Source organism: Cherax quadricarinatus, chromosome 63 (assembly GCF_038502225.1).
Source record: "Cherax quadricarinatus isolate ZL_2023a chromosome 63, ASM3850222v1, whole genome shotgun sequence".
NCBI lineage: Eukaryota > Metazoa > Arthropoda > Malacostraca > Decapoda > Parastacidae > Cherax > Cherax quadricarinatus.
In genome coordinates, this window is record NC_091354.1 from 16,958,126 (window position 1) to 17,102,304 (window position 144,179).

A 144,179-nucleotide genomic window follows, 5' to 3' on the forward strand; every position below is an offset into this window, starting at 1 on the left:
CCTGGTAGTCAGTAAATGTGGGGCTGATAGCGCTGTCCTGGGAGACAGTAATGGTGAAGCTGGAGGTGCTGTCCTGGGAGACAGTAATGGTGAAGCTGGAGGTGCTGTCCTGGGAGACAGTAATGGTGAAGCTGGAGGTGCTGTCCTGGGAGACAGTAATGGTGAAACTGGAGATTTTGTCCAGGTAGTCGGGAATTTTACGCAGGAAGGAATACATATAAATGACCTCATAGGGGACAGGAGCCGTAGTGGGGAAACAAGTGTAGTCAAAGATAAGATAAAACCAATATTGCAAACTAGAAATACCACAGGAAATAGCAAACAAGAGGACTCCACTAGCAATAGTGAGGATATATTACCAAAAACAACTGGTGGGAGCTCCATTGTTGGTGCTAGGGAGGATAGGAATAAGACAGGGAAACATGCACCAATAGGGAATACAGTCACAGAAACCCAAGGCAAACGGAAACCAAGCCTGTGCACATACTATGCACTTGGTATCTGCAGGCATGGGAAATCTCGAAAAACAGATGGGACGTGCAACTATGACCACCCTAGAAAATGCCGTGCCCATATGACAACAGGAAAATGCAAACTCCCTTCCTGTAAGCTTTTTCACCCTGAAATGTGTACCTCTTCAGTACAGGAAAGACTGTGCTATAACTTACATTGCCAGGCACACCATCTAAAGGGGACAAAAAGATACAAAACATCCAGGCCATGGGAAAACCTGGGTAGCCACAGCCACTCAAGAGGGAGAGGTTTTTTAGTGCCAGGAAGGAAAAAAAACTGGCAGGAAATGGCAGAAATCGTACACCAAATCCAGTCATTCCTGGAATGGAACCACAGTCGATGGCCTCCACTCCAAACCAACAGATAGAGATACTAATGCCGGAAAAAATCCCCCCCCCCCAGTAACAACAATACCACCAGTCCGATGACATTCTTCTTTGCAAATATACAGGGTCTAAAGCCAGCAACAAACAACAAAATACCTTTCATCCGTGGACTGCTTGCAGAGGCAAAGGCAATGTTCGCGGCTTTCACTGAGACCCACATAAAGGATCACTTGGACAACGAAATATGGATCCCAGGTTGCAACCTATACAGATGTGACAGAGTGAACAGGCAAAAGGGGAGGGGTTGGCCTGTACATTGCAGAGTCACTTGTTTGCACAGAACTGCTTAATGCCTCAAATGATGTAGTGGAAGTTTTAGCAGTAAAGGTCGAGAACCAAAACCTAGTCATTGTGGTAGTCTACAAGCCTCCAGATGCAACATCCCAGCAATTCCAGGAACAGCTGTTAAAAATTGTACACTGTCTGGAAAATCTTCCAGCTCTTGCACCCAACATCTTGCTCCTGGGGGATTTCAACTTAAGGCACCTAAAATGGGGAATATAGCAAATAATATTGTTGCAGTAATAACACCAGGAGGCAGCTCTGATGAAAACTCACACTCACACGAGCTTTTAAATCTCTGCACAAAATTCAATTTAAACCAGCAAATAATAGAGCCTACTAGACTGGAGAATACACTAGACCTCATCTTCACTAACAATGATGATCTGATAAGAAATGTCACCATATCAAAAACAATATACTCAGATCACAACATAATTGATGGGGGCGTTGACCCCCGGAACTCTCTCCAGGTAAACTCCAGGATGGACCAAATATTTTTATAAAATAACGCTTCTTATATACTGTCATTTTCCGTGTAGTATACTGAATGTAGACGTGTATTATTCTCTGAAAGCGAACGCGTTTTATTCCTGTCAGTCAGGCAGTGGCCAGGACAGGAGCAGATGAGAGGTTTGTCGAGCTCAGTACGAGTCGGGTGGTGACGGAGGTAAAGTCAACCGGTAGTTTGAGTAGGTAATTTTGGTAAGGTTTTTAGTGCATACCATAGGTGTTTGTGTTTAAATGCTCTCATGCTTTTTTGTAAAGCAGTGGCCTGTGTTTTGGAGAATATTTAACGTTTCCACTGTAGGCTAAGTAGCCTGTAGAAAGGGGGTGGGGTGTCACGGAGCCTCCCTGTTCATAAATGTTCATTCATTTTGTTTAACTCATTAGTAGCAGAGTGCTAGTGAGCTAATGTGAACTAGAGCGTTTTTGGTTCTTTGTAGTAGTTATAAGTAGTTTACCTGGAGTTTACCTGGAGAGAGTTCCGGGGGTCAACGCCCCCGCGGCCCGGTCTGAGACCAGGCCTCCTGGTGGATCAGAGCCTGATCAACCAGGCTGTTGCTGCTGGCTGCACGCAAACCAACATACGAGCCACAGCCCGGCTGATCCGGAACTGACTTTAGGTGCTTGTCCAGTGCCAGCTTGAAGACTGCCAGGGGTCTGTTGGTAATCCCCCTTATGTGTGCTGGGAGGCAGTTGAACAGTCTCGGGCCCCTGACACTTATTGTATGGTCTCTTAACGTGCTAGTGACACCCCTGCTTTTCATTGGGGGGATGGTGCATCGTCTGCCAAGTCTTTTGCTTTCGTAGTGGGTGATTTTCGTGTGCAAGTTCGGTACTAGTCCCTCTAGGATTTTCCAGGTGTATATAAGTTACTATTATTACTATATATATTTTTTGTATAGGTGAGTTTTTGTCCTGCCTTCCTAATAATAATTAATATTGTTTAATATAAGAGTACATGCTGGCCCAAAGTTTGCTCTGTATTTCAGTGTAATTTTATAACCTCTAGACAGCAGTGTGAGCAGCCTTTAGGAGCCAGGACCATTTAAGTTACGATTGGTATAATGGAAAGGGTAATGGAAGGACTGACGCACGGGTAGTTATGGTGGTGAGTGGATTTTGTGCTACTAGCCTCGCATGAAAAAATGTCTATCTGGCTAGCTGGAAACATCAGATATGTAAACCACGTAAAATATAAAACGGAATGCTTTGCCATAGATCACATAGATACACGTATTAAATATTTTCAAATGGTTTTAATAAAGAGTTCACGATTTGCAAAAAACCTCTTCCTTTGCCTAAGGATATTAATAAATGAAATACTCGATAAATATTTAATTTATTAAAATAAATTTCTGTATACAACTTATTGCTAGTAAATATAAGAACACAGTAATAAGCCCATCTATACATTGAATAGCATTAAAGAGTAAATGAAAGAGTACACATCTATCATGAAGTCTTCACTCAGTCCTACAAGTACCTGTGATTCATAGTGTCAAAACTAACAATGGAATTATTACCACAAATAAGACTCCTATAAAAAGAAAAATATAAAAGTCCTTCTCTTCAAAAAAATGTTTTACATACAGGATATTTCCAAATGCATAATGTAAAGAGCTTTCTAGTCATAATGAGAGCTTTCCAGGGTCATACTAGAAGTTTTCCAGGGTTATGATGAAAGGAGTTTTTCACAGGCATAAAAAAGGAGCTTTTCAAGTGCTCAAAGGATCTTTCCAGAAGCAAACGGGAAAGTTCTTTCCAAATGCATAATGAAAGTTCTAGAGGCTTAGGTGAGACCTGTGATACCAACACTATTTTAACAAGAATATTTACACATCATGGTTTACAGGCAGCCTCATTTACTGTGATCTCCTATATGTGGTTGCAGGGGTCGAGTCACAGCTCCTGTGTCACAACATGGGTGCATGCATATCTTGGCCATCGTCTGTGATACAATGGTTGAGGTAGAAAGTTTCGAATGACTAGAGTAAAACTGAGTTTCAAAATGCTAGTAGGATATTTTCTGCACATGTGGAGATAACTTGGATATGTGTGGAGATAACTCGTATATATATGGAGATAACTCGTACATGTGTGGAGATAACTCGTATATGTATGGAGGTAACTCGTGTGGAAAATACTGTATATATTTTCCAGAAATTCAGTATTTATATGTAAATAGATGACCATACTGTATTTAATAATATTTGTCATAGAAAACGGAAAGCCTGCGTCTGCGCAGACGAGACTTGCCATCTTGGTTTTGAATTTGTATTAGAACGTTGGTGTGATGGGGAAGAATTTTTCGTGCTCTAGAGGTTAAAATTGTGCTGACACCTCTCAAATAGGAGGCGAAATTGGTGGATGTGCATTCCTGCATAACTTGAGATATCAGACGACTGGACAAGACAGCTCCTGGAACCTCAGATAAGCTCTCTAGATTTGCGTATAATTCTGGCCAGCATTATTTTCATAGATTTAGTTAGAGTGAGGTTTTCTGAGTATGATACACATTAATCTCCAGTCAAATTGGTGAGTGATATTAAGATATATTTTCCTTCTGTCATGTAATTGTGCATATATATAACCATATATTATTTTTAATATACAGTCCACAAAATATATATATTTACCAGTATTCCTGGTTATACATATTTCATTGGTAATTAATAGGTCCAGAGCAACTTGTGGATATGACAGTGGTAGGTATCGAAGGGGGACATTTTTTGCGACCTAGGTGTCCCAAATTCCTACTTGTCTAACTGATAAATAATAATCTATGTTCATTTACTGTTATGTACATAATTATACATACAGATAAATGCAATTTTCCACAACTCGTATATGTGTGGAGATAACTCGTACATGTGTGGAGATAACTCGTATATATTTGGAGATAACTCGTATATGTTTGGAGATAACTCGTACATGTGTGGAGATAACTCGTACATGTGAACTCGTACATGTGTGGAGATAACTCGTACATGTGTGGAGATAACTCGTACATGTGTGGAGATAATTCGTATGTGTGGAGATAACTCGTACACATGTATGGATGTTTTGTACACGTGCACATTTTTCACACTTGCGGGAATACTCCCGACGAGTTTCATACAATATTTGAATGGAATCAAGTTTGCAAACCATCTTCATTCACATTTTTTTGGTCTTAACATGAGTACATATCTTGATTAATATCTGAGAGAATTTTCAAGGTTAGACATTTCAACTCAGTGGTCAAGCTGGCTAATTTTAAGTATTTTCAATGGTTCTCACTTTTATACTGTATTCTACCATGTTTATGTTGTTATATAAATATGTATATAGCTAATAAATGTAATAATGGATAGTTAGGACAGCTGTCAAAATATCCACGTTTATTTTCAATTACTGAAACACTCTGCCCATAAACACTTACATAAAAGTGACTCCTCTGCAATATATTAAAATTTATTTTTATAATTATATTACCAAACATCTAATATATAAATAATGCTTTACAACACGTCACTTTAATATCTCATAGATTGATTTTTCGTAGAGTCTCACCTACACAATAAACTCCGTCAGTGAGTTAGTCATAATAGTGAGTCATTACGTTATATAACAACACATTCATATTGAATCTTTGTAGTGTGGGTACTGTAGTTTTTCTAGACCTCGTTTCTTCTACCTCTTCCACTGTTCGTATTATCACAATTCTCTCCTATCCTCCAAAGACTAGATAATTTTTGCTACATTATTCTTCACACCAACAGTTTACAATCTACCTTTAAAACATTCAATAAATTAAAGAATATTGAATTCCTCATCAAGCTGTATACAGAGGCTTAAAGTTTACTTTTATACTTTCGTTATATCACATATTTTTGTCGAAAACATTACAATTATAGCGAAGGGAATAAAGTGAATTATGAACAGCGTCCAAGACAACAAAATGGAAAAAAAAATCAAGACGTTTTAAATGACTTTAATTAATAAGCTATGGAAAAATAATCTTGGAATCAATTTAGACATTTCACCCCCCCCCCCATCTAGCAGAAATTTGAACAAACTTATAATAAATATAGAAAAATAAAGCAAGATAGAAACGTTGAAAATGGTCAGAGATAAACCTATTTTAAGTTGGTAAAAAAATAAATATTAAAGATACAATGTAGTAAGATTAAAAATGATATTGTTAAATCTGAAATATAAATGTGATATATTAAATGATAAATGTAAAAGTATATTTATAAACGAAAAAAGGGGGGGGGGTAAATTTATTGCACTTAAAAATTAAATTGAGCCTAATAAAACATCCAGAAATTTATTTTGTAAATTATCATAAATACTGAACAAATGAAGCAGTAGCGTCAAGTGAGTTTTACAGAAATATAAAGAATTAAGTTACCCATTCTGAATTATTAATGAGATTTCACGAAAAAAAATTACGGTTAAATGAAAAAAAATGCAAATAGTACCATTATATAACAAAGTTATTTAAACACTGAAGATTATTAAATAAGAGTCAGTTAATAATGACAAAACTGTGTTCTTCAGTGCAGGTGTGAAGATAAATGTTAGCAATGTGGAGCTTCTCGTTTGTAACAAAGATAGAGTGAAAGACGCCTTTGTGGTGCAGTTGTTGGGTCGTGCAGGGATGATGCAACAATCTTAAATAAAGAAGGAAGTGAAGATGCTGATAGAAGTAGGAATAATTGAGAGGATAAATTAATGATGATAATAAGACGTAAAATAAACGGGTGAAAGCACAAATATGTCTCATTAAGATAATTTGTGTAATAGCATTTTATCAGAAGTGGATTAAAAAAAATATGGATGATTATAAGGACTTGGTTATCACCATAAAATCTATTAACTGACTGATTTATAAACAGTTGTCAAAAATATGGATGGTAAAATATTGTATTAAAATTATAAAATAAACTTGTGAATTAAGAAATATTAGTTATGAAGGATTAGAATCACTGGAAAGTCTTTCATTGAAAGACAAAAGAAGGGGAGGATACATTTGTGATGTATATATATAAATTATCAGTGGAAATGAAAACGTAGAATAGGTATATTTGTTGTTGGTAGTATAGTAGAAAGAACAGGAAGTCATAAGAAGAAAGAATACTGGAAAATATAAAATAACAAATAGTAGTAGTAATATTAGAAGAATATACGAAATATTACTTCGGAAAGTAAATAGCACGCCGGTACACCATATATAGATAAATTTCACATGAAAAAATCGACTAATTCTGAATTACTATAAAATCTCATTTTTCTGTCTACACTTAATTTTATAATAACTAAACAAAATCTTAGCTCAAAACTAGTAGATAATTTCTCTGTGTTCTAGTATCACAGCAGACAATACTGGAAACATCACTGGTTGTTGCTATAAACACTTCCTTAGAATATCCTCTGTTTACAATATAAGAAAACTACAAAAAAGACTCTACATATATATAGTAAGACAATGTTAATTTGTAACATTTTCAATTGGATGATTATGCAGGTGTTAAACCTGTATACTACACGAGGGCTGCATATGTAACCTGTACACCACAAGTATACTAAAAATATACACCCTTGTCAGTGCATATACATCAAGAGAAATGTATCTCCAAAATATTTACAGTATACATTTTATCTTCTTGATTCGCCAGAACTCTTCCGGCCAGGGTTTTTTCCAGATGGTGACCCGGCCTTGGCTCCGCCGGTATTCTCCCGGCCCGGGCCTTTTCCAAGTGGTGGCCCGGCCTTGGCTCCCTCTCTAGGGAGTGTCTGAGACCTAAGTCTCCCATGGGAGGAGGCACAAGTACCTCCTCATCTTTGGGACCAACTGTCTCCAGGCCTCGCCACAGGCCTCTCTGGTCTGCCATCCCCGCCCCAAGGGGGTTAATGGGAATGACAGTCTTGCGAGCTGCAAGCTCCGGCTCAGGCACCTACCCTACCCTAGAAGGGCTGACCATGGTGTCGATGCATACATTTTATCTTATCATTCTATCTTTTATAAGAAGTAAACACTAAAGCTAATACCTGTATATATTTATATAATGCATTTTATACTATGTCAAGGATAAACACACGACGTAAGCAGTCAAGAGAATTTTCAGATCTAAAAATTCAGTTATAGATTTCAAATTATTAATACATTAAAAGTGCTAAACCCAAGTTGGAAATTCAGCGATATATATATATATATATATATATATATATATATATATATATATATATATATATATATATATATATATATATATATATATATATATATATATATATTATATATATATATCTATATATTATATATATATATATATATCTATATATTATATATATATATATATCTATATATTATATATATATATTTATTATATAATGTATATATATATATATATGTCGTGCCGAATATGTAAAACTGGTCAATTAGCAAGAACTCATTTAAAATTAAGTCGTTTCTAAAATTTTCTCTTATAGGTTTAAAGATATATTTTTTTCATTAATGTTTAAGCAAAATATTTTAATTTTGCACCAAAAGAATCTTAGAAAACTTACCTAACCTTATTATAACAAGAACAATTTATTTTAGCCTAACCCAACTATATATATTTTAGTTTTGTTTACAATAATTTAATACTAAACAAACACAGTGAAATATATTTTTTTCGTTAGGTTCAGAATGATTTTGGCGAAATTATTGCATACACAAATTTTTGCTTGTCCTATATGGCAAGATGAGCGTTGCTATTTAAGCCAAGATGGCAAGTTCTGTCTATTCGGCACGACATATATATATATATATATATATATATATATATATATATATATATATATATATATATATGTATATATATATATATATGTATATATATATACATATATAATGTATATATATATGTATATATATATATATGTATATATATATATATATATATGTATATATATATTTGTATATATATATTATATATATATACATATATATACATATATATATATATATATATGTATATATATATATATATATATATTTATATATATGTATTTATGTATATATATATATATATGTATATATATGTATGTATGTATATATATATATATATATATATATATATATGTATATATATGTATATATGTATGTATATATATGTATATATATATATGTATATATATATATATGTATGTATATGTATATGTATGTATATATATATATATATATATATCTATATCTATATATATATATATATATATATCTATATATATATATATATATATATACATACATACATACATACATACATATACAGTGGGACCCATAGCCTCGGAGAAGTGGATAAAAAGGCTTCAAGGAAGAGTATTTGGATTTCTTCCTGAAGCCATTTAAATATTCCACTTCCCCTACCACCCCATATGTATATTATTTAACCGAAACATCTTTATTTCCCTAGATTCATGCAGATTTTTGTTTACTTTTGCATCACTGAATTAAAAACTTCTTATCTGACAAAATACTAGCTAGTTTATAAGCTAATATCGTAAATTCTACTTTAAAATAAGACAGGACTAATTTTACATGAAACTACCACCACTCCTTAACAACTAATTGCAAATTATTTCAAAATTAGTGGTAATATTAACCAAAATGTAGATAAAATAATAACATTTCGAGAAATAATATTCATTATATATATCCTCAAGTTCGCAGCCTATGGGCATTCTTTTTAAAAATCAATTAAGTAGCCAGTCATTCTCGCATTCTTGCGCAGATGTACCACTTCGCAAGAATAATAATAATCATGCGTAGAGGTCAGGATATTTTATATTCACGTTAGAGAATTATATGATATACTGAGTCGATTGGTTCAATGCCTCTACACGACCACAGATGATGTCATTATCCGCCGAATGGGCTGTTTTTGCCATACAACCCCTCACAGAGTTCTCCACAGTCGTGCAGGGGAAAACCTGAGGTCCGACACCAGTTTCGTGGCACAGCAAACAGGTTTCTCTAGTGCCACACAAAGCAACGAATAACAACACTCGTAGCTCCTCAGGTATAAGTGTAGGAAGTGACTGTGTTCTGTGTCTTAGACAATCGTGCCGGGTATTGGCCCTGTGCGATGATGAGAGCAAGCTTGAGTAGTCCGTTGAAAAGCATAACTATGCCTGGTACAAGGAACAGGAAGTGGAATACGAAGCGCATGAGCCAGTACTGACAGGTGTGGAGAATGCTCATGCGCTTAACGAAGGCTGGCACGGCTATGTTCAGAGTGTCGGCCAGGAAACGAAACATGGCCGGGTAGGAGACGGCTGGCACCATGAGATTGATGCCTTCGATGAGACAGGAGGACATGTGCTCGTAATTCCAATCAGCCTTGGCTATCCTGGGTTTGATAATCAGTTCCTCTATTTCATCGCACAGCGCCTGAGTTTCCTTTACCGTACCTCTGCAAAAGTTGTACTTGTCTTCGATTCCCAAGAGGAATCCAATCCCTCTCCAGAAATGGATAAGTCCTGCTAGGTCTTCCTCTGAAGCCCACCAGGCGCCCATCTTGGAGGGGTGTGCTACCATTACGCCCAAGAATGAGTACTGGGTGAGCAGCATGTCCCACTGACTGATGTACACTATTGGGTTGTTAGGATTTTCAAGAGGCAAGGCAGGCCCTACCTGAGGCTCTATGTCTTCCCGGATAGTAGGGTTGAGGGGGCACATGGGCTCGTGGTGACCCATGTTTTTAACATCAATAGCTGTGACTTTTTCATAGTGAGTAGAAGAATTAAAAATGCGAGCGGAATTGCTGTGAATGGAGCGCACCGTCATGATATCTTTATGGGCGCGGTCATTTGGGTCCCAGACGTCACCTGAGTACCAAGTTATGATGTGTAAGATGGTAGAGACGTAGCGGCGTAGAGCACGCAAAATGGTGTCGGACCGCTCTGTGTAGATCAACGGCTTTAGTATACGGCTCATGCTGAACATCATCAGCAGAGCCAACAAATCAGAGAAAAATATGCAGAAAAGATAACGCCGGTAGAACTGTCGACCCCGGTTGAATAACTTTCGGTCCAGCCACTGCGGTTCTTCGGGAAGGTTACCTGAGTCGCCAGGCACTTCAAGTCCTTCAAGAAGCTCTTTCATGCGTGGTGACACTAGCAACTCACTGTTCGCCCTCCTAGAAGCAAGTCTTCGTATGTCTTTGCTGCTCTCGCTATTCTGACAGCCGTCATCTTGACTGTTGTCATTGGTGAAGGAATTAGCCTTGACGGGCGGACACTCGGAATCATTGGCGGTGACTAGAGGACACTTCAAGACGGCCTTGCTGTTTCCGTTATCTCCTGCACACAACAGCGTCATTCTTCCTGCAAAACACAAGCCATGTTACGGACAACCCAAAATCTAAGTGTTACTACGACACAAAATTTAATTACTATAACATAAATTAAAATGTTATTGATCTTGATGCAGTCATGTTTTTTAAAGAAAAAGATACACTCAAATGAAGGAAATAGCTTTCTCATTTAGGATCTGCAGGTAGACTTTAAGGTAAATTCAGAAATCCACGTGCGGCCCATTTCCAAAGCGTTTATCTCATTAATGATTTGAAAAATAGCGAGTTAAATTAATTATTAATTCATTGTTGTTTATTTAAAATTACGTTGACGCCACTAGCAGAAACTAGCAAAACTGTAACAGCCTAAAGTGCCCCATGCAATTTTAAATGAAGCAAAATAAAAAATTTTAGCTAGTAAACACCAGAACAAAAGATCCTTACGGGAAAAATAACTGAGAAAAATAAGGTTATAGAAATTAAGCTTCATAGCAACTTGAGGAACTCTGAGCATGAGTTTTTATTTTCATAACTACCTGGAGTTTACCTGGAGAGAGTTCCGGGAGTCAACGCCCCCGCTGCCCGGTCTGTGACCAGGCCTCATGGTGGATCAGAGCCTGATCAACCAGGCTGTTACTGCTGGCTGCACGCAGTCCAACGTACGAGCCACAGTCTGGCTAGTCAGGTACCGACTTTAGGTGCTTGTCCAGTGCCTGCTTGAAGACAGTCAGGGGTCTATTGGTAATCCCCCTTATGTATGCTAGGAGGCAGTTGAACAGTCTCGAGCCCCTGACACTTATTGTCTCTTAACGTGCTAGTGACACTCCTGCTTTTCATTGGGGGGATGTTGCATCGTCTGCCGAGTCTTTTGCTGTCGTAGTGAGTGATTTTCGTGTGCAAGTTGGGGACATGGGAAATCTGGAAAAACAGACGGGACGTGCAACTATGACCACCCTAGAAAATGCCATGCCCATATGACAACAGGAAAATGCAAACTCCCTTCCTGTAAGCTTTTTCACCCTGAAATGTGTACCTCTTCAGTACAGGAAAGACTGTGCTATAACTTAAATTGCCAGGCACACCATCTAAAGGGGACAAAAAGATACAAAACATCCAGGCCATGGGAAAACCTGGGTAGCCACAGCCACTCAAGAGGGAGAGGTTTTTTAGTGCCAGGAAGGAAAAAAAACTGGCAGGAAATGGCAGAAATCGTACACCAAATCCAGTCATTCCTGGAGTGGAACCACAGTCGATGGCCTCCACTCCAAACCAACAGATACAGATACTAATGCCGGAAAAAAAATCCCCCCCCCAGTACCAAAAATACCACCAGTCTGATGACATTCTTCTTTGCAAATATACAGGGTCTAAAGCCAGCAACAAACAACAAAATACCTTTCATCCGTGGACTGCTTGCAGAGGCAAAGGCAATGTTCGCGGCTTTCACTGAGACCCACATAAAGGGTCACTTGGACAACGAAATATGGATCCCAGGTTACAACCTATACAGATGTGACAGAGTGAACAGGCAAAATGGGGGGGTTGGCCTGTACATTGCAGAGTCACTTGTTTGCACAGAACTGCTTAATGCCTCAAATGATGTAGTGGAAGTTTTAGCAGTAAAGGTCGAGAACCAAAACCTAGTCATTGTGGTAGTCTACAAGCCTCCAGATGCAACATCCCAGCAATTCCAGGAACAGCTGTTAAAAATTGACCACTGTCTGGAAAATATTTCAGCTCCTGCACCCAACATCTTGCTCCTGGGGGATTTCAACTTAAGGCACCTAAAATGGAGGAATATATCAAATAATATTGTTGCAGTAATAACACCAGGAGGCAGCTCTGATGAAAACTCACACTCACACGAGCTTTTAAATCTCTGCACAAAATTCAATTTAAACCAGCAAATAATAGAGCCTACTAGACTGGAGAATACACTAGACCTCATCTTCACTAACAATGATGATCTGATAAGAAATGTCACCATATCAAAAACAATATACTCAGATCACAACATAAATGAGGTTCAGACATGTATGCGCGGAGCCCCAGACCGACATAATGAGTTTAGTCACGAGGGAGCATACACCAAATTCAACTTCAATAACAAAAACATAAAGTGGGACCAAGTAAACCAAGTCCTAACCGATATAAGCTGGGAACATATACTAAGCAACACAGACCCCAACTTATGCCTAGAACAGATTAACTTGGTGGCACTCGATGTATGCACAAGACTTATTCCTGTAAGAAAAAGGAGGAGTAGATGTAAAATAGAAAGAGACAGGTGCTCCCTTTACAGGCGACGGAAAAGAATAACAGAGCGGCTAAAAGAGGTCAATATATCTGAAATGCGTAGGGAGACACTGGTCAGAGAAATAGCAAGCATCGAACTTAAGCTAAAGGAATCTTATAGGAGTCAGGAATTGCGGGAAGAACTAAAAGCCATAAATGAAATCGAAAGAAACCCAAAGTATTTCTTCTCCTATGCCAAATCAAAGTCGAGAACAACGTCCAGTATTGGGCCCTTACTTAAACAAGATGGGTCCTACACAGATGACAGCAAGGAAATGAGTGAGCTACTCAAGTCCCAATATGACTCAGTTTTTAGCAAGCCGCTAACCAGACTGAGAGTCGAAGATCAAAATGAATTTTTTATGGGAGAGCCACAGAATTTGGTTAACACAAGCCTATCCGATGTTATCCTGACGCCAAATGACTTCGAACAGGCGATAAATGACATGCCCATGCACTCTGCCCCAGGGCCAGACTCATGGAACTCCGTGTTCATCAAGAACTGCAAGAAGCCCCTTTCACGAGCCTTTACCATCCTATGGAGAGGAAGCATGGATACGGGGGTCGTCCCACAGTTACTAAAAACAACAGACATAGCCCCACTCCACAAAGGGGGCAGTAAAGCAACAGCAAAGAACTAAAGACTGATAGCACTAACATCCCATATCATAAAAATCTTTGAAAGGGTCCTAAGAAACAAGATCACCACCCATCTAGAAACCCATCAGTTACACAACCCAGGGCAACATGGGTTTAGAACAGGTCGCTCCTGTCTGTCTCAACTATTGGATCACTACGACAAGGTCCTAGGTGCACTAGAAGACAAAAAGAATGCAGATGTAATATATACAGACTTTGCAAAAGCCTTCGACAAGTGTGACCATGGCGTAATAGTGCACATAATGCGTGCTAAAAGAATAACAGGAAAAGTCGGTCGATGGATCTATAATTTCCTCACTAACAGAACACAGAGAGTAGTAGTCAACAGAGTAAAGTCCGAGGCAGCTACGGTGAAAAGCTCTGTTCCACAAGGCACAGTACTCTCTCCCATCTTGTTCCTCATCCTCATATCTGACATAGACAAGGATGTCAGCCACAGCACCGTGTCTTCCTTTGCAGATGACACCCGAATCTGCATGACAGTGTCTTCCATTGCAGACACTGCAAGGCTCCAGGCGGACATCAACCAAATCTTTCAGTGGGCTGCAGAAAACAATATGAAGTTCAACGATGAGCAATTTCAATTACTCAGATGTGGTAAACACGAGGAAATTAAATCTTCATCAGAGTACAAAAATTCTGGCCACAAAATAGAGCGAAACACCAACGTCAAAGACCTGGGAGTGATCATGTCGGAGGATCTCACCCTCAAGGACCATAACATTGTATCAATCGCATCTGCTAGAAAAATGACAGGATAGATAATGAGAACCTTCAAAACTAGGGAGGCCAAGCCCATGATGACACTCTTCAGGTCACTTGTTCTATCTAGGCTGGAATATTGCTGCACACTAACAGCACCTTTCAAGGCAGGTGAAATTGCTGACCTATAAAATGTACAGAGAACCTTCACGGCGCGCATAACGGAGATAAAACACCTCAATTACTGGGAGCGCTTGAGGTTCCTAAACCTGTATTCCCTGGAACGCAGGCGGGAGAGATACATGATTATATACACCTGGAAAATCCTAGAGGGACTAGTACCGAACTTGCACACGAAAATCACTCACTACGAAAGCAAAAGACTTGGCAGACGATGCAATATCCCCCCAATGAAAAGCAGGGGTGTCACTAGCACGTTAAGAGACCATACAGTAAGTGTCAGGGGCCCGAGACTGTTCAACTGCCTCCCAGCATACATAAGGGGGATTACCAACAGACCCCTGGCAGTCTTCAAGCTGGCACTGGACAAGCACCTAAAGTCGGTTCCTGACCAGCCGGGCTGTGGCTCGTACGTTGGTTTGCGTGCAGCCAGCAGTAACAGCCTGGTTGATCAGGCTCTGATCCACCAGGAGGCCTGGTCACAGACCGGACCGCGGGGGCGTTGACCCCCGGAAAACTCTCCAGGTAAACTAGTCCCTCTAGGATTTTCCATGTGTATATAATCATGTATCTCTATCTGTCTCATCTATCTCTACACTAAAGTGCAACGAATGAATTAAAATCCCTACCATCCTCAACAATGTGAATGAGAGCCCATGGAGAGAGACTTACAAGTTTCACATAGTGGTACAGTAAATGTAATGGGTTTCAAGGGAATATTATCAACAAAGGAACAGTATTTGGTACATTAAATATCAAAGATGGGACACAACGGGAGAGAAACAAGAGCAAAGGGTTAGTTGTTAAACCAAAGGGTGAGCCAAGGAAGGTGTGGCGTCTTACCCTGTGCTATATAAACCAAGCTAAGAGAGTGTGTCAACCTTCATGAAGTTGTATCGCTAAGGGAGTACTAGTCATATGTTCGACTTTGTTACTGAGCCAGTATGAAATATATAACAATACCAACAATCAGTCAAGGTAATGGACACATTTAAGTATCACCAAGAATGAGTCGCGCAGCAAGATTAAGACAGATGGAGGAAGTATATCTGGTGCCAGCATCAAGGGCCAAAAGAGCCTGGCTTGAGGCAGGTCATAGGAATTATGCCGCCACCTCAGAATCTTATTCATACTTTTTTTCGGCTATTAATAATATTATTAGGCTATTTGCGTTACAGGTCTTCGTCACACAACGACCCGTTCAGTGGTGCCTGTCCTGTGGCGAGGCAGCCACAGAAACAAAGACATTTGAAAATAGTGTAAGTTTATTTAAACACAGGTACACATAAGTACAATTATCATACATAGTAAAAATTACCCAAGAAAACCAAAAGAGTCAGACAAAGTGACTTATTTCCACTGTGGTCCTTATTTAGACGATGACTCTGTCAGGACTATATAGCTGCAGCTTATCCATGACTGACTCAGTTGTGAGTCGCAGCCCAGCCACCGTGGAGAGAAGACGTCGTCGTTCCCGCTCTTCAGCTGAGCAACTCTGAACACTGTTGCTAGAGAATTTACTTGGGTTATCCTGAGTAGTTCTTCACCAGAGCTGAGAGGAGACTTGCTTGCAGTCACTTCGAGCCCCATCCCATCAAGAGGGTAAGGCGGTGACTTGCTTGCTTGTTCACCCCTCTCATCCCCATCCCCCCATCCTTCCCCATCCTCCCCTCACCCATACATCAACACTGGCCCACACACTTAACACACTACATACATTGCTATCCTTCTGACTGTCCTATCTTCTTATTTTTCGGCAACTTCGCTTTGGCGAGTTAACACAAGGCATTTTGACCATCTGGTAGCCCGTGTGGTTTTTTAAAATCCAGCCGATCTTTGCCTTGGGCCCTTTCCCCTCACTACTCGAGGGTAGGCTATCTTAGGGGCTGACCTTCATAAGTCAGCTGAAATAGGATGTTAGGCTAACATTAAGGAAAGATACCTTTTTGTTAAGCAACTCCTCTGCCAGATGCTCCTTCCTAGGCATCATGGCGAGGATTCGTGTAAGATTACACATTGTTGGTAATCAAATGTCCATGAAAGACATTCTTAATTGTATTTGCTCTAACTCAACTGTTGCTCCAGTGGATGTTTTTCAAACCCACGCTGGAGCAGTACTTCTCCTCTCTTCGGAAGAAGAGTTACTTCAACTCCTAAAGCATGATGTCTTGGATAAACTGAAGACTTCTGGTGTTATCCCAATTGCACCTGACAGCTATCAAGCTCAGAGGACTGTGTTTGTGGCCAGAATCAACAGTTTTATGAAACAAAGCACTGTTAATGAAATTGTTGATAACATTAATGCCGAGAATTCTGACCTTAGAGCTGTAGAAGCACACAAATTCTCGAATCAAAACAACAATAAGGTAACTTTAAAATTAATACTCGAGACACCTGAGGAGGCAAAACTCGTGTGTCAAAATGGCTTCAAATGTTTTGGCACAAGATGTACACCTGATCAAATTTCTCTGGAACGCTTTGTCAGTGTGACACAATGTTTCAAGTGTTATGCCTTTGGTCATAACAACAACAAATGCAGTACACAAGGGCAAATTTGTAGCATTTGCTCTGGCCAACATTCCTATCGTGATTGTAACAATAAAAATTCACCTAAATGTGTCCTCTGTAATGGAAAACATCATGCTGTTTCTGCTATTTGTCCTGTAAGAAAAAAGGAAATACAGAAAATTCTTGACGCCAAGAAACTATCCACTTCTAAGAAGACCACTCCCCAGGCACCGCCAACCATGTCTCAAACTTCCTTCCCAGCTCTGCCTGGATCAAGTGGGACTCCTCAGGTCTCTACCAATGGTTCCAATGTTTGGAATTCTGCCCCTCTTGGAGCGCCCCAATCTAACCCTCACTTACAACAGACACAACAACAAGGTTCAGTCGCATCTCATGTGCCTCAGGTATCCACAGACGGGGATATAATGAGAGCACAACTAATGTACTTGGTGGCCAAAGACACAGCTGGTGGTGACATTCAACTCTGCTCTCGTGTTTTAAATGATATGTTAAAGGCTAATGGGATCACTCCCATCATTATCCCTGAAAATGTGAAGGCCATTATGACCCAGCCTTCTCATAACAAGAAGTATGTACCATACTCTACATCTAAAAATAAGCCTAAGTCATCCCTGGCCCAAGGATCGTCCTCCTCGCAAACCCAGGTTGTCAACTCCTCTCAACCCGATAAGTCAACACCTGAACATAACAATGCCCCAGAAAGTGGTGCCTACTCTCTCGCTATTGTAGCTGATCCTGTTGTACAGGAACTTTCCCAAGGTAACTCACCTTGCCTATCTAATATTCACTTGGAGCCTACACAGTCTCCCATTAACTCTCACGAGCCTCTGCTTCCTGAAACTGAGAATAGCATACCTCAGTTTTATGATGATGACTCTAACGACTCTAACGATTCTAACGACTCTAACGATTCTAATGAGTCTGTTAATATTACTGCCTCTAGTGAAGAGGATGGCATTTTTAATACACAAGCATCCACGCAAAAGTTCTCTCCTCCCCTTGACGAGTCCAGCAGGAATAGTGTAGATACAACACATGACATTACTTGTAGGCGTTCAGAACGCAGTGTACGATCGAAGAATAAGAAATAATGGGGATTACAATCTTCCAACTTAATGTTCAACATTTCTTTAATAACCGTTACCTTCTTGAGGTTGAACTACATAACTATAATCCCGATGTTATACTTTTGAACGAGACAGCTGCAAGAGTTGATCAACATATTAAATTACGTGGATACTGTACTGTTGAGAAATCGAGAGGACAGTTTAGTGGTGTAGCCATCTTGGTTAAATTAGGATATACATTTAAAAATATTCATGTGGATGAAGATAACATTCTTGCAATAGAACTAACAACGTCGCATGGACAACTAGTAATAGGAACTGGATATTTTCCCCCGAGACAGCCATATATAGAGTCAATTCCTCTACATAGGATATTAAGCAGAAATATTCCAACAATTCTAGCTGGAGATTTTAATGCTCATCACCCTGCCCTCTTTAACTGTGGAGCTGGTATTCCACTGGGTGACTTAAAAGGAAAACAACTCTTTAATATCATGACAGCTAGAAACTTATCATTTCAAGGCCCATTCTTCAAATCGTACATTGGACCTCATCCAGGAACACCAGATATTGTACTGACAAACAGAGACTGTGACATCTTTCACTGTCGTATATCTCCTGGTGGAAATGTAGGATCTGACCATATCCCTGTTATAATACAACTACAAACTTCTCCATTTAGAATACCTGTAACTCCTAAACCCAATCTTAACACCCTAGGATTTGACCCCTTCAGGGCATATCTGGGTGAGGATGAAATTGTGTCTTTGGAAAATCTACCTTCCAATGCAATAGATGATGCAATCAGGTCCCTGCACAATCGAATAATTGAAGCTACCAATGCAACTTGCCAATTAGCTTCCACAAAGATATACCAACAATATAAACCTACTAGAGAAATTAGAGACACTTTAAGAAATTATCAAGCAGAATGTAGAAGGCATCTTCAAACAAGACAACCACCAGCAGCTACATTGCACCGATTAAGGCAAGAATTAATTAACATGATTAGTCAACACAAACGAGACATATGGAAATTTTTAGTTCTTCAAGCTAATCAATATAAACGTGAACCAGCAAAATTTTGGAGTAAGATCCGACAACTTTTAGGGGGAAAGCACAAGGTTCCTAACTACTTAGTTCATACCTTCACTGATGAGGATGATGAAGATGTTGAAATTAAACTTGAAGATCCACAGGACCAGGCTAATTTGATGGGGTGAAGTATGGGAGAAAATTCTCTCTCATAATAACAGTCGTCAATTTAATAATAATCATTATCAGTTAGTAAATGAATGGAGAGATGAGAACTTGGATGATCTACAACCACTACCTACCATCGATACTTCAACTCTTGAAGATACCCACCCGCTTACTAGACCTATTACATTACTAGAGATAAGTCAGGTTATTGGAAGAATGAGAAATAGAGCCCCTGGCCTCTCTGGAATAACAATGAAACAAATAAAGTACCTACCTAGAAATTGTAAACAGTCCTTGGTGAATATCTTTAATGCCATCTTGGCCTCAGGACATTTTCCAGTTGTTTTTAAAACTGCTAGGATGATCTTTCTTGCTAAGCCCAATAAAGACATTCACCAACCTGGGAACTATAGACCTATATCTTTACTTGAAGTCACTGGAAAAGTTCTTGAGAAAGTCATTTCCAACAGATTGAATTACTATATGGAGTTTAATCACTTGTTTACTGAAAAACAATTTGGCTTTAGAACACATAGAGGTACCAACCATGCAATAAATGTTATTTTTGACACCGTAGCAAGTCTAAAACAGCAGGGCAATCTTGCCTTAATTGCCACCAGAGATGTTCATAAAGCTTTTGATAGCTTATGGCATGATGGCCTTATATACAAACTCATTGACCTACCAGACCATAACTGGACTTTTCTCAGAGTAATTTATAATTTCTTAACTCAAAGAAAAATCATTCCCACCTTTCATGGCAAGTCGACAGAACCTTTTATACCGACGGCTGGTGTCCCACAAGGTTCTTGTCTCAGTCCACTTCTGTTTAACATTTATGTGAATGACCTTCCTCAACCAGAGTTTAATGACACAATTGTGACACAGTTTGCAGATGATGTTATTCATGTCGTCTCATCAACTCCAGTAACAGGAAAATACAAGTATGAGAGAGTCATAGAAAAAATGAATATTGAACTTCGTCGAACATCTAATTGGGAGAAGAAATGGAGAATTACGACTAATCCTGACAAGGTTCTTGTTAGCACGATAGGATGTTTTGCATCAACCATCGAAGATAAAGGGGGTATCTCCATCAGAGGTACACCTGTAGCCATTAGAAACCCTAACAAGATCTTGGGATATGAAATAGACAGGCTACTCCACTCAACATCTCATGTAACTAAAAAGATCAACATAGCCAAAGCTGGTCTTAGCAGACTCTTTCGATTCAATCAAGCCCCTCAACATGTCAAAAAACATCTGTATAAAATGATAATAAGACCTATACTCGAATACCCTTGTGTCCCAATGTCATTAACAACAAAGACCAACATGCTACGGTTACAAAGGGTCCAGAATAGAGCTCTTCGCTTTATTACTGATACCAGGAGGAGAGACAGAGTTAAAATGGCAGATTTACACACACAACAAGATATTTCTGCCATAAATGTACGCCTTGACACCCTAAAAAAGAAACAACTTTATACAATGCAAGAACTATACATGCCAGATAGAGAACATCCTATACAAGTGATAAATACCACCGATTACACCATTAATACTCCACCTCACAGGACTCAAAGAATGACTCTCCCACAGAGGGTTCGTCGTTTTATTCATAAAGATGATTACCCTCGACCCATGATTTTGAGCAACTTACCTGATGAAGAAGATTGGTTACAACCAGAACCCTTCTATGTATATTGAAAATCATCGCCCCCAATTAGGGAGACATCTTAAATAACTTTCTAATGTAAAATTATGCTATTGACTATTGTTGGACACCACCATTAAGAAGCTATTGTCACGAAATTATAAACGGGCCAGAAAATCATTGCCTTTCTTGAAGTATAAGTATCCGTTGTGCAATCGCGAAAAAAAAAAAAAAAAAAAAAAAAAAAAAAAAAAAAAAAAAAAAAAAAAAAAAAACAGCAATTGCAATTTGTATAATTACTACCAATTCAGAGTCATGTAGTTATATACCTATTATATCTATGTGACTCTGATGGGTTAGTATTATACCCCTTAAAGAATATCTTATCAATTCACATACACTTTTTAAATTGCACCAAAGTGGTTGGGCCACTTACCTTTTATATCCTACCTCTCCCCCCTCCTCCCACCCTTTTCCAATATTTCCATCCTTACCCATCCTTCTTCCTTACCCATCTTACCAAAGCTCTGGTCATCAGATCCAGATCCAGACTCAGTTGTACGCGAAACGATGACTTGACATATATTAAATGCATCATAAAAGCTAATACAGCACGTTAGGGACATGCTTTTTTTTTCAAAAGACCGGAAAGTGTCTCCTGACAGGTGTCTTTAACAGGTTCTGTAACATTTACTGGTTCACCGGATACGAGCACAATAGACACAGGTTGTAAAACAATCTGTTATTGATACAACATTTCGTTTAGTGTCGAGCTTGATAAAACTTTACACAGAGTTTAAAACATTCTTTAAATTAAAGCTAATTCTAAAACTTATGCCTTTGCCAGCAATACACTATTTCATCCTAGTTTACCAGAGCAAGGTTGTTCACCCCATTACAAACAAAGTGGATGTGCATATCAACAGTTCTTCCTGCTGATGAAATATATTTATATAAAACATTAAATAACACTATAAAAAAAATAAAAGATTCAGTGGATTAAATTCAGAAGATTATTAGAGGTGAAAACATCAAATGGTATTAACCTTAATTACCCAAGTATAGTTAAGTTAGACAGCACATGCTTGGTGATAATGATCTAACTTAAGACAGTTAAGAAGTGAACTAAAATAAATCACCGAAAGCCTGCCAAGATGTACAAGCCAAGTACAACAATGGTCTATAGTTACTTCACCACACTAAACTAACACTTACTCTGCTTAGAAAACTCACGGAGATGCGTATACAAGTATTTTTATATATAATATGCATGCCAAATATGCTACCAAAGAAGAATGGGTTCGAATCCTTGGCTAGTGCAGTGTTGTTATTGATGAATACCACTCGTTCGTGGTCACAATAATATAAAATACTGCTCGTTGTACTAGTACACCAAACAGGGACTAGAATGAAATTAACCAAGAGTCATCCACACCATCGTGTGTCCTTGGGTAGCGAGTACAACATTGTTCCACTGGATACGCTACTCTTAAGGATCGTATGGTCCAGTGGATTAGGGCGTCATGTGTTTTCGCCCACCATGAGGCAGTCCAAAGCAGCATGGGTTCGAGTCCTTGGCTAGTGCAGTGTTGTTATTGATATACATATGTCGTGCCGAATAGGCAGAACTTGCGATCTTGGCTTAAATAGCAACGTTCATCTTGCCATATAGGGCAAGTGAAAATTTGTGTATGCAATAATTTCGCCAAAATCCTTCAGAACCTAACGAAAAAAGTATATTTCACTGTGTTTGTTTAGTATTAAATTATTCTAAGCAAATCTAAAATATATTTACTCGGGTTAGGATAAAATAAATTACTCTTGTTATAATAAGGTTAGGTAAGTTTTCTAAGATTCTTTTGGTGCAAAATTATAAATTTTTACATTAACATTAATGAAAAAAATATATCTTTAAACGTATAAGAGAAAATTTCAGAAAGGAATTAATTTTAATTGAGTTCTTGCTAATTGACCAGTTTTACATATTCGGCACGACATATATATATATATATATATATATATATATATATATATATATATATATATATATATATATATATATATATATATATAACACAACACTGCACTAGCCAATATATATATATATATATATATATATATATATATATATATATATGTATATATATATATATATATATATATATATATATATATATATATATATTATACATATATATATATATATATTATATATATATTAATATATATTTATATATAATTGTCAACATAGTTGCTGATCCCTGTGTTATATAGCATAGCATATAGTATCATCCATGTGCTTTAGATAGGAGATCCCTTTTAGGCCTGTGACTGTTGTGTGACGTCACAGGATGCGCATGTGCACGTTCGTACCTCTGCCCCGGTCTCAGACGGCGTGTAGACCTAGACAGGCTAAGACAGGCAGAGGCTGGGCTCCACGTTCATCATCACAGTCTGACAATATATGTTACCATCCAACAAGTGTGTCTACCTTCAACCCTCGATATCTCCATTAAGAACCCCTACGATATATATATATATATATATATATATATATATATATATATATATATATATATATATATATGTATATATATATATATATATATATATATATATATATATATATATATATATATATATATATATATATATATATATATATATATATATATATATATATATATATATATATATATATATATATATATATATATATATATATATATATATATATATATATATATATATATATATATATATATATATATATATATATATATATATATATATATATATATATATATATATATATATATTCTAAGAATAACGGTGTACGCCCACAGGATAAGTCATAATGAACGACTGTTAGCGAATAAACAGAAGAATGGATAGGGACTCGAACCGCAGTTCTTGCGAGTAGCAGATTTACTATTGTAAGTATTCAGTTACGAGGGTTCTATAAAAAGGATGATTTTAGAAACAGCACCTTTGTAACGGTTGTATCAGTGACCACCAACTGTAACCCGACTATCAAATTCCACAGATTTCATGGCACATTTATTCTCATACCCCTCAAAGCCATATAGACTATAAACTCACGATAAGTTGTAATGAACTACTGTTAGTGAGCAAACAAGAATAGACAGAGATTCTCATCGCGGTCCATGCGGGCAAGAGGCACAGTGCAATAACCGTTCAGCAGCGAGGGTGGGCCATGAGACGGTGACCCACACCACCCGCAAGGACCACGGTTCGAATCCCGTCCATTTCTCTAATTCATTGACAGTCGTTCATAACAACTTATCGCGGGTATAACTATCTGTGCATTTATAAAAGATGTGGTGGGAGGTGAAGTGTAATATTCAAATGAAGGGCTCTCTCTCTCTCTCCACCAGGCCCGGTGGCCTGGTGGAGTCGCATCCTGGGGGACAAGATTAAGGACCCCAATGGAAATAAGTTAGACAGTCCTCGATGACGCACTGACTTTCTTGGGTTATCCTGGGTGGCTAACCCTCCTGGGGGGTTAAAAATCCGAACGAAATCTTATCTTAGTCCTCGATGACGCACTGACTTTCTTGGGTTATCCTGGGTGGCTAACCCTCCGGGGTTAAAAATCCGAACGAAATCTTATCTTATCTCTCTCTCTCTCTCAGAAGAGAGGTCGAAATATAGAGATCAGTCAACCCCACCCCATCTTCCTGTGTTTTTGTCTCCATGTGGGTTATTATCGAGAATAGTATATATATATATATATATATATATATATATATATATATATATATATATATATATACATATATATATATATATATATATGCACAACACATGCATACATCTCACTGAGATATAACTGTGGTATGCAAGAGGAAGACAAAAGTAAATAAAGAAACCAAGAAAGAGCTCGAAAGAGTATACTAAAGTGTGATAAACTTATATACTATTAATGTAACGATACATAGTGAAAAGTAGTGTGTGGACTACACCCACTGCCGGGCTACCTCACCGATGCTGCACTTGGCTATTGGACACTGCTGATACGTCCTTCCCCTCACACCCTCAGAGTGCCACTGACTCAAAGCTCTCAGTGGCAGTGCTACTCACCCAGACGACCACAGAGCCAGAGGTGCTACTAACCACCGTCTCGTCTCACTCTCAGTGCAACCCCTCAACAGCAGGTCATAACATCCTCCTCACAGCTCATAGATTACCAGTGACCGAGGTGAGGGTACCTACAGTCCTCTTATTGTTGTTGCTGCTTTACTCGTCAGGGAAGATCACCTGGCACCTGTCTTGATCATACGATTACTCGCTCAATGACTTCTTTAAGAGTTTATTTAGCAAAGATCTCTTTGAGGCATTGTCTTAGTAGTTGTGTCCTTAATATTACAATATCATTCAGCAGCCTTCAATATGCGTAGAATATATTATTCGAGTTAATTAGATGTACATATAAAAAAAGATATATCAGAGCACTGGTTTGGCAATGTAGTTGTAGAAAAACAGAACAAACGGTCAAGTAGTGATGGTTTAGTTGTGCCACTTGAGAGGTTAGTAGTTAGTTGTGCCGCTTGAGCGGTTAGTAATCCGAGTAATCAGAAAATATGTAGCAAAAAAAAAGTCAGATGTGGTGAAGTCAGGTGTGTGGTAACCTGGTCACGTAAGACATGTTTACCGAAGCGACATTTAGGGTGACCAAATTATTATTATAATAAAAAAGAATCGCTAAACCCACTAAGGTCATATTGCGCTGGGGGGTGACCAAAGCCCCCAGGACCGAAACGTTTCCAATAAACATGTCTTAAGTGATTGCATTTCCTGCCGTTTTCTTCTGTTTGTCGGTATCATATACCTTCATATCCACCGTTTCTTCTAGATAGTAACTTGGCCAGAGGTTTCAACATGCTAAAGCTTGAATGAACATTAAAATGGTATAAAATACCGACAGATTGTTAGGTAAGACACATATGCAACAGTTAGGTATCTTTATTTTGAAACGTTTCGCCTACACAGTAGGCTTCTTCAGTCGAGTACAGAAAAGTTGATAGAAGCAGAAGATACTTGAAGACGATGTAATCAGTCTTAAGTGATTGCATTTCCTGCCGTTTTCTTCTGTTTGTCGGTATCATATACCTTCATATCCACCGTTTCTTCTAGATAGTAACTTGGCCAGAGGTTTCAACATGCTAAAGCTTCCGATGTTTTGAACAGCTGTGTTGCTCACATATATTGCAATAGCTATTTGGTTCCTTCATTTTATTATGAGTTTAACCTCGCTCCACTTTAAAAGATATTCATTAATGCTTCGGTGTATTCCCCGTCTATTAGTATTATTCTCAATCCGGCTGTATATTTATGCTCACTGAGCCTCGTGTCGAGGTCTCTTACTGCTTCTCTCACGTAGGTTTTATCTCAACCTCAACGTATCATAATATACACTCCTGCTTTGATGTTGGAGGTGCTATTAGACGTCTCTATGAAGCTCTCAGTGGCAACAGAGATTTTTCAGCAGGTAAGATCTTGATGAATTAGACATATGCAGCACTTGGGGTATCTTTATTAGAGAGAAATACCCAGCTAGCCAAGTGTCTCACATTTGTTTTATTCATCAGCCTGTTGTTATTTCATGCCTCTAGTCTAATGGTAGGATACTGTAAACAATAGCACACAATTTCACATATGTGAAGCTACCAAGAATTTAACTACTCGTATCAACAAACACAAGTACGAGATCAGAACCTATAATTTGGAGAACTCATGCATTCAGCATAGGAACTCACAAACCCATTGCACGAGATGATCTGAAGGCCAGGTCATAGACCGGACCGTGGGGGCACTGATCCCTGAAACCCTCTCCAGGTATAATTCAAGTAAGACAAATTAGACATAAAAGGTGACAAATATAAAAGAAAATGTGAAACCTCGCTCATTAAGCCAGCCAACACAATTACTCAGAACTAAGGAAGCTTTCACGTGGCCAAACCCTTGGCGATACAACTGCTCAACAAAGTATACTGTTGTTAAGTATATGTCTTTTAGCATACTGATAATACCACTACTACTACTCGCCACTGTACCTGACTCTTCTGCCTATATAACACGAATAAGACACATTTGGAACACCTGAGTATCATTCATGAAGGCGTTTCGCCATCCAGTGGCTTTTTCAATTCAAAAGAAAAAAAAATGCCAGAGACGGTGGAAGAAGTGGAGAGGTAATTTAAGGTGATCAGTCTTCGACCTTGAAAAGTGTTCAGTTTCTAATCTTTGATATAACTGGTTTTAATTATGACAATAATTTTTAAAGGGGTGGACTGGTAAGCCAGCGGAAGTTATTATTGTTATAATCATGGGGGAGCGCTGAACCCATAGTATTATACAGCGTCTGTGGGGAGGCGGATGGAAGGTCATTCAGACTTAATTCAAAGAACCGGAGCACAGATCCAATTCCCTAGATCTAGAGCCCCTCACCAGCGTCAAGGAACACCCCTTGAGGGGAGCCAGCGGAAGGCCTCGGTCAGATGACCAAAAGCTCCAACGGCGGGTCATTTGACTAAGACCCGCGTCAGGAAACTTTTGTCCTGTTTCCTGACAAACCTTGCCTAACCTAAGCTTTGATAAATCTGACTGATCACCTCATATTCTCCACTTCTATCTTCTCCAGTATTTATTATCTGTGTTGGATTATATCAACAGTAATATAATAATGCTTTATAACGTGCTCACCGAGGAATGATCTGATTTGGAAAAGCGTGTTGCACAGTTACTGCAACTTAAACCTCTATCATTTACACCTCGTCGGTATTCTCACACAATTTATGACAAATTGCCATAATTGAATCGGCGTTGGCTACGTTGGAGTTTAGAAGTATGACATACACCGGAAGATGTGTCCATATATATTTTTTGTTTATTTGTTTTTATAGAATACACTGTGCTCTGCGTCTACGTGAAAGTTATATATAAAAACATTCCTATGCAAGATAGTCTTGGCTACGAGAATGTATTGTAGAGGCATCACGAAGAGATAATAGTATATAACACAGACACAATAATATGAATGACACAAATGTAGCATAATGTGATTATTATATTAATGGTATACAATACCAACGAGTAGATGCGTAAGACATATGTACAACAGTTTCGTATTTTTGCCGATACATGTTGCACATGAGATCATTTAACAACTTTTCACCCACACGGTGTGGTTTATAAAGTCACATCTGTGTGTAACTTGATAATACCAACTACGTGGGAGAAACATCTTCAATGGAGGATGACATTATACTGCATTTGCTTCTTTTACCATATTGTTGGTACCATGTACCTAATTATTACTAGAGACTAATGCCGTGGGCCGAGTGGAACAATCTGCTAAATAAAATCATTGAATATCATTGTATTAATGTCATACAATACTGACAGGTTGATGAATAAAATACCTGTGCAGCATCTGGGTATCTATTGCTGAATCGTTTCGCCTGTTCAGCAGGCTTCTTTAGTCGAATACAGGGGCGACTTTCACACTAGACAGAAAGAGAGGAAAGGTAATTTTAAGGTCTTCAGTCCCTTAGCCTAACACTGGGGCATAAGAATTTAGACTTACCTACTGAAACCAGGGTTGAGCCACACACCATCTGTGATGTCGTTTCCAACTGCTGCACCTCACCTCACCTCACCTCTGGGTCCAATATTTAAGTCTCCACTCTCATGCGTCTAATTTAAGCCAAGGGATTCCTGGAGTATACCTGGAGGGGGGTTTCCGGGGATCAACGCCCCCGTGGCCCAGTCCGTAATCAGACCTGATCAACTAGGCTGTTACTGCTGGTCCCACGTAAACCAACGTATGAGCCTCACAGCCCGGTTGATCAGGTACTGACTTTAGGTGTTTTTCCAGCTCATTGAAGACAGCCAGGGGTCTATTGGTAATAATTCCCTTTATGTATAGTGGGAGGCAGTTGAACAGTCTTGGGCAGAAAACCTTCATTCAAGTCTGAGGGACTGAACACCATCACATTACCTCTCCACTTCTGTCTGTCCCAGTATGAAAGTTGTCTCTTCATTCGATTGAAGATTGGTTAAAACGCTCTGGAAGTAAAGATACCCAGGTGTTTGATGCATGCGTCTTATTTATCGCATTACACCTAAGATACCAGACTCTTATTTTGTAGACTATATAAGAACTCAGGGAAGGTTTAGCGAGTGTTGACTGGAGTAACCTGATTAATGATTATCACCATGAAGACCTATCCTAATGTTTATACACAAAACCTGGGACTAAACGATTAGATATCACTGTTTTTTTAACACCAGAACTACTATAAAAAAAAAAAACACGCATACCATATCTCTGCGAAAGCTTGGGGCTACACAGACTCAAATATATGAAAGCTTTGCTCAACACACCACCCATCACCAACACAACACTTGCTGGGTTGCGTATTGTTTACATTTCCTCATTTTCTATAACTGGCGAGAAGAAAACGAGTCACTGATAGGCCATACGAGGGAAACTCGTCAAATTTCAAGATAATTTGACACTAATCTCAAGAGCAAAGGCGAGGTAAGTAAGTTTATTCAGGTATACACAAATACAGTTACATAGAATATCATATATAGCAGCGTATTATCATCGTAAACAATGTGACAAAAACCTGGTGTGTAACACCGACAAATTGTAGTTAAAAACACAAGAAAACGCTTAGGATGTTTTATTTTGAACAAGGTACCAGGACCGAAACGTTTACAAATACAAATTTTATTTCTCTGCATAGTATACAATGTGAGAGTTACATGTTATAAAATATTGTTAAGCACAAAGAAAGCCACTAGTATGTCTGAGCGTGCATTTAACCACATTGTATTATTATTATTATTACAATCGAAACTAAGCGCAAAACCCACAGGGGTCATACAGCTAGCCACAACATAAATAAAATTGACATTGATGATCCAAACCTAAAAATAAAAACTTTAATAGCGCTTAGATATTAACGTAAAGTTTTGTATGAAAAAAAAACCTGTAATTGTCTAACTAATTTTGCGGCTGTTGAACTCCAGCTCTCGAGTACGAATCTTATTGTTGACTTAGATGATCAATTATTATTATAATCAAAAAGAAGCACTAAACCACAAGGGCTATTAGATGATCAATATCCCTCTCAGATTTCTTTATAAAGTTACGAACGTGTTGTCAACAGACCCCTCACGGGAGGTACCTTGATGCTGGTGAGGGGTTCTTGATTTGGGGAACTGGATCTGTGCTCCAATAACCTGAATTAAGCCTGAATACCTTCCATATCCCCACCTCCCCTACAGGCGCTGCATAATTCCTACGGATTTAGCGTTCCCCCATGGTAATAATAATAGTTGTTTACAGTGTCGTTCTAAAAGTTTTTAATATATACGTGTTTAAAGTTGTGGGCGGAATTAAGTGTCATTCGAAAATATATTCTACTTGGTGCTGAAAAAAAATTGTAAATGAACTGAATGGAGTGCCGGGGTTCGAACAGAGGCCTCACGCTTGAGGTCACAAGTGGTGATTAACATGACAAGCGTTTTAAAAATGTAAAAGGTAAATGTTTGGAAATAACTAAAGTATTGTACGTGTGTCTTGTTCGTCTAGATTCACGAAATCGTAATAACACCGTTGCAAACAAACCACGGTACGGGTGGGGATCGAACTCATGGCAATTGAGTAGCAAAACCCGTACAGTGGTTTCTTATTCATATGCGGTAATTAGACGTTTATTAAGGAGAATTTTTCTCTCCCTGGTGACCGAAACACCTCCATCAAGCATTAGGGGAATTGCCAATAAACCCCTGGCTGCCTTCAAGAGAGAGCTGGACAGATACCTAAAGTCAGTGCCGGATCAGCCGGGCTGTGGCTCGTACGTTGGACTGCGTGCGGCCAGCAGTAACAGCCTAGTTGATCAGGCCCTGATCCATCGGGAGGCCTGGTCATGGACCGGGCCGCGGGGGCGTTGATCCCCGGAATAACCTCCAGGTAACCTCCAGGTATGTACCTATTTATGTATGGCTGCGAGGGTCGACTCATAGCTCCTGGCCCCGCCTCTTCGCTGTGTGTATGTGTTTGTGTACTTGCCTATAAGTGTTTTCAGGGGTCGAGTCCTAGTTCCTGGCCCCGCCAAAGGCAGACAACAGAAGGCATGACACAGGATCACCTGAGATACTCCCCCCAGCCTGCCCCCCCAGCCTGCCCCCCCAGCCTGCCCCCCCCCAGCCTGCCCCCCCAGCCTGCCCCCCCCCCAGCCTGCCCCCCCACCAAAGATAAGTTAACTAAAATTATGATTTACTTAGTTTCTCTCCAACACTAACCTACTAGCCTAAACTGACCTTTCTAAAATATACGTAATATTAAGGATTTTTAACGGGGTTTAAATCCTATCGACTACACGAAGGTCATTAAGGCTGGACGGTAACCTCTTCACCGCTAGACAATAATACTTTAATTTTTAAAATAGAGATCGAAGTCTGAACATATATACAGTGAGAGTAATGCTCCTCAGTGTTTATATCGTGTGTAACATAAAGTATATTAATTTGTCTTTTCTTGCATAACTCAAGGTTCTCCCCGGAGCTGTTTGAATATTTTCTTCTCCTACCACCCCCTATATTTTATATTCTATGGGAAAATTTATTAATAGAATACATTTACAGAAAACACAAACATGAATACGATGGTACAATATGTTAAACATTATGGATTTCCTCCAGCTCCTCCGAATTCGGACGCGAGCCAATTATACAGCATGCATTTCCCCTCTGGATGGCCATGCTGAGGCGCTGGAACATGAAAGTGGCTGCCCTTGGATCCCTGGTGGTATCGATAGCCTATAAATCCCAATAACCAACCGGATTTCAGAAATAAAAATCAGATTCAAAGGCCAATAGGAAGATTAGATTAGATTTTGCCACCGAAGTGGCTAGTTTATTGTGCACCCCATATCCATCCTGTGGACGGTAGCGCGAGAGCATATGGATACACAAAAGGCCTAGGAACTAGGCCCGAAGGGTTAACAGGAATACATATGGATTTATATCTACATATCTATAGTTCACTTATCTGTTACAAGCAAATTTAGGAAATTTGCTTAGTATATCTGGTATCTGATTTTCATTAATAAGATATCTTGACATGTCACATAGGTTATTATACTGTCTGTCTCTGCATTCCTCAATAAGTGGACAATTAAGCACATAGTGTTCAAGAGAGTGACCATATACCTGATCACATAATGTACATTTAGTTTGATCATCATCTGTGTGTCTCCCAAACTGCCAGAAGTACTTGTAACCAAGCCTAAGCCTGGCCACTACAACATCAGTCAGTCTGTTCACATTGCACGTTGCTCCATAAACATACTTATCTACGTTCATGTTATCCAATAGGAATACTTCTCTAATATAGTAAAATATTAATGAAGCGTAAAATAATAATAAAAAATATTTCATTGTTTTATTATTAAGCTTCTGTCAACGAATATTTAAATCCCTTAAATTAATGTAGAAAGAGAAGCCTAAATATTGAAAAATATAATTAGAAAAAATAATGACCATATTATTTTAGAAATTGTAATCTTGAGTCAAACACTTCTGAATATAAAAGGAAATAGCTATAATCAAGAAAATATTTATATCATTGTGACTAAAAATAATCAATCATTAATTACACTTTTATTCAGAAATATTAACTTCGTCGGATCTATAAAATAAGATAAAAAATGTTGTGCCTCAGTGTAAGAAAGTAATCTTAGTAGGATGTAACTCAAACCAGTGTTAGTGGCAGCCAGCAGCTGCAGTGGTCTGTTGTAAGGTCAAGGACTACTACACCAGTCCTAAAATCAAGTAACTAAATGATTATAACTGACCTTAATTTTTAGAGGGGTGGACCGGTAAGCCAGTAGAAGGCCTCGGTCAAATGAACAAAAGCTCCAACGGCGGGTCATCATCTGACAAGACCCGCGTCAGGAAACACTTGTCCTGTTTCCTGACGAACCTTACATAACATCAGTCCTAAATCCATCCCTTTATACTACAGAAGGTTGGGTTGGGGTTGCTATAGTGTTTATAGCCAACAAACTTACTCTAAACATTGACAAAACGTACTACATTCAGTTTGGTAACAGAACTACAGATGTGTCTCTTAACATAATGATAAATGGATCACCTATCACAAAACTCACAGAGGGAAAATTCTTAGGAATCCGCCTTGATAATAGACTCAAATTTCAAACACATATACAACAAATTTCCAAAAAAAATTCCAAGACCGTAGGCATACTATCGAAGATACGGTACTATGTTCCACAGTCAGCCCTCCTGGCCCTATATCACTCACTTATTTACCCCTATCTCACCTATGGAATTTGTGCATGGGGCTCAACAACAATAAACCATCTCAGACCACTAATCACCCAACAAAAGGCTGCAGTTAGAATGATAACAAATTCTCACTATAGGCAGCACACTCCACCAATATTCAATACACTAAACCTACTCACAATACAAAACATCCATACTTATTACTGCACCTATTACATACATAGAACACTTAACTCTGATATTAACCCTCCCCTCAAACATCTCCTTGCCAACCTCAACAGAACACATGACCATAACACAAGGCACAGATCACTCTTTGATGTTCCTCGTGTCCATCTCACGCTATGCAAAAACTCAATGCAAATAAAAAGGCCCTAAAATCTGGAATTCATTACCTGTGAATATAAAAGAAATGCTGTCTGTTTATAAATTCAAATCTCTTTTCAAAAATCACTTACTCACCCACAACTAAATAAATACTGAATAATTGTATCTCATAAATTGTATCTCATATATGTATCTCATTATTGTATCTCATAAATGTCAACCTGTGATCCAATCAAACTTTGTTACTATTTAACTTCATTACCTAACATAATACTCCATTCTACTGATTACACAGCAACACAGTAAATGACCATATGACCTGTCTTTGTAATACTCATTTGTACTAAATTGTTATCTGTTTTACAATAATTTTTGTACCACTGAATATATCATTGCTTAGTTAATCTTAAGTTAATTTTAAGCCTGCCCGTAATGCTCTGCATACAAGGGGCTTTGGCATGCTGCATTTTAAAATTGTATTCCTTGTACTTCTCTGTATCATATTCAAATAAATAAATAAATAAATAGCAACACACTACAGCGGTGACTTCCTGCCTCTCCCCTGTTATAGATCCAAGGACGTTCACATTCGACGAGCCTAGCTTGGCTCCTGTAGCTACAGACATGTAATCACAATACAACTGATTACCACCAGTCCTTAAATCAATAAAATAAATACATAGTCCCGGCAGGATGACAATATAACTCCCTATTAGTAACGTCACCAGCAGAAAACGTTGCTATCGATGTTGTGATAATTATCATTCTAGCCACGGCGTGAAGGTCCCATACTGCTGGCACCTTCCTCTTGTACACTGCGTATTTACGTCCTCACCTATTTATCATTATCATATATATCTCTTGTTCCCAGTTTATCAGCTTGTATTTAATGCTTGTTGCCCCTTTTACTTAGCAATATATATAGGTACCTGGGAGTTAGTCGGCTATTGTGGGTCTCATCTTAGGGAAAACTAAAATGCACCCACTGAGTAGTAGGTTCACTGGTGTAGTCCCGGCCCGGGTCTTTTCCAGATGGTGACCCGGCGACCCACTGAGAAAAAAACCACACTGGTAAAAATGACTTGTTATGCCGACAGGTGGTTAGAAATAGACATAAATTGTAAACATTAGGACATTTTATTGGACACGTTTCGATCCTGGGATTGATACGTTTCCAAAAAAGTCCTAGGGTTTGTAATTTCTGTTTTTTTTTTTTTCAGAAATAAGTCACGGTGAGTCGCTTTTTTTGGTGGAGGGGAGGGAGGGTAATCCTGAATTACTAACCTTCCATGGTTAATCGAATTAAGTTTTCTTCCTCGTTATTCGCTTCCCTTGTCTCTCCTCACGTTTATCCTCTCATTTATCCTATCTCCTCGTTTAATATCTATTCGCCTCATTCCTTCCTTACGTTTACTCTGCATCACCACCATCCCATATCTGGATAAATATTATTTGTTAGAACCCACTTACCTTCAGTCCCAAGGACTTCCCACTCTCTCTCCTATAATTACCTGGGCCCTCAGTACACTGTCTATACAACGAGGTGTATATTTCTGTGAATATACATGCAGATGCGTATATTTCCAACCTGAGTTAAGTACCATTGTTATACACATAATGGGGTTACCCTACAAATTCTATAGACACGCACAGAGAAGACCGCAGACAGAGTACAGGCTAGGGGGCCAAAGACTGCAAACCTCGCTTAAGGAAAAGGATCTTGGGGTGAGCGTAATACCAAACACATCTCCTGAGGCGCACGTCAACCAAATAACTGCTGCAGCATATGAACGCCTGGCAAACCTAAGAACAGCGTTTCGACACCTCAGTAAAGAATCGTTAAAGACTCTGTACACCGTGTACGTCAAGCCCATATTGCAGTATGTAGCACCAGTCTGGAGCCCCACACCTGGCTGTGGCATGCAAAGAGTATGTTGCAATTTATTCGGCGTATGTGCACACTCCGATATAGGCTGCCTCCCAACCAGCGAATACTGGTTGGTCAAGCACATCAAGAAATTAGAGAAAGGGCAACAAGACGAGTCTCGGAGCTAAGAGGGAGGGGGACAAGCTACGAGGAGAGGTTAGGGGAAAGCGACCTGACGACACTGAAGGACAGGAGAGATAGGGGAAACATGATAACGACATATAAAATACTGAGAGGAACTGACAAGGTGGATAGGGCTCGAATATTTCAGAGATGAGACACAGGAACAAGGGGCCATAATTGGAAACTGAAAACCCAGATGAGTCATAGGGATGTTAGGAAGTATTTCTTTAGCCTTAGAGTTATCAGGAAGTGGAATACTCTGGAGAGTGATGTAATGGAAGCAAGTTCCATACATAGCTTTAAGAAGAGGTATGATAAGGCTCTAGGAGCGGGGAGAGAGTGATCTATACACAAATAACCCGCACATAGGAAACAGGAGCTTACAACGACGTTTCGGTCCGACTTGGACCATTTACAAATTCACACTAATCATAACTCCTACTGCTACCTCTACCACTACCTCTCTTCCTCCTTTCCTACTACCTCTCTTGTCCCGTCCCTGTCTGCTGGCCTGTATGTACTCCCCCCTCCTCTCCTTTTTGTTAGTGTGACTTTGTAAATGGTCCAAGTCGGACTGAAACGTCGTCGTAAACTCCTTTCTCCTATGTGCGGGTTATTTGTGTATTGTTCCAGTCACGGTATTGTGCCTTTTTGTTATTTAGAGAGTGACCTAATATCGACCAGTGAAGAGGTGGGATCAGGAGCTAAGACTCAACCCCTGCAACTACATGCAGGTGAGTACACACGCACGCACGCACACACAGGTTATAAGGCTGAGGAAAGAAGGTGGGGAACTCACCAGAAGCGATCAAGAGGTATGTGAGGAGCTCAACTAGAGATTTAAGGAAGTATTTACAGTGGAGACAGGAAGGCCTCTGGGTGGGCAGAACAGAGGGGGATGCCAACAAGGAATATACCAACAAGTGTTAGATGACATACACATAAATGAGGAGGAGGTGAAGAAGCTGCTAAGGGACCTTGATACCTCAAAGGCAATGGGACCAGACAACATCTCCCCATGGGTCCTTAGAGAGGGAGCAGAAATGCTGTGTGTGTGCCACTAACCACAATCTTCAACACATCCCTTGAAACTGGGCAACTACCTGATGTATGGGAGACGGCAAATGTAGTACCCATATTTAAAAAAGGAGACAGAAAAGAGGCACTAAACTATAGACCAGTGTCACTGACGTGCATAGTACGCAAAGTCATGGAGAAGATTATCAGGAAAAGAGTGGTGGAGCACCTGGAATGGAACAAGAGTATAAACGCCAACCAGCACGGATTTATGGAAGGCAAATCCTTTGTCACAAGCCTACTGGAGTTTTATGATAAAGTAGCAGAAGTAAGACACGAGAGAGAGGGGTAGATTGATTGCATCTTCTTGGACTGCAAGAAGGCCTTCGACACAGTTCCTCACAGGAGATTGGTGCAGAAACTAGAGGATCAGGCGCGTATAACAGGAAGGGCGCTGCAATGGATCAGAGAATACCTGACAGGGAGGCAACAATGCGTCATGGTACGTGATGAGGTATCACAGTGGGCACCTGTGACGAGCGGGGTCCCACAGGGGTCGGTCCTAGGACCAGTGCTATTTCTGGTATATGTGAATGACATGATGGAAGGGTTAGACTCAGAAGTGTCCCTGTTTGCAGATGATGTGAATCTAATGAGGAGAATTAAATCAGATGAGGATCAGGTAGGATTTCAAAGAGACCTGGACAGGCTGGACACCTGGTCCAGCAACTGGCTTCTCGAATTTAACCCCGCCAAATGCAAAGTCATGAAGATCGGGGAAGGCAAAGAAGAGCGCAGACGGAGTATAGGCTAGGTGGCCAAAGACTGCAAACCTCGCTCAAGGAGAAAGATCTTGGGATGAGTATAACACCGAGCACGTCTCCGGAAGCACACATCAACCAGATAACTGCTGTAGCATATGGGCTCCTAGCAAACCTGAGAATAGCGTTCCGATACCTTAGTAAGGAATCGTTCAAGACACTGCACACCTTGTACGTCAGGCCCATATTGGAGTATGCAGCACCTGTTTGGAACCCACACTTGGTCAAGCACGTCAGGAAATTAGAGAAAGTGCAAAGGTTTGTGACAAGGTTAGTTCCAGAGCTAAGGGGAATGTCCTACGTTGAAAGGTTAAGGGAAATAGGTCTGACGACACTGGAGGACAGGAGGGTTAGGTTAGGGGAGACATGATAACAAAATACAAAATACTGCGTGGAATAGATAAGGTTGACAGAGACAGGATGTTCCAGAGAGGGGACATAGAAACAAGGGGTCACAATTGGAAGTTGAAGATCCAGATGAGTCAGTGGGATGTTAGGAAGTATTTCTTCAGTCATAGAGTAGTCAGGAAGTGGAATAGCCTAGCAAGTGATGTAGTGGAGGCAGGAACCATACATAGTTTTAAGATGAAGTATGATAAAGCTCATGGAGCAGGGAGAAAGAGGACCTAGTAGCACTCAGTGAAGAGGCAGGGCCAGGAGCTGAGTCTCGACCCCTGCAACCACAATTAGGTGAGTACACACACACACGCACACACACACACACACACACACACACACACACACACACACACACACACACACACACACACACACACACACACACACACACACAAAGAAGACCGCAGACGGAGTATGGGCTAGGTGGTCAAAGACTGCAAACCTCGCTCAGGGAGAAAGACCTTGGGGTGACCATAACACCGAGCACATCACCGGAGGCACACATCAACCAAATAACTGCTGCAGCATACGGGCGCCTGGCAAACCTGAGAATAGCGTTCCGATACCTTAATAAGAAATCGTTCAAGACACTGTACACTGTGTATGTTAGGCCCATACTGGAGTATGCAGCACCAGTCTGGAACCCACACCTGGTCAAGCACGTCAAGAAGTTAGAGAAAGTACAAAGATTTGCAACAAGGCTAGTCCCAGAGCTCAGGGGAATGTCGTACGAGGAAAGATTGAGGGAAATCGGACTGACGACACTGGAGGACAGAAGGGTCAGGCGAGACATGATAACGACATACAAGATACTGTGGGGAATAGACAAGGTGGACAGAGATAGGATGTTCCAGAGAGGGGACACAGGGACAAGGGGTCACAACTGGAAGCTGAAGACTCAGACGAGTCACAGGGACGTTAGGAAGTATTTCTTCAGTCATAGAGTCGTCAGGAAGTGGAATAGCCTAGCAAGTGAAGTAGTGGAGGCAGGAACCATACATAGTTTTAAGAAGAGGTATGATACAGCTCAGGTAGAAGAGAGAGAGAGAGGACCTAGTAGCGATCAGTGAAGAGGCGGGGCCAGGAGCTGAGTCTCGACCCCTGCAACCACAATTAGGTGAGTACAATTAGGTGAGTACACACACACACACATGAGTGGTGAGATGTAGGTTAGAGCACTTACAAAAGTTTCTGTGGTAATGGCGTGTAACAACCAACTGCCAATTAGATGAATGGTTCAGAGAACCGACAATTTGATAAATTAGACATATGTGCAACACTTGGGTATTTTTAATGACGAAACGTTTCGCCACAGTGCCTAATTTATCAAGTTGTCGGTTCTCTGAACCATTCATCTACATTCCTGTCAGACACAGCAACATCTTGGGATCTTAATACTGGGGATTCTTCACTTGCCTAAACCTTTAGGCATGACCTACTTCAACATTGGTCAAATGTGATACCACCTACGACTGCTGCACCTCACCTGCCTACAGTATGTAAGCCACTTCTTCGCACATATGATGTATTCTTTTCAAGAGTGATGGACTGATTACATTGACTCAAGGCTGAGGGACTGATTACCTCAAACTCCTCCTGTTCTTCACCATTCTCCTTTGTATAGACTGATGAAACAACTGAATTGCGAAACGTTTCATCTTTAAAGAAACCCAAGTGTCTAATTTATCAACTGCCAATTAACTTTGTTTACACTGACTTCTCTTCCCCCCTACGAATTTAGCGCTTACCCCGTGAGAAAAAATTGGTTTTTAAGAGTTGAACTCTTAAATTACGTTAATGTGGAAGGGCTAATCCCGCAGGGATTATATGGCACCCTGGAGACTTTGAGGTAATCAAGCAAGACAAGGTAGGGGGTAACGTCAATTCCTTGGACCAAGAATCGTTGACCGGTATCAAGGCACCCTCCTCCCCCCAATCCTTGAAAGGCCTACAGATTTAAAGTTAGAGTTCACACATACTCATGTGCTAAGACAAGGGTTCAGGATCCATGTGATGGTGTGTTCTTAGGAAACCTGACAGTTGTCTCTAACACGGGTCTTAATCAAATGATAACCTGTTAACTGGTTAATGATCTGGAATTAGACACGTGCAACACCTGGTTATCTTTATTTGAAGACGTTTAGCCAACCAGTTAATTTTTTTTAAATTCAATAAGGAGATAACATACGTAGACAATAGAAAACGAGGTAATCAGTCCCTCACCATCTACTGTTTTCATATATCGCCTTTGTATTGAACTGTAAAAGCCACTGGCTCTTGCAACGTCTTCAGATAAAGATACCCAGGTATTGGACGTGGGTCTGATTCTAAGTATGTGGAGAAATTTTCTCCAAGGAGGAGGTAGTCGGCCCCCCTCAGCCCTTTTCAGTCATTTTCAAATCTGAGGGGCCCAGCCCTCTCAGAAAGAGCAATGGCATCTTGCCTGTTTCTGCATCAACACTTTAATTGAAAGCATATGACCAGCGTGTCATAGATCACGCCACGTCTTTGCAAGAGACCAGTGTTGCAAACAGGGTGGGTTAATGAGAGACAATTCATCTTTTACCTTGGCACGACAATTAAGGAAAATCCTGCAACCACTTTATTAGATAGCGTACACTGACGTCTATGCCCAGAAAACAAGAAAGCAAGCATTCTGCATGCTTCATGTAGAAGTTTGGCAAGCGAGGAAAAAATGCTTGCATCAACACTTACTCTTTGGAGGGCATGCCCAGGGCAAACCAGGGAGACGATGGGCGTCATAGTTCAGATTGCCATAAGACACTGAATGGGGGATGTGTGTTATGCGTACATTAACCTTAACAAAGGAACTAACAGTGCGCCCTCGACCTCGGACAATCTCCATCATCACAATATAAATATTAAAAAAAAGAAGTGTGCGTAGCTTCTTATAGTGACATTATTGTGAGATAAACAAATAGACAAGTACTGAAAAACCTAAAATGACAGTGCGAGTGTTACTACTTTCCAGACTGAGTGAAAGACGTGTGACATTCCTCCCCGCGGCCAGGTCTGAGACCAGGCCTCATGGTGAATCAGGGTATGATCAACCAAGCTGTTACTGCTGGCCGCACGCAAGCTGACGTACGAACCACAGCCCAGTTACTCAGGTACTGACTTTAGGTGCCTGTCCAGTGCCTTCTTGAAGACAGCCAGGGGTCTATTGGTAATCCTCCTTATGTATGCTGGGAGGCAATTGAACAGTCTTGGGCCCCGGACACTTATTGTGTTGTCTCTCAATGTACTTGTGGTGCCCCTGCTTTTCATTGGGGGAATGTTGCATCTCCTGACGAGTCTTTTACTTTCATAGGGAGTGATTTTCGTGTGCAGGTTTGGTACCAATCCCTCCAGGACCTTCCAAGTGTATATTATCATGTATCTCTCTCGCCTGCATTCGAGGGAATACAGATCAAGGACCTTCAACCGTTCCCAGTAGTTTAGGTGCCTTATCGCACTTATGTGTGCCGTGAAAGTTCTTTGTACACTCTCCAGGTCTGCAATGTCGCCAGCCTTGAAGGGGGCCGTTAGTGTACAGCAGTATTCCAGCCTAGAGAGCACAAGCGATTTGAAGAGAATCATCATGGGCTTGGCGTCCCTAGTTTTGAAGGTTCTCATTATCCATCCTATCATTTTCCTAGCGGATGAGGTAGATACATTGTTGTGGTCTTTGAAGGCGAGATCCTCTGACATTATCACTCCCAGGTCCTTCACATTACTTTTCCGCTCTATTGTATGGTTAGAATTTGTCGTATACCCTGACACATTTTTAATTTCTTCAAGTTTCCCATATCTGAGTAGTTGAAATTTCTCCTCGTTGAACTTCATATTGTTTTGAGTGGCCCATTCGAAGATTTGGTTGATGTCCGCTTGGAGTCTCGCGGTGTCTTCGATGGAGGTCACTGCCATGGTAATCCGAGTGTCATCCGCAAAGGAAGACACAGAGCTATGGCTTACATCTCTGTCTATGTCAGAAATGAGGATGAGTAATAGAATGGGAGCGAGTACTGTGCCTAGTGGAACAGAGCTTTTTACAGTGGTTGCCCGGGACTTTACTGTTTACTATTACTCTTTGTGTTCTATTTGTCAGGAAGTTGTAGATCCATGTACCAACTATTCCCGTTATTACTTTATCACGCATTTTGTGGCTATTACATCATGGTCACACTTGTCGAAAGCTTTTGCAAAGTCCGTGTATACTACATCTGTATTTTGTTTATCCTCTACAGCATCCAGGACCTTGTCATAGTGGTCCAGTAGCTGGGACAGGCAGGAGCGACCTGCTCTAAACCCGTGTTGCCCTGGGTTGTGTAATTGATGGGTATCTAGGTGGTTGGCTATCTTGCTTCTTAGAACCCTCTCAAAGATTTTTATGATATGGGATGTTAGTGCTATCGGTCTGTAGTTCTTTGCAATTGCTTTACTGCCACCTTTGTGGAGTGGGGCTATGTCTGTTGTTTTTAGTGTGTGTGGGATGACCCCTGTGTCCATGCTCCCTCTCCATAAAATGCTGAAGGCACACGATAGGGGCTTCTTGCAATTCTTGATGAACACGGAGTTCCATGAGTCTGGGCCTGGGGCAGAGTGCATGGGCATGTCATTAATTGCCTCTTCAAAGTCTTGTGGAGTTAGAATAATATCCGAGATTTTTGGGATGACCAAATTTTGGGTTTCGTTCATAAAGAATTCATTTGGATTGTCGACCCTTAGTCTGGGCAGTGGCTCGCTGAACACTGAGTCATATTGGGACTTTAGTATCTCACTCATTTCTTGGCTATCATCTGTGTATGTCCCATCCCGCCTAAGCAGGGGCCCAATACTGGATGTTGTTTTTCCCTTAGATTTGGCATAAGAGAAGAAGTATTTTTTTTTTCAATTTCCTTTATGGCTTTTAGTTCTTCCTGTGATTCTTGTCTCCTATAAGATTCCTTCAGCTTAAGTTCGATATTTGCAATTTCATTGACTAGTGCCTCCCTTCGTATTTCAGATATATTGGCCCCACTCAGCAGCTCTGTGACTCTTCGCCTTCGTCTGTATAGGGAACGTCTCTCTCTTTCTAGTTTACATCTTCTCTTTCTTTTTCTTAATGGAATGTGTCTTGAGCAGATCTCAAGAACCACAGAATTCATTTTTTCAAGGCAAATGTTCGGATCCGTGTTGTTTAGGATATCTTCCCAGCTTGTTTCATTTAGGACATGGTTTACTTGATCCCATTGTATGTTTTTGTTATTGAAATTGAATTTCGTGAAGAGACCTTCATGACTGCTCACATTTTGCTGGTCCGGAGCCCTGTGCATACATGTCTGTACCTCTATTATGTTGTGATCTGAGTGTATTGTCTTTGATACAGTTATATTACGTATCAGATCGTCATTGTTAGTGAAGATGAGGTCCAGCGTATTTTCTAGTCTTGTAGGCTCTACTATTTGCTGGTTTAAGGTGAATTTGGTGCAGAGATTTAATAGTTCGTGTGTGTGTGAATTTTCATCTGAGCTGCCTCCCGGGGTGATCTCTGCTAAAACATTGTTTGCTATACTCCTCCATTTTAGGTGTCTCAAGTTGAAATCTCCTAGTAGTAAGATGTTTGGGGCAGGAGTTGGGAGATTTTCCAGACAGTGGTCAATTTTCTCAAGCTGCTCCTGGAATTGCTGGGAAGTTGCATCTGGAGGCTTGTATACTACCACAATGACAAGGTTTTGGTTTTCAATCTTTACTGCCAAAACTTCAACTACATCATTTGAGGTGTTTAGTAGTTCTGTGCAAATGAGCGACTCTGTGACATACAAGCCAACCCCCATCCCCTTGTTGCCTGTTTAGTCTGTCTCATCGGAATAGGTTATAACCTGGGATCCATATTTCGTTGTCATAATGATCCTTTATGTTGGTCTCTGTGAATGCTGCAAACACTGCATTTGACTCCGTGAGCAGTCCCTTGATGTAAGGAATTTTTTTTTTTTTGACGGCTTTAGACCCTGTATGTTTGGAAAAAACAAATGTTGTTGTATTGGTGGAATTTAGAGGGGTTTTATTTGCTGGCTCTAATATCTGTTGTTCTGGAGTAGAGGCCAATGTCCGTGCCTCTGTTCCAGAAGTGTTTTCAGGTGGTGTAGGATTATTGTCATTTCTTGCCAGTATTTTTTCCCTCCTGGCCATGAGAAACCTCTGTCCCTGGAGAGGTTGTGGCTCCTCTCTTTTGTTTCCCATAGTCTGGCTGGTCTGTGGGTAAAATAAATTACAAGAAGGGAAGTGGCACTCTCCTGTTGTCATGTGAGTGCGGCATTTTTTAGGATGGTCAAAGGTGTATGTCCCACCTGTTTTACCAGATATACCCTGCCTGCAGATACCCGAGGCATAGTATTTATCTAGATTGCAATTCTGTTTGCTAGGATTTACTGTAGCTGTGTTCGATGCAGGTGCATTTATTTTTCCTGTTTCCTCCCTATCTTTCACCCCTATATGGACATCAGTGCTTCCACCAGGTTTTGCTGGTAGTGTGTCGACACTGTGCCCTGAGGCATCATCCCATTTTGATCCATCTCTAGCAGTATCTCTATTTTGAACCTCTGTGGACTGAATAACGTTGTCTTCAGTGTCCTCCAGGACAATACTAGTACCCTCACGAGCACTCCTTTAGGGGTAATCATATTTTAACAACAATTTTGTATCACACAGCCCTTAGGGAGTGCAGACGACAACTCCTCAAGCCACGTCCTTGGAGGCAGACGTGAGGGCACGAGTTGTCAGTTCATGCTAAATGCCATCTACAGTTCACATTATCATTATTTTTACTTATCTTGTCATTGCCCTAATAAAGTAACTTCATTCAGGTATACACAAATACAGTTACATATATTATCATATATAGCAGCGTATGTGTAGAGAACCTAGGATAACCAAAAAAAAAAAAAAGTCAGACAAAGTGACTTATTTCCACCGGGGTCCTCGGCTTGTCAAAATTTTACTCCATTATTATAATGGGTAACGATCCGCTGGTCCATCCACGAGCGTTTCACCCCGTTAAATAAAGAAAGGATCTCTATCTAGCACTGTATTCCAAAGTTAGTTTAATATCTTTATTATGCACCCCATACCCATCCTGTGGGCGGTAGTCAAAAGATTACAAAGGTACATAATGGGTCTAGGGACTGGACCCCAAAGTTATGATAGCTGAACTAGTTACAAAGGTAATGAACTCCAGGTAGATCTGGTCACAATCATGGCAAGTTACAAAGGTAATGAATCAGCTTCACTCCTATACATGGTTACAGTCATGAACAAATTACAAAGTAATGAGCCACTGATACGTCCACACCTGGTCACAATTGTAATGAGTTATAAATACAAATATTAAGTGGGTCATACACCCACACGAGCGCGCGCGCACACACATACGCACACGAGGGCGCACGCACAGACATATGCACTTTTTTTATGGGTATCCAATATATAATCATTACTAGGGATTTGGTTAATTTCCAGGGTTCAAGAACTGTCGACTATTCATACGGTTATTAAGGCTGCACGCAACCTGTTTACCAATGATAGCTTTTATTAAATCCCACAAAATAAGTGTATAAGTGTATACATACTGGGACATACACACTTCCCACTGCATTGTTTCTTCCAGTGCATACACAAAAAAAAAACATAGTCTATGCAGTGTAGGGATTTAGGTGGTGATACTGGATTCGTCGGGTCACAGAGTATGGCCTTTCCTACCGCGGGTCTCATGTTATATTTTGACCAGCTGTTAATTGGACTTTGTGGTCATTTGACCACTGCCTTCCGCTGACTAGCCCGGTTCACTTTAAAAATTACCTCATATGTGTTCATTTTTAGCATCATGACGTTAGTGCAGAGCATCTACAAAAAACTTGAAAATTATAGAACATGCCAGATTTTCGGTAAAAACCAGGTATACGGTACAGGCAAGTTCAAAAAAATAACAGAGCATTTATTTAGAAACGTGTTATCTTAGACCTTGTTCACTGTTATGATTCAAAGGGTACAAGAAATAAAATACTTGTGAGTGGAGAGAGGTGAGGTGAGGTATGAGCAACGGTCCAGTCAGGTTAAGCTGAGGGAGAGTCACGTGATGGATGTATCTCGATGTGTGCGGGTCAAAGTGTGGTCAACAGTCATGTGGGACTAAGAAGTTGAGCTATTGTAACTTCCTACTTTCTGTTCACTAGTATTGGAAATTGATCAGTGAAGCTTCCAGCAATATCGTCTATTCTAGTCAGGTTCAGTGAGACCAGTACACCTACAGGAGGGATGACCAGAGCAATACCTGCTTAACCCACTTCAGCGACGGTCACCTGATCAAATAGAATGAAGTCCAGCTAGTTTGCACCTAAGATGATCTAAAAACGTTATCTGGAAGCATTCAGGTACCCAAGCGAAACGTTGCCACAGTAAAATGTCGCATTAGTTGCACTTGTGTCCTCTTACTTAACATGTCGGTAAATCTACCAACTTGAACAGAATCTGATGTTGTTATAATTATAACCTCAATTTTTAAAGTGGGTGGACCAGTCAGTCAGTGGAAGGGCTCGGGTAGATGACCAAAAGTTCCAGTGAAGGTTCGTCATGACTAAGACCCGCGTCAGGATACAATTGACCTGTTTCCTGACGAATCTTACCTAACCTAACCTTCATCAAACCACCAAATTTGTTTTTGTTAAGTCACTGATCATCATTATAGGTTTCTGTTGAGTCAGTTTGCAGCAATATAGTTTTTTTTCCAAGTCACTTACTGCCAATATAGATTTAAAGTGCAGTTCTTGAAGCATGGACTATACTGGATCAATATTTACTTTAGCTGCTCGGCGGAACTCCACCGTTCACCTATTTTTTTATTATACAAGAAAGGCATCCAAACTCAGTCAAAAATATTTATTTATTGGATAATAATTTCTTATTTTTTGGAAGATATTAGACACAAATACTTTTATGAGAGGAAGAATGTATATCTTAAAATGCACGCCTAGTTTATCAATAGCTAGTATTCAGTCACAAAGTTCCAGTAATACACTCAGTCCAAAAGATTGTTTTGCAGATTCTTATTTTTTTTTTTTAAGGAGGGGGAATTTTCATGTCAGGTAAGATTAAATTAGGTTAGGTCAAGCTAACCCAACTTAACTTAAACATAAATAGAACCATAAAAATGTTTCTGAAGTGAGTATATTACTAGAATGCCGTCACTAAATATTAGCCAGGTTAATATCTCATAAAACAAAAATTTATCCAATATATAAATATTTTTGCTTGGACCACTATGACATGGTCTCGGATGCCCTGAAAGACAAACAAAATGCAAATGTAGTATACACAGACTGCGAAAGCCTTCAACAAGTTCGGATAAGATAAGATTTCGTTCGGATATTTAACCCCGGAGGTTAGAAACCCAGGATAACCCAAAAAAGGCAGTGCGTCACCGAGGGACTGTATGTCTTATTTCCATTAGGGTCCTTAATCTTGTCCCCCAGGATGCGACCCACACAAGTCGACTAACACCCAGGTACCTACTTGCTTGTTAGGTGAACGGAACAACAGGTGTAAGGAAACACGCCCAATGTTTTCACCCTTGCCGGGGGTCGAACCACTGACACAGCGTATGAAGCGACAGCTTTGCCTACCAGACCATTGGCCACAAAATGCGTGATAAAAGAATAACAGGAAAAGTGGGTAGGTGGATCTATAACTTCTATAAAACACAAAGAGCAATAGTAAACAGAGAAGTCAGAAGAGGCTACAGTGAAAAGCTCTGTTCCACAAGTCACAGTACTCGCTCCCATCCTTTTCCTCATCCTCATATCTGACAGAATCTGAGATGTAATTCACAACACCGTGTCTTCCTTTGCTGATGATACCAGAGTTTGCATGACAGTGTCATCCACTGAGGACACTGCAAATATCCAACCGGACATTAACCAAGTCTTTAAATGGGCTTCAGAAAACAATATGAAGGTCAAAGAAGACACATTTCAATTACTCCGCTATGGAAAATTCGAGGAAGTAAAAGCTGAATGAGAGTATAAAACAAATTCCAACTATACAATAGAGCGAAAAACTAATGCGAAGGACCTGAGAGTGATAATGTCAGAGACTCTCACTTTCACCATATCTGCTAGGAAAATGATAGGATGAATAATGAGAACCTTCAAAACTAGGAATGCCAAGCCAATGATGATTCCTTCAAATAGCTTGTTCTCTTTAGGCTAGAATATTGCTGTACACTAACGGCAATATTCTTATATGGGTGTGAAGCATGGGTGATGAATGTTGCAGCGAGGAGAAGGCTGGAGGCAGTGGAGATGTCATGTCTGAGGGCAATGTGTGGTGTGAATATAATGCAGAGAATTCGTAGTTTGGAAGTTAGGAGGAGGTGCGGGATTACCAAAACTGTTGTCCAGAGGGACTAACGGCCCCTTTAAAGGCAAGCGAAATTGCAGACCTGGAGAATATACAGAGAACTTTCACTGCATATATAAGTACAATAAAGTACCTAAACTACTGAGAACGTTTGAAGTCCCTTGACCTTTACTCCTTGGAACGCAGGCGAGAAAGATACATGATAATATACACTTGAAAAATCTTAAAAGGGACTAGTACCAAGTATGCACATGGAAATCACTCCCTACGAAAGCAAAAAACTTAGCTGGGGGTGCAACATCTCCACAAAGGAAATCAGAGCCGTCATGAGTACGCTAAGAGACAACACAAGAAGTGTCAGGGGCCCAAGATTGTTCAACTGCCTCGCAGCATACATAAGGGGGATTACTAATAGACCCCTGGCTTTCTTCAAGGAGCTGGACAGGCACCTAGTCAGTTCCCGACCAACCGGGCTGTAGTTCGTACGTCGGTTTGCTTGCGGCCAGAAGTAACAGCCTGGTTGATCAGGCCTTGATCCACCACTAGCCCTGGTCACAGACTGGGCTACAATGGCGTTGACCCACAAAACATCCTCCAGGTAAGAAATAAGTGAATAGTTGAATTCCGCCATGCATCTGAGGTAAATATTGACCGTATCCTCCGAATGCTTTGAAATTAATTTATATAATAACATCATTTTTCTTAAATTTCCAAATGTAAACTTCAAAGGCTTATGATGTATACAATTTACTTGAACTAAGGAAATATGAAGTACAATGTTGTTTCAAGAGGAAGCGCCTACCGCGAGACATCTTTACTTCATCCATTTTTCACGATGTTCTTGTATTACCGGGAAGAACCTTAGTACACCAGGAGACTCTCGTATTTACAACCTCCTGCTCCTGGACACTCTTAAGTTAATGGTAATAGTCTAATGTGTAATTATACAAAAAAAGACACTCCAACAGTAATCTCATTCCCTTCAAGGATGTTCCTTGATGCTGGTGAGGGGCTCTTGATCTATTGAATTGGATCTGTGCTCCAGTTCACTGAGTTAAGCCTGAATACCTTCCATCCTCCCCCTCCCCATAAGCGCTGTATAATCCCTACGGGTTTAGCGCTCCCCCATAATAATAATAATAATAATAATAATAATAATAATAATAATAACAATATTATTAATAATAATAATAATAATAATACTCATAATCATAATAATAATAATAATAATAATAATAATAATAATAATAACAATAATAATAATAATAATTAATAATAATAATAATGATAATAATAATAATACAGCCTTGGTGTAGCAGGAAAATCTCATGTAATAACGGTAAAAACAAAGTTCTTCTACAAATAATTCAATCATCTACAACAGCGAGTCAGTGAGGACGAGACACCTTGCAAGGCCGCCCACGTCTACTGAAATAATTACCATGAACTTTTAAACAGAATAACTGACAAAACCGATACCACTAAAGTCACCAGCACTCATAATTATTTGTATTATTATTATTAATAATAATAATAATAATAATAATAATAATAATGATAATAATAATAATAATAATAAAAATAACAAGAAGAAGAAGATGGAGAAGAAGAAGATGGAGAAGAAGAAGATGGAGAAGAAGAAGAAGAAGAAGAAGAAGAAGAAGAAGAAGAAGAAGAAGAAGAAGAAGAAGAAGAAGAAGAAGAAGAAGAAGATGATGATGATGATGATGATGATGATGATGATGATGATGATGAAGATGGGACCACCCCTACTAGTAGTCAAGAGAAGGCGGACCTCTTTGCTGAACACTTTGCTGCCAAAATGCAAGTTCCTGATCCAGCAAGGGACCCTCCTTGGCTAGCTGCAAGAACTGTGTCAAAACTGTCAGTGGTGACAATAAGGCAGGAGGAGGTGCATTTCCTACTTAAATCGCTTGACCAAGAAAAGGCTGTGGGCCCAGACAAGTTGAACCCAAGATTTCTGAGATGTGCAGACCAGCTAGCAGCACCTCTAACTCGCATCTTTCACCACTGCCTAGTACAGTGTAAATGGCCCTCTCTATGGAAAGAGGCAAATGTAGTCCCTGTTCACAAAAAGAAGAACAGAGCAGAAATCAGCAACTACAGACCAGTGTCACTCCTGTCAATAACTGGTAAGATCCTTGAGACAATAATCTCAAGACAAATGACAGAGTTTTTTGACTATCACTCACTACTTTGTGATCGTCAATATGGCTTCAGGAAAGGTTACTCTGCTGCTGATCTGTTGTTAAACCTCTCCACTAAGTGGCACCAGTCACTGGATGAATCCAAAGTCAGCTGTGTGGTAGCACTGGACATTGCTGGCGCTTTCGACCGGGTGTGGCACCAGGGCCTCTTAGCAAAACTTCAAGCACTGGGAATTGCAGGCTCTATGCTATGTCTCCTCAGTGATTACCTTCATGGTAGATCTCTAAGTGTAGTTCTCAATGGAACGGAATCAGCAAGACATCCTATTGGGGCAAGTGTTCCACAAGGAAGCGTGCTGGGACAATTGTTATGGAATGTCTACTTCAACGACCTTCTTCATCTCATCCCAGAATCACATGCATATGCAGACGACTGCACACTGACATTCACTTATCCAAGAGAAGAAATGCCAGCTGCTCTAAGCTACATCGATCACCAGCTGAAAGCTATATCAGCATGGGGAAATAGATGGCAAGTAATATTTGCACCTGAGAAAACGCAAATGATGATCGTCTCTAGGCACCATGATGGTAATGCTGGTGCAGTAGTAAGGATGAATGGGAGGGTGTTGGCACCTGGAGAAGAAGTTGATATCCTTGGGGTGAGATTTGACTCCAAACTAACCATGAAGAACCATGTTGTAAATCTTGCAAACAAGGCAGCCAGGAAGCTTACAGCACTTCGCCGTATCTCGCATCTACTTGACAGTAGGGGTTGCAAGATTCTGTACGAGGCACAAGTATGCTCGCACCTTGAGTATGCTCCACTTTCTTGGTTTGCCTGCCCCCCCTCTCATCTGCGACTGCTTGACAGAGTAGAGAACAGAGCAAGACGTCTCATTTCTCGCCTGGACCCATCCTGGATAGATCTGTCATTTCAGCAGAGCCTTCAACATAGGAGGAATGTGGGTGGCCTTACTGTTATGTACAAGGCCAATATTGTCAAAGTACCACACTTGGATCCACTTCGAGGACAGCGTGAAACAAGCTTTTATGCCACAAGACGGGCAGAAAGCAGCAACTTCACTCTGGCTGTACCCTTCTCCAGAACTTCACTCCATCTGAGATCCTATATACCCTGGATGACTCGAGTATGGAACACATTCGTACAGCATAATGATGTCAACGAGATAAAGTCAGTTGATCAAATGAAAATGCTGGCCCACAGATGGCTCCAACTTCATCCTGTTCCCTACTTGTATGTCTCATAACAATAAAAATGCTTTCAAATGAGCTGATGTAGGTAACAGCTCTTAGCTTGCCAATAAAGTTAGGAATCTTTAACCTGTAAATAGCTTGTCAATAAAGCTAGGGATCCTTAACCTTGTCAAACCCTGTGTAAAAAAAAAAAAAAAAAAAAGAAGAAGAAGAAGAAGAAGATGGAGAAGAAGAAGAAGAAGAAGAAGAAGAAGAAGAAGAAGAAGAAGAAGAAGAAGAAGAAGAAGAAGAAGAAGAAGAAGAAGAAGAAGAAGAAGAAATAGAAGAAGTAGAAGAAAAAGCCTCTAAACTTGTCATTAATGATCAGCAGACTTACACGCAATGCATGTCAGGGGTTGTAGATTTATATGTTCTAGTCATGAGAACTTACTAACCCCACCGACGTCATGCAGTCAGATTTTTTATTACATAATATAAACGTCAGTTAAAACTGCAGGAGCCCCTCTCTCAACAATGGCGACCCAGCTTTTAGGAGGTCGCAGGATGAGTTATGTGAATTTGAGTGACCAGCATGACAGCAGTGACGATGCTGTCACTGTAGCATGATGGATTCTGGCTGTCATTCAGACGTGATGGAGTGGATGATGTCAAGCGTCATGGAGTGTTGTAATCTTGTGTTGTTTATGCTTCCATACTCTAGGTTTTTTTTCTCTCAGGATTTTAAAACCTTAAAACAAGTTCATTAATATCGTGCGTGTCAAAAGCCTTTTTATCCACTTCTCCGAGGCTATGGGTCCCACAATTGGACCAGAGGTGGACCCCATCCATATATATATATATATATATATATATATATATATATATATATATATATATATATATATATATATATATATATATATATATACAAACACTCGCAGATAGGCAATCTTAACTATACAAGACAAGCCACAGGGGGGTGAAAATCTTTAGTTCAAGTACTTTCACACTTCTCAGTGCGTCATCAGGAGCTATGCAATGTTGCAAGGTTACAGCTGAAGGAGTGAGGGGAAATTTTTCTCAGAATCGAACAGAGTGGACCTGTCACCTCCTCCTGACTCTCTTAAAATGTAGCCGGCGGTCAGCGTCACACCCACCACTCACCATCACCCATCCCCCCATATGGGGTAAGAGGGTTTTGAGAAGTCAAGAATTTTGAAATTAGAAGATATAATAGTCCACCCCAAGCTTTTTCTAACCGTTTAAAACAGGTCCTGTGACTTGAGAAAATACGTTTGTCAGTGGATATTATATATATGGATTGCTATTATTCTGTGTAACCTATTTAATTAATAAAAGAAAGGAAATGAATGTGCTCTTTGTTCGTTTAAATGTCCTCTTCCCGATGTTATCAGGGGTACTGAGACGTATCCTTTATATTGATTCTATTCTTCTCAGTATCGATTATTATGTCTTACTTGGGATTCTTCTCTACCATTCCTATATTTCTATGATCCAGATTTCTACTTCTAATATTCTTTAACCCACTACCTATGTAATCAGGTAATCTTGTCAATGTATGATGCAATCACAGCTAAATGAGTTATATAACTATACATCAACTGACGTAGCATGGTGTTGTGGTGCATAGACAACAGGTCAAGCGTCACCAATCCATAATCGTCAAGCACGTCAAGAAGTTAGAAAAAGTACAAAGGTTTGCAACAAGGCTAGTTCCAGAGCTCAGGGGAATGTTGTACGAGGAAAGGTTGAGGGAAATCGGACTGACGACACTGGAGGACAGAAGGGTCAGTGGAGACATGATAACGACATACAAGATACTGCGAGGAATAGGCAAGGTGGACAGAGACAGGATGTTCCAGAGAGGGGACACAGAAACAAGGGGTCACAACTTGAAGCTGAAGACTCAGACGAGTCACAGGGATGTTAGGAAGTATTTCTTCAGTCACAGAGTCGTCAGGAAGTGGAATAGCCTAGCAAGAGAAGTAGGAGGCAGGAACCATACTTAGTTTTAAGAAAAAGTATGACAAAGCTCAGGAAGCAGAGAGGGAGAGGACCTAGTAGCGATCAGTGAAGATGCGGGGCCAGGAGCTGAGTCTCGACCCCTGCAACCACAATTAGGAGAGTACATGATAAATTAGACACGTGTGCAACTCTTGGGTATCTTTATTAAGGAAACGTTTCGCCACACAGTGGCTTCATCGGTCCATACACAGGAGAAACTTGAAGAACAGGAGGAGAATGAGGTAATCAGTCCCTCAACCTTGAGTCGATGTGGTCAGTCCATCAATCTTGAATATAATACGGCATATGAGCGGAGAAGCAGCTTATAAACCGTAGGCAGGAGAGGTGCAGCAGACGTAGGCGGACTGACCACATCGACTCAAGGTTGAGGGACTGATTACCTCATTCTCCTCCTGTTCTTCAAGTTTCTCCTGTGTATGGACTGATGAAGCCACTGTGTGGCGAAACGTTTCGTTAATAAAGACGCCCAAGAGTTGCCCATGTGTCTAATTTATCAACGTGTCGGTTCTGTGAACCATTCATGTACAGGTGAGTACACACACACACACACACACACACACACACACACATATATATATATATATATATATATATATATATATATATATATATATATATATATATATATATATATATATATATATATATATATATATATATATACGTTGATGTGCTAAACATGAAGAGTACTAAGAACTAAGAAAAAAATTGTTTGCTTTTTTCAGTATTTTCTGGGTATTACAAATTATACTTAAAGTAAAAGAAAAAATAATTTATTAGTACTTGTGCCTCATACCAGTAACCGTTAGATGAATCACTGATCGTTATGTGAGTCATTGGGTGTGATGTAATGCGCCTCACTGAACGCCGTGTGCCTCGGGCGCCAACCTTGTTGAAACTGAGATACAAAGAGTACAGGTCAAGGCGGCTCTCAGCGCTCTCCCTTATCTTAAATATACGCTACCAAGACAACCTACGTGTGTGTTTATTACTCCAAATCTACCAGCGAAACCTCCACGACAGTACTACCTAATCGGACCCCCAGTACTACCTTAGCGGACCCCCAGTACTACGTTAGCGGACCCCCAATACTACCTCAGTGGACCCGCAGTAGTACCTTAGCAGACCCCCAGTACTACCTTAGCGGGCCCCCAGTACTACCTCAGTGGACCCGCAGTAGTACCTTAGCAGACCCCCAGTACTACGTTAGCGGACCCCCAATACTACCTCAGTGGACCCGCAGTAGTACCTTAGCAGACCCCCAGTACCTACCTTAGCGGGCCTGCAGTACTACCTCAGTGGACCCGCAGTAGTACCTTAGCAGACCCCCAGTACTACCTTAGCGGACCCCCAATACTACGTCAGTGGACCCGCGGTACTACCTTAGCAGACCCCCAGTACTACCTTAGCGGACCCCCAATACTACCTCAGTGGACCCGCAGTAGTACCTTAGCAGACCCCCAGTACTACCTTAGCAGACCCCCAGTACCTACCTTAGCGGGCCCCCAGTACTACCTCAGTGGACCCGCTGTAGTACCTTAGCAGACCCCCAGTACTACCTTAGCGGACCCCCAGTACTACCTTAGCGGACCCCCAATACTACCTCAGTGGACCCGCAGTAGTACCTTAGCAGACCCCCAGTACTACCTTAGCGGACCCCCAATACTACGTCAGTGGACCCGCGGTACTACCTTAGCGGACCCCCAGTACTACCTTAGCGGGCCCCCAGTACTACCTCAGTGAACCCGCAGGACTACCTTAGCAGACCCCCAGTACTACGTTAGCGGACCCGCAGTACTACCTTAGCGGACCCCCAGTACTACCTCAGTGGACCCCCAGTACTACCTCAGTGGACCTCCAGTACTACCTCAGTGGACCCGCAGTACTACCTCAGTGGACCCGCAGTACTACCTCAGTGGACCCGCAGTACTACCTCAGTGGACCTCCAGTACTACCTCAGTGGACCCGCAGTACTACCTCAGTGGACCCGCAGTACTACCTTAGCGGACCCCCAGTACTACCTTAGCAGACCCCCAGTACTACCTCAGTGAACCCCCAGTACTACGTTAGCGGACCCCCAATACTACGTTAGTGGAACCCTAATACTACCTCAGTGGACCCGCAGTACTACCTTAACGGACCCCCAATACTACCTCAGTGAACCCGCAGTAGTACCTTAGCAGACCCCCAGTACTACGTTAGCGGGCCCCCAATACTACGTTAGTGGAACCCTAATACTACCTCAGTGGACCCGCAGTACTACCTTAACGGACCGCCAGGTGTCCACGGACCAAATGTTCGGAACCGCTGGTCTAAGAGTATGGAAGGTATACAGTAGATTCAAGGAAGGAGAGCAGAGGTCCAATTCCTCAGATCAAGAGCCCCTCACGAGCATCAAGGAACCTCCCTCAGGGGAGGTACAAAAACAATTATAAAATAAATAAAAATAAAATTACTGTAGATCCCTACAGGTTGTGGATAAGTTGAGAAAGTAGTAATAAATGAGATATGAAATAAATGTTGATAAATGGGACGTAATATAAATGAGAGAAAACAAAAACAGGCAATAAGAACAAAAAAAAAAGCAGAAATAATTAAATTTTATGTATCTCTGTTCCCAACCAATGCAAATATACACGAATAAATGTGAGACAACAGGAACAACATGCCAGCTTTAATAGGTTGCTTGAGTGGTCTGCTAAGTAGCTACTAGAATTACATTCTAACAAGTCAAGGGTTATAACTGGGAAAGGGAGAATACCGGAGATGGAGTATAGCCTGAGTAATATAAACTCCAACCCTCGAAAAGTAAAAAAAAAAAAAAAAAATACTCAAAGCAAGATGCGGATCAAGAATCAAGATCCACATATGCGAAACTGACGAGTCATAAGAATTGCAGTAAGAAATCTTAAAAATAAATCCTATTTTGCCCCCCTATATGCGTCATATTACATTATTTTTTTATTTCTTTGCATAGTATACAATGATTTACATGTCATAAAATACTGTTAAGTACAAAGAAATCCACTAACTGGTCTCAGACCGGGCCGCGGGGGCGTTGACCCCCGAAACTCTCGCCAGGTAAATTCCAGGTAAAACATGTCTGAGCATTTCTGGCAGACTAATACTAACACACACTGCCTAAGACTAGATATAGGTGAGAGTAAGACACATGTGCAACATCTGGGTATCTTTATTGTAGACGTTTCGCCATCCAGTGGCTTTATCAATACAAATTCTAGGACATAACTTGAAGACAGTAGAACTATGTACAGAAGATGAGGTAATCAGTCCCTCAACCTAGGAGTAGGTGCGAACAGCACCATAGTCGTGGAGATTCTGAAGCAGAAGAAAGAATCCTGGCGCTTATATAATAACGTCAGGTGTAGCAGACGAGGGCATATTCACTGGTAGGCGGGATTCCCCAGTGGAAGTAGGTCCTTCCCAAAGAGATGGGTTAGTTGTAGTAGTAGTTGTCGTAGTCGTGAAGGTTATGTACATGTCCTCAGAATCAAGATTCCATGATGTTGGTATTATATACCATTCGTACACAACTAGACATAGGTCATGGAGTGGTGAATTTTAATTATAATTAAAACGAATAATTATTCATTATTTTACATTATTACAAATAAGATGTAGTCAGAAAAAATAAAACTATCACAATTATTACATTTTACAATAATACAATAGTACAATTTTATGTGTGTATTAATATTTTAGATTGATTTAGTGGTCTTAATTAGATAAGATTCTTTATTTCAGTATGATACAATGTTTGTACTAAGATGGACCATTATGAGCACTGAGCAACTTGTATATTAATATTATGTGGACACATTCAATGTTTTGATAAATTAGACACATGTGCAACTCTTGGGTTTCTTTATTGAGGAAACGTTTCGCCACACAGTGGCTTCATCAGTCCATACAGAGGAGAATCTTGAAGAACAGGAGGACAGGACTGACCACATCGACTCAAGGTTGAGGGACTGATTACCTCATTCTCCTCCTGTTCTTCAAGATTCTCCTTTGTATGGACTGATGAAGCCACTGTGTGGCGAAACGTTTCCTCAATAAAGATACCCAAGAGTTGCACATGTGTCTAATTTATCAACATGTCGGTTCTGTGAACCATTCATCTACATTCAATGTTTTAAAGGTTGTGAGGATTACAGATATTAATAATAAGATTATATTGGCTTCCATATATTTCTGACAATGAGAATATGGATATATAGTTTTCACGTATTTAACTGATGTTGAGATGTTAGAGTGAAGTGTTTTTTAACAGTAATTTTGAAGATGCTGGCTGAGACAGAAACTCTGGAGATTTCCGGCGGAGACTTCCAGATTTTGGGCCCTTTTATGTACATTGAATTTTTACAGAGATTTAGCCGGACACGGGGTATGTCATAGAGATTTCTGTTATAGCATTATGTCTATGGGTCCTGTTGCAACTATCAAGAAAGCGCTTCAGGTCGGGACTTAGATGATGACCTGCCGTTGGAGCTTTTGGTCATCTGACCGAGGCCTTCCGCTGGCTTACCGGTCCACCCCTTTAAAAATTATTATATTATTAGAATTGGGGGGACGGGGGGTGGGGTGTTGTCTAGCAGAGGACTGTGTGATCACTCGTACTGAGGCTTTTCGTTGAGTTATTAATTCTTAAAGTGATTTGCTGTTGTTGATCCCCAGGTACAAATAGCGTAGGTGAGGTAAGGGTAGATTTAGTGAATAGTATAATGTAAGTAGTGTTTTTTGTGGTGCATAATAACGTTGCTTTAGAAAGACACGTAAGCAAACACTATGACATTTATTAGAAAACGTTTCGGTCCTGGGACCTTGATCACTTCTAACATACAGACGTAGAAAGACATTATATATATATATATAGGCGGAGAGTGAGGTGTGAGTGACGCACGTATCTCTGAGAGGATACCAACTGTTTTGGACACTTTTTTTTTCTTGTGTGTTGGATATGGGTGTTGAATTTCGAGTTGCTGTCAAGGTGTAGACCGAGAAATTTTCCCTCGTTTAGTTGGACATTACTTGCTCTGCTCCCAAATATAATGTAGGTTTTGTCAGTGTTAAGTGTTGGCTTATTGGTAGTCATTCAGGCTGATATTTTTAAGAGCTCTTCATTAACAATGTTGTTGAGTGATGCTGGAGTTAGGTGGGAGATGACAAAAGCTCTGTCGTCAGCAAATTGAATAGGTCTAAAGTGTAGCAATACATTGGGAAGGTCGTTGACGTATGAAAGGAAAAGTAGGGGGCCAAAGACGCTTCCCTGTGGAGCGCCAGTATCTAGAGGTCTTGATGAGGAGGTTGTGGCCTTAATAGAGACATATTGCTGTCTGTTAGTAAGGTACGACTTTGTATATGCAAGTGCATGGCCTCTGATACCGTAATGATCACCTTTTAGAACCATTGTAGAGTACGTAGCACCAACATAAATGTTCAGAAGCTCAATAAGACTAGCCTCAGAGCACAAAGAAAGAACCATTTGGAGACGCTAGAGCTGACCTTGGCGACACTAGAGAAAACGAGTGAGGGCGGATGGTTTAAAAACATAGATACTTTAACCAAGAAAACATAAGTTGAAGATGTAAATGAGCCAGAAAAGGGGAATAAGACGCTTTTTTATTTTGCTCTCAAGGGGAGCAGAGAGTGGAACGACCTTGATCATCCGGTGAGGTCTAGCTTCATAGATAGTTTTATCCTTGAAGAAATGGGTATGGCAGTTCTTGAAAGGTTAAGAATAAATAAAACTGATCAATAACAGACGAGAGGCGATGCCAGGATCTATGCTAGGAGAGTATACGAGGGAAAGTTGCTATACATTACACCAGTTCGAAGCAGAAATTTTGTCCTTGAGAGGTTTGTGAGCAAAACTGCACGCTCTTGCAAATTGTTCTCTGCCTCTACTCATCTCTCTCTCTCTCTCTCTCTCTCTCTCTCTCTCTCTCTCTCTCTCTCTCTCTCTCTCTCTCTCTCTCTCTCTCTCTCTCTCTCTCTCTCCTTCAACTAAATATAGTTTTCAAGTGTGTTAAAAAATACTAGGACAAGAATGACTGTCATGTGACTCAAGGCCACCTTTCATCAAGGACAACCCACACCCACCTCATCCACTGACGTGGCTAGTGAGTGCTTCATATTTCTCTCTCTCTCTCTCTCTCTCTCTCTCTCTCTCTCTCTCTCTCTCTCACTCACCTGCTTTTTACTGGGTTTATTTTGCACTTCCTCACATACGTATCTCTCACTCAAGTACGTTATGAGAGTGGGGAGATTTGTGACAAGGCCCTCAAGCACTTTTCAGGTATAATAAATTAGACACATGTGCAACTCATGGGTATCTTTATTGAGGAAACGTTTCGCCACACAGTGGCTTCATCAGTCCATACAAAGGAGAATCGTGAAGAACAGGAGGAGAATGAGGTAATCAGTCCCTCAACCTTGAGTCGATGTGGTCAGTCCATCAATCTTGAATAGAATACAGCATATGAGCGGAGAAGTGGCTTATATACCGTAGGCTCAGGAGAGGTGCAGCAGTCGTAGGTGGTGTCACATTTGTCTAATGTGGAAGTAGGTCGTGCCCAAGACACCTCCTACGACTGCTGCACCTCTCCTGCCTACGGTATATAAGCCACTTCTCCGCTCATATGCTGTATTCTATTCAAGATTGATGGACTGACCACATCGACTCAAGGTTGAGGGACTGATTATCTCATTCTCCTCCTGCTCTTCACGATTCTCCTTTGTATGGACTGATGAAGCCACTGTGTGGCGAAACGTTTCCTCAATAAAGATACCCAAGAGTTGCACATGTGTCTAATTTATCAACCTGTCGGTTTTCTGAACCATTCATCTACATACACTTTTCAGGTACATAAGAACATAAGAACATAACATAAGAAAGAAGGAACACTGCAACAGGTCTACTGACTTATGCGAATCAGGTCCATGCCACCCCTTCCCCCCGGCCAATAACAATGACCAACTAGTCAGGTCACTTCCACTTAAGGAAGGAGCACGGCACCAGACCTGGTAGCCCAAGCTAGTCAGGTCCCACTCACACCCATCCACACCCACTCATGTATTTATCCAACTTATTTTTAAAACTACACAACGTCTTAGCTTCTGTGATAGTACTCGAGAGTTTCTTCCACTCATCCACAACTCTATTACCAAACCAGTGCTTTCCTATATCCTTCCTGAATCTGAATTTTTCCAACTTGAAGCCATTGCTGCAAGTCCTGTCTTGACTGGATATTTTCAGCACGCTATTTACACCCCCTTTATTTATTCCTGTTTTCCATTTATACATCTCAATCATATCCCCCCTAATTCTTCGCCTTTCTAGAGAGTGCAGATTCAGGGCCCCCAGTCTATCCTCATAGGGAAGATTTCTGATACATGGGATCAACTTTGTCATTCTCCTCTGTACGTTTTCCACAGCATTTATATCCATTCTGTAATACGGTGACCAGAACTGTGCAGCATAATCTAAATGAGGCCTAACCAAGGATATTTAGAGTTGAAGAACAACCTGAGGACTTCTATTATTTATACTTCTTGATATGAAGCCAAGGATTCTGTTAGCTTTATTGCTAACACTTATGCACTGTTGTCTTGGTTTCAGATTACTGCTAACCAGAACTCCTAAATCCTTTTCACAATCAGTAGTAATAAGATCTACACTATTCAGTTTATAAGTGGCATGGTTATTGTCCTGTCCAACATTTAGCACTTTGCATTTGTCTATATTAAACTGCATCTGCCACTTCTCTGACCACTGCACCAGTCTATTCCAATCATCCTGGAGTGCAATAATGTCCTCAATAGAATGAACTATACGGCCTATTTTGGTGTCATCAGCAAATTTGCTTATGTCGCTATTTATTCCCTCATGTAAATTGTGAACAACAAGGGGCCCAACACTGACCCCTGTGGAACACCGCTTGTGACGTGCCCCCATTCTGATTTATCCCCATTTATGCAAACTCTTTACTGCCTATTTGTCAACCATGCTTCTACCCAGGAAAAAAATTTCTCCTCCTATTCCGTGTGCCTTAAGTTTCCTCAAAAGTCTCTGATGTGGAACTCTATCGAAAGCCTTACTGAAGTCCATATACACAATATCATATTCAATACCATGATCTACCTCCTCAAACACCTTAGCGAAAAAAGTTAGTAAATTCGTAAGACGGGAATGCCCCTTAGCAAAACCGTGTTGAGATTCATTTATCAATTTATGCCTATCAAGATGGCTACGAATTGCCTCGGCAATTATTGATTCCATAAATTTTCCCACTGTGGAGGTCAGGCTTATTGGTCTATAGTTCGAAGCTAAGGACCTGTCACCTGCCTTGTAAATAAGTATTACATTTGCCATTTTCCACAATGCCAGTTTGTAGTATTATGTTGAAAAGATTATCCAAAGGTTTGCTAAATTCCTCTTTATATTCCTTTAAAACCCTCGCAAACAATTCATCAGGGCCTAGGGATTTGTTAGGTTTTAATTTCTCTACTTGTCTGAGAACCATGTCACTAGTTACTGCAATCGTGCATAGTTTATTATCGTCCTGTTCTACATAATTTATTATTTCTGGAATTTCCCTAGTATCTTCCTGAGTAAAAACTGAGAGGAAGTAAGAATTGAAAAATTCACACATATCCTTATCACTGTCAGTGATCCGAACTGAGTTACTCTTAAGTGGGCCAATCTTGTCTCTAATCTTACTTCTGTATACCTGAAAGAACCCTTTTGGGCTAGTCTCTGAACCCCTTGCGACCTTAGCCTCATAATCCATTTTTGCTTTTCTTATTTCTCTCTTTAATTGAATATATTGATTTCTTAACTGCCCATCCCCTCTTTTGATACGCCTATATATGCCTCTCTTTTGATCTATGATATGTTTTAACCTATTGTTCATCCATTTGGGATCATTCTTGTTAGATCTAATTTCCCTACTCGGAACAAAAGTTGACTGAGCAGGTAAAACTATGCTCTGAAAAACGTCATATTGGCAACCAACACCAGCTACCTGACCCATAGTCAGATCATCCCAATTTAGCCCACCCAGGTAATTTTTCAGTAACAGGAAATCAGCCAATCGAAATTCTGGGACAGAGACTTGATTGCAGTTTACTGGGTAATTCCATAATATATTGAAACTAAGTGATTTGTGATCACTTTTCCCAAGCTCATCATTAACCTCAAGATTATTAATTAGTGAATCTTTGTTGGCAAACATCAAGTCAAGCAGATTGTTTCCTCTAGTTGGTTCTGTCACAAACTGTTTTGAAAAGCAATCCTGAACTGTATCAAGAAAGTCACTAGTCTCAAGATTTCCTGTCAAATTATTCCAATCAATTTGTCTAAAGTTAAAAATCTTCCATTAACACAACATTTTCATATCTAGACGCCTTATGAATTTCGTCCCATAGCAGCTTACTGCACTCCCTATCAAGGTTTAGGAGCCTATATATCACACTCAAAATTAATTTTTCATACCCCTCGAGAAACTGTAGCCAAACAGATTCTGTGTCCAATGTTTCTATTCTTATATCATGTCTAACACAACAAGTTAAATTATCTTTGACATACATCGCCACTCCACCACCCTTCCTGTTGACCCTATCAGTGTGGAATAGTTTATAACCCTTTATGCTGCATTCAGAAGGCATTTCTCTATCCTTCAAGTCGAACCAGGTCTCAGTTATAGCAATAATATCTATATTACCTGCACTTGCAAGTAATCTTAGCTCATCTATCTTATTTCTTAGACTCCTACTATTTGTATAGTAAACCCGGTGACCTCGCAGGCCACTTGCAGAGGTCACTGGACCTAACTGTTTGTGACTTCTTTCTTTGGGGGTACGTGAAGAGCGCAGTTTACGTACCACCACTACCTGTTGTTAGGTAAGACACATATGCAACAGTTAGACAACTTTATTCCGAAACGTTTCGCCTACACAGTAGGCTTCTTCAGTCGAATACAGAAAGTAGGCAGGAACAGTAGAGATGTGAAGACGATGTAATCAGTCCATCACCCTTGTAGTCGTAGAATTTGAGGTTGTCAGTCCCTCGGCCTGGAGAAGTTCAGTTCCATAGTCAGGAACTATCTGAAGATCAAGCGACAGTGCGGAGACTTAAATATTGTCGGAAGGAGAGGTGCAGAGTAGTAGTAGTAGTAGTAGTAGTAGTAGTGAGAATGTAGCCTCTGATAGGTCAGGTCCCTCTCAGATCCAACACTTCTCACTTGAAAAGCTTGTCCAAGGTTTTTTGAGCCGAATGTTAAGCCTACACAGTAGAAGCGCCAAACGAATGCTGCAGGCAGGCAGGAACAGTAGAGACAGAAGACGATGTACCAACCATCACCGTAAACGGCACGGCGCCATCGTCTTCACCTGGAAGAGTTCGTTCGTCAGAACCGCCGACATCGCGACAGCGCGAGAGCCAACATCGTCGGAAGGGAGGCGCAGAGTGCAGTGCAGCAGGCAGTAGCAGCAGTGAGAACGTAGCCTCGTCGTCTCTCAGATCCAACACCACTTCGAAAGCAATCCAGGCCGAGGGACTGACAACCTCAAATTCTACGACTACAAGGGTGATGGACTGATTACATCGTCTTCACATCTCTACTGTTCCTGCCTACTTTCTGTATTCGACTGAAGAAGCCTACTGTGTAGGCGAAACGTTTCGGAATAAAGTTGTCTAACTGTTGCATATGTGTCTTACCTAACAACCTGTCGGTATTGTATACCATTTTGATGTTCATCTTGTCAGACACTGCAACACATGGCATCTTGGTACAGAAAACACCTTGGACAAGCTTTTCAAGTGAGAAGTGTTGGATCTGAGAGGGACCTGACCTATCAGAGGCTACATTCTCACTACTACTACTACTACTACTACTACTACTCTGCACCTCTCCTTCCGACAGTATTTAAGTCTCCGCACTGTCGCTTGATCTTCAGATAGTTCCTGACTATGGAACTGAACTTCTCCAGGCCGAGGGACTGACAACCTCAAATTCTACGACTACAAGGGTGATGGACTGATTACATCGTCTTCACATCTCTACTGTTCCTGCCTACTTTCTGTATTCGACTGAAGAAGCCTACTGTGTAGGCGAAACGTTTCGGAATAAAGTTGTCTAACTGTTGCATATGTGTCTTACCTAACAACCTGTCGGTATTGTATACCATTTTGATGTTCACCACCACTACCTGCAATCCTGGAGGAGCTGAAAATTTCGATCATTGAAGCAGTTCACATGATAACACCAGATATGCTGCAGAGCGTCTGGACCGAACTGGACTATCACATCGATGTTTGCCGAGCAACCAGAGGGGCGCACATTGAGTGCCTTAATGCTACCCTACACCACATCAAACTGAATGAAATCCTGCATCTGAAGCTACTAACCGTGAAAGATTATTACAGTAAAGTTACATGTTGTACCTGTTTGAAATCAGGGGGTGTTTTTGTGGACACCCTGTATTTCAAACGTGCTTTGATAAGTGTCACCATTGGCACTATTTCACTTGTTTTGAAAGTTCTCTTTATCCACCCTATCATCATCTTAGATGTCATGACATTTGCTTTATTGTGTTCTTCGAAAGAAAGGTCAGCTTATGTAATTGTTCCCTGGTGTTTCATGTGTTCCTTTCGTTCATTATATAAGATAATCATCTCGAGTTTTGTATACAGTGTCCCTTTTCAATTCTTCAATGACAACCAGCCTTATTCAACTAAAAATATGTTGGTCCTCCCTTACCATGGAAACTTTCTTGATATATCTTCTCTACTCAAGAATTTTAATATCGAAATTGTATTTAAAAATGTTGATACAGTAAAAAAAATGATAAAAAACTGTCCAAATATGCTGACGAGTGTCTACAAGATTCCTTGTGCAAGACAGGTATACAATACCGACAAGATGAAAGTTAAGACACTTGTGCAACATCTGGTTATCTTTATTGAAGACGTTTCGCCATCCAGTGGCTTTATCAATACAGATTCTTGGACATAATAAGAAAACAGAAGAACTATACTTTTGTATATAGTTCTTCTGTTTTCTTATTATGTCCAAGAATCTGTATTGATAAAGCCACTGGATGGCGAAACGTCTACAATACAGATAACCAGAAGTTGCACAAGTGTCTTAACTTTCACAAGATTCCTTGTAAAAAAATGTGAAAAAGTTTATTACGGTCAAACTGGGAAAAGTCTTGAACTAAGATTACAGCAGCATAAATACAGCATTAGAAATGGACAAGATTCTAATGCTCTATTTATTCATGTGAGAGATTTTAACCATCCAATTGATTTTCAAAAGGCCGAGAAAGTTACATCAAGCAGGTCTATGGTCTAGAGAAATATAACAGAATCAAGTTTCATAAAAAATAGTTTTGAAACTGATATAAATATTGCTTTAGGATTATATAAATTAAATTCATTTACAATTAATAAAATCTGGAAAGAATTTAAGATACATTAGACAAGTCAAAATCTTAAAGCTTGGGCAGGATATAAGCTGTGTTTGACTGGTCCTTGACCACCTACCCACATCATCATGAAAATGTCAGGTGATGTAAGTTGACCACGAGGTGTAATCTTGTCCTTGTATACTTTTCTGTTGATCTTTTATTTCTACAGTTCCCTGGTAATGTGAGAAATCATGAAATCGCTTGGAATTTCACTATTTTTTCACAGTGGAGATGGGAAGTACAGTGCCTGCACTCTGAAGGAGGGGTGTTAATGTTGCAGTTTAAAAACTGTAGTGTAAAGCACCCTTCTGGCAAGACAGTGATGGAGTGAATGATGGTGAAAGTTTTTTCTTTTTCGGGCCACCCTGCCTTGGTGGGAATCGGCCAGTGTGATAATAAAAAAAAATATATATATATACTGTATATGTGAGTGTACAGCAGAGAGCCATATTCTGGGAGGAAGATGGGTTAATTTTGGTGTATAAATCTATGGCAGAGGGGAAGAATAGGGAACGTGTGAAGGAGTGGAAGGAATGTGTGAAGGAGGTACTGAAAGGTAGGAACGTGTGCATCCAGCAGATAGTATGCGTCTGTATACTGGATCGAAGTGCAGGCCATCCTGATAAGTGTTGCCACTGTTGCTAAGACAGTCAGATAGATGACTGTACACACATGCCTCAGACAGTGGATCCACATTTTATGTTTATGCTTCAAAATATTTTATCTCCTCTTCGTAATGTTTTATTTATTACAGCTGTGGTATGTCTTTATTCATTATATTTTTTTAATAAATGACAATTTAGCTTAACCCAACCTTACCTAGCCTAAATAACGTAAATGAAAAAAAATACTGAAAAGAGTATCTAGAGAGAGCGGGTCACGGGGTGAATGGAGGCAAGTGGTTTGTTGGGGGTTTGATGGGCTGTTGGAGTGTAAGCATAGCAATATCCAACTAGCTGAATTTAAATTAAAATACAATATTTATTATTATTATTATTATTATTATTATTATTATTATTAGAATTATCGTACATATTTATAAACTATCAAATTCCTTCCTTATATCGCGGTGGTAGTGTTCGGGTGTCATCTGAAAATACCAGGGGTTGAACCCTGGACGAGGCGGGACGTATGGGCAAGCTTCCTAACCCCTGCTGCCCTTGTTACCTGGTATAAAATAAATACCCAGAAGACAGTCAACTGTTGTGGGTCGCATCAGGAAACCCACACTGATGTGCTATCTTGGGTTATTTCCTCTCGAAGTTACTGATCCGAATGCAGTCTTTTATACTTCAGTTTTGTTTACATCCTACTCCTCTATCAAATAAAAAAAAGGGCACAATACCATGACTGGAACAATGCACAAATAACCCGCAGATAGAAGAGAGGAGCTTACGACGACGTTTCGATCCAACTTGGACCATTTACAAAGTCACACTAACTCTGTTAGTGTGACTTTGTAAATGGTTCAAGTCGGACCGAAACGTCGTCGTAGGCTCCTCTCTTCTATGTGCGGGTTATTTGTGTGTACTCCTCTATCGCTTACTCCTCTATCCTAATCTTTCACCCTTTCCCCTATGACTCCAAAGAAGACCACCATCTTAATTTCTTAAACAAAGCAGCAAGTCTCACCTGTTAAGACTGGAATATGTCACACAGCTGAAGTCACACCGTGTTGATGTGTCACACGGTGTTGATGTGTCACACGGTGTTGATGTATCACACGGTGTTGATGTGTCACACGGTGTTGATGTATCACACGGTGTTGATGTGTCACACGGTGTTGATGTATCACACGGTGTTTATGTGTCACGATGTTGTCCTGTCTCTCAAGGACATACACTGCTCGCACCTCAGTCAGTCTTAAAATCAGCCACAAATATAATTTTCTTCTCACTTAGAGGCTTAAAGCATGTTTTTCATATTAACTGTTAAATTCAATGAAAAAAGCAGATGTAATTTGGTAAGCACTGGAATGTCAACGAGACCCAGCATAAACTGGTGTATTACACTCGAAGCTCGGAGCTGTTATTGAGCGTGTGCTGATACAAACACAAGGGATGTATGTTGGCAACCCTATGTACGTTTCCACCTCGTACGGCTTATATATCTTCCCTCACGGTGCTACGTTGCCCACTAGACAATTTTCACACGAGAGGTGTATCTTTCTCATATATATATATATATATATATATATATATATATATATATATATATATATATATATATATATATATATATATATATATATATATATATGTATATATATATATATATATATATATATATATATATATATATATATATATATATATATATACATTTAGAGGGAATGGATCAAAGTAGAGTGACATGGAGAGCATTTAAATCTGTAGGAGAAGGAAGGCGGGATAGGGGTCGTCCTCGAAAAGGTTGGAAGGAAGGGATAAGGGAGGTTTTGTGGGCGAGGGGCTTGGACTTCCAGCAGGCGTGCGTGAGCGTGTTCGATAGGAGTGAATGGAGACGAATGGTATTTGGGACTTGACGATCTGTTGGAGTGTGAGCAGGGTAATATTTAGTGAAGGGATTCAGGGAAACCGGTTATTTTTATATAGCCGAAATTGAGTCCTGGAAATGGGAAGTACAATGTCTGCACTCTAAAGGAGGGGTTCGGGATATTGGAAGTTTGGAGGGATATGTTGTGTATCTTTATACGTATATGCTTCTAAACTGTTGTGTTCTGAGCACCTCTGCAAAAACAGTAATTATGTGTGAGTGAGGTGAAAGTGTTGAATGATGATGAAAGTATTTTTTGGGGGGGATTTTCTTTCTTTTTGGGTCACCCTGCCTCGGTGGGAGACGGCCTTGTTAATATATATATATATATATATATATATATATATATATATATATATATATATATATATATATATATATATATATATATATATATATGCAATAAGATCACAGTAAACAGGTGATTTCAAAATATGCAAAACAACCACTCTGAAAGAATAGAGAAATTCCAAGCGCTTTCGTGACTACTCACATTATCAAGGAACTATGAAAGTGAAGCATCCAAGGAAGCTATATAAGGGGTCTGGCCGGCACCTCACTATCAGATCCCACAACGGTTAAACACCTGACGCGCGCCGACCCAACTTGGTTTGGTCCTTTGCAAAATTCACCCCCAAGCTATTTATTTGTCCAGTGTATTATTAAATTCTACCCAAATTCTATTAATTATAAATGGATCTAATTTATATAAACCAAAGGAAATATTCATATTATTGTCAAAACTGTCAAAATTATTGTCAAAGCAGTTTTGACAATAATATGAATATTTCCTTTGGTTTATATAAATTAGATCCATTTATAATTAATAGATTTTGGGTAGAATTTAATAATACACTGGACAAATAAATAGCTTGGGGGTGAGTTTTGCAAAGGACCTATCCAAGTTGGTTCGCCGCGCGTCAGGTGTTTAACCGTTGTGGGATCTGATAGTGAGGTGCTGGCCGACCCCTTATATAGCTTCCTTGGATGCTTCACTTTCATAGTTCCTTGATAATGTGAGTAGTCACGAAAGCGCTTGGAATTTCTCTATTCTTTCAGAGTGGTTGTTTTGCATATATATGTATATATATATATATATATATAATATATTTATATATTTATATATATATATATATATATATATATATATATATATATATGTATATATATATATATATATATATATATATATATATATATATATATATATATATATATATATATATATATGTTTGTATATATATATATATGTGTGTGTGTGTGTGTGTGTGTGTGTGTGTGTGTGTGTGTGTGTCGTGCCGAATAGGCAGAACTTGCGATCTTGGCTTAAATAGCAACGCTCATCTTGCCATATAGGACAAGTGAAAATTTGTGTATGCAATAATTTCACCAAAATCATTCTGAACCTAACGAAAAAAATATATTTGATTGTGTTTGTTTAGTACTAAATTATTGTAAACGTATTTCAAATATATTTAGTTGGGTTAGGCTAAAATAAATTGCTTTTCTTGTAATAAGGTTAGGTAGGTTTTCTAAGATTCTTTTGGTGCAAAATTAAAATTTTTTACATTAACATTAATGAAAAAAATATATCTTTAAACGTATAAGAGAAAATTTCAGAAAGGACTTAATTTTAAATGAGTTCTTGCTAATTGACCAGTTTTACATATTCGGCACGATACATATATATATATATATATATATATATATATATATATATATATATATATATATATATATATATATATATATATATATATATATATATATATATATATATATATATATATATATATATATATTATTTGTTTTATTAATGCATCGGCCGTTTCTCACCAAGGCAGGGTGGCCCTAAAAAGAAAAACTTTCATCATTCAGTCCATCACTGTCTTGCCAGAGGAGTGATTACACGACAGTCATAAAACTGCAACCCCTACTTCAGAGTGCCGGCACTGTACTTCCCATCTCCAGGAAATAAGTCCAGCCTGCTGGTTTCCCCGAATCCCTCCAACAGCACGTCAACTCCTAAAAACCATTTGTCTCCATTCACTTCTAACACGCTCATGCACGCTTGCTGGAAGTCCAAGTTCCCTGCACACAAAACCTCCTTTACCCCCTCCCTCCAGCCTTCCCTAGGCAGACCCCTACCCCGCCTTCCCTCCTCTACAGATTTATACACTCAAAGCCATTTTATTTCGTTCCATCTCTATATGTCCAAACCGTCTCAGTAACTCCTCCTCAGCCTTCTGGATAATAGTTTTGGTAATCTCACACCTCCTCATATCCAGACTATGGATTCTCTGAATTATATTCACACCACACATTGACCTCAGACATGACATCTTCACTGCCTCTAGCCTTCTCCTTGTTGCAACATTCATAACCCATGCCTCACATCCATTCAATAGTGGTGGTATAAATATACTCTCATACATTCCCCTATTTGCTTTCATGGATAAAGTTCTTGTCTCCACAGACTCCTAAGTGCACCACTCACCCTTTTTCCCTTGTTAATTCTATGAGTCACCTCATCCTCCATAGACCCATCTGCTGACACATCCACTCCCAAATATCTCAATACATTCACATCCTCCATTAATGAAAAAAATATATCTTTAAATGTATAGGGGAAAATTTCATATATATATATATATATATATATATATATATATATATATATATATATATATATATATATATATATATATATATATATATATATATATATATATATATATATATATATATATATATATATATATATATCAGAGTGGTTGTTTTGCATATTCTGAAATCACCTGTTTACTGTATATATATATATATATATATATATATATATATATATATATATATATATATATATATATATATATATATATATATATATATATATATATATATATATGTATGTATGTATGTATGTATGTATGTATATATAGTCGATGGTTCAAAGCCCGGCCGTGGAAACAATGGTCATGTTTTCTTGCGCATACTGTCCCCGCTCACCTAGCGAGTAGATAGGTACCTGGGTGTTAGCCGACTGGTGGAGATCGCATCCTGGGGGACAAGATTTAAGGACCCCAATGGAAATAAGACAGACAGTCCTTAATGACTCACTGACTTTCTTGGGCTATCCTGGATGACTAACCCTCCGTAGTTATAAATCCGAACAAAATCTTATCTTAATCACATGTGCGTAGCTAGGTTCTGAACCAAAAAAAAAAAAAAACGAATTAAACAAGAATCCCGCCGAGTCAGTCGCTCTTCGTACTCTCTCACCTGGTCGTGTATGTAAAGTTGAAAGCCTTGGATGTCACCTCTAGCTCATGCTAAACTTGTTTAGATGTAAAACTTGTTTAGCATATTAGTCCTTCAAAGTCACTCGTCTTGTTCACTATCCTCACACTCAAATAATTATTTCTTGCGTCTTCTGGCTAATTTGCATTTCTAGGTCTTCATTCACTTCCCGTTCTGAGTTTATTGATCAAGATATATATGTACAGTTCCAGACATTTATTGAGGAAAAGTTTCGCCACGGTTGGCTTCTTCAGTAACAATTACGACTTAAAAAAAAAAAGACTGTACAGTTCAGGACATTTATTAATGGAAAAGTTTCACCATACCATTTCTCAGGACTGTAAAAGTCACTTTGGCGAAACGTTTCTCCACTGTACATATGTGTCCCAAAAATCAATAAATTCAAAGATCAATAAATTCTCATATATAATCTAATGCAAATATTGAATAACTTATATTTCATAAATGTATAACCCAGTTATTGTAGTATTACCTAGTAGAATAATCTATTCTCTTAATGCACTGTAGCTCATCTAATGACCATGTGAACTGTTACTCCACTACAGATCACTGATTTGATTTGATTAAATCTGACCAATAAATTGTACCACTACATATAGTAAATTGATCATTTTGTTATATTATTCATTGTAATGTTACAAAATTGTAAAACTATAATGCTTCAAAATTGAAATGTTCAAATTTCATTGTTTAAAATACTCAATTTTACTTCATATTGTAAATTGTTTACTATAACTGTTCCATTAATCTTAAGTTAATTTTAATCCTACCCATAATGCTCTGTGTGGAAAATTACATTTATCTCATCGATACCATGCCTAACCCTTCTAGGGTAGGGTAGGTGCTTGAGCCCGAGCCTTTAGCTCATAAGACTGTCATTCCCATTAGCCCCCTTGGGGCGGGGATGGCAGACCAGAGAGGCCTAGCTTGTGGCTAGGCCTGGGGACAGTTGGTCCCGAAGATGAGGAGGTACTTGTGCCTCCTCCCATGGGAGACTTAGGTCTCAGACACTCCCTAAAGAGGGAGCCAAGGCCGGGTCACCATTTGGATTAGATTTTGCCACCGAAGTGGCTAGTTTATTGTGCACCCCATATCCATCCTGTGGACGGTAGCGCGAGAGTATATGGATACACAAAAGGCCTAGGAACTAGGCCCCAAAGGGTTAACAGGAATACATATGGATTTATATCTATATATCTATAGTTCACTTATCTGTTACAAGCAAATTTAGGAAATTTGCTTAGTATATCTGGTATCTTATTTTCATTAATAAGATATCTTGACATGTCACATAGGTTATTATACTGTCTGTCTCTGTATTCCGCAATAAGTGGACAATTAAGCACATAGTGTTCAAGAGAGTGACCATATGCCTGATCACATAATTTACATTTAGTTTGATCATCATCTGTGTGTCTCCCAAACTGCCAGAAGTACTTGTAACCAAGCCTAAGCCTGGCCACTACAACATCAGTCAGTCTGTTCACATTGCACGTTGCTCCATAAACATACTTATCTACGTTCATGTTATCATAGTGGGTTATAGATCTACTCAGGCTTCTAACTGCATTCCTATAACAATCATTTTCATTATTTACTTCTCTCCTAACATTATTCCTAATGTTAGACACAGTTATACCAAAGTTACATTCTACATTCTCCTTCTGGGTACTCTTCTTGGCTAACATATCAACTTTATCATGAAGGAGTAATCCAATGTGTGATGGGATCCATAGTAATTGTACATTAATTCCTTTGTTCCTAATTTTTGAGTATCTGTACCTGGCTTCTCCAATGAGCATGTTGTTGGAGTCATTATATGAGTCAAGAGCCTTCAAATTCAAATTCAAATTCAAAGTTTATTCTCTATAAGGATTACAATGCTGAGTTTACAGAAATTTGGTTATTGTGTGGTTTACATGTAGTAAAATAATGATTACAGAGTGTACCACTAAAACACCTAGCATGGCTAGGCATTTCGGGCAGACTTAGTTTTATTCTTAATTGTAAAATATTACAAATTATGAGGTAAGTTGGTATTATGGCTAAGTGACTAAATACTAGTTTGTGAGTTTAGCAATGTGAATGCTTTTGTTTTGGCACAGTACATAGTTTCAGTATTGGAGTATCACAGGATTCATTATTTTAAGATTGAGAATAACATTTCTGTTTATGGTCAAATGGGTGAGTGAGTGTAAGTAAGAACCACCAGGTGGTATTCGTGTAGTTAGTTGACGGGGTGTATCAGGGAGATAAGATGTTTTCTAATGGTAGTTTTGAAGGTGATGAATGTGTCTGCAGTTCTAGAGTTCTCAGGTAGGGTGTTCCAGATTTTAGGGCCTTTGACATACATTGAATTTTTGTAAAGGTTTAGTTGGACACGGGGAATGTCGTAAAGATGTTTGTGTCTGGTGTTATGCTTGTGGGTTCTGTCACAACTATCAAGAAAGCATTTTAGGTCAAGGTTGATATTAGAGTTTAAGGCCCTGTAGATGTAGATTGCACAGTAGTAAGTGTGGATGTGCTGAACAGGGAGTAAGTTTAGATCTATGAAGAGTGGGGGGGTGTGTTGCCAGGGATGGGATTTAGTGATTATTCTTACTGCAGCTTTTTGTTGGGTTATTATTGGCTTTAGGTGTGTTGCTGCAGTTGATCCCCAAGCACAAATAGCATAGGTGAGGTATGGATAAATAAGTGAGTGGTATAGTGTGAGAAGGGCATTTTGCGGCACGTAGTATCGTATCTTGGAGAGGATCCCAACCGTTTTGGATACTTTTTTGGTTATATGCTGGATATGGGTGCTGAAATTCAGGTTGTTGTCAAGGTATAAGCCTAGGAATTTGCCCCCATTATGTCTGGTAATTAGAGTGTTGTCAATCTTAATGTTAATTTGTGCATCTCCTGCTCTGCTACCAAACATAATATAGTAGGTTTTGTCAGTGTTAAGCGTAAGTTTATTGGCTGTCATCCAAGTCGATATTTTGATCAGCTCCTCGTTCACAATGGTGTTGAGGGTGGCAAGATTAGGGTGAGAGATGACATAAGTCGTGTCGTCAGCAAAGAGAATGGGTTTCAGGTGTTGGGATACGTTTGGAAGATCATTGATGTATATGAGGAAGAGCAGGGGACCAAGGACACTTCCCTGCGGAACTCCAGTATCAAGTGGCCGTGTTGCTGATGCTGTGTCTTTAATGGTGACATACTGATACCTATTAGTAAGGTAAGATTTGAAATAAGCAAGCGCATGGCCTCTTATACCGTAATGATCAAGTTTGTGGAGTAGGATGTCGTGGTCTACTGTGTCAAAAGCTTTTCTTAGGTCAATAAAAATTCCTAGTGGATATTCCTTATTTTCCAATGCTGTGTAAAGCAGATCTAGCATTTTTATGATTGCATCATTAGTGCTTTTATTTTTCCTGAATCCAAATTGGCAGGGGTTGAGTATGTTTTGTGCCGTTATAAATGAATACAGTCTCCTGTGCACGAGTTTCTCAAAGATTTTGGATAGCAATGGTAAGTTAGATATTGGCCTATAGTTGTTTAAGTCTATAGGGTCACCACCTTTATGTATTTGTGTAACCCTTGCCATCTTGAGTAGTTTCGGGAAGGTGCTAGTCTCTAGTGACTTGTTAAAAAGTAATGAAATAGCATGCGAAAGGACATGGGCCGCTCGCTTGTACACTAATGGTGGGACAAGAGACAGATTCCCTGAGTTATTTTTAGGTGACTTTATAATCTCGGTGACTTCCGTGGGCTCAGTTGGTGCAAGATAGAAGGAATTTGGGAAATTCCCATCTAGGTAGTTCCCGGCATGGGCATTGGTATGTGGGGTTATATTGGCGAGATTAGATCCTATGGTTGAGAAGAAGTCGTTTATCTTGTTAGCTGTGTCAGTGGGATGTAGTGGTGTTTCATTAGGTTTAGTTAGGACAATATTCTTGGTTTTTCTCAGTTTGTGGGTCCCTAGAATCTGAGAGAGTGTTTTCCAGGTCTTTTTTATATCTCTAGTGTCTGTGAATCTACTGGAGTAGTATAGTTGTTTGGCTTTCTTTATTACTTTGGTGAGATCTGATGAATAGTGTTTAAGAATATCTTTGTGTATTAAGCCCTGTCTATATTGCTTTTCATATTGGTGTTTCTTGTCAATGGATTTCAGAATGGTGCTGGTTAGCCATGGGCAACCAAGTCGTTTGTTTGTGATCTGTTTCGTTTTTATAGGACAATGTTTGTTCAATGATGACATAGAATCAGTAATGATGATAGAGTCAAGCTCAGTGTCATAAGTTAGCTTTAGCGCCATTAGGATTGCAAACAATTCAGTTTTCAGTGTAGACGCCCAGTTGTTAATTCTTATGCCTAACTCAACAAATTTATTATCTTTTTTAACAAGGGAGGTGGCAACAAGAGCAGATGCAGCCCTGCCAAAAGACTCCTGTTTAGATCCATCAGTGCATATAACTTGTGATAACTTATTACTACCAGCTAGGTGAGAAATTTCTTCTTGAGCAGTTGCTCTAACAAGAGATTTAAGGAAGGGATTACTAGCAATGAGCTTCATGGGAGGGACTTGCAGGTATGTGATATTAAATGAACATATCTTCCACGGAGGGGTGAAATGCTCTTGTTGCCTACAGTGATGCAGTTCATGCAGGTTGTAAAACTTGATGTAATTGCACGTTTTCACAATCCATTTAGATTTGTGTGTATTTACCTCTAGACACTTGGTAAGATTCATTGTGACAGTGTCTGGTTCGTTTCTCAACATTCTAATACCGAGTACAGTGTTAATCTCAATAATCCTATCACTGATACTAGAAATACCAAGCTCCTTCCTCATGTTAAGAACTTTTGTAGATCTGGGAGAGCCAAGAATAATACTGAGAGCTTCATTTTGCATTAACTCCAAGGGTCGGAGAGAACTTTCTCTAGCTAATGTCAACATGGGTGCAGCATAATCAATTAAGGACCTAACATAGGCTATGTACATCATTCTCACGATTCTCACATTAGCACCATAGTTGGGGTTGTAGCCAGCAACAGCTTTGAGAGCATTTAGTCTAGCTTTGCATTTCTTGTTTAGTTGTGGTATAGTGGATTTGTTAAAGGGTACATCTACACCAAGATATCTGTAAGTTTTAACGTAGCTAATGATTTCACCCTGCAAATAGATGGGTGGGGGATGTCGTTTGCTTGTTAATATCTTTGTTTTAGAGGAAGATATTATGAGGCCTAGTCGATTACAAATTGCTTGAACTTCATTAAGAATGGTATTCATCTTCTTATGCCCTGTTGTATGGATCATGATATCATCAGCATAGCTTATAGCTATATGTTTAGGTGAGGCAGGTAGAGCATTTAGGAGAGCATTAATCAGAATATTAAATAGCATGGGACTAAGAACTCCTCCCTGCGGTGTGCCTAAAGACATTTCTTTAGAATCACTTCTGAAGCCTTGGTAAAGGACAGAGGATACTCTATTTGACAGGTATCCTATTATTCAGCAGAGTAAGCTACCACCAATATTCATTTTGGCTAGTTCATGTAGTATAACGGTTCTGTTCGCAATATCAAATGCAGATTTTAGATCAAGAAAAGTGGTAAAACTAGTAGAGGTGTGTGCAGTGAGAAAGGTGGAAATACAGTTCTGCACACTTTTACCTTTCATGAACCCATAGAGGTAGGGGGAAAGTTGGTGTCTGATTCTGTAGTACAGTCTGTTAAGTATCATTCTTTCAAAAGTTTTACAAAGACAACTAGTTAAGGAGATCGGCCTAAATGTATCAGGCTGTTGGGGCTTAGGGATAGGCACAATGAGACTATTGGTCCAGGAAGTAGGAAGAACGCCCTCAATGTAAATGAGATTATACAGTGCCAACAAAGGGTTATCAGGCACGTGCCTTAGAGTTCTGAGAATATCATAGGTTATACCATCCTCTCCAGGAGCAGTTGATCGACCTTTAGTTAATGCATTATCTAATTCATACTCGGTAAAGAGGCAATCACTCTCATCAGTATTTTGGCTCATAAAATTAATCAGTTTCAACATTTCTTCAGAAGTACTCTAAATTTTTTCTAATATGAGATGGAAGGTTTTCATGCCTGGATGTTTTGGACCAGTCATTTATGAAGTCATTTGCTGTTTGAAGAGGAAAGGGATGAGCAACATTGCCAGTCTCTTACCTGTTTATTTTATTTATACCTTTCCAAGCCAAACTTAAAGGGGTGGACCTATTTAATTCACTAACAAACTGTTCCCATTCCTGTTGCCTAAGTTCTTCCTTTCTATTCCTTGCATTTGTTAGTGCAGCTTGGAACGTTCTGAGCAGGTCTGGGGTTCTACATTCACGGTATGCTTTAGCAATCCTCCTAGCTGCATGTGTTAGATTGCGTAGCTGTGGATCATTATAGTATTTACATTGGTTTTATTGTTATTTATAGTGGAGGGTCTTTGTTTCCTATTCCTACCCACTTGATCTGTGAGAACACTCTCAATAGTGGTAATTAAATCATCATTAAATTTTTGTGTGCCAATGGGCTCGTAATTCTTATACCATTGATCCAAGTGGTTAATAAAGTTGTCTCTGTATTCTGGTTTGAGAATAAGTTTCTTCCTTCTGTATTTAGCTCCTTGATTGCTGGAGATGTGATCAAGATTGACAGTTGTGAGTCTTGGGAAGTGATCAGATAGAAGATCATCAACTATGACAGAGTCATGCATCGTATATGATGTATTAAATCCAAGACAGATCTAGTATGCCACCATATATGTGAGTAGGCTCAGTAGTACCCACAATTAGAACATTATCATGCTCATATAGCAATTTCACTAGTTTAGTTCCATTGGTGTTTGTTATAGACCCACCAATATTCTTATGTCTGGCATTAAAATCTCCAAGAATGATGGTAGGTTCACTATTGATGCGATCTGGTAAAGCATCAGGTCGAAGCTGGTTCGCTGGGTCATAGAGATTAAAAATGTTTATGGAAAAATCGCCTGCATATACTTTGACACCATAATACTGCATGTTAACTAGACTCTGCAAGGAAAGGAGTGAATGTGGCAAGTTCTTTCTGACATACATCACACAACAGTTGGTTGACCTTAGGTTATAAGCTGCATATCCAGGCAAGTTTGGTAGAGGTGCTCCATCTTTCAATCTACATTCCTGCAAACAGATGACATCAATATTCTTGGTTAAACTAATATGATGTAAGTCAGGCAACCGCTTCCTGATGAAAGCAATGTTCCATGAAAAGATTTGTAATGTATCCATTGTAGTGAGTTATTACAATCTCTTGCTCATAAGATGGTAAAACTATTATGCTTTGACTACAGTGTGCAGGCACTTAAGAGCAAATAGCATAGTTTGTATGTCTTTATCTTCAGGACCTTTTTTTTTAAGAATTTCTCGGCATTTTGACAGCCAGTTAAAAGGCAAGTTTTGAAGGCAAGAGTCATGGGCTTCTTTCTTACAAATTGCTGGAAGCTGAACGGGGATTGCTGCACTTTTGACATCATCACCATGCTCAAGAGCATCATCCTGATTACATATATTTATTAAACTTGTCAGGATCTGTTCAAGATGCTCAATTTTTTTTCTGGAAATTTGTTATAATATGAGGAAGGTCAGGCGAATCCAATGCCTCTCCGGAGGATGGCACTTCTGAGTTAATGCTTTCTTTAACACCTATCACCTTAACGGGTACCATGGTTACATTAGTGTTCTCTGATGGTGCCTGTGGCAAGTCTGTTTCAGCATTCATTGCAGGTAGGTCCTGTGCATCTGACTCATCTCCAATTTCCAGGGGGGTTACCTGTGTGGTGTCCGTCTGACTGTTGTAGTTGTGTGTATTGGGAAAAATGACAAACTCATCCTCATATTCAGGTGTAGCCATAGGTATCAGTAGTGGCAGACCAGTAGTTCCACATGTGCTAGCAGGGATGGCTAGCTCCTCCACAGCTGGTGTGTGTGATGGCATTCTGTAGTGGCAGACCAGTAGTTCCACATGTGCTAGCAGGGATGGCTAGCTCCTCCACAGCTGGTGTGTGTGATGGCATTCTGGTATCACCAGAATCCTTTGCAGTGAGGTGGGGTTCTTGCACGCTTTGCAGAGGTTCAGTCTCAGATCTGGCTGTGGTAGACTGGATGGCCTCATCCTCAGTTACCATTAAAGGACTGTCATCAGGTTTACATCGAAGGTTGTTTGGGTTCTGACTGCAGTCCTTGTGGGAAACTGTAACCCCAACTTCTTTACAGTCAATACACTTAAATTTTTGGCTGTCAAGGCCTACTGTGCATTCTCTAGTGGAATGTTTCCCAGCATACTTACCACACCAAGAATGTAGTATTCCACAGTCTACTGCAACATGGCCATAGTGCTGGCATTTGTAACACCTACGTTTAGGGGGTAGGTACACTTCGATGTTTAGGAAACGTAAACCATGCACCCAGATATTTCGGGGAAGGGGCACAGGACCTACCCAACTGGCAATAATTTGGGATTTTCCTTTAAGTCTTTTAGGCTTGATGATATGCTCACTGAGAGTCAGATGGGATGGGTCCATGTAGAGAGGGTATCCAAAGATTATGATACTGACCCATTTTTTATAGTGGTGAGAGTCTGATGGAGGTCGGAGCAGCTTAATACCCCCATAAGGTGTACTAAGTAGATCATTGATCAGTTCTTCATTCTGTTCCACAAACACAAAGTTGTGTGTGTTTTTCCTAAATTGGATCCTTGAGTTAGGATGCTTCTGTACAGCTTCCATTAGCCATGCACACTTAGCAGGCAGCAGGGTGTTGTCAGGGAAGTTCAGCTTAACACATTCTTCCTTTGAAGAAAGACTTCTTGCAGCCTCTGTGCACCAAGGACGTTTAGTTTCACATTGAGTACGAGTCAAGCGAGTCTGACTACGTCGACGCTCTAGCCCTTTCTCACTTTTTCAATTTTGTTTACTTTTAAAGGTCTGGAAGCTATCATCATTTCCATCACCTGCTGAAATAGGTTCCTCTATAACAGTTGCCATGTTTGCCAGTGATGATATCTCATGTAAGACTCACAACACAAGAATTCCTTGCTTATCTTCCCCTTATAGCTTATGCAAGAGTAAATATTTACTGTAAAGTCAGAAGTCTAAAACAGATCATAAGACACAAGTGTTCAAGTTCAATGAACACTTCCAATTATACTTAACCCAGATTACTACTACCTAATACGATACACACCTTACTAAAAATACATTCAGAGACTTCTTGTATGTGTGTTAATAATATGGTACATACAATGATATAATGGATGGTACTGGCGAGGTCTTACACCTTATCACAAATACAAAGATGAAAAGAGAGAGAGAGAGAGAGAGAGAGAGAGAGAGAGAGAGAGAGAGAGAGAGAGACAGAGACAGACAGACAGACAGACAGACAAAGTATTGAGCATAAAATTAGAATTCTGACATATATCACATTAAACAAGAGGTTCAAATTCAATGATAACTTCCACTTGAGTCAGTTCAGGCTACTGCCACCTAATGTACCTCACTGAAATAATAATATAGCGGACATCACAATGAATGCTGAAGACAACCTCTTACCCCAACCATAGATTGTAAACAATATTACTAAAAAAAAAAAAAAAAAAAAAAAAAAAGGTAACTAGGTAATGTTACAATGACAATGATATAAATCACTGGTCGAGTTCCTTGGTCCATCCTGGGTAACTCACACGTTACTATATTTGTTATGTATGTATGCAAGCGTAAGTGTGCAGCTGTAGATAGATGAACCAGTACCTAAACAATCTTACACACGCGTTACTATGTATGACAAGTGTTACCAAGAATACTTAGAACACCAAGAATACTTAGAATACACTTGTGTTGATGTAAATATAGGTGAGAGTGGTACACCGCTGGTCATAATAAACACTCTCAACTTCTCAAGGTCACACACTAGGCCCAGCTTCTGGAGAGTTACCAGTGTTTTAGCTTAATATGTTTATTATGTGTCAGTGCGAGTCTGCAGTCATTAACTTGGTGTATCAGAAGTTAAACACTACAATCCGGTTGATCAAATAGTCTAAAACAATTTACACAATGTATAACTAGAAGTATAACAATTGCAAATTGTTACTATTACAATTTTAACCAGGCGCTAAACCCACTAGATGAGATGGCAAGGAACATAGATGTTAACAGGCTGACTCTTGCTTAACACAGTTTAAAGGTAACCGAATTACTCAAGAGAGAAAGTATTCATGAAACTGAACATTATGCAGGAGTAAGCTTGTTCACAGTAAAAATACAAAGCATAAGTTACACACTCACACCACAGATGAACACTGCAATTTGAAATATTACTGGGAATTTAGCAGTAAAGTTTCAGTCTGAACGAGAAAATGTATTAGAAAACACAACAATGACACTAGGACAAGCAACTTAATTATGTAACCGTATTTAATAGTTCAGTTACACTGAGCAGAGCATGTATTACACTGATTTATCAAATGTAAGGAGTCACTACACTGAAGTACACTCTGAGCCTTTTAAAGTCTTAATACAGGCTTACAAATGACAATTAACTGTTGGGGAAAGCAGCACTTAACACTTCTAGCACACGTATGATAGACGAATGTTCACTGTGCACAAGCAAATCACCACACACTATGTTTATAGGTGAACCTCTGGCATGTCCCACTTAAAAAGTCAGTACTGCAATGCTCGTTAAATTGTTCTTAACTAAGCCACTACAGGAAACACTGGTATGCCAGCAGCACTGTAGAACGTATACGTAGACATGCTCGGGGGACAAGACAGCTGTAACTGCAGGCTACCTTAGCTTGTTCTGGCTAGCTTTGAGTGCTGCTTTCAAGCCTGCTTGAATGTGCTTGCTAAGCCCGTGTCAACCACTTGGATATTTGCTTGTAGCAGGTAAGTAGGCACACAGGAGAAACATTCGTAAGATGAGTGGAGTGCGGCACAGAGGACTGACACGGGCACTCAAGTACTTATGTGGTCTGGCAAAAACCGCCTCTAGACCATAAGTAAATAGAGGCGAATGGCTGAGTTCCAAATCGAGGAAGGAGGGGAGGCAGGCGAGGTGGAGTGAAGGTAGGCCTCCTACAGCCACTTCAAATCAACATGTTTGTGTTTCACTAGGTATATCACTAGTCACAGTTCACACATAAGAGTTCGCTAGACACAGGCAATATGGGTGTAGTGGCCTGCGGGTCGCAGTGCCATTTTCAAGGTTATTCACTGGGCCCAGAGTCGTCTCGAGAGTTACCAACACTGTACTACTCGTTAATTACTCCAAACCCACAGAACTTAACACATCTAGCACACGTGTCTTGGAATGACAGACAAATTTTCACTCTGTTTACCTGGAGTTTACCTGGAGAGAGTTTCGGGGGTCAACGCCCCCGCGGCCCGGTCTGTGACCAGGCCTCCTGGTGGATCAGCGCCTGATCAACCAGGCTGTTGCTGCTGGCTGCACGCAAACCAACATACGAGCCACAGCCCGGCTGATCAGGAACTGACTTTAGGTGCTTGTCCAGTGCCAGCTTGAAGACTGCCAGGGGTCTGTTGGTAATCCCCCTTATGTGTGCTGGGAGGCAGTTGAACAGTCTCGGGCCCCTGACACTTATTGTATGGTCTCTTAATGTGCTAGTGACACCCCTGCTTTTCATTGTGGGGATGGTGCATCGTCTGCCAAGTCTTTTGCTTTCGTAGTGAGTGATTTTCGTGTGCAAGTTCGGTACTAGTCCCTCTAGGATTTTACAGGTGTATATAATCATGTATCTCTCCCTCCTGCGTTCCAGGGAATACAGGTTTAGAAACCTCAAGTGCTCCCAGTAATTGAGGTGTTTTATCTCCGTTATGCGCGCCGTGAAAGTTCTCTGTACATTTTCTAGGTCGGCAATTTCACATGCCTTGAAAGGTGCTGTTAGAGTGCAGCAATATTCCAGCCTAGATAGAACAAGTGACCTGAAGAGTGTCATCATGGGCTTGGCCTCCCTAGTTTTGAAGGTTCTCATTATCCATCCTGTCATTTTTCTAGCAGATGCGATTGATACAATGTTATGGTCCTTGAAGGTGAGATCCTCCGACATAATCACTCCCAGGTCTTTGACGTTGGTGTTTCGCTCTATTTTGTGGCCAGAATTTGTTTTGTACTCTGATGAAGATTTAATTTCCTCATGTTTACCATATCTGAGTAATTGAAATTTCTCATCGTTGAACTTCATATTGTTTTCTGCAGCCCACTGAAAGATTTGGTTGATGTCCGCCTGGAGCCTTGCAGTGTCTGCAATGGAAGACACTGTCATGCAGATTCGGGTGTCATCTGCAAAGGAAGACACGGTGCTGTGGCTGACATCCTTGTCTATGTCGGATATGAGGATGAGGAACAAGATGGGAGCTAGTACTGTGCCTTGTGGAACAGAGCTTTTCACCGTAGCTGCCTCGGACTTTACTCTGTTGACGACTACTCTCTGTGTTCTGTTAGTGAGGAAATTATAGATCCATCGACCGACTTTTCCTGTTATTCCTTTAGCGCGCATTTTGTGCGCTATTACGCCATGGTCACACTTGTCGAAGGCTTTTGCAAAGTCTGTATATATTACATCTGCATTCTTTTTGTCTTCTAGTGCATTTAGGACCTTGTCGTAGTGATCCAGTAGTTGAGACAGACAGGAGCGACCTGTTCTAAACCCATGTTGCCCTGGGTTGTGTAACTGATGGGTTTCTAGATGGGTGGTGATCTTGCTTCTTAGGACCCTTTCAAAGATTTTTATGATATGGGATGTTAGTGCTATTGGTCTGTAGTTCTTTGCTGTTGCTTTACTGCCCCCTTTGTGGAGTGGGGCTATGTCTGTTGTTTTTAGTAACTGAGGGACGACCCCCGTGTCCATGCTCCCTCTCCATAGGATGGAAAAGGCTCGTGATAGGGGCTTCTTGCAGTTCTTGATGAACACAGAGTTCCATGAGTCTGGCCCTGGGGCAGAGTGCATGGGCATGTCATTTATCGCCTGTTCGAAGTCATTTGGCGTCAGGATAACATCGGATAGGCTTGTGTTAATCAAATTTTGTGGCTCTCTCATAAAAAATTAATTTTGATCTTCGACTCTCAGTCTGGTTAGCGGCTTGCTAAAAACTGAGTCATATTGGGACTTGAGTAGCTCACTCATTTCCTTGCTGTCATCTGTGTAGGACCCATCTTGTTTAAGTAGGGGCCCAATACTGGACGTTGTTCTCGATTTTGATTTGGCATAGGAGAAGAAATACTTTGGGTTTCTTTCGATTTCATTTATGGCTTTTAGTTCTTCCCGCGATTCCTGACTCCTAAAGGATTCTTTTAGCTTAAGTTCGATGCTTGCTATTTCTCTGACCAGTGTCTCCCTGCGCATTTCAGATATATTGACCTCTTTTAGCCGCTCTGTTATTCTTTTCCGTCGCCTGTAAAGGGAGCGCCTGTCTCTTTCTATTTTACATCTACTCCTCCTTTTTCTTAGAGGAATAAGCCTTGTGCATACATCGAGTGCCACCGAGTTAATCTGTTCTAGGCATAAGTTTGGGTCTGTGTTGCTTAGTATATCTTCCCAGCTTATATCGGTTAGGACTTGGTTTACTTGGTCCCACTTTATGTTTTTGTTATTGAAGTTGAATTTGGTGAATGCTCCCTCGTGACTAGTCTCATTTTGTCGGTCTGGGGCTCCACGCATACATGTCTGAACCTCAATTATGTTGTGATCTGAGTATATTGTTTTTGATATGGTGACATTTCTTATCAGATCATCATTGTTAGTGAAGATGAGGTCTAGTGTATTCTCCAGTCTAGTAGGCTCTATTATTTGCTGGTTTAAATTGAATTTTGTGCAGAGATTTAAAAGCTCGTGTGAGTGTGAGTTTTCATCAGAGCTGCCTCCTGGTGTTATTACTGCAACAATATTATTTGCTATATTCCTCCATTTTAGGTGCCTTAAGTTGAAATCCCCCAGGAGCAAGATGTTGGGTGCAGGAGCTGGAAGATTTTCCAGACAGTGTTCAATTTTTAACAGCTGTTCCTGGAATTGCTGGGATGTTGCATCCGGAGGCTTGTAGACTACCACAATGACTAGGTTTTGGTTCTCGACCTTTACTGCTAAAACTTCCACTACGTCATTTGAGGCATTAACCAGTTCTGTGCAAACAAGTGACTCTGCAATGTACAGGCCAACCCCCCCCTTTTGCCTGTTCACTCTGTCACATCTGTATAGGTTGTAACCTGGGATCCATATTTCGTTGTCCAAGTGATCCTTTATGTGGGTCTCAGTGAAAGCCGCGAACATTGCCTTTGCCTCTGCAAGCAGTCCACGGATGAAAGGTATTTTGTTGTTTGTTGCTGGCTTTAGACCCTGTATATTTGCAAAGAAGAATGTTATCGGACTGGTGGTATTGTTGGTACTGGGGGGGGATTTTTTTTCCGGCATTAGTATCTGTATCTGTTGGTTTGGAGTGGAGGCCATCGACTGTGGTTCCACTCCAGGAATGACTGGATTTGGTGTACGATTTCTGCCATTTCCTGCCAGTTTTTTTTCCTTCCTGGCACTAAAAAACCTCTCCCTCTTGAGTGGCTGTGGCTACCCAGGTTTTCCCATGGCCTGGATGTTTTGTATCTTTTTGTCCCCTTTAGATGGTATGCCTGGCAATTTAAGTTATAGCACAAATAAATCAGCACAAACTTACTATGTTTATAGATGAACCTCTGGGATGTTACAGTTAAAAAGCCGTCTCCGAAAGGAGTTACCAGGTACTGCAATGCTCGTTAAATTGTTCCTAACTACTCTTGTTGTGTTCCAGCTATGCAGCATTCCTCCCAGAAACACTCAGTGCATAGAAGAATAAAAGGTCATCTTCCTCAGTTAGAGATATAACACATTTGGTACAAGCAGCATAGTCAGGTCTGGATCACCAGCTCACGCAGGATGGGAGATTCATCTGTATTTCTCAGGTAGGCAGAGGTGACTAGCTGTGCGGAACTCAGATATTCGAGTACCAGCGGAGCAGCAAAATACGCCTCTACACTGCACGTTGATAGAGGTGAACGGCTGAGTTTAAAGGCGGAGAGTTGGGGGATACAGGAGAATAGCAGAGGTAACTGAGCACGCGCATTCGCCTCTCTTCACATAGTCAATGTGGGCGAAAGTCTTAGGCAGGTGATGCAGTGCCTAGCTCAAGGTCACTGACTGATGCAGACTTCTCAAGAGTTACCAAACACTACAATACTCATACAAATAGTTACTCACTCCAAACTTGCAGAACTTCTAGCACACGTGTCTTGGAATGAAAGATGAATTTTCAGTGTGTGTGCACACCTGGGTTACCAACTTATGTAGGACTGCACACCTGTCGTTATTCCTCAGGTTGGTAAAGGGATGAGCTGTGTGCATTTTCAGGGGCACGAGTAGCAGTGGACTAGCAAAATTCGCCTCTACACTGTATGTTGATAGAGGCGAAAGGCTGAGGTAAAATGAAAGGCAGAGGGGAAGCAGAGGCCTGTGAGGGCCTTTTCAAAAAAGGAAAACTATTTTCAGTGTTTCACTAGGTATATCCCTAGTCACAACTCACTAGTGAGTTCTCACAACACTGAAGCTGTCTTCCAACAGTATGAGTTTTAATGATGACTTATCAATCGGGAGAAATGGGTAGGCCTGCAAATTAGTAGGTCCAGATCTCTAGCACACGTCTTCTCCCCTCAACCACTCAGCCGAGACTGCCACCACTTAGAAAAGGCCCGGGCTGGGAGAATACCGGCTAATCTTTAATAATAATAATAATAATTACATTTATCTGAATGTATCATTATGTACATAACAGTAAATGAAGAAAGATAATTATTATTTTTCAGTTAGACAAGTAGGAATTTGGGACACCTAGGTAGCAAAAAATGTCCCCCTTCGATACCTTCCACTGTCATATCCACAAGTTGCTCTGGACCTATTAATTACAAATGAAAAATACATCACCAGGAATGTTGGTAAATATTAAAATTAAAAAAGGATTATACATATACACAATTACATAACAGAAGGAGAATATCTCTTAATCATAACACTCACCAATTTGACTGGAGATTAATGTGTCATGTACAGGACCCCCCCTTTTGCCTACATTTATGAAAAATTTACTGGTCAGAATTTAAACATAAATTAGACAGCTTATCTGAGGTTCCTGGAGTTGTCCTGTCCTGTCGCCTAATACTCAAATTATGCAGGAATGCACATCCAACAATTTCGCCTCCTATTTGAGAGGTGTCAACCCAATTTTAACCTCTAGAGCACGAAAATTCTTCACATTATTAATTAACGTCTGTTACTCTCCGTTCAAAACAAACAACAACAATGGCGAGTGTCCTTCTGCGCAGGTGCAGGTTCCCATTTTCTATAACAATTTTTATTAAATACAGTATGGCCATCTATATACATATAACTACTGTATTTCTGGAAAATATATACAGTATTTTCCACACTCTGCATACAAGGGGCTTTTGATATGTACACCCAACTACTATAATACCTTGTACAACTATGTATCATGTCTTAATAAACTGTTATTATTATTATTATTATTATTACTTAGTGTCGGTATCACCATACCTCCCAGGTCTTCCTCTCTGTTCTTTTGAGTTACTTCTGGATATTAACCCTCTGGGGGAATAATCCAAATAAAAACCTTCGTTTGCCTTTGTTTCTTAGATAATGTGGATAATACTGTATATATTTTCCAGAAATTCAGTATTTATATGTAAGTAGATGGCCATACTGTATTTAATAATATTTATGTCATAGAAAACGGAAAGCGAGTCACGTCTGCGCAGACGTGACTCGCCATCTTGGTTTTGAATTTTGTACAAACGTTTAGTGTAATGGGAAGAATTTTTCGTGCTCTACAGGTTAAAATTGTGTTGACACCTCTCAAATAGGAGGCAAAATTGGTGGATGTGCATTCCTGCATAACTTGAGATATCAGACGACTGGACAAGACAGCTCCAGGAACCTCAGATAAGCTCTCTAGATTTGTGTGTAATTCTGGCCAACATTATTTTCATAGATTTAGTTAGAGTGAGGTTTTCTGAGTATGATACACATTAATCTCCAGTCAAATTGGTGAGTGATATTAAGATATATTTTCCTTCTGTTATGTAATTGTGTATATATATAACCATTTATTATTTTTAATATACAGTCCACAAATTTGTATATTTACCAGTATTCCTGGTGTATGTATATTTCATTTAATTAATAGGTCCAGAGCAGCTTGTGAATATGACAGTGATAGGTATCGAAGGGGGACATTTTTGCGACCTAGGTGTCCCAAATTCCTACTTGTCTAACTGATAAATAATAATTATCTTTTCATTTATTGTTATGTACATAATTATACATACAGATAAATGCAATTTTCCACAGATAATTCAATAAATGCCAGGGGCTGAAGACTGTTCAACTGCCCCCCAACATACATAAGGGGGTTACCAACAGACCTCTGGTTGTCTTCAAGAAGGCCCTATACAGGCATACGAAGTCAGTACCTGACCAACCCGGCTGTGGCTCGTACGTCGGTTTATGTGCGGCCAGCAGTAACAGTCTGGTTAATAAAATTCCTGATCCACCGCTAGGTCTAGTCATGGACCGGGCCGCCGCGGGGGCGTTGACCCCCGGAACACCCTCTAGGTATACATCTTATTCCCAACTAAATCACTTTAAATTAACAAACAAAAAGACAGTACCGTGAGTGGAACAATACACAAATAACCCACACTTAGGATTATTATTATTATTATTATTATAATCAAGGGGGAAGCGCTAAACCCGGAGGATTATACAGCGCCTGGGGGGGAGGATGTGGAAGGCATTCAGGCTTAATTCGGGGAACTGGAGCAGAGATCCAATTCCCTAAATCAAGAGCCCCTCACCAACATCAAGGAACCTTCCTTGAGGGGTCCCGCACTTAGGAGAAAGAAGTTTATGACGATGTTTCGGTCCGACTGGGACCATTTACAAAGTCACACTTCGAATTCTTTGCAGTTGGATTCCAGGAGCTTCATGTTGGACCGTACAGTCCCACAGTTTGTTTACGTCTTAGTATAGCATCTCGCAATTATGTAGTGAAAGGCGAGCAGCGAGCGAAGTAGGACTGTGGAAACACCTGATGCAGTCATTTTTTTTATTAGGCTTCGTTCTTATCCGTACATCCATACACTATCCATACAGCCTCCCATCTATTAATGAAACAATGTAATGAAGTAAGCAACTTTATTTAGGCAAAAGTACGCATCAGTGAAATTATCATACATTTGTAAATTACATCGGATAGCCCATAAAAGTCAAAGTGACTTATTTCTGTCCATCAAACCATCTATTAATAAAGCCATGCAGTGAAGCATGTTCCATCCATCAACCCATCCATTCATTTATTAATGAAACCATACAATGGAGCACACTCCACTCCGTCCATCAGTGGTTAGGTCAGGTAAAGTTTGTCAGGAAACAGGACAAGTGCTTCCTGACGCGGGTCTTAGTCATATGATGACCTACCGCTGGAGATTTTGGTCATCTGACCGAAGCCTTCCACTGGCTTACCGGTACACGATTCATAATTATTCTCTCAGGAATACTCTTAAAACCAAATAGTCTTGAACACAACACCACCTAGTATTATATTAATTTTATAATTGTTATTACCACTACTACTACTACTGTAATAATTATTATATTCATAGGAAAACGCTAAACCCATCAGGGTTATACAGCCCTGGGAAAACTGAAGGCAATCAGGTTTGATCCAAGGGAAGGGAGGGGTAGCTCCAATTTCTGGAATCAAGAGCCCTATTACTGGTGCCGTGACACGTGCATTTACTAGCACCATGACACATGCAGCAACTGGCACCGTGATACGTGCGTCCACTGGCACCGTGACAAGTGCATTCACTGGCACCGTGACATGTGCATTCACTGGCACCGTGATACGTGCGTCCACTGGCACCGTGACGTTAACATTGCCTTCCTGAGGCATTGTTGGCATAGCAACTCTCTTAAATTGCTTAGATCAGCTGACAGTGCCAAGTCATCGTTATTAATGGTAGAGGGTGGTTGTGTGGGTGGATGTAGGACGAAGGTGTGGGCTGACAGGGATGTGAGAAGGTTGGTGAAGGGGTGGGTGGACAGAGATGTGGGTGGGTGAACGGAAGTGTGGGTGGTTTGTAGGAGACAGATGGAATACAAATGAAAAGGGTTATTTAGCTGGGAAATATAAGCTATATGGATAACTGAGAGTGAGTGCATGGGTGTTTGGGATGGGCTGGATGTAAGGATGAACAGGGGGATGGGGGGGGGTTGCAATGAATGGGTATGAGGTTGGGGGTAGGTAGATGGATGGAAGATGGAAGGGTAAGGATGGATGGGAAGCTTAGGTAATGAAGATAGAATGGCAGGAGGATGGGTGGAAGGTGGGTGTTTTATGGGGGATGGGAGGGTGGGTGGGACTGGGTTCATGGGGGTGAAGAGGAGAAAGTTTAGTAGTAATATATATTTTTTTTGCCCTGTCATCTTTGAGAATGTTGTGATATCTGCTGATCGTTATTGTTCTAGTTTTTATTTTTTTATTGTTTATTTGTTGATCTTGATATTATTTTCCTTAGTTCTTTTAATGATCTCGTTATTCCTGTTATTCTCATTATTCTTGTTATTATTCTCATTGTTCTTGATATTATTCTTGCTATTCATATTGACAATATTTTATATATATATTTTATGTATATTTTATATATATTTATATATATTTTTTATATACTTTTTTATGTACTTTCATGTAGTATATTAATATTGTTCTTGTTGTTCACATTATTCTTGTTATAGTTTATTACTCTTGACATGTTCTCATTACTCTTGATATTAATTATCATTCTTGATACTATTGCTCATTATTCTCAATATTGCTGTCGCTATTCTTGCAATTATTATTATTATTAAAACTAGGCGCTAAATATTCTTGCTATTGCTCCATTTTGGAAAAATACTCCGACTTTGCTCACTATAAATAAAGCATTATCACTTTTGTTTGTGTTTACTCATCTAATTATGGTTGCAAGGGTCGAATCTTAGCTCCTGGCCCCCGCCTCTCCACTGATTGTTACTAGGTCACTCCCTGCTCCATGATTATTATCAAAAAGAAGCGCTTAGCCACAAGGGCTATACAGCGCTGCTCCTGCTCCATGAGCTTTATCATACCTCTTCTTAAAGCTATGTATGGATCCTGCCTCCACTACATCACTTTCCAGACTATTTCACTTCCTGACAACTCTATGACCAAAGAAATACCTCCTAACATCCCTGCGACTCATTTGAGTCTTCAGCTTCCAATTGTGACCCCTTGTTGCTGTGTCCCATCTCTGAAACATCCTGTCTCTGTCCACCCATATCCCCCCTATCCTTCCTGTCCTACAGTATCGTCAGATTGATTTCCCTTAACTTCTCCTAGTAGAAATTCAACTTAGCTCTGGGACTAGTCTTGTTTCAAACCTTTGCACTTTCTCAAATTCTTGACGTGCTTCACCAGGTGTGGGTTTCAAACTGGGGCTGCATACTCCAACATGGGCCTGACGAGCACTGTGTACAGTCTTGAATGATTCCTTACCGAGATGTTGGAATGCTATTCTTAGGTTTGCCAGGTATCCATATGCTGCAGCAGTTATTTGGTTGATGTGCACCTCAGATGTGCTCAGTATTATACTCACCCCAAGATCCTTTACCTTGAGTAAGGTTTGCAGTCTTTGGCCCCCTAGCCTGTACTCTGTCTGCGGTCTTCTTTGCCCTTCCCCGATCTTGATGAATTTGCACTTGGATGGGTTAAGCTCCAGGAGCCAGTTGCTGGACCAGGCTTACAGCCTGTCCAGATCCATTTGTAGTCCTGCCTGATCCTCATCCGACTGAATTCTCCTCATTAGCTTCACTGTCTGCAAACAGGGACACTTCTGAATCTATCCCTTCTGCCATGTCATTAACATATACCAGAAAAGTACCAGTCCTAGGACTGACCCCTGTGGAACCCTGCTCGTCACAGGTACCCACTCCGAAACCTCATCACGTACCATGACTCGTTGTTGCCTCCCTGTCAGGTATTCCCTGATCCATTGCCGAACCTTTCCTATTATACGTGCCTGATCCTCCAGCTTGTGCACTGATCTCTTGTGTGGAACTGTGTCAAAAGCCTTCTTGCAGTCTAAGAAAATTCAGTCTCCACCCCCTCTCTCCTGTCTTACTTCCGTCCCCTTGTGCTTTTGTTTGTTTGTTTGTGTGTGTGAGAGAGAGAGAGAGAGAGAGAGAGAGAGAGAGAGAGAGAGAGAGAGAGAGAGAGAGAGAGAGAGAGAGAGAGAGAGAGAGAGAGAGAAACAAGCTTTTATGCCACAAGACGGGCAGAAAGCAGCAACTTCACTCTGGTTGTACCCTTCTCCAGAACATCATTCCATCTGAGATCATATATACCCAGGATGACTCGTGTAAGGAACACATTCGTACAGCATAATGATGTCAACGAGATAAAATCAGTTGATCAAATGAAAATGCTGGCCCACAGATGGCCCCAGCTTCATCCTGTTCCCTACTTGTATGTCTTATAACAATAAAAATGCTTTCAAATGAGCTGATGTAGGTAACAGCTCTTAGCTTGCCAATAAAGTAAGGAATCCTTAACCTGTAAATAGCTTGTCAATAAAGCTAGGGATCCTTAACCTTGTCAAACCCTGTGTAAAAAAAAAAGTGAGAGAGAGAGAGAGAGAGAGAGAGAGAGAGAGAGAGAGAGAGAGAGAGAGAGAGAGAGAGAGAGAGAGAGAGAGAGAGAGAGAGAGAGGGGGAGAGGGAGAGAGAGAGAGAGAGAGAGAGAGAGAGAGAGAGAGAGAGAGAGAGAGAGAGAGAGAGAGAGAGAGAGAGAGAGAGAGAGAGAGAGAGACAGAGACAAACAGACAGAGACGGAGAGAGTAGAGAGAGACCTAATTAATATCTGGATTAATAACTCATTATGATTTTGACCAGATAAACATTTATGGATTTAGAAAAGGCATATGATAGAGTGGATAGGGGAGTAATGTGGCAGATGTTGCAAGTATATGGAATAGGTCGTAAGTTACTAAATGCTGTAAAGAGTTTTTATGGGGATAGTGAGGCACAGGTTAGGGTGTGTAGAAGAGAGGGAGACTACTTCCCAGTAAAAGTAGGTCTTAGACAGGGATGTGTAATGTCACCATGGTTGTTTAATATATTTATAGATGGGTGGGATTAAATTATGGGGAATCAAATACAAAATGGGAATTGACACAGTTACTTTTTGCTGATGATACTGTGCTTATGGGAAGTTGCAAAGGTTAGTGGACGAGTTTGGGAGGGTGTGTAAAGGTAGAAAGTTGAAAGTGAACATAGATAAGAGCAAGGTGATGAGGGTATTAAATTTTTTTTTTTTTTTTCAAAGTCGGCCATCTCCCACCGAGGCAGGGTGACCCAAAAAAGAAAGAAAATCCCTGAAAAGAAAATACTTTCATCATCATTCAACACTTTCACCACACTCACACATTATCACTGCTTTTGCAGAGGTGCTCAGAATACAACGGTTTAGAAGCATATACGTATAAAGATACACAACATATCCCTCCAAACTGCCAATATCCCAAACCCCTCCTTTAAAGTGCAGGCATTGTACTTCCCATTTCCAGGACTCAAGTCCGACTATATGAAAATAACCGGTTTTCCTGAATCCCTTCACTAAATATTACCCTGCTCACACTCCAACAGATCGTCAGGTCCCAAGTACCATTCGTCTCCATTCACTCCTATCAAACACGCTCATGCACGCTTGCTGGAAGTCCAAGCCCCTTGCCCACAAAACCTCCTTTACCCCCTCTTTCCAACCCTTTCGAGGACGACCCCTACCCCTCCTTCCTTCCCCTATAGATTTATATGCTTTCCATGTCATTCTACTTTGATCCATTCTCTCTAAATGACCAAACCACCTCAACAACCCCTCTTCTGCCCTCTGACTAATGCTTTTATTAACTCCACACCTTCTCCTAATTTCCACACTCTGAATTTTCTGCATAATATTTACACTACACATTGCCCTTAGACAGGACATCTCCACTGCCTCCAACCGTCTCCTCGCTGCTGCATTTACCACCCAAGCTTCACATCCATATAAGAGTGTTGGTACTACTATACTTTCATACATTCCCTTCTTTGCCTCCATAGATAACGTTTTTTGACTCCACATATACCTCAATGCACCACTCACCTTTTTTCCCTCATCAATTCTATGATTAACCTCATCCTTCATAAACCCATCCGCCGACACGTCAACTCCCAAGTATCTGAAAACATTCACTTCTTCCATACTCCTCCTCCCCAATTTGATATCCAATTTTTCTTTATCTAAATCATTTGATACCCTCATCACCTTACTCTTTTCTATGTTCACTTTCAACTTTCTACCTTTACACACATTCTCAAACTCATCCACTAACCTTTGCAATTTTTCTTTAGAATCTCCCATAAGCACAGTATCATCAACAAAAAGTAACTGTGTCAATTCCCATTCTGAATTTGGTTCCCCATAATTTAATCCCACCCCTCTCCTGAACACCCTAGCATTTACTTCTTTTACAACCCCATCTATAAATATATTAAACAATCATGGTGACATTACACATCCCTGTCTAAGACCTACTTTTACCGGGAAGTATTCTCCCTCTCTTCTACATACCCTAACCTGAGCCTCACTATACTCATAAAAGCTCTTTACAGCATTTAGTAACTTACCACCTATTCCCTATACTTGCAACATCTGCCACATTGCTCCTCTATCCACTCTATCATATGCCTTTTCTAAATCCATAAATGCAATAAAAACTTCCCTACCTTTATCTAAATACTGTTCACATATATGCTTCAATGTAAACACTTGATCTACACATCCCCTACCCACTCTGAAGCCTCCCTGCTCATCCGCAATCCTACATTCTGTCTTACCTCTAATTCTTTCAATTATAACCCTACCGTATACTTTTCCTGGTATACTCAGTAAACTTATTCCTCTATAATTTTTACAATCTCTTTTGTCCCCTTTCCCTTTATATGAAGGGACTATACATGCTCTCCGCCAATCCCTAGGTACCTTCCCCTCTTTCATACATTTATTAAACAAAAGTACCAACCACTCCAACACTATATCCCCCCCTGCTTTTAACATTTCTGTCATGATCCCATCAGTTCCAGCTGCTTTACCCCCTTTCATTCTACGTAATGCCTCACGTACCTCCACCACACTTACATTCTGCTCTTCTTCACTCCTAAAAGATGGTATACCTCCCTGGCCAGTGCATGAAATTACCGCCTCCCTTTCTTCCTCAACATTTAAAAGCTCCTCAAAATATTCTCGCCATCTACCTAATACCTCCCTCTCCCCATCTACTAACTCTCCTACTCTGTTTTTAACTGACAAATCCATACTTTCCCTAGGCTTTCTTAACTTGTTTAACTCACTCCAAAATTTTTTCTTATTTTTATTAAAATTTCTTGACAGTGCCTCTCCCACTCTTTCATCTGCTCTCCTTTTGCACTCTCTCACCACTCTCTTCACCTTTCTTTTACTCTCCATATACTCTGCTCTTCTTATAACACTTCTGCTTTGTAAAAACCTCTCGTAAGCTACCTTTTTCTCTTTTATCACACCCTTTACTTCATCATTCCACCAATCACTCCTCTTTCCTCCTGCCCCCACCCTCCTATAACCACAAACTTCTGCCCCACATTCTAATACTGCATTTTTAAAACTATTCCAACCCTCTTCAACCCCCCCACTACTCATCTTTGCACTAGCCCACCTTTCTGCCAATAGTCGCTTATATCTCGCCCGAACTTCCTCCTCCCTTAGTTTATACACTTTCACCTCCCTCTTACTTGTTGTTGCCACCTTCCTCTTTTCCCATCTACCTCTTACTCTAACTGTAGCTACAACTAAATAATGATCCGATATATCAGTTGCCCCTCTATAAACATGTACATCCTGAAGCCTACCCATCAAGCTTTTATCCACCAATACATAATCTAACAAACTACTTTCATTACGTGCTACATCATACCTAGTATATTTATTTATCCTCTTTTTCATAAAATATGTATTACTTATTACCAAACTTCTTTCTACACATAGCTCAATTAAATTATTTAGATAAAAAAAACTGGATATTACATTGGAGAGAGATTATTATTATTATTATAATCAAAAAGAAGCGCTAAGCCACAAGGACTATACAGCGCTGCAGGGCAGGAAGGAAGCGAGGGCATCAGGTGGCAAAAGGGAGATGGATGAGCAACAGGTTACGGATAACAGCGGGGCAGTGGATGGTAAAAGGGTAAAGGGCAGCAAGAGACTGAACCAGAAAGGGCTGAGGGGAGTGCGAAAAGTATCATCAGAGTTTGTGGAGTAAATCAGTCGTTGTCAAGAAGTCAATGAGAGAGTCAGGATTAAAGGAGGGTCCATCAGCAAGAAGGGAAGGTAAAGAGAGAGTAGGAGAACGAAGACGACGTTGGAGGTAAATTCTGCGTGCTCGTTGATAGAGAGGGCAGTCTAACAGAATGTGGCTAATCGATACTGGAACTTGACACTGCTCACAGAGAGGAACAGGGTGCCTCTCCATGAGATACCCATGAGTAAGACGAGTGTGGCCAATGCGAAGGCGGGAGAGAGTGGTCTCCCAACCTCGGCACTGATGACAAGAAGACGGCCAGTAACCTATGCTCGGTTTAATAGAATGAAGTTTGTTACCGAGCAGAGTTGACCAACGTTGTTGCCAACGGGTGCGAAGGTGGGTAGCTATTGCAGCAAAATAGTCCAGAAATGGAACACCTCGATAGGAAATTGGTAGGTCATATACTGCTGACCGCGCAGCAGTGTCTGCCTGTTCATTGCCCTGTACGTCGACATGACCAGGGACCCAACAAAAAACAATATCTTTATGTTTGGTAGAGATACGGCGTAGCCAAAGTTGGATACGGAGAACTAGGGGATGAGATGTATCAAATTTTCGTATAGCCTGTAGAGCACTAAGGGAGTCTGAGACTACTACAAATGATGACACAGGCATAGATGCGATACGAATAAGTGCTGCAAGAATGGCATACAGTTCAGCAGTAAAAATGCTAGCTGAAGATAGTAAATGCCCTCGTACGACGCTGTCCGGAAACACTGCTGCGAATCCGACGCCGTCTGAAGACTTAGAGCCATCTGTGTACACAGCGGTGGCATGAGAATGAGAGTGGAAGTGATCAAGAAAAAGAGAGCGGGAAGCCACCGTAGGCAGTTGAGCTTTCGAGCAAGGGAGTGAGAAAGAACAGACCCGAACAGCTGGAACTTCCCAGGGGGGTAGGGAAAAGTGAGATGCTACATGAACATATAAAGGTGGTAACTGAAGGGAAGACAAGAGTGAAAGTAGGCGAAGAGAAAAGGGACGGAGCAAACAGGGGCGGCGAACGAATAAAGAATGTCTACTAATATCGGTGACCATTCTATAAATGGAAGGATTGTGTAGATCGTGAGAGCGTACATAGTAACGAAGGCAATGGGCATCACGGCGATCAGACAAGGATGGAACATTTGCTTCTGTATAGAGGCTCTCAACAGGGGAAGAGCGAAAAGCACCAAGGCACAAACGTAAGCCTTGGTGATGGATAGAGTTAAGGCTAGAGAGAGTAGCAGGAGAGGCCGCGGAATAAATCTGGTCACCATAATCGAGTTTCGATAAAACGAGGGCTGAATGTAGGCGAAGCAGAGTTCGACGATCAGCTCCCCAGGAAAGATGAGCAAGGGTTTTAAGAAGGTTTAGCCGGCTGTGACAAGTTGCCTTCAGAGAGGTAATGTGAGGTTTCCAGGTTAACCGACGGTCAAAGAGAAGGCCTAGAAACCTGACTGTATCACGTTCGGGGATAGGGGAGCCATAGAGATACAAAGGATGATCGGAGATAACAGAGCGTCTAGTGAAAGTAATTTGGTGAGTTTTGGTACTTGAAAATTTAAACCCATGTGTGGTGGCCCAAGTGGAAACACGGTCGACCGCATGCTGGAGAGAAACTGCAATAAGGTGACAGTCAGCGCCTGCACAAGCAATAGCGAAGTCATCAACATAGAGTGATGACCAAATATTGGGTGGAAGAACAGAGGCCAAATCATTTATAGCAAGGAGAAAAAGTGTTGTGCTTAGAACACATCCCTGAGGGACACCTTCAGCTTGGACGAAGTCCGGGGAAAGAACATTATTGACTCGAACACGGAAATGTCTGTCAGTTAAAAAGTTCTTAAGGAAGGATGGTAGATTGCCTCGGAGGCCTAAGGAATGGGCCTGGGCCAAAATATTATACCTCCAAGTTGTGTCATATGCCTTCTCAAGGTCAAAAAATATGGCAATAACTGAGTGATTATTCGCAAAGGCATTACGAACATACGTATCCAAGCGTAGTAAGGGGTCTATGGTAGAACGACCCTTACGAAAGCCATATTGACTAGCGGAGAGACTGTTGTGAGTCTCTAAATACCACATTAAACGTCGATTTACGAGGCGTTCCATCACTTTGCAAACTGCACTTGTAAGAGCGATGGGGCGATAGTGGGAGGCATCATGTCCTGTAGTACCCGGTTTGCGGAAAGGGAGAACAATGGCAGATTTCCACAGCTGGGGAAGAACTCCTTGTGCCCAAATAAGATTGAAGAGGTGTAAGAGGACTACAAGGGCTGACCGATGTAAATGTTGTAACATACGAATATGAATGTCATCAGGCCCAGCTGCCGATGATCGGCAAGCTGAGAGCGTTGCCTCCAGTTCTTGAAGTGTAAAAGGCACATTATACTGTTCTTCTCCGAGAGAAGAAAAGTCCAAGGGTACTAACTCTCTGGCAGACTTTGAGGAAAGAAACGAGGGGCATAGATGGAGCCCTCGGGAAATACGGACCAGATGTGTGCCAAGTTCAATGGCAACGTCGAGAGGGTTTGCTATATCAACACCAGTGACCCGTAGAACAGGAGCCGGGTCAGGAGAGTATTTACCACTCAATTTCCTCACTTTTTTCCAGACTGCACTCATAGAAGAAGCGGAGGTGATGGTGGAAACATAGTCTCGCCAACAAGTGCGTTTAGCTTCACGGATGACACGGCGAGCGATCGCACGCTTCTGCTTAAAATCAACAAGTCTCTCAGCGGTTCTATTGTACCGGTACCTGCCCCATGCAGCACGTTTCAAACGTACTGCACGAGCACAAGCAGGAGACCACCAAGGCACGCACTTCTGAGAATGCCTGCCTGAGGTTTGGGGTATAGAATGAGAAGCTGCGGTATAAACTGATGTCGAGAAGATGTGTAGGAGCTCATCAATGGAGGATGAAGAAGGAACCTCACTAAAAGCAGTGAGGTGTGAGTAAAGATCCCAATTTGCCCGATCAAATTGCCAGCGAGGGCTACGGGAAGGTGGTGAATAGGAAGGAGAAGTAAGAATGATCGGAAAATGATCGCTGTCATGTAAGTCTGGTAGAACAGACCAGGTGAAGTCTAGTGCAGTGGAGGAAGAGCAGACTGATAGATCGATGCAAGAGAGAGTATGAGTACGAGGATCAAAATGGGTGGGAGTACCCGTATTTAAAACATGGAGGGGGTGAGAGGCAAGAAAAGCCTCCAACTGAATGCCACGTGAGTCACAATGAGACCCCCCCCAGAGGAAATGGTGGGCATTAAAATCACCAAGTAACAGAAGTGGTGGTGGTAAGGATGAAACAAGAAAGGCAAAGTCTGGGATAGAAAATGCTCGAGAAGGAGAGAGATATAAAGAACATATTGTAAACCACTTATTCAAGTGGATACGGGCTGCAGTGTAATGCAGCGAGGTATGGACAAATAGTTGACAGTACGGAATATCATTGCGTAGAAGAAGGGCACTTTCATTAAAGGTCCCATCTGAGAAAGGATCCGAAGAATACAATAAATTATAGCCTGAGATAGGTTGGAAAACAGCCGAGTGTAATTTTGGTTCTTGTAAGCAAGCACCAACAGGGGAAAACCTGGAAAGCAACATCTGAAGCTCACCCCGATTACCCCTGAGGCCGCGGATATTCCACTGTAAATAGGCCATGATTGGCGATGAAGGAAATATCAGGAATCTGTAGGTAAAGGCACCTACGGACTAGAGGGGTTAGAAAAGTCAACGTGTGGTGGCATTGGAAGATGTTCAAGTAGCGAAGGAACGGAGCGTTGCGAAGAATGGGGTTGTGAAGATGGAGGAGAGGGAAGAGAAGGAACAGGAAGTGAATCAGTGTCCATTGAAGGTTTAGTCTCTGCAATATATTCTGAAATGGCTTCAAGTGTTTCTGAATTCAAAGATGTATGGGAAACCATATTGGAGATAGGAGGAGGAGGGTGAGTAAAGATTGGGACAGTAATGGACTGTACCAAAGTAGAGGGGGAGGGAAAAGTGTAAGGGACTGGAGATGAAGTGTGGGGGGGGACAGAAGAGGTAGAAACCTGGGAGGTGACAGAAGAGGGAGAAACTTGGGAGGGGACGGGGGTGGAAGGCATAGTACGAGGAGGAGGGTGAATCTCCACACTTGTAATAGAGCCAGAGAGAGGGGAAGAACTAGGTACAGAGACTGGAAAGGTAACGTGTGGAGGTGGAAGAAGGGAAGGAAGGGGCAAAGAAGATTTGAGCAATGTGGATTTTTTGGACTTCTGAGTAGAGGGGCGATTGGTATTAGGTGTCGTACGAGGTCTTGTCGATACTGGGGCTTGTGAGGAAGGACGCGAAGATGTGAGAACAGACTGAGTTGTAGTCGGGACGTCAGAGCCAAGGACAGCAAAAGGATTAGATGCCGTAATGGCTATGGGAGGGGTAACAACAGAGGAGGCTGCAGAAGATGGGACCCCAGAAGTGGGGGGATGTTTGGAAACACGAGAATAAGAAACACGGGGTAGTCTCCCTTGGAGGCGGAGATGAGTAACTGCCATAGCATAAGGGAGACCTTCTGCCTCTTTGAGGCAACGGATTTCACGTTCATTTAAGTAGACCTGGCAACGGCGGGAGTACGAAGGGTGAGCTTCATTACAATTAAGGCAAGATGGAGGTTGACTGCAAGATGTATTAGAATGGTTGTCGGCACCACAGACTGGGCATTCGGCCATAGATCTGCAATATTTCGCTGGGTGACCAAAACGCCAGCAATTTCTACATTGTTGCGGTGTAGGTATCACCTTTCGAACTTGTAACCGATGTCCCGCGACATATACAGAGGACGGGAGTTCTCGGCTGTCAAAAGTTAAACGAGCCACATTGCAAGGGTAACGTCTCCGCCCCCGGGCAGGAAGGACATAAGTGTCTACTTTGAGGATTGGGAGATCCTGGAGTTCCAGCTGTTCAAAAATGTCATTGCCACATGACTGGAAATTCTGTTGGACTATGGTATGGGGCAGAATGACAGTACCACTACAAGAATTGAGAGAAAGATGTTTTTCAATAGTGATAGGAGTAGTATCGATATTCGAAAGGAGAGAAAGATCATGAGCTTGGGTAGCATTCTGGACAGTGACGATGCGCGTACCGCTCTTGAGAGCGTGAAATGAAATATCTCTGCCAACATGACGCAGGAGCGCTTTGGCAATACTATGGTCAGAAAGGTAGGCAGAAGAAGAAGTTGGTCTTAAAGTAAAGAATTTAGTCCATTGTGTGGTCCGAAACTGAGCGTGGAGAGGGAGTGCTTGACGTGTCGGTCGTTTCCGAGTAGAATGGGAAGGTAACGACGGAGCATCATCAGGAGATTGACGTTGGCGTTTAGGAGTAGGACCGGAGTTGGTCCGGCATGAAATGGGTGGGCGATTCGAAAATTGCCGTACCGTAGAGGGAGAAGCCGGAAGCATAGTCAAAGGAGAGCGGAGTTCAGACAAATCGAAGGAGTCAGTCAAAGCCCCGGTACCTGAAGCGGGTGAGGAAACAGCACCAGCAAGAGGTACAGGGGCATCAGGAGTGTCCGAAGAGTGGTCTAAACACAAGGCAGGGTCAGAATGGGGTGCGGTATCAAGAAGGGGCCCGGGGGTAGTGGTTTCATGGACTAGGGCTGCCATGGTTAGGTTACTCCTTTGCTTTTTGTTTTTAAGAAAAAAAAAGAAAGAAGAAAAGAAAATAAAAACAAAAAAAAGAATAAAAAAAAGGGAGGAGCGGGGAGGAATAGTTCCCAGGAGGAATGAAAGGGCCGGAAATCTCCCTCCGCGCCCAAGAGGACTCGACACCGCTAGTAGCGCAGATGCAGCATGGAACCCGTGCCATACCCTACCCTTCATGCCAGTAAACCAGCAATCCGGGATAGCAACCTCACATCTGCCGAGCTACCTCGGTGGACAAAAGAGAGGGCGGCCGGATATCCGCCACAAAGCATACCTCCTTCAGCCACCACCCCCGGAATCCGAAAGGTGGCTTCCAGAGATACACCCGTCGCCCAAAAGACACCCAAAGCTACTCCGGGATACCGGAGAGGGATCGGGACATCCCTAGGCAATCCAGATTCCACGGCAAACTACGCCACCGCCAAGAAACCTCAACGGAATGGGATCGACCCCGGTGTCCTTTCCCCTACCTAGGAACTAGCGCGCCTGTGGGAGAAATCACGAAGGCTAAAAAGAGGAAGGGCAAAAGGGAGGGGTGAGGAGGAGGAGGAGGAATGGAAAAAGGGGAGGATGGGGAGGATGGGATAGGGGAGGGGAGAATGGGGGGTAATTAGGTTCGGTCTGAGGAAGAAGACCGACAGGGCTAATTCCTCAGACCAAGAGCCTCTTCACCACGCCAAGGAGCCCCCCTTGAAGAGGATTGGAGAGAGAGAGAGTATGGAAAAAGTGAATTTTTTTTTTTTTTTTTTTTTTTTTTTTATTATCACACCGGCCGATTCCTACCAAGGCAGGGTGGCCCGAAAAAGAAAAACTTTCACCATCATTCACTCCATCACTGTCTTGCCAGAAGGGTGCTTTACACTACAGTTTTTAAACTGCAACATTAACACCCCTCCTTCAGAGTGCAGGCACTGTACTTCCCATCTCCAGGACTCAAGTCCGGCCTGCCGGTTTCCCTGAATCCCTTCATGAATGTTACTTTGCTCACACTCCAACAGCACGTCAAGTATTAAAAACCATTTGTCTCCATTCACTCCTATCAAACACGCTCACGCATGCCTGCTGGAAGTCCAAGCCCCTCGCACACAAAACCTCCTTTACCCCCTCCCTCCAACCCTTCCTAGGCCGACCCCTACCCCGCCTTCCTTCCACTACAGACTGATACACTCTTGAAGTCATTCTGTTTCGCTCCATTCTCTCTACATGTCCGAACCACCTCAACAACCCTTCCTCAGCCCTCTGGACAACAGTTTTGGTAATCCCGCACCTCCTCCTAACTTCCAAACTACGAATTCTCTGCATTATATTCACACCACACATTGCCCTCAGACATGACATCTCCACTGCCTCCAGCCTTCTCCTCGCTGCAACATTCATCACCCACGCTTCACACCCATATAAGAGCGTTGGTAAAACTATACTCTCATACATTCCCCTCTTTGCCTCCAAGGACAAAGTTCTTTGTCTCCACAGACTCCTAAGTGCACCACTCACTCTTTTTCCCTCATCAATTCTATGATTCACCTCATCTTTCATAGACCCATCCGCTGACACGTCCACTCCCAAATATCTGAATACGTTCACCTCCTCCATACTCTCTCCCTCCAATCTGATATTCAATCTTTCATCACCTAATCTTTTTGTTATCCTCATAACCTTACTCTTTCCTGTATTCACCTTTAATTTTCTTCTTTTGCACACCCTACCAAATTCATCCACCAATCTCTGCAACTTCTCTTCAGAATCTCCCAAGAGCACAGTGTCATCAGCAAAGAGCAGCTGTGACAACTCCCACTTTGTGTGTGATTCTTTATCTTTTAACTCCACGCCTCTTGCCAAGACCCTCGCATTTACTTCTCTTACAACCCCATCTATAAATATATTAAACAACCACGGTGACATCACACATCCTTGTCTAAGGCCTACTTTTACTGGGAAAAAATTTCCCTCTTTCCTACATACTCTAACTTGAGCCTCACTATCCTCGTAAAAACTCTTCACTGCTTTCAGTAACCTACCTCCTACACCATACACTTGCAACATCTGCCACATTGCCCCCCTATCCACCCTGTCATACGCCTTTTCCAAATCCATAAATGCCACAAAGACCTCTTTAGCCTTATCTAAATACTGTTCACTTATATGTTTCACTGTAAACACCTGGTCCACACACCCCCTACCTTTCCTAAAGCCTCCTTGTTCATCTGCTATCCTATTCTCCGTCTTACTCTTAATTCTTTCAATTATAACTCTACCATACACTTTACCAGGTACACTCAACAGACTTATCCCCCTATAATTTTTGCACTCTCTTTTATCCCCTTTGCCTTTATACAAAGGAACTATGCATGCTCTCTGCCAATCCCTAGGTACCTTACCCTCTTCCATACATTTATTAAATAATTGCACCAACCACTCCAAAACTATATCCCCACCTGCTTTTAACATTTCTATCTTTATCCCATCAATCCCGGCTGCCTTACCCCCTTTCATTTTACCTACTGCCTCACGAACTTCCCCCACACTCACAACTGGCTCTTCCTCACTCCTACAAGATGTTATTCCTCCTTGCCCTATACACGAAATCACAGCTTCCCTATCTTCATCAACATTTAACAATTCCTCAAAATATTCCTTCCATCTTCCCAATACCTCTAACTCTCCATTTAATAACTCTCCTCTCCTATTTTTAACTGACAAATCCATTTGTTCTCTAGGCTTTCTTAACTTGTTAATCTCACTCCAAAACTTTTTCTTATTTTCAACAAAATTTGTTGATAACATCTCACCCACTCTCTCATTTGCTCTCTTTTTACATTGCTTCACCACTCTCTTAACTTCTCTCTTTTTCTCCATATACTCTTCCCTCCTTGCATCACTTCTACTTTGTAAAAACTTCTCATATGCTAACTTTTTCTCCCTTACTACTCTCTTTACATCATCATTCCACCAATCGCTCCTCTTCCCTCCTGCACCCACTTTCCTGTAACCACAAACTTCTGCTGAACACTCTAACACTACATTTTTAAACCTACCCCATACCTCTTCGACCCCATTGCCTATGCTCTCATTAGCCCATCTATCCTCCAATAGCTGTTTATATCTTACCCTAACTGCCTCCTCTTTTAGTTTATAAACCTTCACCTCTCTCTTCCCTGATGCTTCTATTCTCCTTGTATCCCATCTACCTTTTACTCTCAGTGTAGCTACAACTAGAAAGTGATCTGATATATCTGTGGCCCCTCTATAAACATGTACATCCTGAAGTCTACTCAACAGTCTTTTATCTACCAATACATAATCCAACAAACTACTGTCATTTCGCCCTACATCATATCGTGTATACTTATTTATCCTCTTTTTCTTAAAATATGTATTACCTATAACTAAACCCCTTTCTATACAAAGTTCAATCAAAGGGCTCCCATTATCATTTACACCTGGCACCCCAAACTTACCTACCACACCCTCTCTAAAAGTTTCTCCTACTTTAGCATTCAAGTCCCCTACCACAATTACTCTCTCACTTGGTTCAAAGGCTCCTATACATTCACTTAACATCTCCCAAAATCTCTCTCTCTCCTCTGCATTCCTCTCTTCTCCAGGTGCATACACGCTTATTATGACCCACTTCTCGCATCCAACCTTTACTTTAATCCACATAATTCTTGAATTTACACATTCATATTCTCTTTTCTCCTTCCATAACTGATCATTTAACATTACTGCTACCCCTTCCTTCAGATATTTGGGAACTGACATGTCAGCAGATGGGTTTATGAAGGATGAGGTTAACCACAGAAATGATGAAGGAAAACAGGTGAGTGGAGAGTTGAGGTATATGTGGAGACAAAAAAAAAATTATTATCTATGGAGGCAAAAAAATGAATGTACGAAAGTATAGTGGTACCAACACTCTTATATGGGTGTGAAGCTTGGGTTGTAAATGCTGCAGTGAGGAGGCAGTTGGAGGCAGTAGAGATGTCATGTCTAAGGGCAATGTGTGGTGTAAATATTATTCAGAAAATTCGGAGTGTGGAAATTAGAAGGTGTGGAGTTAATATAAGTATTAGTCAGAGGGCTGAAGAGGGGTTGTTGAGGTGGTTTGGTCATTTAGAGAGAATGGATCAAAGTAGAATGACATGGAGAGCATATAAATCTGTAGAGGAAGGAAGGTGGGGTAGGGGTTGTCCTTGAAAAGGTTGGAGGGAGGAGGTAAAGGAGGTTTTGTGGGCGAGGGGCTTGGACTTCCAGCAAGCTTGCGTGAGCGTGTTAGATAGGAGTGAATAGAGACGAATGATTTTTGGGACCTGACGAGCTGTTGGAGTGTGAGCAGGGTAATATTTTGTGAAGGGATTTAAGGAAACCGGTTATTTTTATATAGCAGGACTTAAGTACTGGAAATGGGAAGTACAATGCCTGCACTTTAAAGGAGGGGTTTGGGATATTGGCAGTTTCGAGGGACATTTTATACATTTTCATATATGCTTCTAAACTGTTGCATCTGGGCACCTCTGCAAAAACAGTGATTATGTATGAGTGAGGTGAAAGTGTTTGAATGATGATGAAAGTATTTTCTTTTTGGGAATTTTCTTTCTTTTTGGGTCACCCTGCCTCGGTGGGAGATGGCCAACTTGTTGACAAAAAAAATGTAAATGGTTCATTACCTCTGTAACTTGTTCAACTCTCAAAACTTGGCAGTCCAGTCTCTGGACCCGATATGTACCTTTGTAATCCTTTGACTACCACCCACAGGATGGGTAAGGGGTGCATAATAAAGATGTTAAACTAGTGTTCCATTCTTAGAGTTACTTATGATTAAATTCACAAATATGATAAATGATGGTTTTTTCATCTTGTTACAGTACTGATATTTTTGTTCTCATTATTGAGTTACTGATGTCATTGTTCATGTCAATTATCTTATTTTGTTCATGTTAACCCTTTCAGGGTCAAAAGGCCCTCTCCTAAACTTGTTCTCAGGGTCGAAAATTTTTCAGAAAAAAAATTATTTTGTCTTGTGAAAAGGTAGAGAATCTTTACCCGATCATAATGACACCAAAAGTATGAAATTTGATGGAAAACTTAAGGAATTATGTTTACGCATCGGCGATTTTGCCCACTTTGAGCCCTATTTTCGGCCAATTCCAGTGTACTAGTCAACAAAACCCATAACTAGTACGCTACAATTCCATTTTTTCTATCGAATGAGTACAAGAAACCACCCATTTACCAATTTCAACTATCCAATAAAGTGGTCAGAAATTAGCAATTTTGCCAATTTCACACAAATTTCAAAAGATGCCAATTTCCAAATAGGGTCCAGAATAAACAAGAAAGACATTCCTGGCACTAAAATAACGTTTCCTCTGTTCATTAGTTACATCCCCAGGCCCCTCTTACATTTCTTTTGCTTTCCACTTTGAATTTTTATTCTCACAAAAAATAGAAGATTTACTGTTATGCAGACTACTGAATTACTGTAGAAATGGTATAAATAATATCAGTGCACTTGTGAAAGAATATTAGACTCACCAGTTGATGTGTATTGGATGTGGCATGATTTGTTTACTTTTGAACTTTGGCAAAAAATCGAACATTTCTGCTACTTTGAGCTCAATTTCAAGGTACTTTTCATTGTGAAACCAATCAAAATCACCTCACTTTCTGTAACATGTCTTCCATTCTATAAAGTGAGACCAGGAAAACTAGAATACAGCCATAAATACCATACGAAAATACAGTGCAAAGTCGCTGTTTTAACCCTTTGACTGTCGCGGCCGTATATGTACGTCTTGCGAGGTACCGTGTTTGACGTATATATACTCATAAATTCTAGCGGCTTCAAATCAAGCAGGAGAAAGCTGGTAGGCCCACATATGAGAGAATGGGTCTGTGTGGTCAGTGTGCACCATATAAAAAAAATCCTGGAGCACGCAGTGCATAATGAGAAAAAAAAACTCCGACCGTTTTTTTCAATTAAAATGCCAACTTTGTGGTCTATTTTCGTATAGTATTTATGGTTGTATTCTCATTTTCTTGGTCTCATTTGATAGAATGGAAAACATATTATAGAAATAGAGGTGATTTTGATTGATTTTACTATAAAAAGAACCTAGAAATGGAGCTCAAAGTAGGGGAAATGTTTGATTTTTGCCAATGTTCAAAAGTAAACAAATGATGCCATTTTCCAATAAATGTCCAATTAGCCATTCTAATATGCAGTCACGAATGGGTTGATGTTATTTATACAATTATTACAGTATTGCAGTAGTCTGCATAATAGTAAGTCTTCTATTTTTTGTTTGAATAAAAATTCAAAATAGAAAGCAAGAGTAATATCAGAGGGGACTGGAGATGTGACTGATGAACAAAGAAAATGTTATTTTAGAGCCAGGAATGTCTGCATTGTTCATTCTGGACCTTATTTTGAAATTGTCATATTTTTTTAGTTTTCGTGAAATTGGCCAAATTCCAAATTTCTGACCACATTATTAGGTAGTTGAAATCAGTAAATAGGCAGTTTCTTGTACTCAATCGATAGAAAAAATGGAGTTCTAAAGAAATAGCTATGAGTTTGGGCGACTGGAACAATGGAATTAGCTGAAAATAGGGCTCAAAGTTGGCGAAATCGCCGATTTGTAAACATTGCTGAGGTCGTTAACTTCGCGAGAGCATAATTCCGTCAGTTTTCCATCAAATTTTGTTTTTTTGGTGTCATTACAATCGGGAAAAGATTCTCTATCATTTCAAAAGAAAAAATAATTTTTTTTTTTTAAATTTTGCGACACCAGGAGACACCTCAGGATTGGGGGTTGCGACAGTCAAAGGGTTAAACCAAAAACACGGTAGAAGTTTTTTTTTTCTCATTACACACTGCTGCAGGATTTTTTTTATACTGTGCACACTGACTACATAGACCCATTCTTTCATATGTAGGCCTACCAGCTTTCTCTTGCTAGATTTGAAGGCGCTAGAATTTACACGTACAAGTACGTCAATAACCCTGGTGCGTAAACCATACTAGTACATCAGAAACCCTGAAAGGGTTAAAATAAAATAAGGTTCAATTCATTATACATGGTTTTACAAGCTAATATACAGTTGTAACCAGTAGGTGTCAGATTATTATTACAATGATAACCAAGCACTAAACCTACTAGGGTTATACAGAACTGCAGGGTAGGATGTGTTAAAGGTGTAATAGGCTTGATCAAGAGACCAGCAAGGGTGAAGAGCATGTCCGAGGCAGAGTTAGTAAGGGTGGTGAGGAGTGCTAAAGGGAAGTATAATCAAAGTCAGTGTTGGTGTCAGATAAGAAATCATAGAGCAAGTCTACATTTAAGATGGAGCCATCAGAAAGGAGGGAGGACAAAGCACTGTATCAGTAAGCATGTCAGAACTTCAAAAGTGTCCAAAATGAAGTTTGCATAGATTAACCTATGATGCTCTCAAGTGTTTTTGGTAAGCCATTCTTTATTATATCTTATTCTCATTTGGAGAAATTATTATTATTATTGTAAGCACAAAACCCATAAAGGTTTATTCATTTTGGGAAAGAACTACTTAATTCTATTTTCATATTTAGTATACAAGAGGTAGTAGGTTGGTAGACAGCAACCACCCAGGGAAGTACTACCGTCCTGCCAGATGACTGTGAAACAAAAACCTGTAACTGTTTTGCATGATGGTAGGATTGCTGGTTTCTTTTTCTGTCTCATAAACACGCTAAGATAACAGGGATATCTTGCTACTCCTACTTACACTTTGGTCACACTTCACAGACACGCACATGCATATATATATATACATACATCTAGGTTTTTCTCCTTTTTCTAAATAGCTCTTGTTCTTTTTTATTTCTTCTATTGTCCATGGGGAAGTGGAAAAGAATCTTTCCTCCGTAAGCCATGCGTGTCGTATGAGGCGACTAAAATGCCGGGAGCAATGGGCTAGTAACCCCTTCTCCTGTATACAATTACTAAAAAAGAGAAGAAGAAAAACTTTATAAAACTGGGTTGCTTAAATGTGCGTGGATGTAGTGCGGATGACAAGAAACAGATGATTGCTGATGTTATGAATGAAAAGAAGTTGGATGTCCTGGCCCTAAGCGAAACAAAGCTGAAGGGGGTAGGAGAGTTTCAGTGGGGGGAAATAAATGGGATTAAATCTGGAGTATCTGAGAGAGTTAGAGCAAAGGAAGGGGTAGCAGTAATGTTAAATGATCAGTTATGGAAGGAGAAAAGAGAATATGAATGTGTAAATTCAAGAATTATGTGGATTAAAGTAAAGGTTGGATGCGAGAAGTGGGTCATAATAAGCGTGTATGCACCTGGAGAAGAGAGGAATGCAGAGGAGAGAGAGAGATTTTGGGAGATGTTAAGTGAATGTATAGGAGCCTTTGAACCAAGTGAGAGAGTAATTGTGGTAGGGGACTTGAAATGCTAAAGTAGGAGAAACTTTTAGAGAGGGTGTGGTAGGTAAGTTTGGGGTGCCAGGTGTAAATGATAATGGGAGCCCTTTGATTGAACTTTGTATAGAAAGGGGTTTAGTTATAGGTAATACATATTTTAAGAAAAAGAGGATAAATAAGTATACACGATATGATGTAGGGCGAAATGACAGTAGTTTGTTGGATTATGTATTGGTAGATAAAAGACTGTTGAGTAGACTTCAGGATGTACATGTTTATAGAGGGGCCACAGATATATCAGATCACTTTCTAGTTGTAGCTACACTGAGAGTAAAAGGTAGATGGGATACAAGGAGAATAGAAGCATCAGGGAAGAGAGAGGTGAAGGTTTATAAACTAAAAGAGGAGGCAGTTAGGGTAAGATATAAACAGCTATTGGAGGATAGATGGGCTAATGAGAGCATAGGCAATGGGGTCGAAGAGGTATGGGGTAGGTTTAAAAATGTAGTGTTAGAGTGTTCAGCAGAAGTTTGTGGTTACAGGAAAGTGGGTGCAGGAGGGAAGAGGAGCGATTGGTGGAATGATGATGTAAAGAGAGTAGTAAGGGAGAAAAAGTTAGCATATGAGAAGTTTTTACAAAGTAGAAGTGATGCAAGGAGGGAAGAGTATATGGAGAAAAAGAGAGAGGTTAAGAGAGTGGTGAAGCAATGTAAAAAGAGAGCAAATGAGAGAGTGGGTGAGATGTTATCAACAAATTTTGTTGAAAATAAGAAAAAGTTTTGGAGTGAGATTAACAAGTTAAGAAAGCCTAGAGAACAAATTGATTTGTCAGTTAAAAATAGGAGAGGAGAGTTATTAAATGGAGAGTTAGAGGTATTGGGAAGATGGAAGGAATATTTTGAGGAATTGTTAAATGTTGATGAAGATAGGGAAGCTGTGATTTCGTGTATAGGGCAAGGAGGAATAACATCTTGTAGGAGTGAGGAAGAGCCAGTTGTGAGTGTGGGGGAAGTTCGTGAGGCAGTAGGTAAAATGAAAGGGGGTAAGGCAGCCGGGATTGATGGGATAAAGATAGAAATGTTAAAAGCAGGTGGGGATATAGTTTTGGAGTGGTTGGTGCAATTATTTAATAAATGTATGGAAGAGGGTAAGGTACCTAGGGATTGGCAGAGAGCATGCATAGTTCCTTTGTATAAAGGCAAAGGGGATAAAAGAGAGTGCAAAAATTATAGGGGGATAAGTCTGTTGAGTGTACCTGGTAAAGTGTATGGTAGAGTTATAATTGAAAGAATTAAGAGTAAGACGGAGAATAGGATAGCAGATGAACAAGGAGGCTTTAGGAAAGGTAGGGGGTGTGTGGACCAGGTGTTTACAGTGAAACATATAAGTGAACAGTATTTAGATAAGGCTAAAGAGGTCTTTGTGGCATTTATGGATTTGGAAAAGGCGTATGACAGGGTGGATAGGGGGGCAATGTGGCAGATGTTGCAAGTGTATGGTGTAGGAGGTAGGTTACTGAAAGCAGTGAAGAGTTTTTACGAGGATAGTGAGGCTCAAGTTAGAGTATGTAGGAAAGAGGGAAATTTTTTCCCAGTAAAAGTAGGCCTTAGACAAGGATGTGTGATGTCACCGTGGTTGTTTAATATATTTATAGATGGGGTTGTAAGAGAAGTAAATGCGAGGGTCTTGGCAAGAGGCGTGGAGTTAAAAGATAAAGAATCACACACAAAGTGGGAGTTGTCACAGCTGCTCTTTGCTGATGACACTGTGCTCTTGGGAGATTCTGAAGAGAAGTTGCAGAGATTGGTGGATGAATTTGGTAGGGTGTGCAAAAGAAGAAAATTAAAGGTGAATACAGGAAAGAGTAAGGTTATGAGGATAACAAAAAGATTAGGTGATGAAAGATTGAATATCAGATTGGAGGGAGAGAGTATGGAGGAGGTGAACGTATTCAGATATTTGGGAGTGGACGTGTCAGCGGATGGGTCTATGAAAGATGAGGTGAATCATAGAATTGATGAGGGAAAAAGAGTGAGTGGTGCACTTAGGAGTCTGTGGAGACAAAGAACTTTGTCCTTGGAGGCAAAGAGGGGAATGTATGAGAGTATAGTTTTACCAACGCTCTTATATGGGTGTGAAGCGTGGGTGATGAATGTTGCAGCGAGGAGAAGGCTGGAGGCAGTGGAGATGTCATGTCTGAGGGCAATGTGTGGTGTGAATATAATGCAGAGAATTAGTAGTTTGGAAGTTAGGAGGAGGTGCGGGATTACCAAAACTGTTGTCCAGAGGGCTGAGGAAGGGTTGTTGAGGTGGTTCGGACATGTAGAGAGAATGGAGCGAAACAGAATGACTTCAAGAGTGTATCAGTCTGTAGTGGAAGGAAGGCGGGGTAGGGGTCGGCCTAGGAAGGGTTGGAGGGAGGGGGTAAAGGAGGTTTTGTGTGCGAGGGGCTTGGACTTCCAGCAGGCATGCGTGAGCGTGTTTGATAGGAGTGAATGGAGACAAATGGTTTTTAATACTTGACGTGCTGTTGGAGTGTGAGCAAAGTAACATTTATGAAGGGATTCAGGGAAACCGGCAGGCCGGACTTGAGTTCTGGAGATGGGAAGTACAGTGCCTGCACTCTGAAGGAGGGGTGTTAATGTTGCAGTTTAAAAACTGTAGTGTAAAGCACCCTTCTGGCAAGACAGTGATGGAGTGAATGATGGTGAAAGTTTTTCTTTTTCGGGCCACCCTGCCTTGGTGGGAATCGGCCGGTGTGATAATAAAAAAAAAAAATAATAAAAAAATTTAGTATACAGTGCATAGCTATAATTTGTTTATATCTGTCTCTTGAAATATTTTATTTTGTTTCTATCAAATACTAGCTTAATCATATTTTTCTTTCATATAGTCTAGTATAAAGTTACGGTATCTAACTGTATGTTCAGCAACCGAGCTCCAGCTCTTGGATCCTACATCATAACCACCAACTGAAAAAAACGATAGGATGGAAACGGCATCATAATCAAAGATAAAGAAAAAATATTTAAGTGCAACCTTTTACTGTATCACTTTGTTATCACTGTACAAGAGTACATTACATATCACAAGTTAAAGTACATGTTTTGGAAGATTAAAAATGATTTGACATGTCAACACTTGCAGCAGTTTAAAAAACAAAAACAAATGTATTCTAAATTACTTAACACATCTAAATAACTTGTAACTGGACAGTGTAAAATTTACATAAACTTATGATCACATTAAACAATGTAATAAACAATGACATAACTGGTAAACTTGACAGATAAACCAATAATGAACAGCAGAATAAACTAAATTTACTGCAAGGAAAGAATAAGATTTTTAACCAAGTTTGAACTGAAAAATAATACATTATTCATCTGCTTTTCCTAGGAAAACATAAACCAACTTAACTTTCAATAAATCAGGCTAAGAATTCTGAATTAAAATGCAAATAATAAAAATATTAGAGCCAAAATACAATGTAATCACATAAAAAAATATAAACACACACAGATACAAATTCTTCATGAACCATATATAACACAGTAGTACAATGACTAGTTACTGATCATTCAATGGGTGATAAAATCCCACAGCACTTGTTTAGTTCTCATTCACTGACACTATAGGCACTGGTATACCATCACTAGTACATAAAAACTATACTGTATATTTCTGTAACTAATCAGTAGTACTGTAACTAGAGAGTGATGTCATAACCATTGTTATTGCTGTACAATTTACAATATTACTCTGGTATAGTCACTGGTAAGTGAAAAATGATATCACTGCAGTTCCTACCAGTAAATACTATGAGTTAGTACATCAACAGCAAGAGCAGGTGATGTTAGCATTGCTTGTTTTTTAGATGGTAACAGCAGCAAAATGGCAACAGTAACCTCTGTAAATGAATCAAGACACTATTATTATCTCTCATTAATACACAAATAACCCACACATAAGAGAATGAAACTTATGACGACATGATCAATGACACCATCATGAAAATAAATTTTGTAATGAAGTATCCATAGAAGTACACTGATGCTACTAACACGTTAATTTTGACAAAAACTATAATTGTGCTCTAAATATTTCAAATTTTAAATACTAAAATAAATGTAAAACTGATTAACACATGTTACATAGTGAAGAATGAATAAAAACATACTACATTGCAATGAACAGGCTCAGAAATACTATGTACAGTACTACCCTACTACTTTGGTATTACTGAAAAGAATCAAACTATCTAAAACTAAGAGAATTCTGATATTTTTTATACAACCAAGGGATACAAAACTCTAGAATTACTACATTATATATTGTACTGGTGGGGGAATATAATATCCATTGTATACCAAGGCAAAAAATATCACTGAAGCAGCTTCTTGTGTTTTTAGTGCAATGAGAAAAGAATTGCACATACTGTCCTTACAATAATATTTAAACATGAAGTCAATCCATGGAAATATAGTACGGTACTGTACAGTATTAATATTTTTTCTTGATTTTCCACCATCATTAACAATTTACTTTGAAAAAGCATCATACGAGCACAGGCTATAATGAACATGTAGTTTGTGACAGGCAAAGGTTAAGAATTACAGTATTCATTACCATTGTTGTTTGCTTTTTAATAAAAGCAGTACAATAATAATGAGGTTTTATCTGATAAATAAAATGAAAGAAAAAGAAAATAAGTACCTTTAACAAAAACAAAACCAGCTTACCTGGTGGACTGTAACAAGAACAGACAATTCTGAATTTGGACCTTATTTTTTAAATCTGAACTAATTTACACAGCAGACCATAACAATATGAGAAAAATCTGGAAATATTGTAACAGACTTTGTCTGTTGTTTATGGACATTGCCCCACAACAGATTTTGTCTGTTAAATCCAAAATCTGTTAAATCGAGGTCTGTATCCATGAGATGAGATGATACAAGATATATAAGGAACACATAACTGTAAATGTTCTAAATAAGGTACAATACAAGGGTTAACCCTTTCAGGGTCCCCAGGCCCTCTCTGAGACTTCTCAGGGTCGCCAAATTAAAAAAAAAAAAAAAAAAAAAAAAAAATCTTATGAAAAGATAGAGAATCTTTTCCCAATCATAATGACACCAAAAGTATGAAATTTGATGGAAAACTTATGAAATTATGCTCTTGCGAAGTTAGCGGTCTCGACGATGTTTACGCATCGGCGATTTTGCCCACTTCGAGCCCTATTTTCGGCCAATTCCAGTGTACTAATCGACAAAAATCATAACTATTTCACTAGAACTCCATTTTTTCTATCGAATGAGTACAAGAAACCACCCATTTACCGATTTCAACTATCTAATAAAATGGTCAGAATTTAGCAATTTTGCCAATTTCACACAAATTTCAAAAGATGCCAATTTCCAAACAGGGTCCAGAATAAACAAGAAAGACATTCCTGGCACTAAAATAACAAGTTCTCTGTTCGTTAGTCACATCCCCAGACCCCTTTTATATTTCTTTGGCTTTCCACTTTGAATTTTTATTCTCACAAAATATAGAAGATTTACTGTTATGCAGACTACTGCATTAGTGTAGAAATGGTATAAATAATATCAGTGCACTTGTGAAAGAATATTAGACTCACCAGTTGATGTGTATTGGACGCTTGGCATGATTTGTTTACTTTTGAACTTTGGTAAAATTTGAACATTTCTGCTACTTAGAGCTCAATTTCAAGAAACTTTTCTTTGTAAAACCAGTCAAAATCATCTCAATTTCTGTAATATATCTTCCATTCTATAAAATGAGACCAGGAAAACTAGAATACAACAATAAATACCATACGAAAATACAGTGCAAAGTCGCTGTATTAATCCAAAAACACGGTCAAAGTTTTTTTTTTTTCATTACGCACTGTGTGCTGCAGGATTTTTTTTATACTGCGCACACTGACCACATAGACCCATTCTTTCATATGTAGGCCTACCAGCTTTCTCTCACTAGATTTGAGGGCACTAGAATTTAGGCGTACTAGTATGTCAAAAACCCTGGGGAATAAGCCGTACTAGTACGGCCGAAACCCTGAAAGGGTTAAGATGCTACAAATATATAAACAAAAAACATTTGAGTAAACGGAATGTACATGCATAAATGTCCTCATTATTATTATATTAAAAAAGAAGCGCTAAACCACAAGGGTTATACAGCGCAGCAAGGCAGGGAAGGATGCAGGGGTAATGGGTAGCAAGAGGGAGAGGGATGATTATTAGGTTATGAAGTGCAGCTTTGCAGTGGATAGTGCAGGGGTAGAGGGTAGCTAGAGATTATGGTAGAAAGGACTGAGGAGAGTGCAAGACATATCATCATCAGAGTTTGTGTAGCAAATCAGTTGCTGTCAGAGTTAATGATAGTCTGGATTAAAGGAGGGTCCATCAGCAAGAAGGGAAGGTAAATAAAGGGCAGCAGAGCTGAGGCAATGTTGGAGGTAAATTCTGCGTGGTCATTGATAGAGTGGGCAGTCCAACAAAATGTAGCTAACAGAGAGGAAAAGAGTGTCTCTCTATGAGATACCCGTGAGTAAGACGAGTGTGGCTGATGCGAAGACAGGAGAGAGTAGTCTCCCAACCTCGACACTGATGACAAGAAGACAGACAGAAACCTATACTCTGTTTAATAGAATGATGTTTGTTATGGAGCAAATCAGACCAACATTGTTGCCAACAGGTGCAAAGATGGGTAGCAAATACAGCAAAATAGTCCGTGAATGGAACACCTCTGCATGAAACTGGGAGGTCATGTACTGCTGACCGTGCAGCAGTGTCTGCGTGTTCACTGCCCTGTATGTCAACATGACCAGGGACCCAACAAAAAACAACATCTCTGTGTTTGCTAAAGATATGGTGTAACCAAAGTTGGATACAAAGAACTAGGGGGTGAGGTCTATCAAATTTCAGTATAGCCTGTAAAGCAATAAGAGTGTCTGAAATGACCACAAATGATGATACAGGCATAGATGCAATACAGATAAACACTACAAGAATGGCATACAATTCAGCCATAAAAATGCTAGCTGAGGATGATAAATGCCCTCGCACGACACTGTCCGGAAACACTGCTGAGAATCCGACACTATCAGAAGACTTGGAACCATCAGTGCACACCGCGATGGCATGAGAATGAGAGCAGAACTGGTCAAGAAAAAGAGAACGGGAAGCAACCATAGGTAGTTGGGTTTTCGTGCATGGCAGTGGGAAAGAACAGACACGAACAGCTGAAACTTCCCAAGGGGGCAGGGAAAAGTGAGATGCTACGTGAACATAGAAAGGTGGTAACTGAAGAGAAGACGAGTGAATGTAGGTGGAGAGAAAGGGACGGAGTAAACAGGGGCGACGAACAAACAAAGAACGTCTATCAACATCAGTGACTATCCTACATAGGGAAGGATTGTAGAGGTCATGAGATTGAACATAACAGCGAAGGCAATGAGCATCACAGTGATCAGACAAAGATGGAAAATTTACTTCTGCATGGAGGCTCTCAACAGGGGATGAATGAAAGGCACCAAGGCACAGACAGAGACCTTGGTGATGAATAGGATCTAACTTGGACAGAGTTGCAGGAGAGGCCACAGAATAGATTTGGTCACCATAATCTAGTTTGGACAAGACTAGGGTGGAATGCAAACGGAGGAGAGTGTGATGATCTGCTCCTCATGAACAATGTGTGAGAACTTTAAGGAGATTTAGCTGATCATGGCAAGTTGTCTTTAATGAAGAAATGTGAGGTCTCTACACCAGCCGGCGATCAAAGAGCAGGCACAGAAACCTGACCGTATCACATGCTGGAATACGTGAACTGTGTAATTACAAGGGAAGTAAAAGGACACAAGTGCAACTAATGTGACATTTTATTGTGGCAACGTTTCGCTCTCCAGGAGCTTTGTCAAGCCGTTACAAACAGTACATGGACACAGAGGGTATATATAGGCTCAGAGTGAGGTGCAATACTAGAGGTAGTAGTAGTAGTGATATAAGTTGTAGTAGTAATACAATAGGGTAGAGCAATTAACACGTACATGAGTAAAAGGATATAAAAGCTATTACGTACTTGGGTAACATAAAAATAGGTTAGACAAATATAGACTGGAAGGCCTGTTTCAGTGTTCACTCTCTGTAATGTGCTTTGTGTAGTATTAACAGGAGAGACTATGTGATGGCAGGGTTTACTGTTCCAGGAGGATTCTTGCTAAGACTTCAGAGACGGTGAAGCTGCCTTTGTTTTGTTTAATTGTATTCGAAACAGCGATTAGTGCTAATTCTACCAACATTATTACAATTACAAGGGAGTATCCAGTATAAGCGGATGTCTAGTGAAGGTAATGAATCGGGTTTTCGTACTGGAAAATTAAAAGCCATGAGAAGTGGTCCAATGGGAGACTCGGTCTATCACAACTTGAAGGAAGGCTGCTACTAGTCGACAGTCAGTGGCCGAGTAAGCTATAGCGAAGTCATCAACATAAAGTGATGATCAAATATGTGAAGGAAGAACGGAAGGTAGGTCATATATAGCTAAGAGAAAAAGAGTAGCACTGAGGACACAACCTTGTGGGACTCCTTCGGCTTGTACAAAGTCCGAGGAAAGCGAGGCACCAATACAGACTTGAAAATGTCTATTGAACGAGAAAGCAGTGATGAAGTTTGGTAGATTACCACAGAGGCCTAAGGAGTGGGCTTGGGCTAGAATGTTATACCTCCAAGTGGTGTCATATGCCGTATCTAGATCGAAAAAGACTGCTAGGACAGAGTGGTTGTCAGAAGAGGCATTTTGAATATACATATCTAAGTGGAGCAAGGGGTCTAAAGTAGAGCGGCCTTTGCGAAAGCCATATTGGCGAGGGGAAAGGCTATTGTGTGCCTCTAAAAATCACATCAGACGTCTATTCACCAATTGTTCCATCACCTTATAGACCACACTGGTCAGGGCTATGGGACGATAGTGAGAGGTGTCAAGCCCCGAGGTGCCCAGTTTGCAAAACTGTAGTACAATAGCTGATTTCCAGTGTTGTGGTTGAACCCCTTGCTCCCAAATTAGATTGAAAAAAAAACGTAAAATAATGGGAAGGGCCGTAGAATGGAGATGGTCTAGCATACTAATGTGGATATCATCAAGTCCCGGTGCCAACAGCCGGCAAATGGAAAGCGTGGACCCTAATTCTAGAAGAGTAAAAGGTACGTTATACAGCTCCAATCCATCGGAGGAGAAATCTAAGGGCAATTGCTCTTTGGTAGGTTTAGACGCAAGAAATGAGGGACAGAGGTGAAGCCCTCGGAAGATATGGACAAGATAGTTCCTGATTTCTGTGGCAACTTCTAAAGGTTCTGCAACATAAACTCCAGCAACCCGCAAAATGGGAGCTGGAGTGTACTTACCACACAATTTCTGCACCTTTTTCCAAATCGCACACATAGGGAAAGACGAGGTCATGGTAGACATGTAGTCTTGCCAACAAGCGCGTTTAGCATCACATATGACATGGCGAGCAACTGCCCTTGCCCGCTTAAAATCCAACAGACGCTCCACAGTAGGAGGAGTCACATTGGTGTCCATCTGGGGTGTCGTCTCTGCAATATAGCTGGAGATAGCATCTAACATCTCTGTTATTAAGGAAGCCGATGATGCCATGTCAGAGACAGAAAAGGCGTTGCAAGGAAAGGTAAAAGTAACTAGAGAGGCAACCAAAGAGGTCTGAGGGGGGCAGGGAGTATGAGCCTGGAGAGATGCATCGGCTGGGATAGATGAGTCCTGCAGTGTAACAGGAGAGGAAGGAGGCTGGAGGGTAACTATGGAGGAAGACTGGGGAGGGGGGTACAGGAGAATACATGAGGGGGGGGTGGACCTCTGCCTTCGTGTGAGAGCTGGAAAGGGGGTAAGAACGAGGCTCGAAGGTAGGAGATATATTCTGTGCAGGTGATGGACGCAAAGAAAGTGTAGGTCTGCAAGGTCTCGTAGATTGAGAAACAAGCGAGTGAGAAGTAGAAGTAGGAAGTGGTGTGGAGGTAAGAGTGTCAGAGCATAAAACTGCAAAAGAATTAGAAACTAGGGTGACCCCAGAAGACACAGGTGCAGAGGGATTGGGAGACAGGAGGACCATCGAGGTTGGAGGTCTTCGGGCTACCCGAGCATACGGGACATGAGGGAGTTTACCTTGAAGGCGAAGCTGAGAGACAGCTATAGTGTAAGTGAGGCCCTCACGTTCCTTAAGATAATGGATCTCTTGTTCATTACGATAAACCTGCCAATGGCGTGTAAAGGAAGGATGAGGTTCCCTGCAATTGAGACAAGAGGGAAAAAGACTACAGGACATATTGGAATGATCTGCTGCACCGCAGACCGGGCATTCTGCCACAGATCTGCAGTGTTTAGTGGGGTGTCGAAAACGCTAGAAATTATGACACTGTTGGGGGGTGGGAACTACTTAGCGGACCTCTAGGCGATGTCCTGCAATATAGACAGAGGACTGAAGTTCACGGCAGTCGAAGGTTAAATGAGCAATGTTACTAGGAAAGTGCCTCCACTCACGAGCAGGCAGGATGTATGTATCTATCGTCAGGATAGGGAGGTTCTGAAGGGCTAATTGTTCTAAAATATCCTCGCCACAAGACAAAAAATTACTCTGTACAATGGTAAATGCAAATTTTTATAATCAGGATTAGACCAAGATAAATAAAATAAAGTTTAATGAATGAGACAGCAATTGAAAAGCTCAGACTAATGAGAAGTAAAATGTTATTACTGTACATGTTAATGCTTATAAAAATATGAAAAGTAAAGGTATTCCATGCTTTAACAATGTTTAATTTCCAAAACTTCTATTTAACAAACATAACAAATTCATTAAGCTAATAAATTATTTGGATTAGCAATGTTGCTCATTGGGCTGAGGGTGACAATGAGCCATGGCACTAGTCATCAGTCTCAATTCACAGACTTGTTCTTAAGCCTTTGTTTTTAAGCAGGAAGCAGTCCACCCCACTTGAGCAATTAAAACTTAGTTAACATTCTGCTCTGTACAAAATGAGTTCCCAAAGGCTGTAGTGAGATAAGGAATGAAGTGATGCACAAGCTAAAGAAAGAGGGCTTATTTAAAAACAGGACTTGATTTTGTGCAGAAGGAAAATCAATCCTACATCTCTCCTTTATGTACTGTACATTATGAGATAACACCCAAACTTCGTCAAATTATGACACCAAGCCTTGATAGGGATCCATATCATCTATCGCTGCTGAGCAGATGTAAGTTCTAAATATAATTTTATAATGGTTACTTTTTATTCTCATATTCAAAATAAATAAAAACCTCTGGAATTTATCTCTAATAATATCATAGATGTCCATAAAATGTGATTCATTAAAAAAATCTAGAATGCAATCCATGAATTTAGAGGACAATTGCCTGTTGATATGTACAACTGGTTTTCTGAAAAATATGGAATAACGAATGGTATAAAATGATAAATAATACCTGTACGAACAAGAGGCAGAAAACAATTAACGAAGAAAACAGAAGCAAGGAGTAATTAAATGAGTAAATTGACATGTGAACAGGTATGGAAAATTTGAAGCATAGCAATTAAAAAGCTAATACAGATAAGAACATTTGAAAAGAATAGAAAGTCACAATACCGTGGCTGGAACAATACACAAATAACCCAAACTCAGGAGACTGAAAATTATGATGTTTCAGTCCAACTTGAACCATTAACCAGTTATACCAAAGATGAAAGGAGGGGATGACTAGTGGCATGATTATATGCCAGATAAATGTACTGGAGTGAACACAGACAACATACATCATGGAAAGGAAAAGCCAAAATGGAAGAATTCTTACAAGGTACAGTAGGTCAAACTATAACATGCAGTATAGTGCTTGTATAAATCTCATCATTAATGTGTAGTGGCAAATGTACTGCCAAATGCCCACTTAAAAAACATAATTCTTTTGAAAATATATGCCAATAAGAGACTTCATACCCTTAAGAAACAAGTAAAATTAAATGCAATGCTGTTATAGTTTATAATCTCTAACTTACAGTTAAGTTGAGAATTTAATGTATTTCTAACTAAACTGCCAAACATATTACATTATACAGACAGAAAATATACAGAAAATAAATCAACATGCATATTACAATAATTATTAAATAGTTGTGTAATATAACAAAGAGATTTTAATTTATTTTATATCCCAAATGATAAGAAAAATATGAAAATGTCTTTTCATAGAAAATTTTAACAAAATATATGTATGATAAAACTTTTATACCAATTATCATTAAAAGTTCAGAAAATATAATGTCTTAAGGAATAAAATGTTTACCATTACCTTGAAAACAAAGTGCAAGATGCAATACAATTCTAATATTTCACTACCAAAATGAGTTAAATTTTCTTGAAAATTTCATTACCTTAAATTGTTTTAAAACTGGCCACCTCACAACCTTTCATTAACATTGTATTATTATTACATAAACTGTATTCATGAGGAAGTGCTGCTGTTGTAGGGTTCATACAGTGCCTGAGGAAGGGGTGGTGATCAGGTTGGATCAGAAGAAGGGTAGCTACAGTTCCTTGGATCAAGATCCCTTCACCAGCATACTAATGAAGGGTTAGCAACACTGGAAACTTTGTTAACAACAAAATAGCTACATTTGTGAAGGTTAAAGGTGCATAAAGATTGCATAACACAGTAACATGTAAACACGTGTCTCCTGAACAGGAAAAATACATTAAATTACTGGAGCCATTAATAGTTTCATTTGTTTGTGAAGCTCTTCCTTGGTCCATGTAGGGAAGCTATTTACAATGGTGATACAGAGTCCCTGATACAACACACTTCCTAAGCAGCAAAAACTGCTAGCTCTAAGGTTTACATTCCCATTTTCTAAATTGTTTAAAATTCTTCAACCTTTACATTTTATTTATTTTTTCTTGAAATTAAGTAATGTACTTAGGGTTGATATCAAAGTTCCAGGTCAAAAAGAAATCTAAAGATTTAGCAAAATTCTATTTTTTAGTTTTCTAATATTTTATATATACAGTATATAGTGTTCATGGCATATCTATAATAGTTTGAAGGGTTCCACGGAAAATTACTGTATTGTAAATACACATTAAGCTCTATAATTGATCATGCAATGCTTTATTCTTAAAACAGTATATCTTTATTACATAAATTTGAGTATTACGTATTAACAAACCTCTGTTAATCACTTCCCTCTTAGCCCAACTGTCCAATTCTTATGTACTTTACAAACTGTCCAAGATTGCTGCAGATTCTACAGCCTGCAGTTTTATTCTTATGGCCAACTCACTTAATCCAGGTATTTAAAAGCACCTCCATAAAATCAGGAGCAACAAAAAAATTGCCCTTCACATAGAATTAACATTTTGCCTTGCCAGTCTTACAAAATCCAGTGTTCTCTCTCACAGTCTCACAAGTTTTATTCCCTTTTCACTCCTCATGCAATTATATAATATATTCAGATCCTTCCTATGTTTATCAATATAGTGAAAACCTAGTTTCCATTTGTTTTTATTTTGTTATGACGAGTTATATTTAAATAGAGCATAATATATATTAACAAGCAAGAATAAAAATATAAAATTTCCCAAATATTAGTGTGCAGAAATAGGCAAAACACATGCTATAATTGGAGAAAGAGTTGCTTATATGATATAATCAATACATGCAACAATATCTGAAACACTTTCATTTCATTCACTGCAAACTTGCTCAAAAAACTTTCAATTAAATTCTAGAGACACATATTCAGAATATTTCTGGATCTTTTTATTTGAAGGTCATTAAGTTAGTGTTAAATGCAAGCTCTGATCATGCAAAAATTGCAACTTCACACTCAGTATTAATACAACAGTACTCAGAATTTAAATAACAATTGCTGCAACTATTAAATAAAAAACAGCTCAAACACTACACCATTATTTTTAAATAGTGTGCACAAAATATGTATGAGAATATCAGGGGTAGAAGATATATTATACAAAAGGTACATTAATATTTATCTCTAAACCTACAAAAAAAGCTTTTTACCTTTGGTTTTTATAATATTAGAGTATTAAAATCACTTATTTTGTACAGATAAACAACACATTTTTAGTTTGAACTACTGAACAAAAATGTTTGTGTATGTGTGTGTGTGTACTTACCTATATGGGGTTGCAGGGGTAGATTCACAACTCCTGAACCCATCTCTTTGCTGATCACTTCTCCCAGCTCCAAGAGCCTTATCATACCTCTTCTTAAAGCTATGTATGGATACTGCTTTCACTACTTCACTCTCCAGATTGTTTCACTTCCTGACAACCCTAAGGCTGAAGAAATACTTCCTAACATCCATATGACTCATGTGAGTTTTCAACTTCCAGTTGTGCCCCCTGTTTCTGTATCCCATCTCTAAAACATTCTGGCCCTGTTCACCTTGTCAATTCCTCTCAGTATTTTATACATCATATTCATGTCCCAACCTGTCATTAGGTTGAGTTCCCTTAACCTCTCCTCATAGGACATACCCCCTTAGCTCCAGGACTAGTCTTGTTGCAAAATTTTGCACTTTCTCTAATTTATTAATGTGTTTGACCAGATGTGAGTGCCATACTGTTGATGCATACTTTAATATGGGCCTTGATGTACATGGTGTACATTGTCGTGAATGACTCCTTACTTAGATGTTGAAACACCATTCTTAGGTTTGCTAGGCATCTATATGCTGCAGCAGTTATCTGGCTGATGTGCACCTGTGGGGATTTGCTTGGTATGATCCTCGCCCCAAGATCCTTTTCCTCAAGTGAGGTTTGCAGTGTCTGACCCCTGAGCTTGTACTCCATCTTCTTTGTCCTTTCCCAAGCTTCATGACTTTGCACTTGGTGGGGTTACACTCCAAGAGCTATTTGTTGGACCTGGCATACAATTTGTTCAAATCTCTTTGTAGTCATTCCTGATCCTCATCTGCTTTTATTCTCTTCATTAGTTTCACGTTGTCTGTGAACAAGGATAACTCTGAATCTGTCCCTTCCGTCATCTCATTCACATATACAAGAAACAGCACCAGCCCTTGGACTGACCCTTGTGGAACTCCACTCGACACGTGCATGCATGTGTGCACACATGCATGGATATAATTGTTAATATAATGCAATTATAGTACAAGAAAATGGAGAACTGAAACTGGGACCTGACAAACTTCACAGAGAGGAATAGGGTGTTGTTCCATGAGATACCTATGGGCAAGGTGATTATGGTTGATGCGGAGGCAGGAGAGCGCAGTCTCCTGAGTACGGCAATGGTGGTAAAAAGATGGCCACAAACCTAAAAGCGGTTTAATAGTAGAGTGCAATTTGTTATGGTGCAGCCATTTTTGCCAACGGCTGTGAAGACGAGCAGAGATGACTGTAAAATAGTCCCTGAATGGAATACTTTTAAAGGAAACCAATCACGTACCACTGACTGCACAGCAGCATCCCCCTGTTCATTGCCCAGCACATTGTGTTCAGGGACCCAACAGAAAATGACATTTTCATTTTGGCTAGCTACTTGGCGCAACCAAAGTTGAATATGAAGGACCAATGGATAAGGGGAATCAAATTGTTTAATGGCCTGTAAGGTGCTGAGGGAATCTGAAGTGATCACAAATGCTGAAGGAGACATATATGTAATATAGAGAAGTGCTATGAGGATGGCATACAACTCAGTGGTAAAAATACTAGCCGAGTCTAACAAACGACCCCGGACAACATCATCAGGGAACACCACTGTGAACCCAACACCATCAAAAGATTTAGAACCATCTGTATAAACAACAATGGCATGTGCATGCAACTGGAAGTGATAAAGAAAAAGAGAGCGAGAAGCAGCCATAGGTAGGAGAGCTTTGACGCATGGTAATAGGGTAGAACAGACACGAATCGTCAAAACCTCCCAAGGGGGAAGGGAAAAGGCAGATACTACATGAACATACAAGGGAAGCAACTGGAGAGAAGACTGAAGTGAGTGAAGACAAAGAGAAAACAGTTGGAGTAAGCAGGGGCACCAAACGGGCTTCTACTAACGTCTGAGACCAACTTATATGTAGAAGGAACACGAAGGTCATGAGAGTGGACAAAGTAACAAAGGCAATGAGCATCATGATGATCGGCAAAGGAAGGAACATTCACCTCAGCACAGAGGTTTCCAACAGTGGATGAACAAAAGGCACCAAGGCATAAACGTAGACCCTGATGATGAAGGGGATCTAACTGAGAAAGAGCTGTAGGAGAAGCCACAGAACAGACTTGGTCACCATAATCCAGCTTAGACAAGACTAGGGTGGAATGCAAATGGAGGAGAGTCTGGCGGTCTGCTCCCCATGAACGATGCACAAGAATTTTAAGGAAATTCAACTGACCATGGTAAGCTGCCTTCAAAGGAAATGTGAGGTTTCCATGTCAACCAGCGATCGAAGAGAAGGCCAAGAAACTTGACTGTATCACATTCTGGGATATGTGAGCCATGTAAATGCAATGAAATATCTGGGACAAGAAGACTTTTAGTTAAGGTAATGAAATGGGTTTTCGCACTAGAAAATTTAAATCCGTGAGAAGTAGCCCAGTGGGAAACATGGTCAATCGTATCCTGAAAGGAGGCTGCTACTAGGCAACAGTCAGCACCTGCATAAGCTATAGCTAATTCATCCACACAAAGTGACGACCAAATATGCAATGGAAGAACGAAAGGTAGATCATTTATAACCAAGAGAAAAAGGGTAGTGCTAAAGATACAACTTGTGGGACCCCCTCAGCCTGAACAAAGTCTGAGGAAAGTGAGGCGCCAACACGGACATGAAAATGTCTTTCAGATAAGAAAGCAACTAGGAAGGTCAGCAGATTACCATGGAGGCCTAAGGAGTGGGCCTAGGCTAAGGTGTTATACCTTCAAGTGATGTCATATGCCTTCTCAAGATTAAAAAAGACTGCTAGGATGGAGTGTTTATTAGCAAAGGCATTTTGCACATATGTATCTAAGTGGAGCAAGGGGTCCAAAGTAGACCGACCCTTGCAAAAGCCATATTAGCGAGGAGGAAGACTACTGAGAGTCTCTAAATACCATATCAGATGTCTATTCACCAACTGTTCCATCATCTTGCAGACTACACTGGTCAGAGCAATGGGGCGATAGTGAAAGGTATCAAGCCCCAAAGTGCCTGGTTTGTGAAATGGAAGTATAATGGCAGATTTCCGCTGTTGAGGGAGAACCCCTTGCATTCAAACAAGATTGAAAAGACGCAAAAGGACTGTTAGGGCTGTAGAATGCAGATGCTGAAGTCGAGGTAACAGTAGAAATGTAGTCTTGCCAACAAGTGCAGTTATTGTCGCATACGATATGGTGAGCGACTGTCCTTGCTTGCTTAAAATCCAAAAGACAATCTGCAGTCCAATTATACTGATAACGGCCCCACACATCACATTTCAAACACACTGCATGGGCACACACAGGAGACCACCAAAGCACGCAGAAACTAAGGTAAAAAACCCGTGTACCAGCTCATCAATAGAGGATGAAGAAAGGTCTTAACATAAAGGCGTAAGATAGGAGTGTAAGTCCAAATTCGCTCATCCAAATTGCCAACGGGGGCTGTGAGGCAGTCGGGAATATGTATTATTATTATTATAATTAAAAATCGGGAATATGTAGTAGCAGTAAGAATAATCAGAAAGTGATCACTGTCGTGCAAATCTGGGAAAACAGACCAAGTGTAATCAAGGGCAATTTATGAGGAACAGATAGAAAGATCAATGCAAAAGAGAGGCTGAGTGCGAGTCAAAATAGGTGGGAGCACCCATACTTAAAACATGAAGAGGATGAGAAGTGAAAAGTCTCTCCAAATGATCATCACGAGAGTCACAGTGGGACCTTCCCCAAAGATGATGAGCATTAAAGTCACCTAACAATAAGATGGGTAGCGGAAGAGAAGAGATCAAGAACGCAACACCCGAGATACAGAATGCATGGGAAGGGGAGAGATATACATGTAGAGAGCAAACTGAATACCACCTGTGCAAACAAATACGGCTGCAGTATAATGCAGTTGAGAATGGACAAAGACTTGTTGAAATGATATACATACCAACAAGCACAAGAAGGGATCAGAGAATGCAACAGCACATAGCCCGAAACGGGACGGATAACTGCTGAACAAACGTTAGGCTCTTGTAACCTGACACATACTGGGGGAAAACAGAGAGCAACACCTGGAGCTTTCCCCAATTACCACTGAGGCCACAAATATTCCATTGTAAATACAGTAAAACTCCAATTTTTGACCGGTCCGAATATCATACAATTCGGATTTCGACCACTTTTTTCAGTAAATTTTTACTCTGGGTTTCGTACATCGGCTCGGAAATCATCCGTATCAGATGTGTCCGCCTGCCCAGGACGCTGCCACCTGACTCAGTCTGCTTCTGTCACTCGATGAGTGCACAATACTCCGTGTATTCATCCACTGTTTTTGGTGCTTGTTTATTGAGTGCGACTGCGAAATAAGCCACCATGGGGGCCAAAGAAAGTTCAGAGTCCCAGCCCTTTGGTAAAGGTGAGAAACACGATAGAATTAAAAAAAGAGCTTGTATCAAAATAGGAAAGCAACATATGTGTGGCCGAGCTTGCCAGGTTATATGGGAAGTCCAAATCAACAACCAGTTCCATCCTGGCGAAGAAAGTAAAAACCAAGGAAGCTGATGTTGTGAAAGGAGTGAATATGCTAATGAAACAGAGATCACAAACAATTGAAGATGTGTTGTTGGTGGTGTGGATCAACGAAAAACAGTTAGTGGGAGATAGTGTTGTGGAGGGGATAATTTGCGAAAAGGCAAGGCAGTTGCATGCGGATCTTGTAAAAAAATGCCTGGAACAAATGCTGCTGTTAGTGAACTTAAGGCCAGCAAAGGCTGGTTCAACAGATTCAAGAAGCGAAGTGGCATACACAGTGTGGTAAGGCATGACAAGGCTGCAAGTTCAGACAAATGTGCAGCTGAAGAATTCGTTGATGAATTCAAGGAGTACGTAGAAGCTGAAGGATTCCTCCCCCAACAAGTGTTCAATTGTGACAAAACAGGCCTCTTTTGGAAGAAAATGCCAAAGAAGGCCTACATCACGGAGAAGGAAAAGGCACTACTAGGACACAAGCCTATGAAGGATAGGCTAACTCTTTTATTCTGTGGTAACGCAAGTGGGGATTTCAAAATGAAGCCTTTACTGGTGTATCACTCTGAAAATCCCAGTGTGTTCAAGAAAAACAGTGCCGTCAAGAGTAAATTGTGTGTGATGTGGAAAGCAAATAATAAGGCATGGGTCACAAGGCAAATTTTCATTGAGTGGGTCAATGAAGTGTTTGGCCCAAGTATGAAGAAATACCTCCTGGAAAATAAATTGCTACTCAAGTGCCTCCTGGTAATGGACAATGTTCCTGTTCATCCTCCAGACTTGGAAGACCAGTTGTTTGGGGAGTTTAGTTTCATCACAGTGAAGTTCTTACCCCCCTAATATCACTCCTCTCATCCAGCCCATGGACCAGCAGGTCATTTCAAACTTCAAAAAACTCTACACCAAAGCAATGTTTCAAAGGTGCTTTGAAGTGACCTCGGACACTGAACTGACTCTAAGAGTTCTGGAGGAATCACTTCAATATCCTCATTTGCATAAGCCTTATAGATAAGGCTTGGCAGGAAGTGACTTCCAGGACAGTGAACTCTGCTTGGAGAAAACTGTGGCCAGAATGTGTCCAAGAGAAGGATTTTGAAGGGTTTGAGACTGACCCTGATGACCCTACGCATGTTGTGGAATCTATTGTGTCTTTGGGGAAGTTCATGGGGTTGGATGTGAGTGGCCAGGATGTGGAAGAGTTGGTGGAGGACCACAGGGAAGAGCTAATCACTGAAAAGCTGCAAGACCTTCAAGTGCAACAGCAACAGATCACAGCTGAGGAAATTGCTTCAAAGGAGGAGGAGGAAGAGAGAGGGGAGAATGTGTCTTCTTCAGTGATTCAGGACACGTGTGCAAAGTGGAGTGAGTTGCAAAGTTTTGCAGAGAATTATTACCCAAACAAAACTGTTGCAAGCTGTGTCTGCAACATGTTCAATGACAATGTCTTGTCCCATTTTAGGCAAATCTTAGAGAGATGCCAGAAACAGGCCTCTCTGGACAGATTTTTTGTGCGACAGGGGTGCAGTGGCTCTCAAGCTGGTCCTAGTGCCAGTAAAAGACAAAGAAGGGAAGTAACCCTGGATAAGGCTTTGATACCTGAAGTCCTTATGGAGGGGGATTCCCCTTCTAAACAATAACCTCTCCTCTCTTTCCCCCCATTGCCTTCTCCCATACATCAACAAGAGTACAAGAGTCTTCAAAAAAGGTATGTAACAGTGATTGAAATGTTCATTTATCCATTAAAATAGGTGCTTTATATTTATTTCTTATTGTTTTCTGCATGTAAAATTATAGTTATTCTCTATAAAATGTATTTTTTTTATATATATTTTTGAGTGTCTGTAACGAATTAATTGGATTTACATTATTTCTTATGGGAAATATTATTTCGGTTTTCGTCCATTTCAGATTTCGACCAACCTTCTGGAACAGATTAAGGACAAAAACCGGGGTGCCACTGTAAGTCATTATTCACAAAGACAGGTATGCTAACAACGAGAAGCAATAAAATCTATGGGCTAGTAGGGTCAATGAAGTCCATGTGTGGAGGCAACAGAAAGCATGTAAGCAAGGAGGAATCAGAATGATGTGAAGGAAAAAGATTGCTGCGAAGGTTGTGAAAAAGAAGAAGGGGCATAAGAAGGTGCACAGGTGTCCATTGAGGGTTTTGTCTCTGCAATATAGTTGGAGATAGCATCAAAAGCTTCAGCAGATAAGGAAGATGTAGATACTATGACTTCAGAGACAGGTGAGGTAGAGCAAGTAGAGATCAGGGAGACTATGAAAAGAATCAAAGAGGTCTGAGAGGGAAGGGGAGTATGAACCTGGAGAGATGTGCCAGTGGGGACAGAAGAGTCCTGCAGTGGAACAGGAGAGCAAGGAGGCTATAAGGGGGACTGGGGAAGAAGTTTGGGGGGGAATAGGAGAAGAGGGGACCACACTAGGGAAGCGGTGAACCTCCACCTTCGTGTGAGAGTTAGAAAGGTGAGAACTAGGCACCGAGGCCAAAAAGGAGAACTTTTGGGAAATTGTAAGCACCGGAGGAATACGAAGAGACTTGGACCTAGGAGACAAGTTCAATTTTGCAGGTGATAGGTGCAAAGAAGGTGCAGGCATGCACAGCCTCACAGACTGAGAAACTAGTGGGCAAGAAGATGAAGAGGTAGAGGCAGGAAGAGGTAAGGAAGTGGGGGTTTCAGAGGGTAAACCCACAAAAGAATTAGAGATGGGGGTGAGCCTGGAAGACATGGCACCAGAGGAGCTGGTAGGCAGGGGGGGGCCATCAAGATTGGAGGTCTCCTAGCTACTCAAGAATAAGGAACATGAGGAGGATTTCCCTAAAGGCGTAGCTGAGAGACACCCATAGCATAAGGCCTTCGTTCGCAATCCGTAATATTAAGATCTACATTATTTAGTTTATATGTGGCATGGTTATTGTCCTGTCCAACATTTAGAACTTTGCATTTGTCTATATTAAACTGCATCTGCCACTTCTCCGACCACTGCATCAGTCTATTCAAATCTTCCTGGAGTGCTCGAATGTCCTCGTCAGAATGAATTCGACGGCCTATTTTGGTGTCATCGGCAAACTTGCCGATGTCGCTCTTTATGCCCTCATCTATGTCGTTTATGTAGATTGTGAACAGCAGGGGGCCCAACACTGACCCCTGTGGAACACCGCTCGTGACGCTTCCCCACTCTGATTTCTCCCCATTTATGCAAACTCTCTGCTGCCTATTTGTCAACCATGCCTCTATCCAGGAAAAAATTTCTCCTCCTATTCCATGTGCTTTAATTTTCCTCAATAGTCTCTGATGTGGGACCCTGTCAAAAGCCTTACTGAAGTCCATATACACAATATCATATTCGTTACCATGATCTACCTCCTCAAATACCTTAGTGAAAAAAGTTAATAAATTCGTAAGGCAGGAACGTCCCTTTGTAAAACCATGCTGAGATTCGTTGATTAATTTATGCTTTTCAAGGTGGCTACGAACTGCCTCGGCAATTATTGATTCCATAAATTTTCCCACTATGGAGGTTAGGCTTATTGGTCTATAGTTCGAAGCTAAGGACCTGTCACCTGTTTTGAAAATAGGTATCACATTTGCCATTTTCCACTTATCTGGCACCATGCCAGTTTGTAGTGATATGTTGAAAAGATTAGCCAAAGGTGTGCTAAGCTCCTCTTTACATTCCTTTAGAACCCTTGCATACAGTTCATCAGGGCCTGGGGATTTGTTAGGTTTTAATTTATCTATTTGCCTAAGGACCATGTCACTTGTGACCCTAATAGTGCACAGTTTATTATCGTCCTGTTCTACATAATTTATCATTACTGGAATATCACTGGTATCCTCCTGTGTAAAAACTGAGAGGAAGTATGTGTTAAAAATTCTACACATTTCCTTATCACTGTCAGTGAGCTGACCCGAGGAACTTTTGAGTGGGCCTATCTTGTCCCTGATCTTACTTCTGTATACCTGAAAGAATCCTTTTGGGTTAGTCTTCGATTCTCTTGCAACTTTAACCTCATAATCTCTTTTTGCTTTTCTAATTCCCTTTTTTATTTCTCTCTTTAACTGAATATATCGATTTCTTAATTGCCCCTCTCCTCTTTTGATTTGCCTATATATGCCTCTCTTTTGACCAATCAGATATTTTAATCTATTGTTCATCCATTTAGGATCATTTTTGTTTGATCTGATTTCCCTATTTGGAACATAATTTGACTGAGCAGCTAGAACTATGCCCTGGAAAGCATCATATCGGCAACCATCACCACCTACCTGACCCCTAGTCAGGTCATTCCAGTTCAGCCCACCTAAGTAATTTTTCAGTCCTATGAAATCAGCCAAGCGAAAGTCAGGGACGGAGACTTGATTGCCATTATTAGGGGAATTCCATGATATGTTAAAACTGAGTGATTTGTGATCACTCTCCCCAAGCTCATCATTAACCTCAAGATTATTAATTAGTGTTTCCCTACTGGCAAGAACCAAGTCAAGGAGGTTATTTCCCCTAGTTGGCTCTGTCACAAACTGTTTTAAAAAACAATCCTGGATCGTATCAAGAAAGTCACCCGACTCTAAATTTCCTGTCAAATTGCTCCAGTCAATCTGTCTATAGTTGAAGTCTCCCATTAGCACAACATTTTCGTATGTAGATGCCTTACGAATTTCGTCCCATAGAAGTTTACTGCACTCCCTATCAAGATTTGGGGCCCTGTAAATCACACCCAAAATTAGTTTTTCTCGGCCCTCGAGAAGCTGTAACCAAACAGATTCAGTGGCTGACGCTTCTAATTTAATATCTTGTCTAACACAACAATTTAAATTGTCTCTGACATACATCGCTACTCCACCACCTTTCCTGTTGACCCTGTCAGTGTGGAATAATTTATAGCCTTGTATGTGACATTCAGATGGCATCTCTCTATCTTTCAGATTGAGCCAGGTCTCTGTTATAGCAATAATATCTATGTTTCCTGCACTTGCAATTAATCTTAGCTCATCTATCTTATTTCTAACACTCCTGCTATTAGTATAGTAAACCTTAAGGGAGCTAGTCCCTTGCTGCCCTCTGCTGTCCCCCTTTGTTTTCTGACCTGTTCTATTGTCTTTATTTATAACTTCATGCTGAATGCCTTTTATACATTTACTGTTTCCAACCCTAGTGTTGCAACCTGCTTGTTTCCCACACACACCCATACCTCTATCTTCCATCAGTTTAAAATCATAGGCATTTCACCAATGGCCTTCTCAATCGAGTCTGCAAGTGCTACCACCCCTGCCCCAGAGAGATGAACCCCATCCCTTGCATACATATCATGTTTGCCATAAAAGTTGTTCCAGTTGTCAATGAATGGGATTGCAAGTTCCTTGCAGTATCTGTCTAGCCAGCAATTTACACCAATTGCCCTAGACAACCATTCATTTCCTACTCCCCTTCTAGGCAAGATGCTACATATGATTGGGATCCCTCCCTTAGACTTAATGAAATCTATAGCTGACCTGTACTTATCTAGCAGCTCTTCTCTCCTACCCTTCCCAATATCATTTCCACCAGCACTGAGACAGATAATGGGCTTGTTCCCATTACCTGACATGATATTATCCAGTCTGTTGACAATGTCCCCAACACCAGCTCCAGGGAAGCACACTCTATCTCTCATCTTCTTATTCCTATTACAAAAAGCACGGTCAACATATCTTACCTGAGAGTCACCAACCACAAGAATGCGCTTACCTTCATTAGCAGGGGCAGTAGTACCCTTACCTTCACTGGCCACTGAAGTACATTCATCCTGGAGAACAGAGAAGCGATTTCCTACCTTCAGATCTTCACTCTTAACTTTCCTTACTCTGATGCGCCTCCCATTACTGTGAACAACTCGCCACTTGTAGCAGGTGCTGGGCTGCACCTCACTGCTGGTACCCGTTGCTACCTCCCCACCTACAGCCTCCTCACAGTGAGAGACAGACTGCACCTCACTGCTAGAAGCCTCATTCCCCACATCTCCAACCACCTCACACACTCTCCCAGGCCCATTGAGGTGGACCTTCAGCCTCCTAATCTCCTCCTGGAGAAGCAAGACCTCCTCCTTCAACTCTCCAAACTCAGTTTTTAAAACACTGCAGAAGCAAGCCATGCTTTGTAACCGTCCACGCTAATCCCCAAAGCAGCTCAGGGTCTGTGACCTCACGTGACGACTGACCACTGACCACTGACGACTGACCACTGACCACTCTCCTTAAGACAATGGATTTTTCGTTCATTAAGATAGACCTGACATCCACGGGAAAAAGAAGGATGAGTTTCATTGCAATTAAGACAAGTTGGGGGAAGACTTCAAGATATATCTGCATGATCCATGGTACTGCAGGCCGGGCACTCCATCACAGACCTGCAGTATTTAGCGGGGTGTCCAAAATGCTAGCAATTTCAACACTGTTGGGGGTGTAGGAACCACTTTACGGACCTCTAGGTGATGGCCCACAATATAAATGGAGGACGGGAGTTCAAGGCAGTCAAAGGTTGTGCGTGCGATGTCACTGGGAAAGCGCCTTCACCTGCGAGTGGGCAGGACATATGTATCCAATTTAAGAATCGAAGGTTCTGAAGGGCTAATTGCTCCAAAATATCATCACCACAAGACAGAAAATCACACTGTACAATGGTATGTGGTAAAACCACCATACCACTGCAAGAATTCAGAGTAGCGTGCTTGTGAACTGTGACAGGAACATTATCAATGGAAGTAAGATAGGAAAGATCATGAGCCTGTTCTGCATTCTGTATTGTAATGATGCATGCACTGCCTCAAATATCATGAAAAGATATATTTTGGCCAATGTATCATAAAATAGCTTTACTAATACTATGGTCTGAAAGATAATCAGTTGGAGATGTCAGTTGTAGGGAAAAGAATTTGGTCCACTGTGTATGTACTCGTAAACGTGGTGCATAAAGGAAGTGGGTGTTGTGAGGTCGTTTATAGGTGGAATGAGCAGACATTGAAGAACTGTCATCAGCAAACGGTCTGGAACATTTGAGTGTAGGACTGCGGTCGGCCCGACCTGAGGCAAATGGGAGATCCAAAAACCATTGCACCATATTTGGGGAAGACGGACGTATAGTTAAAAGTGTGCAAGAGGCAGAGGCACTAGAGGCACAGATGGAGCCTCAGCACCTTGAGCAGGTGATGGAGCATCACCAGCAGAAGGTACAGGGGTATGGGAAAAGTCTGGAGAATGGTCCAATAATGAAGCCAGGTCAGAATAGGATGCGGTAACAAAAGGGGGCCTGGGAGGATGGTGGTTATCAAAGAACGAAGAGTCCATGATGATGGTACTTCTTTCTTATTATTACTTTTTAAAGAAAAAAAAAGGAAAGAAAAAAGAAAGAAAGGGACAGTCACTAGAAGGCATGGAAGGGACAGTCACTATAAGGCATGAAAGAGTCGTAAGTTCTCCCCCCTCACCCGAGAGGACCTCAAGACTGCCAGCAGTGCAGATGCAGCATGGGACCCCGTGCCATACCCTACCCTTCACGCCAGTAAACCAGAGCTCAGGGATAGCAACCTCACATCTACTGAGCCACCTCGGTGGACAAAAGGGAGGGCATCAGAGACCCACCACAAAGCATACTTCCTTCGGCTGCCACCTCCCAGAACCAACAAGCAGCCTCTGGAGATACACCTGTCACCTGTAGAACACCCTGCCTCACCTCCTGGAAATCCGGGAAGGAAGCAGGGCACCTCCAGATAATCCAGATTCCACAGTAAACTACACCACACCTGAGGAACCCCACAGAGTGGGATGAACCCCAGCACATTTCCCCCTACCTAGAAACTGTAATGTCAGAGGGGAGGACCCCAGAGGCTACTAACAGGATGGGGAAAAAGGGGAGGGTTGGGAGGGAGGAGGAAAGGGAAAAGGGGGGATGGGGGTAATTAGGTTCGGTCTGAGGAAGGAGACCAAAAGGTCTAATTCCTCAGACCAAGAGCCTCTTCGCCATGCCAAGGAGCCCCCCTTGAAGAGGATACTGATAAAAAGTGCCTATTAAATCTGACATGAAGATTATGTTCATTAATCCTCAGTAAATTCTAATGTTTTTATTTCACCATCTAAATTCAACTGCTCTGCAAAATGCAGGTCACTGAACTAACAAAATCTGGTATGCCAAGTAATTGACCAACTCATCATTTGCAACCTGTCTCATTGTACTGGTGATTGTAATGTATTACTCAAGCTATACTGATAATGACATTAATAATATACTAAGTCTAGATTTAAGTAGCATGTAAACCTTATGATTAGTTTGCCTGAAATGCATTGCATAATTAGTGGCTTTCTTCTGGGCCTACAACTGTAGGCTTCTCAATCATATTACAGTATTTCCATAATTGCCCTTAAGAGAGCTTTCACTTATACAAGCCTGAAGGAAGTGCGGGAATGTTGCAGTTGGGGGTAATCCAATTGTCAGGTCAGTGACATATACTTCAGTATATGCTATATATATGCTTCAGTATATGCTATATAGTATATATATGGTAGGTACAGGTATAGTTCTATTTTTCCTCAATGACCCCTGTTTTTCCTACGTGTTACACTCTCCCTAAAATCCATAAGTTTTCCATAATATTACCTGATGTTTACTAATGTATGTGTTTACACTGGTACAGTATTAATATCATGGAGTTATTTTCAGTAGTTTAATTAGGACTTGCAGCTTAATTTGTTTTAGCCAAAATGTGATATAGTACAGTACTGTATCAGCTTTCTGCAAAGTACAGTAAATATTAAACAGAGGTTAAATAATTTCATATGTAGCATAATTAATATTTTAGTATTTTTTTTTTTCATGTCAGCCATCTCCTACCGAGGCAGGGTGACCCAAAAAGAAAGAAAATCCCGAAAAAGAAAATACTTTCATCATCATTCAACACTTTCACCTCACTCACACATAATCACTGTTTTTGCAGAAGTGCCCAGAGTACAACAGTTTAGAAGCATAAACGCATAAAGATATGCAACAAGATTTTATAATGTATATGCCTTAACCTACATTTTATTCAGCTACCTTCACAAAATACTAGCTGGTTGACAGTTTCAGAACAGGAAGAAATTATGAACTTTAACCCTTTCAGGGTCCGTGCCATAGATCTACGGCTTTACGTTGAGGGTCCAAACCGTAGATCTACGCCTTGAGCTCAGCTCACTCTGATAAGCTATGAGAAGTAAATTTGGGCCTAGATATGAAAGAATACATCCATGTAGTATGTGTGCACCACATAAAACAAATCCTGCAGCACACAGTGCAAAATAAGAGAAAGAAACTTAGACCATAATTTTCGATTAAAACAGCGATTTTGCAGTGTGTTTTGTATGTTTTTTATGGTTGTATTTGCGATTTCTTGGTCTCATTTGATAGAACGGAAGATATATTACAGAAATAGAGATGATTTTGATTGGTTTTAGTATTAAAATGGCTTGAAATTGAGCTCAAAGCAGTGAAAATGTTAAATTTTTGTCGATGTTCTAGAGTAAACAAATGACCTCACACGTCTACTACATGCCAGCTGGTGGGTCTAATATACGTCCACAAATATGGTGATATTATTTATATAATTATTACAATATTGCCTAACAGTAAATCTTCTATTTTTTGGTTTGAATAAAAATTCATTATGTGAATAAAAAATCAAAATATAATACATTTGTAAAGCCTGAAAATGTAACTAATGAACAGACGAAATATTAGTTTATAGCCAGGAATGTCTGCATTGTTTATTCTGGACCTTATTTTGAAATTGGAATATTTTGAACTTTGCATTAAATTGGCCAAATTACCAATTTCCGATCACATTATTTTGTAGTTGAAACAGTTGATTTGGCGATTTCTTGTGCTCATTTGATAGAATAGAAGTAATACTACTGAAATAACTAAGAATTTGGTCGACTGGAATAATGTAATTGGCCTAAAGTGGGAGTCAAAGTCGGCAAAATCGCCAATGCGTATTATTATTATAATAAAAAAAGAAGCGCTAAGCCACAAGGGCTATACAGCGCTGCAGGGTAGGGAAGGAAGCGAGGGTATTGGGCAGCAGAAGGGGGAAGGGATGATCAGTAGGTTACAGAAAACAGCGGGGCAGGGGATAGTGAGGGGGTAGAGGGTAGCAAGAGATTGAGGTAGAAAGGGCTGAGGGTATCATCCGAGTTTGTGAAGTAAGTCAGTTGTTGTCAAAAAGTCAATGAGAGAGTCCGGATGAAAGGTAGGTCCATCAGCAAGAAGGGAAGGTAAAGAGAGAGCAGCGGAGTGAAGACGACGTTGGAGGTAAATTCTGCGTGCTCGTTGATAAAGTGGCCAGTCTAACAGAATGTGGCTGACTGATAATGGAACCTGACAATTCTCACAGAGAGGAGCAGGGCGCCTCTCCATGAGATATCCATGAGTAAGACGAGTATGGCCAATGCGAAGATGGGAGAGAGTAGTCTCCCAACCTCAACACTGGTGACAAGAAGACGGCCAGTAACCTATACTCGGTTTAACAGAATGAAGTTTGTTACCGAGTAGAGTAGACCAACGTTGTTGCCAATGGGTGTGAAGGTGGGTAGCTATTGCAGCAAAATAGTCTGTAAATGGAACACCTCTATATGAAACTGGTAGGTCATGTACTGCTGTCCGCGCAGCAGTGTCTGCCTGTTCATTGCCCTGTATGTCAACATGACCAGGGATCCAACAAAAAACAATATCTTTATGCTTGGTAGAGATGCGGCATAGCCAAAGTTGGATACGGAGGACTAAGGGGTGAGGTGTATCAAATTTCTGTATAGCCTGTAAAGCACTAAGGGAGTCTGAGACAACCACAAACGATGACACAGGCATAGATGCAATACAGATAAGTGCTGCAAGAATAGCATACAATTCAGCAGTAAAAATACTAGCCGAAGATAGTAAATGCCCTCATACGACGCTGTCCAGAAACACTGCTGCGAATCCTACGCCATCAGAAGACTTAGAGCCATCTGTGTACACTGCAATGGCATGAGAATGAGAGTGGAAGTGGTCAAGAAAAAGAGAGCGGGAAGCTACCGTAGACAGTTGGGCTTTCGAGCAAGGGAGTGAGAAAGAACAGACTCAAACAGCTGGAACTTCCCAGGGGGGTAGGGAAAAGTGAGATGCAACATGAACATAGAAAGGTGGTAATTGAAGAGAAGACAAGAGCAAATGTAGGTGAAGAGAGAAGGGATGGAGCAAACAGGGGCGGCGAACAAATAAAGAATGTCTACTAATATCGGTGACCATTCTATAAATGGAAGGATTGCGGAGATCATGAGAGCATACATAGTAGCGAAGGCAATGGGTATCATGGCAATCGGATAAGGATGGAACGTTCGCTTCTGCATAGAGGCTCTCGACAGGGGAAGAGCAAAAAGCACCAAGGCATAAACGTAATCCTTGGTGATGAATGGGGTTAAGGCTAGAGAGAGTAGCAGGAGAGGTCGCTGAATAGATCTGGTCACCATAATCAAGTTTCGATAAAATGAGGGTGGAATGTAGACGAAGGAGAGTTTGACGATCAGCTCCCCATGAAAGATGAGCAAGGGTTTTAAGAAGGTTCAGCCGGCTGTGACAAATTGCCTTCAGAGAGGTAATGTGAGGTTTCCAGGATAACCTACGGTCAAAGAGGAGGCCTAGAAACCTGACTGTATCACGTTCAGGGATACGGGAGCCATAGAGGTACAAAGGATGATCGGAGATGAGAGAGCGTCTAGTGAAAGTAATTTGGTGAGTTTTGGTACTGGAAAATTTAAACCCATGTGTGGTGGCCCAATTGGAAACACGGTCGACCGCATGCTGGAGAGAAACTGTAATGAGGTGACAGTCAGCACCTGCACAGGCAATAGCGAAGTCATCAACATAGAGTGATGACCAAATATTGGATGGAAGACTAGAGGCCAAGTCATTTATAGCAAGGAGAAAAAGTGTTGTGCTCAGAACACATCCCTGGGGGACACCTTCAGCTTGGATAAAGTCCAGGGAGAGCACATTATTAACTCAAACACAGAAATGTCTTTCAGTTAAAAAGTTCTTAAGGAAGTATGGTAGATTGCCTTGGAGGCCTAAGGAGTGGGCTTGGGCCAAAAAATTATACCTCCAAGTTGTGTCATATAAGAACATAAGAACATAAGAAAGGAGGAACACTGCAGGAGGCCTGTTGGCCCATACTAGGCAGGCCCTTTACAATTCATCCCACTAACAAAACATTTGCCCAACCCAATTTTCAATGCCACCCAAGAAATAAGCTCTGATGTGAAAGTCCCACTCAAATCCAACCCCTCCCACTCATGTACTTATCCAACCTAAATTTGAAACTACCCAAAGTCATGTTGTTCTCCACTGCCCATTGGAAAACCCTGTTTATGTTTTCCTGTACTTTTTTAGTGTCCTCTACCGTAGTGACTTTCATGCTTATTTTAGTGTCATCTGCAAATGATGATATAAAAGTGTGCCGGGTGTTTTTGTCTATGTCTGCTATGAGGATGAGTAGTATTGAATACACATTCTTTGTACTTTAGGACCACATGTTAAGGGTCTAGCCGATTACCTCCATCAAAGATCTACAGCGCAACCATCTCCATGTGTGAGAGGTATGTAAGAATTAATTCAGGTAACTAGGAATGAGATGGCTGGTTCCTAGTCTGGATTCCACTAACGTAACCAGTCAATACCCACAGACACCCTCTATTCTACACAGATAGCACTGCATCACTGCAGCAACTTGCACTGGTCTGCTCTGACCACCAGAGATGCCATCTCTACACAGCTTCACTGCTACTTTCACCATCTTCGGGCATATACTTCAAGGTCTTCAAGACTGTTGGACTGAACACTACCTTTCAAAGATGAGGGACCGATCCCTTCCAACTGCTTCATGTCTTCTACCTTCAACATTATTTTTTGTATTAGACTGATAAAGGGTGGGCGAAATGTCTCCACAGTAAAGATACCCAAGTTTTGCACATGTCTCTTATTTTTTAGTTTGTCAGTTTTGCAAAGCATTATCATGCAGTATAATGATAATGTTCTCTTACCACACTAAATGTCTATTTACCAGGCGTTCTATCACTTTGCAAACTGCACTGGTAAGAGCAATGGGACGATAGTGGGAGGCTTCATGTCCCGTAGTGCCCAGTTTGCGGAAAGGGAGAACAATGGCAGATTTCCACAGCTGTGGAAGAACTCCTTGTGACCAAATAAGATTGAAAAGGCGTAATAGGACTGCAAGGGCTGACTGATGTAAATGTTGCAGCATATGAATATGAATGTTGTCGGGCCCAGCTGCCGATGATTCGCAAGCTGAGAGTGTTGCC

The 144,179-nt window shown here is 40.5% G+C and overlaps 1 protein-coding gene across 4 annotated transcripts; it reads right to left on the bottom strand.

Annotated features, from left to right (window-relative positions):
- Positions 1 to 8,986: 8,986 nt before the first annotated feature.
- Positions 8,987 to 68,631, bottom strand: LOC128698188 (uncharacterized). Of its 4 annotated transcripts, none has more exons than XM_070098659.1 (2): positions 68,200 to 68,631; positions 8,987 to 11,045 (listed from the first exon to the last, which is right to left on the bottom strand). In XM_070098659.1, exon 2 carries the CDS (start codon positions 11,038 to 11,040, stop codon positions 9,736 to 9,738), a length of 1,305 nt encoding a protein of 434 aa, XP_069954760.1. In that variant the 5' UTR covers positions 11,041 to 11,045; positions 68,200 to 68,631; the 3' UTR covers positions 8,987 to 9,735. The 4 variants fall into 4 exon arrangements, with proteins under 4 accessions (XP_069954760.1, XP_053646279.1, XP_053646280.1 ...); XM_053790304.2 differs by lacking the exon at positions 68,200 to 68,631 and adding an exon at positions 29,654 to 29,736; XM_053790305.2 differs by lacking the exon at positions 68,200 to 68,631 and adding an exon at positions 25,314 to 25,444.
- Between the last annotated feature and the right edge of the window lie 75,548 nt (positions 68,632 to 144,179).

Bases quoted from the DNA above. Each gene is read 5' to 3' on its own strand.
- LOC128698188 (XM_053790304.2), bottom strand. From the start codon at position 29,723: ATGGGTGGTGTGTTGAGCAAAGCTTTCATATATTTGAGTCTGTGTAGC. The intron at 11,046-29,653 runs GTATGCGTGTTT...TGTGTTTTGCAG, and splicing joins CAAGCTTTCGCAGAGATATG to GAAGAATGACGCTGTTGTGT.